Source organism: Chamaea fasciata, unplaced genomic scaffold, assembly GCF_029207755.1.
Source record: "Chamaea fasciata isolate MVZ Bird 193981 ecotype frontalis unplaced genomic scaffold, bChaFas1.0.hap1 SCAF_15, whole genome shotgun sequence".
NCBI classification, from domain to species: Eukaryota; Metazoa; Chordata; class Aves; order Passeriformes; family Sylviidae; genus Chamaea; species Chamaea fasciata.
Window position 1 is genome coordinate 7,390,710 of NW_027094100.1, and position 131,012 is coordinate 7,521,721.

The 131,012-nt window shown below is 44.4% G+C and overlaps 3 protein-coding genes across 9 annotated transcripts; 2 read left to right on the plus strand and 1 right to left on the minus strand.

The window, feature by feature from the left end:
* The first annotated feature begins 39,923 nt into the window (after positions 1-39,923).
* SLC25A48 (solute carrier family 25 member 48) lies at positions 39,924-55,453 on the plus strand. Of its 2 annotated transcripts, none has more exons than XM_066197080.1 (8): positions 39,924-39,992; positions 41,810-41,853; positions 45,593-45,664; positions 46,699-46,951; positions 48,142-48,390; positions 49,612-49,745; positions 50,779-50,787; positions 53,630-55,453. In XM_066197080.1, exons 1-8 carry the CDS (start codon positions 39,947-39,949, stop codon positions 53,783-53,785), a joined length of 963 nt encoding a protein of 320 aa, XP_066053177.1. In that variant the 5' UTR covers positions 39,924-39,946; the 3' UTR covers positions 53,786-55,453. The 2 variants fall into 2 exon arrangements, with proteins under 2 accessions (XP_066053177.1, XP_066053179.1); XM_066197082.1 differs by lacking the exon at positions 50,779-50,787 and adding an exon at positions 52,912-53,041 and having other exon boundaries at positions 39,946-39,992; positions 53,630-53,714.
* A 25,754-nt stretch (positions 55,454-81,207) lies between these two features.
* Positions 81,208-94,620, plus strand: LOC136297212 (F-box/LRR-repeat protein 21-like). 6 transcript variants are annotated; one of them, XM_066196969.1, is made up of 9 exons: positions 81,208-81,326; positions 81,818-81,869; positions 84,685-84,780; positions 85,643-85,719; positions 86,172-86,312; positions 88,762-89,211; positions 89,940-90,062; positions 90,530-90,701; positions 91,806-94,620. In XM_066196969.1, exons 6-9 carry the CDS (start codon positions 88,840-88,842, stop codon positions 92,447-92,449), a joined length of 1,311 nt encoding a protein of 436 aa, XP_066053066.1. In that variant the 5' UTR covers positions 81,208-81,326; positions 81,818-81,869; positions 84,685-84,780; positions 85,643-85,719; positions 86,172-86,312; positions 88,762-88,839; the 3' UTR covers positions 92,450-94,620. The 6 variants fall into 6 exon arrangements, with proteins under 6 accessions (XP_066053066.1, XP_066053060.1, XP_066053063.1 ...); XM_066196963.1 differs by lacking the exon at positions 85,643-85,719; XM_066196966.1 differs by lacking the exons at positions 81,818-81,869; positions 85,643-85,719 and having other exon boundaries at positions 84,659-84,780.
* Positions 94,621-95,423: 803 nt separating this feature from the next.
* LECT2 (leukocyte cell derived chemotaxin 2) lies at positions 95,424-99,673 on the minus strand. Its single transcript, XM_066196970.1, has 7 exons — positions 99,591-99,673; positions 98,885-99,017; positions 97,862-98,013; positions 97,178-97,348; positions 96,718-96,832; positions 96,077-96,228; positions 95,424-95,661 (listed from the first exon to the last, which is right to left on the minus strand). Exons 1-7 carry the CDS (start codon positions 99,634-99,636, stop codon positions 95,477-95,479), a joined length of 954 nt encoding a protein of 317 aa, XP_066053067.1. The 5' UTR covers positions 99,637-99,673; the 3' UTR covers positions 95,424-95,476.
* Between the last annotated feature and the right edge of the window lie 31,339 nt (positions 99,674-131,012).

A 131,012-nucleotide genomic window follows, 5' to 3' on the forward strand; every position in this document is an offset into this window, starting at 1 on the left:
AAATGTCTTCCTGCTGCTTGTAGTTCTTCAGTGTTTCCCTCAGAAAAAAAAAAAAAAGCAGGAATCAGACCCAAAAGATATAATTAATCCCACATTAGCAATCTGGGAAGATGCTGCTGGAGCAGGCAGGGGTAGGTATTCCACCAGCACACAGACCAATGTGAAACTGGGCTGGAAGGTTTCTGCCATGTTAAGGACTTGCCTTTAAACTTTCTTCTCAAAGTATTCTTCTGCTCAGTCGCTGGTTTCTCCATTGAGTACATTATCACTCCCCCAAAATCATGTTTTTTTCTAATCAGCCTGCCTGGACATGTTTCTGGATATTTGTATTCTATCACCTGTTATCAGTATAAAAGTTGCCTGTCAAAAAATAATGGGAAATATTCAGCTCTATAGCTGAGAAAAAAAATGTTTGTCACTTGTGTGATCTAACCTGAAAGAAAGGATTTTGTCCTGCAGAAATTTTGCTTAAAAGCCTGTCAAAATATTTTAATGGTATTAATGGAGACTTTATCCCAGGGCTGCCTCAGCCTTCACAGTAGGAGAAAGAGGTTGCTCCTTGAATACCTCTGGACAGAGAGCTCTGGTTTGAGGAATGGAGGCTTTGTTTTTTTCTCATTTTAGTTGTGGTGTTCGCAGTTCACCTCTCTGCTAGGAGTTGTTCAATGCACCAAGATGCAGGAGAGTTCTGGGGTTGGATTTTTGAAGGTTCAGGTAATTCCCTGTGCTTCATCAGCCAACAAAATGGGGATGGGGAGGAGCTTTCCCTGGCCACAGGAACAGCAGCTCCTCTCTGATCTCAGCTGGAAAATGACACCCAACACCCCCTCTGTGGCCACTCATACGTTCAGCTTACAGAATCACAGGATCATAAAGGTTGGAAAAGCCCTTGAAGGTCATTGAGTCCAACCATTAACCCAGCACTGCCAAGGCCACCACTAAACCATGCCCCCAGGTGCAATATTTCCATGGCTTTTGAACACTTCCATGGACAGCGATTCCACCACTTCCATGGACAGCGATTCCACCACTTCCCTGGCCAGCACGTTCCAAAGCTTGACCACCCCTTCCACAAAGAAAGTTTCCCTAATATCCAATCTAAATGTCCCCTGGCAAAACCTGAGTCCATTTTATCTTGTCCTATCTCTCATTGCATGGGAGAAGAGCCCAATCCCCACCTGGCTACAACCTCCTGTCAGGCAGTTGGAGAGAGCAGGAGGGTCCCCCCTGAGCCTCCTTTTCTCCAGGCTGAGCCCCCCAGTTCCCTCAGCTGCTCCTCATCAGACTTGTGCTCCAGCCCCTTTCCCATTGCCCTTCTCTGGACACGCTCCCATTCCTATTGCTACACATTGCTTCTTCATATGCCAAGCCTGGAATTTAACCCCACAGCCTGGAGAAGACAGCCATTAATCTGCAGGCACATAAAGACTTTCCTTCTTGCCTCACATTTGTTTTCCTTTGATGGTTGTTTTAGATGCATCTGTGTTTGCTTTAGGACTCAGATCAGAGCTATGTACTCTTCAGCAGACACTGGGGCTTGTCCTGAGGTCTTCCATGTGTTGTTTTCATTAGAATACTGGTTGCATCCTGGTTGCAGAAAAAAAATTCAGTATTGGAAATACCATTTGGCCAACAGGATCATACATTCGTATTATACAACCCAGCAGTGGGGTTCCCTTTTTCTGGGAATTCTTTGTTCTGGAGGAGTAGTGCCAAGGCAGTGAGATTGATTTATGTCACCAATAGAAACCAAACACTCATGGCAACATTTCACAAACAGCAAACAGCTCCAAGGGCCTTGGTATGGAGGTGACTAATGTTGCTGTCCCTGAGCCCCACAGCTCCCTCCCTCTGCAACCAGACACAGGGAAAAAAGTCTGGACATCCCCTGCATGGAGGTAGGTGCCAGCCTGGCAGCTCATCCCGCCTGCAAGTCTCCCCTCTGAGAGTGCTGGTGAATGAAACGACCCAAGATATTTTTAGGAAGCAGAAGAACACAACAGCTTAAAAGATGTGGGTTTTAAAATAAAACAGTTTTTAAAACCCCTGCCAATAACTTGAGAAAGTGGACTGGGGGCACACACTCACCTTGTTCCTGCAGTCAGGTGTGGTGCTCAGATGTGGTGTTGGCTGCAGGTGACCACAGGCTGCCAGGGTAGTTAAACACTCAGTGCCCCACTGTAGCCTTCCTTACATTTTTACATCAATCCATTTGTCTTAACTGCCAGGCTGAAATACGTTTTCCCCATCCTGTTTTTCCTTATCCTGGCTGTTCCACCCTCAGACTGTTTTAATCCCCCTCTTAGTCCCTGTGCTCTTTATCTATATGATGGGAATCATGCAAGGCTTTTAGTGTTATTGCCTCCTACCATCTACCCCAATCCACGTGCCTGGGAGAAACCCTCTGCAAGTCCAGTGTGTGTGGACCTGCACTGCAGCAGATGGCTCTGCAGCACCAGAGAGGATCAGATCAAAGCACACACAAATCCCGGGCCAGGGCTCCATCCCAACGTGCTGCCTGTGAATTCACGCACCGTGGACAGACACTGAGCTCCACCTAACTCGGTCAAGATGCGGTGCCTGCATCCTGCACCTCTGAGAACACCACATATGTTCGTTGTATTTAACACAATCACATCTTCGCGTAGAATACTAGGGGTCAAAATATTTCAGGCGATCCCGGAGCAGCAGGAGGAAGCTGTTCACCCCTGGGTTTCCGCTCCCTGTGCGGAGCAGTGTCTGTTGTGTGGCCAGGTCTGACATCCGCGCTCCCCGGAGCCCCGGACCCACAGCTGGAGGGGGCGGGCAGGGCTGCCGGATCCCGGCATCGGCCGCATCAAAGCACATCTGCCGGGCGGGCAGCGCATCCCTCCCGCACCAGGCACCGGGGCTGCCGGCCCTCGGCCACAGAGAGGGCAGCCACAACCCAGCTGCACATCTCAGGCATCAGGAAGCTGTTCTCGGGATGGAAAACATAAGGATTTAAGTAACAGGTGTTGGCTGGGGAAGCATGATACAAGCAAAGCTTCAGAACACAGAGAAGCACCTTTCCTCTGTTGGTACTTATCTTTGGAGATCTGAAATTCCTGAAAGGTTTTCGACTTGAAACACAAAAAGGTAGAAGAACAGCACCTAAACAATCTTTTTGTTTGCTTTGCTTGTGCTGATGCCGGGGTCAAGGAAGTGTCACAACATGATCTAATTCACTGGCTGGCGTGACTTCCACGGCTATAATAAATATCATATAATGCCAGAAGTGCATGTAAGCTATTAACCATGCTGAGGTAGGAAATCCAGGGATCAGGAGTTAAGTGAGTATATTAAACATTTTATTTGAGATTCAGATGTCTCATGGAAGAACACAGAGCCCTGAAATGAGATCCAGACCTGCTGATGGCTTAGATGGGGCCAGGTTGGATGGAGCTCTGGGCAATCTGTTCTAGTTGGTGTCATCCCTGCCCATGGCAGGGGGTTTGATCTCTAAGGTCCCTTCCAACCCAAATTGCTCTGTGATTCTGTGAATACACCAGTTTGCACATCACCGGAACCACTCTGATTGCTCCAACAGGGAATGTGGCACTTACAGGTGTGGTTGCAGGAAAGGAAAATAAGTGTTTCAAGAGATGCATATTCAGCCTTTCTGATCAGAACACAGTGAAAACAACAGATTTCCTCTCACACACCAGCCGGAAGAGAACTAAGTGTCTTTTCCATAGTTCTCACCAAGAAGTCTGCAGGGAGAAATCCAGCTCAAGAGAAAGTCCACAGAGGGCAATCATGACCCAGCAAAGGGAAAGTTAAAGGAAGGTGTATTTTAGCAGTGTTCACAAGTAATGCGACTGACAACGTTGCCCCCTCATGTGCCAGAGGCTTTTCTTCCCTACTGAGGCAGCAAAAGAATAGTTTTAGCATATTCTGACATTAATTGAAAATGCATTAGTGGCTGAGAGCAAACGTTAGCTCTTGGTCTTGAGAAATTTCCTTTGTCACAAGCATAATTGTAATAAAAACTGAAACACCAAAATAAATGTTAGAACATTTAAAAATCATAAAGCCTTCCCCGTTTCCACTTTTCTTCTGCAATAAATTAAAAGCATGAGAAATTTCCCCTGCAGACACAAACATTAAGAAATCATTCGGCAAATGACTTTTTTCAAGCCTGGCATCTTTAGCCTGGGGAGAGCTTTGAAAAGGTCACAAGAATTTGTCCCATGAATGGCCTCTGTTCAAGCCTGGAGGGGTAAATCTGTGGATCTGGGGCACCATGATATTGGTCTGGGAAGGACAAGAGGGCAGATTGTGGGAAGGCTGCCTGTTTTTTTTGCCAGGTGAGTTGTGCCACCTCCTCACATTATCATGATCATAGACACCTTAGCTCCAGGAGGCACCTGAGCGTGTGTTTAAGTCTCTTTTCAAAGGAATGTAAGTCCTTTCCTAGAGATCTTTCCTGAACAGCAGCCAGGAGAGATGACATAAGTTGTTGTGCTGCCTTGGGCAGAGACAGGAGCACCCTGTGAGTGCCAGGATGCCTGATACTGCCAGCAAGTCTGGAACCACAGGCTCCTGTGCCCCGAGGATGGACAGACTCTGCCCAGCAGGTCAGGAGGAGGCAGCAGGTTTCACACACTGCCTTCTCAGCAAAAACAGATCACAGCACCAGCCTTGGCATATTCCCCTTCACCAGGAAAAAATGGGAAATGCAGGACTAACAACAACAAAGACATTCAAAGCTCACATTTGGCATGCTACCTGCAGATCATGGCTCTCATCCTCAGGTGCCTGAGCTTAAAAAACCCCTGCGTCTCTGTGTGTACACTAATTTCTTCTGACAGTAAAGTCCCATCTGTTTCAGTCTGTGTGCTTTGTGTCAGAGGGACCTGTGCAGATTCTGCGTCTTGGTGCCTCTAAATTTTTTCTCTCTCACATGAAACATGGGGATATGCAGACACATTTTTATCTTTCCTAATTATGGGTGCTAAGATAAAGACTCAAGAGTGCGGTGTTTCATGCAAGACCAAGTATTGCAGTGTGAGAAATAAAATACCCAGCCCTAAGACACTGCTCATTGCACCCTGCTTGTGGCTGGCTCTGTGTTATTGCTGCCAGACTTTTAAGTGCTGCTGTGTTTCCATCCTCTTCAGGATTGGTGTCCCTCAGAGTCCTAAAGGCATGTGGAGTTCCCTCTGTCAAGTGAATTTTAATGGGGAAAGTATTAAGAAGATTTATTATGTGTATAGCCACCAGAAAGAATATTCTATGTCCAGAATGAAAAAGAAGGGCTGTTTCAAAGGAATAATTACCAAACTTTGTATTGTCCATAAACCCACACATTCTCCATGGGATGCGGGTGGAATTGTAATCCCTCCCAGAGTGTCAAGTGTGGCCTTTCCTTAGCCAGCAAACATGGGTCCAGGTTTGCTGAAAGTCATCTGGTTTGCCCCTTATGACTTAGTGTGAGCTAGAAAAACTGTTGCAACAAGCTGTTTTCATCCCTGGGGACAATGCTTTGCTCCTACCCCGTGGTTATGGAGGGTGACCCCTGTCAGGCTGGGAGCCAGGGGGGTGGCATCACAGATCCCAGAGATTGGCACCAAGCAAAGCAGCAAGGTGGAATATCTTCCCATAACCCTCAAGTTTTGGGATTCTTTCTCATTTACCTGCAAGGCAGCAGCTGTTATTTCAGCTTGTCACACTGGGGTAACACATGGAACTCTCCTCCCCAGCACATGAGGTCTAGAGTGATTCAGTCCAGGTGTGATGTGGACTTTGAAGACTCCTGGCTTAGGAGCACATCCCTTCTTGCCTGAACAGAAGAACAAAATAAAGCAAAACTAAAAAAACCCGCAAGTTCCCACTGCAGGAAGAAGGGAAGTGTCACAGACCCATGAGACATTGCAAAAAATGGGTAAATAAATAAAATGTTCAAAGATGCCTTTTATTTTATGGTGGAGCAAGATAGAATCAAGTGTCTCTGCAACCAGTGAAATGACATTTGAGCAAAAGCTAGTTTTATAGCCACTCACGCTAAAGAAAGGATTTAAGTTCAGTCAAGGTCTTCTTCTGGCTCTCTAACAGCTGACTTCCACTCAGGGAGAACAAATACATCTTTGCTCATGGAACAATAAGAATATCTTGGTCTTTTCCTGAGTGACTTCGCTGCAAATTAGCCAGAGGGAGAGAGCTAAAGCTTGTGATAGAAATAACTCTCATCAGGAACAAGGGCTCAAGGGGCTTAGAAATGTTATTTTATTAGCTTTCTGTCAGTTTTCAGTGTAGGATAAACATCCACTTAAGAGCATTAGCAATGCATTCCCTCAGAAGAAACATTTGCAGGACCTTCCAAGCTGCTTGTTTTGAAAGGGTGAAAGAACAAGCAGCTGGAGGGGCTGGAAGGATGGAAGTGGAGGCAACCTGCACAAAACCTGTCCAAGGCTGCATTTCAGCCCCTTTGGCACCGAGTCCTCAGCCACTGATGCTCAGAGCAGGAAGGGGCGCAGCAGTCAGGGCAAGGAGGGGCTGTGAGAAGCCCCAGTGACAAACAGGTACTCACTTTGTCACAGTGCTGGGGGTTGACTGTGGCACGTCTTTTGGGTTCCCTGATGTCAGGGCAAATGTGGTGCAGAAAAATGAGTGAGTGTGATGAAGTGCCCAAAAAGTAAAATCACTTTAATGAGAAATAAAATAGGGATGATGCCCAGACCCAAACACAGAACTCTCAGGACAAAAGCTGTACACTGTATAGGGGCAAACTCCAAAGACCAGAAATGAGGGGGGAGTGGCAATACATAGGCTTGGGAGTAGAGGGTTATATAAGCATGACCAAATATGGAACACTGACAACCAATAGGGGAGCAGAACTTGGGTTCATTAACATAATAACTGCAAAGTTACCTGGGAGGAGGTGATCTCTGTTTCACCCTAAGTTAAACAAACATCTCCCAAGCCTTGATGCCAAGACCTGGCCTGTCAGGGGTGAGGCTTGGCTGGTCTTGTGCCTCTTCCAGGTTGATGCCCACATTACTAGACAGTTCCAACTGTTTCTTCGAGAAGGAAGCGGGAGCCTTGTTTGCACACAGATGATGCAGCATCTCACAAACAGGAGTGCAGCCTTTGGCACAGCAGAGACAGAGGTGGCTCCCACCTGCAGGAGCAAGAGTCGGGTGTGATGAAGAAATGCTTTTAACAGGCTAAGCTTAACACTGCTGAGTTAGAGCATGTGTCAGAGCTCACCAAGAGCCTGAACACAGGTAAAGAGTCTGTTCATTTATTGTGCACTTAATTGATTTGTTCCCTGGCTGAAGATAGAACAAAATGGGACCTCACTTGAAGCTTCTGGACACTGGGACTGACCTCAATATTCAGGACTGTCAGCTCATAAACTGTGACATCAGTCTGTAAATTTTACATTAAATTAAGCTTAACTCTCCCCACTTTGGCCAGCCAAAAAGACTGATTGATGCCCCAGGAGCAAGGGTGAAATATTTCCTTACAGCATCTTTGGAAGTAGGATCTGGAAGAAAATGTCAATGCACCTGATGCCTCCTGTCCCACAGTCAGGAGAGCTTCTCTTGGCACTGATTCCCTCTACTCTCAGCAGCAGAGGTTTCGTATTTCTAGATTCCCACGCAGGAAATCCTTCTTTTTAAGTTTCCAGAGTATCCAGCAGACAACAAGGAATATCTCTGGTTCCTAGTGCCAGAGCACAGAAATATGGGAGAGTGCCATGCCAAGCCATGGAATCTGTTAAGATCCACATAGAGATTTCAAAATACAGCAGAAGTGAATGTCCATGAGCTCACTTTGATGGGAGCACCAGAGATCGGGGGAAAGCATAATCCATGACAGGGGTCACTGAGGAGAGGGAGAACTGAAACCCCCCAAAATCCCCCAATTTCAAAACAGCCTGGTTTTGAAATATTCTTCTGACATTCAAACACCTTCATCTGTTTGTTTTTAACAGCTAGCATTTTCTGAACTTAAATGTCATCTCAGCTGCATTCCCAGATCTTAAATTATTCTGCTCCTATAACCAGTCTTTTATGCTTATAGCATATATTTTGAATTAACTAAATTAGATTTCACTCTGTTGTCAGTGACTGTCAGTTGTGATGCTTTTGACTTTCAATTGCAAAATGTGTGGAGGTCCAAGAGGCAGCAGAGTAAGCAGATATTCAAAGCATGAATTAGACTTTTAATAGACAAAAAAGCCAGGAAGATGGAACTCATAAATTACTTTAGATATGCGGCCATAATTATTACATGCATTTGATTTCTGTATACATATACAGGGATTTTTAGGAGGCTGGTTGCTATGGTAACTTCTTTACTGCATGGTCCATATGTTGCCTCTGAAATTCTTTTTCCTCAGTGGAAAATTACACCCATGGACACGGATGGCATTTGTAAATCTCCTAAAAAAGCGGTAATTTTCCTTTTCTTCCTAAATGTCATCGACTGTGTAATGGAAGTCTTTGAAGTTCAGTTCTCCTCGTTGCCAGTTCACCAAGCAAGAGACGTGAACTGCATCCAAACCTTCCCTCTCCACCTCCAAACTTGTGCATTGCCTTGCTGGAAGACTGACTGATAGCAAATACCCTGACTTTTTAATGGGTGAGTGTGAACTCAGCCCTGTGGTTTTGAAGGGTTTTGGACTGGATCTCCCCTGCTCTGGAGACAGGCTGGGAGAAGAGAAGGCTCCAGAGAGACCTGTGAGCCCCACTCAGTGCTAAAGGGGCTCCAGAGAACTGGAGAGGGGCTTTGGACAAGTGCCTGGAGTGAGAGGACTAGGGGGAATGGCTTCAAACAGACAGCAGGCAGGGTTAGATGGGATATTAGGAAGAATTTCTTCCATGTGAGAGTGGTGAGGCACTGGGATGGTGCTATCCAGAGAAGCTGTGGCTGTCCGATCCTTGAAAATGTTCCAGGCCAGGTTGGATGGGTCTCTGAGCAGCCTGGGGTAGTGGGAGGTGTCCCTGCCCATGGTGGGGAGGTTGGCACAAGATGATTTTTAAGGTGCCTTTCTACCCAAACCATTCTGTGATTCTGTGCAAGAAAATCAGTATTACCGGCTGCAGAATGAAAACTGGTTCTAAAAGTTGGTGTAGAGCAGAATTATTGTCTTCCACGTGGCTCAGGATGTCACTGTTGTAAAAAGCCAAAGAGCTGGAGATCAGAATCAGCTCAGCTCCAGGTGTGTGCACAGCTGGGAACACCAAGTGTCTTTGGAAACTGCACTGTGCTCTGCTCTCAGGGTGGACAGAGCAGCAAATTAGAGCCATCCATAGGCACATCAGCACACTTTGGTGTGTTTTTTGTTGGCTCTGAACCTTCAAACAGTTTTTCTAAGGTTGTAGCATTTTTCAATTCATCTACTGGGGTTGGGGGAAAAATACCCCAAACCCAAATACCTGCACTGTTGCAATCAATTGCTTTGCCTGGTCTGTTTTTGAAGTTTAAATCAAGGGATCAGGAAACATCAATAGAAAAGTCCAGCACTGAGGCTGAAGGAGCAATTCCCTGAGCCAAGAGCCAGACTGGCTTGTCTGATGTGTCCACACTCAGGCTGTGCCTCAGCATTTCATTGCTGCCATCAGCCATGAACAAAAGCACATCTGTAAAATATGAATTTCAGTGAGATTGGATTAGGGGTGGATTTTACTTTGTGTATCTGAAGGTTACCAAAAACCCAGAGACATTTAAATGTATTTTTAACCTTATTTTTTGCAGCAATTCTGATTAACGACTGTGGCTTGGAAGCCACCACCTTTACACAGCTAAAGAGTCTGTGAATGTTGGCTTTGCAGAAACCTTTTCCAGTGCCTTACACAGCTGCACTTCTGTTTTACATTGGAAAGGTTTGACACCTCAGCAGGATGAAGTTATAGGTTTTATCCCTAAAACTTCCCAAATGCAGTTTCCATTATTAACACAATTGTGACAGCTATAGTTTGTTTATACTGCTTCACCTGGGGCACATAAAATTAAAGGACTGAAAATACCTCCATGCAATAAAAGAATTTTATATAATTGCTACCTCTTGCTGTAAGGGACAGCTGGCCTTTGAAAGTTGGGAACTCATTTACATCATTGAAGTAAAATGTAAGCCTGGGGTTGAAATGACTGTAATTTATGTTTCTGAAGCTCAAAACAAAAATATGGCTGTCCAAAGGGCAAATACCTTTCCAAACAAACTAATACTCATAATTCATCTTGGAGAGTGTATGTGTCTACAATCTCCTTCTAGAAGGTTTTCAATGGCCGTTGCTGTTTTCTTTTGATACTAATTCTCTTTTACCCCTGCTTTGCTATCCCCAATGTTAAAATGTCTCTTGACACTTTCCTAATCCAGCTGGTTTTGTTGTTTTGTAATGTGCTGTACAAGAATGTGCCACATCCCTGGACAGTCACCAGGGACACATCCCAGAGTTGTCACAGGGGGCTCTGACCAGTGCAGCCCAAGGTAGATGTGGAAGAGGCTGGGTCACCAAAGCCTCTGGAAAGCACTAAAAATGACTTATTTCATGTGGCTGGACAAAAACAGTGCCTGTGAGCAGAATAGTTATAAATGACCCTGCAGTTCTTGTGCTGAGTATTTTCTTGTCACTGTCTCTCAGCATGTGTCTGAACATCATTTATATATTTTGGGTTTAGGGCCCCATTCCAAACAGCTGTTGCTTGTTTAGCTTTTCCATTTATTTTCCCCCTTGTTTTTAATTTAGAATACTGAAAATCTCTCTGGCATGGGCTGACACCAAAAATGTTTGTTCTAGTCCTTGGATGAAAGCACCCACCCATGGTCCCTGCTTTTATGATTTACAAATTCACCAACATTTATTATGGCATTGCAAAACAACAGCGACAATAAGAAATTCAACCACAGCTCCCTCACAGCAAATTCCAGGCCCAGAGCTCCTCTGCAATCCTGCAAGCCCATCATCAAGGGGGAGCCTGCATCCATTTAGATGGTTTATTTCCAAATCTCATTTGGGATGTGATCATGCTCTGCCTTGGCTCCATCCCACATTTGTCATTTGCTTTTAATATATGTTCAGATATACCCATGACTTAGAAATGATTAATCTCATTTTCATACTTTTAAAGAGTTTGGTTGGGTTCCCCAGTATAGTTCAGCAGAGAAGAGTAAATGGCAGATTTTGTCAGTCTTGGATTGTATAAGTGTGAACACTGAAATCAGGTTTCTAGAGCAAGAAGATCAGGACAGGTGAACCCAAATTTCACCTGAGCATTGGGTGGGTGACCTTGATTCCTGCCTTAAAAACACCTTTTTGGACAAAATTGAGCATGACTGCAGGCAAAGTCTATCCAGTTGGAATGAGGCTGGACATTCAGGTCCTGCTCCACCTGCCCTCATCACAGGAGGAATGTGACCATGAACCTGCTGAGAAGGAGAGGACACAGCCAGTGGTGTCCAGCTCCACATCAGCTCATTTACGCCTCCTGTGGGCTGTGGCCATGGCCAGGCTGCACCTGGGAGCATCTCCTTGCACATCCCTGGAGCTTTATGTAATGTGCTAGCCTGGTGTTTGGGAATGCTGTGGCTCCCTGGGGACCCCCTGTTAGCTGCTGTGGGACAGAATTCCCCTTTTCCACAGAGATTTTCCGCTGGCACGGGGAGATGTGGGTGCACACACACAGGTGAGGCAGCTGGGATCGTGGCCATGACATGGACACTCAGCAGTTTGCAGGCTGACCCCTTATGATGGATTACTTTCCCTTCAGAATCACAGTAGAATTATTGAGGCAGGAGTTTGGGAAAAACACAGAAGTAGCTTTGGAAAATGTGCTCAAACCCTGCTCCCAAGTGAGCAGGGGAGCCTGAATGCAAGCCCAGTCCTTCCCTCCAGCACAAGTGCAGCCCCTGGGATGTGTGTCATGTCCCGGGAATGTGTTTCCTGGACGAGCTGCATGGATCTCCCTCAGCTCGCTGTCCTGGCTCTGCCGGGACCACCCTCCCTCACTGCTGGCTGAGCCTGCTCTGAAGGGACACCTCGTGCTGGGCACGGGGAAATTGCAGGAGGACCAGGACCTGTTTTTTGGAGGAGTACAGCTGGCTGCAGCTGCTGCTGCTGTGGTTAACAGTGAGTATGGAAGGGCCAGCCGAGTCAAACCCCCTCAGGCTGGCTGGTCTGGGACTGCCTCAAGGGCAGGAGTGACCCAATTCCCAGCTCCACCATCCAAACCTTGCCAGAGCCAAAGGAGTGAAGCTTGAGTGATTGCTGCTGCACCCATGGATTGCTGCCTGGGAGGAAACACTCCTAGATGCCAAATCACAAAATCCCAGAAGGGTTTGGGTTGGAAGAAAGTTTAAAGCTCACCTTGTTCTAACCCCCTGCCATGGGCATGGGCACCTTCCACTGGGATAGCTTGCTCAGTGAAGAATATATTCATAAAATAAATTGAATAGTGAACAGAACCATCAAATATGAAGCACTGGTCTCTGCCCTGTGTACATGGAGGTGGTGATGGAGCTGGCAACTCAAAGAGCAATTTCCTTTCTTACTCCCCTTCTAGGGTTGGATATCACAGGACACAGTGGAAGTTTAATGTTTCTAAGAAGACACTATAATGAGGAGGTTTGCTGCCAAGCAGGAGCTTGTCCCTTCCCAGGAACTCGCTGACAGAAGTGATTGCCATGATCAGGGACTGCTGTTCAGGTCTGGACAATTTTATCCAGTCCTCCCCGTGTGTCACTGGTATCTTTTCTTCTCTACCTGCTCAGAAACAGCTGCAGATGCTGAGAATTTAAAACGTAGCCCTTAAGATCCAATGTAGTTGAAGTGTCTATAAACACCTTGAGTCTCTTTAGAGAACTCTGTGCCTGCCAAACTGTGCAGCTTAGTAGGATGTCTCATTATTCGTGGTGCTTCCCCCTCCTGCAGTCCATGATTATGTGAGAGCTGTGGAAAAAGTACCTTTAAAAACTTCAGTACATCCTCAGTGCCTGAACTGAAAAGGTAGTCAAGGAAACCAACTTAATTAAAAAGTTGAAAACTTTTAATATTATTTAAGATGACCTCAAGATTTGGAGTATGTCTGCAGCTTTTTTCCCAGAATTGGCAGGTAAAAATATTGAAACATTATCAGAATATTTTTTTCCTTATTTCTTTGTGTTAATAACCCAAGAGCACAGATTGCTCAGATGAAATCTGTTGAAAATTAACCACCAGATTCTGTTTTATGGCTGAAATAAATCTGATTTGAAAACAGAAAAAAACCTAGTAAAACCAGTGGCATGATTCACCATGATGGAAATTCACTGATGGAAATAGGTTGCTTATAGAAGTCAAATTTTGATTTTGAGTAGAGATACGTATTGCACAGCTGACCAGGGATCAGGCTCCAGGCTATTAATCAGCAATTATCTTCCCTGCATATGTGTATGTTAGAAGGATTACAAGACAATTGATCTACAATAGCTCCAAGGATATACAAGAGCTAATATTTTCTTGGACGTTGATTAAAACAGAAATTTCATTTTCTCTTCCTTCTCAGGGCTGGGTCTCCCACAGTATGGTTTGGGGGCTGCAGAGCTGCAGAGCATCATCCATCACAGGAATGTATTTCTAACAGGTAGGTGCTGTGCCCAGGTATATCTACGTAAGGTTTGACATTAGGATCAGAAACTGGAAGCAAATCTCCCAACCACCTCCGCTCTGGCCAATATGGTTTGTGCCGTGGTGTGGAGCTGCAGCACATGAACTGGATGGGTCGCTAAAACCCCTCAGTACTGGGACCAATCCCCTGAAACACCCAGCATGGGGAGAGCAGTGCTGCTGCAGCCACCAGCCCCCCTCAGCTCACACACATGTCAGGCAGCACAACCATCCCCCAGCTCATGAGAGAGGTTATTGCTGTCAGCACCAAATGAGATCTTAGGGACTTTCCACCATTTATCTTCTCACGGCCTCTCTCCTCCCCACAGGTGTACACTTGATACAGTCACTTTTCTCCAGGGGAAGAACCTGTTTTCCTGGTGGACAGGAATGATGACCCGCTCGCCTTCTGCTTCAGGCATCCATCAAACCCAGCCTCTGTGTCCCCTGGAGTCTTAATTTTCCTCTTGACAGCAAAGACAAATGACTCCCCCAGGGCTATTTGCTCATGTCTACTCAAGGTTTCTGTGACATTTCTTGAAGATGGCCTGTTTTTTAAACACACAATGAGTTTTCTTTCCACTTCCACCTACCACTGTGAAGGCAGAGACAGATTTGCTTTAAGAAAACCTAATGGTGTCAATCTCTGACACATCCTCCCTCTCTGTTTTCTGCTTTTGGCTTCTTCTGGTTCCCAGTTGTTGCAGCTCTAATTTTTTTTCCCTGTATTTGGGGTTGTCCTGCACAGATAAAGCAATATTTCATTGAGGTGCACCAACCAAAAGGCAATATATTTTATTTTTTTTTATCCAAGTTTTCCCAAACTCACTCTGAAATCTGCCTTTTGGGTTTCCCAACCCCACGCCCCCAGCTCCTAAATGGTGGGGAGTATTCCTGTGGGGAATATTCTTCTGTCTCTAGGATTATCCCACTCTCTCTGACCTCTTCTGAGAACACACGAGAAGCTGGGAGCTGTTGTTCGAGTCATCAAACCAAAGGAAAGGGATATTTTGTGATGTTTAGGACAATGGTTCAACTGGGGTGCTCCAGGTGAAGCAAGCAAACATTACACCGGGAACATTTGCTGTTAAGACAACACAAAGGAATCACCAACTGTGTCAAAAGACAGTTGGATGGTTAATCTCCCTCATACGTATTGCTTTTAGGCTTTTAGTAGATTTTAAGACTTGGTGTTTTTTTGGTTCCTTATTAATCAGATATTTCTGGAAATGACAGCCGTATTTGTAAGTGTCTCAAATACAATTTCTTTCCCAGTAATGTCCCCTGAGACCAGAGTAAAGCAATGGCCACCCACCTCCAGCCCCTCACCTGCTCACAGGTAGTTTGTTCTCTGCAAAGCTGTGCCTTGAACACAACTCTCCTTCTCTCCAGCCACATGGAAGGAACCTGACCTCTGCATGTCACCTGGGGGAGGCAGGCAGGCAACACAAGGAATCAGGAGCTGGTTTTGTTATTGATATTTTCGTGATGAGGCATGCAGAGAAATGGGGGAAAGCAGCTTCAATTCCCCCATTTTCTCATTTTAGAGAGCTTTTCTTTGCAATATAGCTCTTTAATGTCATCCTTGATAAAAATGTCCTGCCCTTAATTTTCCTCTTCCCAGAAAACTTGCCCTGCAGTATCATACATGGGACAGCCAGGTCTTGCACTGGAAATACCAAACACCAGGATTTTCAAGGAACACTGCCAGCCCTGGCTATGATTAAACCCCATAAAAAATGAAGGGACACTCTGGCCAGATCCGTCCGGGTGTTGAAAGAGAGAGGAATGTGATTGCCACTCTCCAGTTTCCCTTGGCACAAGGATTTTCCATTCAGCACATCCCGAGGATGGGAAATGGTGCTGGACCACCTGCGTGCTGGCTGTGCTCAGTGGCCAGCACATCCCTCCAAGCATCAGCATTTCCAAACATAGCCCTGGGGTTACACAAAGTCTTTCTGATCCCACCTCGGTGACCCCAAGGCTACAAATGCTGCCATGGGACCTTCCTCGCATTGGGAGGAGCTCCTTGTTCCCATAAATCATAGAATCATAGAAGAGTTTGGGTTGGAAGGGACCTTCAGAGGTCATTTAATCCAACCCCCAAATGGAAACATTGCAATTTGGGCACTCTGCGATGCAAACTCTCCTTGGCTGTTGAATGCAATAATCACACTCTGGATAGCTGTGAGTTACTGTGCAAAGGGAAAAGGCCTCTCTGAAACCCCCTGCTTTGTCCTTTTACCACTTGTGTATGTGGCTGATTAATATATATTGAATAATTTAAACAATCCACATGCCATAACATGCCCCCAAATGTTTAGTTGAGTGTTCCCAAATTTGTTTTGCATGTTTATCCTTCCATTTGTTAGGAAGGTAAACGTTCTTTGACTTCACCCTCTGCCTTTCAGCATTATTTTATGGAAATTCCGATTTCCTGCACTGAAAGAAACCCTGATGATAATGAGAGGCTTGAAGCGTTTCAGACAAAGAAAAAGCAGATTGAGTCAATTCTTCATTTTGTTCTTAATCAAAACTAGTTGTGTGCATTTGCATCGACAATGAGCTCAGCACACAATGCTCCATATGGGCTTGGCTGCTGGCATTCAGTGAATGGCAGGAGCCACTGAAAAAGCTCCCTGGTTTTCAAAGATTTAGAGATGACCTTGCAAAAGTGTCATTTATCACTGCCTTCCTTGTCCAGAATCACTAGGAAAATCCCTGGGAACAGGCTATGGAATTGCAGAGGCCAGTTCTCACAGGCCAAAGCAGCAAGGCAGCACTTGCCTACGGGGAGACAGTGGGAAATGAGAAACTGGAAGCTTTTAATGGAGCCCCAAAATATTCCTTTTCTTGATTCTTTATCTGGATATTGGTCTTTTACTTCAGATGTTACTCATTTTTCAGTATTATACCAAGTCTACCATAAATATGAATGCAAAAAAGTTATGGCCCATTAATCCAGACACCTATTTGCAATTCCAAAGTGTCTAAAACACTTGGAAACAACCCACAAACTTTTACTGCTCCCCAGCTCAGACCTGATCTCGCAGAAACCCCTTCATGCTAATTCCAGTGCATTTATACCCAGGAGGTATCCACATCCGTGCCATTTTAGGACCAGGTCCTCATTTTTGAGCACATTAACAGCCCCCAGCAGGGCTGTGGTGCACAGACTTTGCAAGTCCGTTCTGCAGAGCATGAACAATTAGAAGAGAGAGGGATGGAGAGTCACACAGGCATCCCTGGTTGTGCTGTCCTCAGTGGCTGGACAAGTTCTGCTCAGGAAGGATTTATTTCGACTCATTTTGGTCTGTGGCTGTGAGAGGCTTGCAAAACCTTTCACCTTCTTTCCCTGGAGTCATGTATATTTTATGAGAAATTTAAGAATTACCTCTTATTAAAATGGGGATAGTGTAATTACCAATAAAAAGCAGATGTTATGGCATGACTAAATGCTTGAAAATGTGTATGTAGCAAGTACAACATACAAGCACATCCAGACTTTTCACTGAGATAATAAAAATTGTCTTTGTTGAAACAAACTGGCCAAGTCACAGAGGTCTGAAGTCACAGGGAAATCATTGCAGAAAACACTGAAAGGCTCCACAAAAGAGCAGCTTTGTTCCCACTGATCTCAGCAGCAAAATGAGACAGAGAACTCCCATCACTGCTCACCTTGCCCATGCCAGGAAGTGTTTGGAAAGGTGTCCTGTTAAAGCACCAAAACTCACCGTGCTGAGAACATCCTCCCTGCTGTAATGACCTGTAATTAGTGAGCTCCCTGACACCTCCTGCACCTCTCAAGGGTCCACAACCCACCTGCAGCAGTCAAGACCATTCCCTTGGATCACTCCCAAGTATTTTGGCAAGGCGTATCAGGAGCAATCCGTGTAGGCTGACTTTTGAAACAGGAATGTGCAAATTGCATGTAAATGGAGTTGTTCAACAAATCTGTTCAGGCAGTCCCAGGGTTCAGAAATTTCTGCTGAGCTCAAAACTTCCTCTCTTTTCCTTTCCTGAAAATTGCATTTATTGCTCTCTGCAGGTACCTGAAGGGAGGTTGTGGCAAGGTGAGGGTTGCCTCTTCCCCTGGGGAACTAGAGATGAAACAAGGGGAAATGGCCTCAAGTTGCACCAGGGGAGGTTCACATCAGATATTATGAAAAATTTGTTCACTGAAAGAGTGGTTGAACAATAGAAGAGGCTGCCCAGGGAAATAGAGGAGTCATCATCCCTGAAAGTGTTCAAAAAATGAGTAAATGTGGCATTCACAGTATGGTTTTGTGGTTATTCAGTCAAAGGTTGGGCTTTATGTTCTTGGTAGTCTTTTCTAATCTTAATGATTCAATAATTCTATTGCTTTTTGCCATAAAAGAATTTTTAAAGGTGCATTCATTTTGCAAAAGCAGCTTTGCACCTCAGGACATGTGTGGCTCTCTGCCTGTGAGTATAAATCTGGGGGCACACGAAGATCTGTGGCTTGGCCAGGGGAGCTGCGAGGGCAGTAGGAGCTGGAGGTGGGAGCTCAGCACCAGGGTTGCAGGAGGGCCTGGACCACCACAGCAGCCATGGGCTGGTGCTCACCACTGACCACTCCTCTCCCAATCTCAGGTCTGAGTCTACAAGTTGTTCTCTATCCCAAAGCCCACGCCCTGCCCAAAGCCCAGTGATTCAGGGTGCACTGGAAGCAGCAGAGACCTCCCCACTTTTTCCCTAAGTCCCTCCCATATTCAGTCATTATTTCCTCTGCACACAAATTCCACATTTCAATCTGAAGGGAAAGAAGCACATCCAAATCCTCAGACTATTCTTGGCCCTGCCAGAGTGTTAACTCACTGGAGGAACCTCCAGCACTGTGCTGGGGTGTGCTGCAGGCTGGAGGAGTTTGTTCCTCTTGGTTTGTACCAGCATTAGTTCTGTCACTCTGTGAAATGAAACTAAGATGTGCATAAGCAGCCTTGACAGCAATTAGTTCTGGCAGAACCTTTGTGGTAATGAATTTCAATGATGGTGGGGTTTTGGGTGTCTGAACACTTCATTAGCTGCCAGTATATCTGACTGTTGCAGCTGAGAAATCACATTATAATAAACCACTTTTTACTGCAGGCAGCATCCAGGATAATATATGGGATGAATAATAATAGTCCATTCAAAATCGTTCCTGTGCTTTAGAGCTTTGGAATTTCAGTAAATAGATCAAATACAATGCAGAAATGAATCTTATTCAGAATTTCTCCATGACCCAGCTATTTATGAGCATTTTTTAATGTATTGTCAGAAAGTTGCTCCACTCTATCACACTTGCCAGCTAAACTCTGAAATACATACATGTTGATGCAGAAAAAAGAAAAATCATTTCTAATGTAGAAAAATGTATTTTAAGTTTAAATGGAGGAAAATACATGATAACTATTTCAGTGTGAAATATCATCAAGCCTGTCTCTTTATTTACAGCATAAATTCTCTTTTTGAAGTATGGAAATACATGACTTAGAAATACCTTAAAAGGCACAATTGAGGCATTCTCATGCTTTCTTCTATGTTTATAAACCAGAAATGCATTATTATAAGGGCAGATACTAGGAGAGCAGCTCTGTGCACAGGCCAATAGTGATTGGACAAGAGGGAAAGGTTTTTAACTAAAAAAGAAGAGATTTAGGTTAGAAGTTAGGAAGAAGTTCTTTACTCAGAGGGTGGTGATGCCCTGGCAGAGATTGCCCAGAGAAGCTGTGGCTGCCCCATCCCTGGGAGTGTTCATGGCCAGTTTGAATGGGGCTTGGAGCAACCTGGGATAGGGGAAGGTGTCCCTGCCCATGGCAGGGGGTTGGATTGAGATGACATTTAAGGTTCCTTCCAACTGAAACCACTCTGTGATTCTGTGATTATGTTGCAATAAAATGGAATGTTACTTACCACTGTCCTTGCAATAATTAGCATGAAAATGGAAAAAAAATGCATTAATCTGAAGCTATTTCTATTACAGTTTACCCTTTTGAATGTGTCACTTTGGCTGCAGGTCACATTGCTGGAAGTCCATCAAACATTCTCTCCTACACCAGAGAAGAAGGAGGTGAAGGAAGGGGATGTCTGGTTTGTCAGGGCTTGTCTCAGCAGCTCATTACCTCACTGGCAGAGTTAAAAGCAACTGATGCTTCTTTAGAAAGTAGCCAGGCCATCTGCAAGCATCCCAGTAAAGTCAGGATGCCCAGAGGACTGTACTGGGGAGGAGGAAAAGGGCAGCTCTGCCAGCAGGGAGCTGGGGTGGGTGGGGTGTCCTCCCTCTGTGATGCTCCCCTGGAACCCCATCACCATGGCAGCCAGAGCTGCAGGATGATGGTCCTCTCCCTGCTGGCTTTCCCCTTCCTGGATTCTTCTTGAGTATGAGGTGACTATGAAAATATCCTTTGTCTCACCCTTACATTACGTTACCCAGTGGGTAGGTTCAGGCCCATTCCAATGAGATATTGGTAGGGTATCCTTAAAGTGAAAAAACCTTGGAGACAGGGCTTTAGGTAAAGAAAAAAACAAGAGAAAGCCAGTGTGGATGGGGAAATAACAGCACCAGAGTAGCAAATAGCCAAGAAGCAGACAAATTTTCTAGTGCAAAAATATTTCTGCGTGTTTACCTGTAGCAGCAAGATGACCTTCCCCCCCCCCGATAAAATAGTACTATATATAGCAATGATCTGTTAAATTAGCTCTTCAAATAAAGACAGAGATAAAAGAATAATTGATTTGAAACTTCAAACTTTTTAAAGACCTGAATTGCATATGCCCATTTTGGTTGTACAGAAAACTCAAAAAGAATATATCCAGAGGAGAGGAGGATTCTACAATTTTTTTTTTTTTCAGACTCTACCCAAATTTCAATGTTTTTCCATTTCCAGAATGCTCATAAGCACTGCTGATCTACAAAGACTTTCAGGAGACCATCAATCACCTTAAATAGCCCAAGGCTGTGGGAGTTCTTTTCTTTGGCTTGAAATCTTCCAAGGCAGCTCATGAAATCTGATGTAAGTTTAACCTCAAACGAGGTAAAATCACTCTCTGCCATGGTTTCATGCAGTGCTGAACAGTAGCCTGTGAAAAATCGTAGTGAGACTGGGAGTTGTTTTTTTTGCTCTGTTATTGCTGTTCTTAATCAGCATGGAGAAATCACCAAAATCACATATTTTTCCTGTGTGAACTACTAAAGACTGCTTGAGAGTATAGGAACTAACTTGCTATTTAAATTTAATTGAAAACTCTACATGAGGAAATATTTCAAGACTCAAGAAGAAAGAGCTGAACGACAATGTGAAATCCTTACAATCCTCAGTCTGTAACTGGCCTGATTTTCTCTCAGCAGTGGCCGAGGTGCCATGGCCTGGGTGTACAGCAGGACAGATCAGTATTGGGGACTGACTTTCCGAGTGGCCCTTGCCTACTGATGGCATAATTTTATCATGTTTGATCAAATACAAATTTATTTCAGGATGTGGAGACAGAACAACACCGGAGCCCCATCGTCCTGCCCAGGAGGCTTGAAAAATGTCCCACTGACCAGAGACAGTCCTGAAGCCTTGAACCCCAACCTCCTGCTTTGCAATGAGCAGCCTGGCCCAGATTCCCAGGGCTTGGACCTTGAGTACCTGCCCCACTACAGAACATCCCACATCTGTGTCTGCCCGGCATCTCACACAGAAAGAGAAAAAAGCTCCAATGAAGGCAAGGCTAACACTAAGCAGGATGAGAAAGTGAGTTATTCAGCCACTCCACGGGATATTTTCCACACTGTGGGACATCTGAAGAGCTCCTTGGCCAACCTCTCACTTACAGATTACGTATATGGTTAAATTAAGTTAAAAACCTGCAAATTCAGGTGAACTCACATTGAATGTTTCCAAAGGGGTAGGAAGGGAAGAAGAGAGGCAGGCCCATCTCACATCAAACTGTTACTCAAAATTAGGCCCTTAGGAACAAAATGATGACTTGTGCTCTGAAAACACAATGCAGGAGCAGAGCTAGCTGCAAGAACGAGACACCTGAGGCAGCCCTTGCAAGGTTCGTCTCCCTTGAAACACCCTGTGGGCCCCAGACTGCTGCTGTGAGGGACACTGGTGGCTCTGGGTGGGACCTGTCCCACTGCTGCAGGGACCTGCTGTGCTCCCAACATCCCATCATCTGACACCTCAGCTCTTGCTCCTCTACATGTTTTTTTTTTCCAGAGCATCCTGCCAGGTTTGGAGCTGAGAATGAGGACAATTTCTCCTGCAAGCAAGGAAGAGCCCCCAGCACAGGAGCTCCTGCGAGCCAGCAGCTCTGCACTCTGCCTGCCCACGGCCTCCCTGCCCAGAGGGCTCCCACACCTGAGCCAGCCCCCTCCCTGCTCTGGGTACTCCCCCTACTACAGGACAGAAGGAGGGATTTGCACTGGCCCACTTCAAAGAAAAGAGTCCTTCACCAGGATAGAAGTTCTGGAGACCAAAGAGGGAGGAAAAAGGGGAGGATCAGGTGTTTGGAATCTCTGTGAGAGCTGCCTGGTGTCCTGAGAAGAAACAAGGAAGTTTGTTGATGCAGATGTGAAGGAGAAACTCTTGAATCCTATGACAACATGAAAATCTGCATGAATTTGAATAAAATGAAAATATTCCTTCTCTCAAAAAAACCCAAGTGATATCCCAGACTGTTTAATGGAAGCAGAAAGAAGCAGAGCAGGAGATTGGGAAATCAAATAAAATTTCTCTAGATGTGAGGAAGAGAACTGTGCTTCTCTGTAGCTAATCCCAAAGGAGAGATGCTCACTCAAGGGATGTGCAGCTATGGGAAATGGCCAATGGGAGAGAAAAAAAAAAAATTAAATCTAAGTTGCTTGGAGGAATTAAAAAGAGACATAATTTCCAGTTGGGATTGGGAAATACATTTCCTTTCCCCCTCACTACAATTCTTCCATTGTATTACTGGCATCTGTTAGACCTGTGCACAACAGCCATACACAGGAGAAAAAAAAAAACATTTTTATTTAAATTCTTTGTCAATATGATTTTTTTAACACATTTCCATTATGTCTGTCTTCATTTCACTTGCACAGTCAGTAATGAAAATACTCTTGATTACTTTAATATGTGCAACTAGGAGCTTCTATAAACATCAATTTTGATGCTGGAAACAGCATCCAGAAACATTTTGGCATTGATGAATCTTGGCTGATTTACACCAGATGAGGATCTAACCAAAAAAGGTCAGCTCAGTATTTTCTCTGCAGTTGTGAAATCTTGCAACATCCTCTCCTTACTGCCAACTATGTCACCTCCTCGAGACACCACACGAGTTGGTGAAACATGGCTCTTTCCCATCCCTGCACTGTGCACAGACAATTTCTGCTCAAAATAAGTGAGTTTACTCCAACCAGCCAGTAAATCTTCAAGGGTTTCTATAATGATTACACACTGGTATGACAGTGTATTGACTGGCTGTGTCTAAATTTACCGATGTTACCTATTTTAAGGATCGAAGAAGAAAAACAATATCACATTTCACTATTTCACATCTCCGTAGGTAGACTGGTTTTCCCTGTGGTGTGACACTGAGACCAGGAGTGCTACAGCCATGCAAGGTACATGATGTTTTTAATAATAAATTCTGCTTACACTGCACTTCAGTGGTTTATGACTAGTTGGGAAGGGATTTTGGTTAGATGCTGGAAATCAGCAGAGCTCCCAGACAGGAGCTTTGATCCCAGACTTTCTTCTAGGCACTGCTCAGGACGAAGGGGTGTCTCACCCCCAGGTTTTTAAAAAAATGTTAAAAAACCTGGGGTCAGCCAGACTGGTGAAAATTCATCCCAATATCCTCACACAGCTGCCCCAGCTGGAATCAGGAGTGCAGCTAGAGCACCAAGCATGCCTTGTGCATCCCTGCATTTCCATGGGCACCTCAGTACCTTCCTGCCACCTTCCCACTGAAAAACAAGATAAATCAGATTCCAGATGAGCTAAGTCAGACTGTATGAAACAGCTTCTGGTGTTAAGCACAAAGAAGGCTGATGTCTTGGGTACGTTGAAAGAAAGCCATGCAAAATAGAGTGAGATTATCCAAACTCAAGGGATCAGGCAAAGGAGGAAAGGAATTCTGTCTGAAAAGAAGGTGTGGATCGTTCTGAGAATATTAAATTCAGCATTTCCATAAATTTGGCATATTAAAATACTTTGAATGATGCAGTATCAAATCCACAAATCTGCCTGATTTTTACTAGATAGAAATTAGCTGCTTTCTATTGGCTGTACTTGATAATTTATGGGAACAGTGAACATCAGAAATCAAGGATTTGGGAGATGAAAATATTATAAGCTTTAGGCTCATGGATCAGAGAAGCCTAATTTTAATCAAAAACTGGCAAATATCATATCATATGTTGCCATCAGAGCTGAGCAAAACTCATGATTCTAATGTATTTTCCATACAGTCTTGCTCAGAGGTAAAAAGGAAAGGATGGAGGGCAGTGCTGGAAGCTCCTGTGTTTCTCTCTAAGGTTTATACTACTTTATTACTTTTCCACATAGTTTACATCCTGTACACAGGCAGCAAACGATTTTTCTCAAAGTGCTCCACGGATCAGATTCCTGCCTTAGTGAGGACACAATGTGCCTTCACCCCAAGAGCGGCCCTAGTCACACAGTTTGGTTCACCCTTGTGTACTGATAATGTATTTCCTTTCATCTCTCTATTTGAAAAATTCATAATTACTGCCCTAAACCTTCAGTTCTGCAACACCAGCAGTCCTCTGGAGTTTGAAAAACAATCTGCAATTGCTTTGATGCATGCTGTGCAGTCTTCATTGATCCCATTTAAGCTTTTAATCTCATGAATTCACAAAGTTAATTCTAAAACAAACCAAACAAACCATGGCAAAGTATGCCCTTTGATAACAAAAGTGGTGATGATCATAGATGTCTTTGGGGATTTCTGATAATGCAGGTCCTTCTTTCTGAACAGTTGATGTCAGATTTCATTTGGAAAGGGGGGACAAGACTCTCGCAACAATATTTGTTTGTCTGTGTACCCCTTGGGAAAAGCCTACTTCAAAGTCAATAGACTCACAGAGACATGGCAGGGCATAGAATTTCTCTCTGAAGTCAGGTACAAGACACTTGTTTTAGTAAAACACTGCAGGCCTTGAGATCTAGATTAAGATTACTAATATCAATGAGAGAGCTCCATCAGCCTCAGCAAGGTGGGGCTTGGGCCTCCAGTCTCGCCATGTGGAACAGAACAGCACATTCCTCATATAAACCTGAACCCCACTAAATGCTGTTTTAGGGAGAAATTTATCTCCGTACATTTCAGTGTATTGGTGCGCTCCCTGCCCCAAGGACTGGTGTTAGCAGGGCTCTCCTTTCTCTCCCAAATCTGGATTGTGTCAATGTACATGACTTAATAACTTTATTTTGAGCTCTGCTAGAAAGGAAGCTTTAGGCAAGTAGCATTTATCACAGAAGAGCAGAACTCAGCATGAAACAAAGAAGCTTAAATAGGTCCCTGCCCAGCAACATGATGGGAAGGAATGGAAGTGAGTCATTAATAGGAAACAACTTGGCTTCCTTTCAGAACTGTATTTATGGTGAGTGACTAGAGAATACCTTGAATATTCACCTCCATGCAAATACCAGAACATGCACATCACTGGGCAAGCCCAGGGATGGGGGAAACAACACAGCTCTCCTGCTGGGACAGCCTAATCCAGGATTCGGTGTTTTCCCAAAGCAATTTAGGAACCACATAAGAGATGAGGAGCTGTGTTCTGCAGACCAGGGATGGTTGTAGGTAGTGCCTGAGGGCTGTGCTGAATGCTGATCAGCAGCAGGAACAAGTGGAAATACAAAGGAATGAAGAAGCAAGGGTTGCAAGGTCCGGTTATCCACAGGGAATCTGATACAACAGGAGGGGAAGCAGCTGTGCTTCTGCCACACCTGGACCCTGGAATGGATTCCATTAGTCTGTCCTGATACACAGACATGTTTCTGTATCTGCCTAGAGCTATATCCTAAACCTCACAAGAATGAATGTGCTTGGACACAAGTGAGGTACCTGCCCAGAATAAACCTGTTCCCCAAAATATGAAAAGGTGGGCTGGGGTGAAGGCACAGGCAGACCCAGCCTGCAACCCCTTCTCAGTTAATGATGCAGGTGGGAAGGGATGGTGAAAAAGCAAACAGCCTGCTGACCTACATAATCCTCCATAAATTTGGCTGTCCCTACCCCAGTGCTACCAGTTCCCATTAACTCCTTCCAGGCTCCTGGGGGCACTTTTGCCTTTCCCAGGAACGCATGTTGATGGGATTTGCAGGTGTGGGCAAGGCAGAAATGCCAGCACCTGATCCAAACCATGTAGTCCCTGACTTCTGCAGCAATCATTAGAGTTTCACATGTGGAAAAATGCATGTGCTATGTATTTTAGTTTGCAGCCTTTTGTCAAGGCTGGTGTCCTTGGGTTAATTTCTGCTACTGGTAAATATACATGGAGAAATACATCCCCCAAGGACAGCTGAACATCAGGATCAGCTGAGCTGTGTTTGAAGTATATCCACTGTGCAGGGGAATGACTGTGCTCTGCTCTTCTGAGCACCTACCTCTGTGCATGAGGAAGAACTTCTGCACTGGGAGGGTGACTGAGCACTGGGACAGGGAGGCTCTGGAGCCTCCTTCCCTGGAGATATCAAAACCACCTGGACACAATCCTGAGTATTTCAGTCCAAGGGATCCTGCTTGAGCAGAGAGGTTGGACTAGATGAATTCCAGAGGTCCCTTCCAATGTTAACCATTCCCTGACCCCTGAGGATCAGGAACTGCATGGGGCACAGCCACCTACCTGGCCATAGCCTATGCTCTGGGGGGAGACTGGGCCAGCTTCTCATGCTTTTAGGTGAGAAAAAATAATAACCAAGCCTAGAGGTGGCACAGAACTGCTCCTGTTGCAATTACACCAAAGAGCCACTCCATGGTGGCTTGTGCTGAACAAAATTATCAAAGGCAAACAGATAAATTGGAAATTCTTGCAGGAGCAAGACCTGAAGGAAACTGGCAATACAAGCAATGCAAAGGGAGCATGGTGGAGAGCAAGGAGTTAAGCTTCTCTGGCTGACCAGAGCTGTGAAAATAGACACCAACCTGCCTGGGAGGAGGCAGTGAACTCTTTCCCAGTCCAAAGCTCTGCAATGGCTGAGACATCAAAACCCCAACACAATATAAAGCTAACAATAGGCTCTGACAGCTGCACGGTGTTTGAACAACGCCTCAGATGGGGAAGCTTGTGAAATCCTCTATATCCCACCGGAGCATGGGAGCTGCAGCTTTTCCTGCCTTCTCTGGCTATATTTTCCCTTAAACCAGAGATTGTGCCCCTGCTCCCACCACATCCTTTCAGGGACCCAGCTCACACCCACAGCCACCAAGCTTTGGATTTACACCCTAAATACATTTCCTGTGGCAGCAGAGTGCCGATCCCTTCCTTTGAAGAGCTCATTCTCTTAAGGCATCCTCATGAATGGGTGCTCTGGGTGAGTGAGGGGGGTCTCACTCCAAGCAGCTGCCCCCTTAGCACCTGATGATGGCTAGTAATAATGATTAATGAATCTTAATCTTCCTGTCACAATTCTCTTTCGTTAATATTTATATCTGGCAGATGTATCCCCAAGGGATAACTTGAGCTGCTAAGTATTAGTCTGCTATGTACAGCTGGTATTTTCTCCAGAAACTCTGAGGAGATTCTTTGAAAGAGCATATTATGTGCAATTTTATTTTCAATTGTTAATGCTGTCATGTGTCAGATAGAGAAAATGTTTATTTGAGGCCTCCTCATCAGATGAGGTAAAAAAACTCCTTTAGATACCAACATTTCATGAAAAAGGATGAGATGTAAAGGAATGATTACACGCTTAACAACTGGCATTATCACAGAGGTCAACCTCAGCTATGGATACACCACTAAGCCTCCTAATTACAACAGGGTGTAATTTAAGGCATCTTTAGCTGTCAGTGATTTAAACGTGTGCCATTTTCCAGCTAGATGTATGTGTTCAGCTGCTAAAAAAAGTCTTGTGAAGCATTTTTGGAAGCATAAACATTCAGTTAAATGATCTAGTTGAGTCCTCATAATTGGACTGAAGTCTGTTTATAACTAATTTATGACACAACATAATTAGCCAAATGATTAATTGGCAATTACTCTATGAAAACAAATTAATCATTGTGTTTCCCAAATCAAGATTCTCTCTCTACACCATTGCAAACCATTTGGCTCTGGTCTGTGACTGTCTTATTTCTAGCTATCCATTTATGTCTTGTCTATGAAATTTGGAGGAATCTCCTCCCGGCTCTCAGCATTGCACTGACAGCTGTAGCAACAGGCAGCATCAAAAACATTTTCCATTTTTCTTTAGCATTTTATTACCCTCCCCAGACATGCCTGAACTGTAGCTGGCTGGATATTGCTTCTTTGATGGTCCTCTCACTTGAAAGTAGGAAGGAAAATCTTGCAATTATGTTCATATAAGGACTAAGAAAATGAGCAGACGAGGATGTGAAATACAGTCAGCCTTTGCATCTGAAACACTCCTCAGCCTGCATGGGCTCCAACATTACGGTTTCCAAAATGAATTCTTAAACCATGTTGGCACAGGGGAAGCACCAACAGGTTGTATAAAAAAAAAAAACTGCTTGTACAGTTGTGAGTTTTCTCCAGGAACTGATGGGAATGCTCTAGCCTTTGGGAAGCGTGGCTCACCATGTCCAGAGCAGGGAGGTCACCCATCAGAGGGGTCTGGGGACAGCAATGGGCATGGAAGGAGCTTCACAGTCAAAACAGCCTCAAAATAGAGTCACAGAGCAATTTAGGTCAGAATAGCCATCTGAGATCATCGAGCCCAACCATTAACCCAGCACTGCCTAGCCCACGTCTCTAAGTGCCACATCCATGTGTCTTCTAAATCCCTGCAGGGATGATGACTCCATCACTTCCCTAGGAAGCCTGTTCCAGTACTTGACAACCCTTCTGGTGAAGAAATTTTCCTTAACAGCCAACCTAAACCTCCCCAGTGCATCATGTGGCTGTTTCCTCTTGAGCTAGAAGATTACAAAAATGGAGAAATAAATCTTCAAGTGGCCAATAAACATTTTTATCTTTGCTTGTTCTCAGAAAGAGCAGGAAAATCGGAAATGCTTTAAGAGAAAGTACACTGGCAGAAAGGGGAGGTGAGCTCTCAGGGAACGTGCTGGTCATCTGGAGGAGAAAAGAGACCATGCATCAGCAGGGAGCACAAAAATCCTCAAATTCACCAAAATTGAAGGTTGTTCAGAATTTCCTGAGGAAATATTTCAAAGGACATGCTTACACAAGCAGGGCAGGCAGATGGGGTGTAAAACCACCCATGGGAGGTGGTTGGATCTCGTGACTGGACTGCGATGGAGATGTACCCCGCTGGTCCCACACCGAGCTCGCAGCCCCTGCAAAGCACTGTGCTGACTTCAGACGGGCAGCCAAGATTAACCACAAAGCCCCCTGCTGTCTGATGGGCCATTTGCCAAATTGTTCCTGAGTAACCAAAATCAGATCTACCTGAAGCCCCATGAAGTCTGATTTCCAGCCTCAGTTTGTTCCAGCTTTTCAGAAATTATGGAGTGAAGCTGATTTCTGTAGCAGCCAGGAACCGGGTATGGTGGTGACTCTGGGTGGTGACTCCATGACAGCACTCCACCAAGTGATTTCTATTAAAAAGGAAGCTGACATTGCTAGGTGACACAGAAGACATCAGCTTCTTCATGCTCCAGGTATGATTCATAGCAGTTTTAGTATTTTAGAGGGGTAAGTAGCTTTAGTGACTTGCTAGAAATGAGGGCTGAGCCTGTTTTTCAGCTCGGGTGCCCTAGGGACCCTGTGCTGATGGCCAGATTGTTTCCTGGATGAGAGCGTAACTCAGCCATCAAACATTTTTTTCACCCTTTGCATTCAGCTTTATGTACCCGAAGCTGTTCCTAATGGGGTGCAGATGTTTCTCAGACTGAGCTGTCACACAGAATGGGCAGGGGAAGGATCTAGTGAAAACTTCAGCAGAAATGAAGGGAAACCGCGGCCCCCGTGAATCACCAGCAATGAAAGAGTTGGGGATAAAAAACACAACCAACCTTTTTTGTTTTTTTCAGCAGTCATTGCTGCTGTCTCATGAGGGAAAGATGGGGGAGAGACAAGGACAATTGGGACTCTGAAAGGTAAAAGATGAAAACTCACCGAAGGAAAAGAAAAGGAGAAAACAGAGGCTGTGAGTCTGTGCTGGGGTGAGCTGCAGTGAGAGCAGCAGCTTGGGTAGCTCAGTCCTGGCCCCAGCGCGGCTAATTGCATTAATTGCACTAACTATGAGACTTCGGGCATAGCAGCCTTAGCACTACCTGCTGCAGCTTTTTCCCTCTGGGCTCCCCAGGATGTGCTGATGAAGAACAGGATACCTGAGAAGGGGCAGGGATGAAGTCACAGCATATCCAGGCGTGGCGCCTACAGCTTTGGGATTTGGGTCATACCAACAAAAGAAAACTCCATTCAGCAGCAAGCAGATGTGGGGTAATAAAACAAGCTGAAAGTTTCTGCTTGCTTTCATGTACAGCAGGTCTGGACTAGTTTTATTTACATGATTTTTCCACTGAGCAGCAGCAGCAATGGATGGAACGGAATGATCTTGGGATAATTTGAGAACAAGTCTTCTGACACTTCTTCTAAATCCCTCACTGAGAACATTTTTCTCCCTTCTGTCTTTTTTTTTTTTCTTTTTTTTTTTTTTTCCCCTGTCTTTTTACAAGTAAAATGCTGTGGTTTGAGAGGCAAGGCTGATGGGCTGGATACAACATGCCCTGTTGAGGAGGATGCTGAGGCTGGAAACAGGAGCTTTCTGCCTCCTCCCAGCCAGTCCCAGCCTGCCTTTGGGAGGACCCTCCCTCTCTAGTGCCTATTCCTCACCACATGCTCACACAGCAGTAGTAACAAAAATTCAATCAGCTTTGGACTAACTCCTCTGACATTACTCTTCCTGATAGGGATAGTCAGAAAGCTGGAAAAATGATGCTGAAACTATTACGAAAAAAAAATCACAAGTAAAACCACAGAAAACGTGAGCAGGTAGAAATATTTCATCTGTAAAAATGTCACAGCCAGAACTCGAAAGGTCACCGTTACCTCTGGCCCACTCAGACCAGCATCTGTTAGCTGGCACCAGTGTGTACCCTCTGAATGGAAAGTAATTGCATAGGTGTTGAGCCAAATGCTGAAAATCATGGTCCTCAAGGTGGCCTGGAGGAGTGGGAGAGTTGCAGCTGCCTTTGCTAGAGAGGCAGGATTAGAGAAAACTTGGAAGCAAAACCATGGCAGGAATTTTAAGGGAAGAAAACAGCTTTCGAGGCCATTGGGTAGTTGATGATGAGGAAGGCAAATGCATTTAATGCTGAAATGAAATGGATTTAAAAGCCATCATGAAAAAATTATCTCAGCTGCTGAGTCCTGTAAAAGCTTCTCAGGGTGTCCCATGGTTGGAGAAGGCTCATGGTCCCCACCATCAGCTGCCACCTGTCCTCATCCCTGCCCGATCCTGGTGTCCCCTACAAGCACCACAGTGAAACCTGTGTCAGGCTCCACTGAAACAGAGAAAATCAAAAGAAAGGGCAGAAAGCGGCATTTGGTAGTAGGAGCACAGCCTGGTTTTATCATTATTTAGGGCAAGAAGCTGCCTTTGAAAACAGAAGATGAAGTTTTGAATCATACAAAGGAGTGAATTCCTGACTCCTGACACGTGATGCTGCAGGAAGCTCCAAGGGTAGGACTGACAGCCTTGGTGTGCCTGGACCGTTCCTCGGGAACAAATGGCACATTTTCAGGTTGGTAAAACAAATAACAGCTCCTGCCAAGTGCTGGGAAGAGACAAAGATCCTTAAGACTCTGATAAAAGACTATTTTTATACTTCATCAGGGCAGGGAGGCCAAGTCGTGGTTTCCTCATCATCAGATTAAAAAGAAATAAGGATATGGATCCTTCCCCCACAGCAAGGAAAACACAGCTTGCCCAAAGGTCATTGATCCTTCCTGCTCTGCTCCAAGTGATCAGCCTGGTCTCACTGACCCCCCTTCTCTGGCTTTCTCCCCCTCAAACACATCAGTCTGGGGACACATGGGGTGTGCTGAGACTCAGCAAGAGCTGCAAGATCCTGCTATGCTGTGTATCCAAACAGTGTTTTATCCAGGGTACCAGATCAAGGCACCTGGGTGGGATGTGCTTTTCTCTCTCATATTCAGTCAAAGCCTCCAGATGCAGCTGTAGCATTCAGGTCTGTGCAGAGCCTGAACTGACATCCTAGAAGGAAAATTCTTTCACATCCCCCTGGATGCCAGGGCTCTGTCCTGCTGTGCAGAGTCCATCCCAGCACTGGCGTGTGCAGGTGAACAGCACCCTCTGCAGCCACCCCGGCTGGAGAGCTGGGAAAAGCCAGCCTCGGAGAAGCATTTTAATCCTTCTTCCTCTCTTAATGGAGACCGTGAATTCTTGTTAAATTAAGATAAACTTGCAGTTGTGATCCCAGCTTAATGTAAAGCCCATCAGACAGGCTTACTTTAGCAAAGTCAGCTACAGCAGTGGATGCTTTAAAGATCTGGGCAAACTCTAATATATTTAACTTCCTGTCATAGCACCTGCTTGGAAACAAAATGATAAAATTACTCAAGTGAACCACAAGCCAATAAAATGGTATTTTGCAGGATATGGAGAATATGTTTTTCAAAACAAAGAATAAAGTTTCTCCATGTGCTGCAATTTAGCAGTCAAGCAATTTTATATGATTTTATAGAGCTGGAAATATCTTTAGCTGCTAAAAAGAGACTCTCCCAGCTAAATCGATGATATCTCTTCCCTGATACCTCAGGAGGGGTGTGAGCGTTTCTTATAGAGACAGGTGTATGGAGGAAGGGGTAAAGCAGAGATGTGGAGGCAGGGCAGTAAGGGAAACTGCTCCAAAAACACCATCAGGAGGCATTTCTAGGACGGGTGGTTTATCCCATTTCCTTTTGGTGGCACTGTCGGCCAAAATAATATCAAACATCAGGTCCAGGTCCTTGGGGGTCTGGCGTTCTCAAGGCACCAAAATCTGGCTCTTGGTGCTGTGGGAAGTACATTGCAGCAATTTGTTTCTGTTGCTTTCATAGGTTTTGGAGGAAAAGTGTTGATATATGCAACAAGGTAATTACTCAGCATTGCATCTGTGACCAATACCCAGGCTGGGCCTGAGGTTTTTGTGGATAAGTTCCTTTTGGCAGTGGTCACATTGATGGTGTCTCTGGAATGACAGCAAGGATGCGCAGGAATGAGCCACTGGCAAAATAATACATTTTGAAGACTAAACATTTCCTTGAGCTTTGGACAGATACCACAAGAGCACAACTCAGACCAGATCTGGGCTCTGATCCACAGACTTCCAGAGTGAAAAGCTTTAGAATTTGCACACAAGGACCCAACTCCTGCTGTAAAGCCCAGCAGGCTGAGCTATGTGGAGCCCAGCGTGGGGACACGGGTGCTGGGACATCCCCATGCCCCACGGCAACACCAAAACCAGTGGGAAATGTTGTCCTGCAGGGAGGGGACCCTCCAGAGCACCCAGACTGAGACCCAGCTGCCTGGATGGGAACGGGATCCTGTGTGATTAGCAACTGCTTTTGCCAGAATTTCACCGACTGGGGTTTTTCCTTTTGCAATGCTTGTCACAGCCTCCCTCTGCTAGAGCCCAGCAGAAGGCCTGGCTCTTTGCTCCAGAGTATTTGCTTTCCCTGCTTGTCCAGGAGACAAACAAACCACACAAGCCCTCAGTGAGCTCCAGGGCAGGTGACACATGTGTTTGAGGGAGAGGAGCCACGAGCAGGCATTTGCTCTGGAGGCATTCCTCATCTTCAGCAGCTCTGAGTGCCAAAATGCACAAGGGCACATCCATCCCCAGCTGAAGGTGCAGCATGCTTCCCTGCTTTACTGGACTTGGAGGAGCCTCCAGAGGGACCTTCCTGGAGTCCTGTGTATAATGTCAGATAATTGCCATGGAGAGATTTGCAAAGGGTGAACAGGATTTCTCCAGCAGACCAAAGGCTCTGCTCCCCATTTTCCCATCTTCACTCTGCTGGTTTTTCCTGCCCAAGCCCTTCTCAGCTTGATGCTCTCTTGATTTTCCCTTTCACTACAGTGATGCTGCAGGACCTTCCAGAAAGGAAGAACACAAATTCTTCCTATAGACTCCACAGTGAATTAATGGGGCTTAAATAGGACTTTGTGAGCAGGGAATCAATGAGACTGAATACAAACAAAAGATGCTGCTCCATTAACACAAATGAGAAACTGTCTCACTGTGCCCATTCAATCAAAGCATTGCCCACAAAGCAGTGGTGTTTGCCTCTCTCATGTAAATTTTCCTGCAGCTTCCAAGCACCATGATTGGTATTTGCAACTTTCAACTCTCTGGTAAACTGTGTTGTTTGCAATTCCTCTTCCTGGTGTTACTGATTGCAGAGATGTTTCCAAGCAAATGGGGTGTTCACCCTGTAAAGTTTAGCCTGCTCCTCTTCCCCATGACAAATTTCTACCCCAGCCCAGCTGGGCCTGGCAACCTACACAAAATCCCTTCCCTGCAGTGGAATAGTAAGAAAGGTGGAAGAATGTTTGGAGGGGTAAACACAGAGGAAACCTTTTCACTAAAGACAATAATAAACACACACACATCCCTCACACCATTTAAATTTAATTTTAGAACTGAATATTTTAATTACTCACAGTTACTGAGATTTTCAAGGTGATTTACAAAAGCCAAGGTCCAATTGACCATTTATTTTTCTAGAGAGTTAGACATGCAGCTTCCACAAGAAGAAAAGAAGGGTTTATTCTTATTTACAATTGCCAGTGGGGTTTGTGTGAGATACTGTGCATTCACTTGCTGGTATTCCAGATGTGGTATTTAGCAAATGCATGTCAGCAGAAGGGGTTTCATCACATGTAGCTGGAGCTCAAATCAAACAAATCTCACCTGAAGAGTCTCTGCCTCATGTCTGAATTGACACAAGGCCTGGAAAACAAGAGTGGGGATTATTTTACCTAAATGTGGATGTCTGCAGTGGGACCGTGTACACCTGACCTTAGTTTCCCACTGGATGACGAGCCACAAGCTCATCTCAGATGCCCAATGGGGCTGCCATGACCAGCCCAGGCAGACAACTGAGAATGGAAACATAAAGTTCAAAGGAATAAATCCTGTCCCAAGTGTTGAGAAGATTCTTCCTGGTCACCAGCCCTTTTTCTGAGACCTTCTCATTCTTTACTGTGAGGTTGCAACAGGTTGCCCAGAGAAGGTGTGGATGCTCCATCCTTGGGAGTGTTCAAGGCTGGTTTGGATGGAGCCTTGAGCAATTTGATCTAGTGGAAGGTGTCCTGTCCATGGCAGGAGGGTGGAATGAGAGGATCTTTAAGGTCCCTTCCAACCCAAAACCATTCTGTGGTTCTATGACATGACCATGAAGGATGGTGGGGCTGAGGTGAGCTCCATGAGCTGTTGATGGAACAGAAACATGGAAACCTGTTCATGGCTTTGGGCAAAGTGCTCCACTCAGGTTCATTAGCAGTACAACCACATCCTGCCTGCCCAGCTGCTTCTGCCAGGGAAACTTCCTGCTCTTTCCAGGTCTTATCAACAGCTGCTGTGCAGAAAATGAACCCAGGCAATGGGAGCAGGGAGCATGAGTCACAGCTGGCTGTCTCCTCCTGCCAGGACAGAGAAGAACACCTTTGCTGCTGTAATGTAGCAATGCTTTTACAGCATTGCTCTGCTCTCAGCTTCAAGCATGTCCTGCTGAGCTGGCTCATCTCAGCCAAAACCTCCTGAGCTTGTGGGACAGTCAGCCTTGCCTGGGTGGGAGTGTGGCTGCAGGTCACCCAGCTCCAGATACTGCTGCTTCTGCTCTCCAGCAATTGTGGCAGAGGAAGAGCTCGGTGCAGTGGACATGGCTGCTCATTGCTCCCAAGAAAAGGTGTTGGATGGTGTTTGAGAGCTGCTCATGGAATGTCTGCCCTGACTGCTGGCTGGTGCTCAGCCAGGCTGGGATCTGGGGGGATATGTTAGATATGTTAGATATGCTAGATATGTTAGATGCCTGGTGCTGGAGGCTGGGGGCAGTCGGTTCCAGGTCTGTTCAGCACCATATAACTGCATCAGCTGGGTCTGGAGAGAGATCTTCTCATGGGATATCAGCTACTCCAGGCATTTGGCAGAAGAGTTCCCTAAATAAAAACAAATAGAGAGATATGATATGATACGATACATGATATGATATGATATGATATGATACGATATGATATGATTGATATGATGATATGGATTATATAGATACAGATGATGAAAAGCAGAGGATTCCCTTCACTGCCCAATTCTTCCCGGAATGCTTCTCCTCCAGTAAACCCTACCCAGGTCCTGGGCAAGGAAAGGCTGTTCACAATGAGGCCCTCCATGCCTGTTTCTGGTGTGTTTGTAGCCTCTAGTTGATCTGTTATGCACATTCCTGAAGAGCAAGCACTCATGTTTTGCTGCCTACAGAAACAGGCTTGTTTGGTAACTCCTGGAGGGGGAAACTATTTCTGCTATGCACCCCCTGACATGTCTTCCCAGAGCCTGGATCAGTCTGGTTGCTCTAGCCATGAAGTTGTCTTCCTATCACCACTGACACATTGCTTCAGACTGTTTGTACATTGCTTTTTAATTTACTGGGCTCTGCTCATGCCACTTAGTCCCTCAAAGAGACACCAAGCATTAGAATCTGGTGCCAGTGACTCTGGATGCAGCAGTGAGATTTAATGTCATTTTACTTGCACCTTGTCCAGCAGCTTAAGCCATTATTTGTTACTAACCGTTTAATATTTAAATGAATTTAAAGGGAATATTTAAAGGGAATTAGAAAGTGAATTTACAGTGAAATGCATCCTAGCCAGAAATTGTTTTCAGATGGATATGAAATTAATAACTCCTTTCTATCTCTAACATGTTCTGCCCCTGCTGAGTTGATTCTTTAATTCCCAGAGCAGTTAAGTGTGAATCTACCACAAGTTCCTGAGTCTGTCCCAGTTCCTTCACTGCAATGCTCTCCCAGAGAAAATACACAGCTCCTGGTAAGACAGTGGGAAATTCCTTCCTTTTTATTAGTACCATTGTAAACCTGCTGTGGAAACTATGTAAGCTGGTCAAAAGAGTGGTACAGTGAAGGGGGAAAAAAAAGGGTTGGGTTTATGGTTGAGAAGGAGGCAGAATCCAGAGTGTTCTGGATGACACAATCTCCCTGTTCCCCCTCTTGGCAGGGGGAAGAGAATTCCTCATCCCTAATCAAAACCACACTGATCTCCCTCTGACCAGCACTTTTGAGTGGCTACAAGCCCAGGCTGGGACTCAGAGCAGCAGGAAGGATGGATCCCTTCCCAGTTTTCCATACGTCACTGCTGCCTGTTACCAGTAAAAGGAGATCTCCTGCCAGCTGGGAGGTGGAGGTGTGTGCACGGATCTCAACAAACAGCACTGTATCTGACAGCAGCGGGTGGAGATAAGAGCCCTGAGCCTCTCAGCCCATGGGCAGGATGTGGCAGCATGTTGGAAAGTTCTCCTGAGGGCAAAGATGCCCCTGCCCGTGCCACTGCCCAAAAGCAGCTTTGCTTTAGTGGTCCCAGCTCAGTCCAGTTTGGTAAAAATCACAGAATCATCGAATCCTAGAACAGTTTGGGTTGGATGGGACATTAAAACTCATCCAGTTCCTACCTGCCTGCCATGGGCAGGGACACCTTCCACACGGCCAGGCTGCTCAAAGCACCAGAAGGAGCTGCAGCACAGGTTCACCTGTGCATAACAAGAGAGGTACCTCGGCCTGGCTGGGAGGGACTCACCTAATCCCAGTCCAGAGCTGGCACTAAGGATAAACTCTTTTTGAGTGGCAGCCACTCTGCTTCAGGGGCAAATGCCCCCTCACAAACCCCAGAGGAACAGGACACTGTTTCTCTGAGCAAACTCAGAGGAAACTCTGAGCAAACACTGACTGCCCAGGCTTGCACACAGGTGCCTGCCCACACTGGGATCATCAGGGGTTTGTGGGCACTGCCGTCAGCAAGAGCCCTGAGTGCCCTACACCCCTGGGTGTGTCCACAGGGACAGCTGCAAGGGCATCTCCAGTCAGTCTGGCCCAGCCTCCCTCCTCTAGGCCAGCAGTTCTTTAGATTAAACTCTCCAGAACATATGGTTTCAGCTGCATGTTCAGGGTTGCACAAAGACCATGTGCAATATTCTCCCTGAGTTAGCAGATGTTCTGAATTTGGCATGGAAATCTGTTACTCCCAGTTAAAGAGAATTCATATGATTAATGATTAATGTTGCTATCTGAATAATTACCTCATTCAGCCAGCTTTTCTTCTGGTTTTGCAGAAAAACGTGCATGAAAAATGAGGACAAACCCCTTTTTCTGTGTTAGTGTACATGTGGAATAATATTTCTTCTAAAAAGAGGAAAGCAAGTTTGAGAAAACAAATAACTGATGAGCTTCCACAGTGCTTGTGCACACATGTTCTCTCTAACATTTATCCAGGACCACAGTCCTGCTCAATATCCATTAGAGACCTGGCGCTTGAGGAAAATCTTCCTCATGAAGAATGAGCATTGTTATATGCATTGAAAAATATAAAGTTTCAGGTGTAGATTATGTGAGCTGATAACCATGCACACAATATTAAATTTCTATAAGCAGCTTCTAGACAAAAGCCCTCTTCAGCCAACTCAGTGATGAGGTTTCCTGTGTATATGTGCATGCACATAAGGGAACATTGTTTTAAGGTCTTTTTGTGAAATATATTAATTTAGAAATGGAAATATAAATTTGTAAAGGAAAAAAAAATATCAATATTTATATTTTCAGCCAGTATTTTGGTATTTGGGATTTCTTGCTCACTGAGCTAGCAGTATTTTCTGTAGTTACCAGAACATGTAGACAAAATAACATTTCAAGAAAATCCAGTTTTGCATTTAAGGAAGGCAGTGTAGCAAACCTGATGCCAATCTTGTCAGAAACCCTCCCAAACTGACCCGAGGAACTGCCACCTACAGAAATCTAGCCTAGACAGAGTAAAATTTGCTTTGGACTGTAGTATAAACCTCAGCCAGACATATGTGTACAGTGGCCAAGGGCCAAGACATCTTTTTCAGAGCAGTCATGCCCCTGAAGTCCAAGAGGACATTTCTGATGGAGCTGGTGAGCACAAGCAGAGCTGGTTGAGGACCATGAGGAGGTTCTGTGTTTAGTGGCCAGGTGTTGTTCAGGTGTAAGACATCAGATTTACTATTTGAAAGTGCCACAGAGGAGGCACAACAGCCAGGTTGGGCTCAAGATCAGGTATTCGTGATTCAAGAGAGGGAGCCAAGCCTTCAGCCCCGGTCAGAAAGGCATGTTAGGAATTCCCAGAACAGGGGTTGAGACAAAAACAGAAAATATCTTTATTCTGCTGAGTGGTTCTTTCCTATCACTTGTGATTCTGGCTGCACAGTTGAAAGACTTTAAACAAAAATGATGGAGGAGGGTGAAAAGGAGCGTCTTGCATGAAAGGAGAATAAACCAGCTCTGGAATCTTGACTCTGGGAAAGACAGGACGGAGGGAGAAACGTGTAACAGATGTATAAGAAAATTGCAAATACTACATAGAAGGAATGGTTCAGGGAGACAACTGTTCATTACTTCCCAAAATACAGAAATTGGTGTTATCTCCTGGAAAGATCTTATAGAAATGGGGGTATCTCCTCAAACGACGACGCAATCATTTTAATGAAGGAACAGAGATCTTTTTCAAGTGATTAAGGGTGCAGTAATCTTTATCTCCGTACTTACATCTTCAGTCCGCGAGGGTACACGATCTTCCCCACATCCCTATCCTTTCCCCCGTTCGCGCTGAGCCCCGTGCCCCGCTGCCTGCCCAAGGAGCGATGCCGCTCCTCCCGCCCCTCGCAGCCACCTCCCCGGGGTGATGCTCAGCGCTCTCTGCCCCATCCCCGGCCGGGCGATCCCCGGCGCCGCCGTCACGCCCGCCTGGACCGCGACCCTCCCCGCCCCGGGCGGGCGGTGTCTCCGCGGGCCCTGCGGCGCCTTTAAGCTGCGGTGCGTGATGTCACAGCGCTTGGAAGCCGCGGGCGCGGAACGCGGAGCGCACAGAGCCCGCACGGAGCCCGCACCGGGACCCCCAGCCCGGCGGGGACCGCCAGCCCCGCGGGACGGGCTCGGGATGGGAAGCGTCCAGATACAGGACTTCGTGGCGGGTTTGGTGGGCGGTGAGTGATGCCGGGAGCGCGGGTGGGGAGGCAGCGAGGGGCGCACGGCGGAGCTGCCCGGGGATAAAACCCTGCGGGTCACCCACGGGCTGCGCCTCCGCCCGGCGTCTCCCTCGGTTTGCTTCGCTCTGGCTCGCAAGTGCGGTTTAATCCCACTTCCACGGGCGGGATAGTTAAAATTCAAGTTGAGAACGTGTGATGCTGCTGTGCGGGGCCGAATTCCAGAGGCCCCCGCATGCCCCCAGCTCCCGCCGGCTCTCCCGTCCTTGCCCCCGTGGCTGGATGCGCCGCCGGACTCGGAGCGGGCTGGAAGCTGCCAACCCGGGGCTCCCCGTGTCCCCATCCCCGGGACAGGCTCTCACCCCGCCGTCCCACTGCCACCACCGGGCTAATGGCCAGGGATTGATCCTGTCTGCTGGGAATTCCGATGGCAAACGCCGGGAAACAGGTAGCAGAAAGAAAAGGAAACCAAACGTCACATAGAGACGTCAGTAATGGGACAAGGTTATGGGAACTGAGGGACAACCACTGGGTTTGCCAGCTGAGAGGGTGACCAGCTCTGCTGGCCCCAGGGCTGCAGCAAGACAGAGGGTCCACCGTGGCACCAGCCACTGGAGAGCAAACCTGTACTCAGGTGACCCACCAGACCCGGCACAGGAGCAGGGTGTGAGGTGGCTCACAGTTGTCCTGCCAGATGAGCTTACTAAGTTAGCAGACTGAAAAACCCAAAACCTCTGCCAAAAGTTTGTGTGAGCAGCTGATTTTTGGATCTCTGTAGGCTGTGGTTGCTCTCTCTGCCCCATTGCCCTGTGCTGCTGCTACACACCCCTGGCAAAGGGACAGGATGTCCTGGGAGGCGAACAGCCACCAGCAGCAGTGGCAGCTGAGAGTTTCTATGCATAGCACTGGACCATGGGTGGTCCCAGGTGCTGGAGGAGAGGGGACATTTTTTAACACGTTTTTAGAAAAGTCATACTGTGTTGACCAAGGGCATGATGCTCTTTTCCATATTAACCCACTATGAGTGAGAAATTGCATGTAGTGCCCAAAGCACCTGTGGGCACTGGTTTTTAACAGAGATTTGCTGGTGAGGAAGCATCACAATTTACCCACTCTCCACAAGCCCTAAAACCTGCCAGTGTCGTTTGCAACAAGCACACAAAACCATGTCCTGGCCATGGCACACAGGTGTTCCATTCTCCTGGAGAAGAGGGAAACCAAACCGTGCTCTGTGCTGCCACGAGAGGTCCTGGCAGTGAGCAGTGTGAGTTGGTGGGTGCATGGTAAGAGAATATGGGCCAATTTCTCCCCAGAGAACCATGGGGAGAAAGGCAGGATGGCACTGGAGAGATCTATACAGAGCAGGATCCTCTGTATCTGAATCCTCTCTGACAGGTATCTCTATAAACTGCTCTTAAAACAGCAAAAGATGAGGAGCTGGCAGGTCCCATTGGCAGTCAGCTAGGACATCACTCTGAGTCAGGAGAAAGCATTGCCTTGTGTCAAACAGGAATGTCACCATTCCGAGGCTAAAAATTTGTGTGAGCTTACAGGAGAGCAAAGGGGTTGGTCCTGAACAGGGTATACAAACATGACTTCTTCTCTGGTGCCTTTGAGATGCAAAGCTGAAGGAGTCCAGGAGAGTGTACACTGAAAAGTGTTTAAGCTCAACTTCTAGCTGTTGTCAGGGACAGGGTATCATGCTCTGGTCGTTACAACTGTTCCTATGGAAATCTCCTCTCTCCTCTAAACCCATTGCATCCTGTCCTGCTATGAAAGCATCAATGTTTTGCATAATACTTTGCTTTCATCCCCAGGAATTGCCAGTGTGGTTGCGGGCTATCCCCTGGACACTGTCAAGGTAAAACACTTTGAACTGTGTTCACATGTCACTACCCAAACCTCCATCAGTTCAGACCTTCTCTCTAGCTGATGCCTCCAAGGACCTTCACTTATCCCAAAGGGGAATTTGGAATGTTTTGACAGACTTTCTTCCTCTCCAATGCTCATTTTGGATGAGAAACTAAAAGAACTGACTGATAGATGCAAGTTCCTCTGTGGAGAATTAAAGCTGAAAATTAACCTGGCCTTCCTTAATGTGTGGTTCACTGAACAGTTCTGCCAATGTTTCATTGAACTTTGCCACAGACTAGTATTCAAAGGGCAATGAAGGAACTGTATTTGTTTTGCTGCAGGCACATTTTTATGTTTTCCTAGTGCTGGTAGTGTTGGAAGGGCAGAATGCTGATATTGTTATCCCAGGGCTGTGACACACAGTGTTTATGATTCCTGCATGATAATTATTCCTCCAAAGGAAGGATTTAGAGAAGTAAGAAGGTACTTGTCAGCATGATGCAGACAAGCCCATGCACACACCAGTGCATCCTGACTCAACCAAACTGACCATCCTTACTGATGCAGAGATAGGGAGGAGGATCCTGTTTCTTCCCTTTTTTGCCCAGGCATTTCTGGGCAGCTTTCATCACTTTAGCTTCTCTGCCCTTCTTGGGGTTGTTCAGCCTGAAGAATAGAAGGCTCCAAAGAAATCTCATTGTGGCCTTCCTGTGTACTTGAAGGGGGCCTAAATTAAAGACAGAATTTTTAGCAGGGCCCATTGTGATGGGACAAGGGCTACTGGTTTTCAACGGGAAGAGAATAGATTTAGATTGGATATAAGGAAGTCTTATACAAGAAAGGTGGTAAAACACAGGCCCAGGCTGCCCAGAGAGGTGGGAGGGTGCCCATCCCTGGAAACATTCAAGGGCAGGATGGATGGGGCTCTGAGCAACCTGTTCACTGCAAGGAGGTTGAACTAGATGACCGTAAAAGATTCTTCCAACTCCAGCTATTCTACAATTCTGTGATCTGTGTTCCCTGCCCTGGTTCAAGCCTGGCTCTGGCACCAGGCAGGGCTGCCAGTTGTGGAAAACCCAAAAGCCACTGGTTGTGTTGGCACCTTAAAGACCTTTGGAGGGTGATGCCAAGGAGGCGGGGCCCAGCATGGCCCACACCACATCCCTTCCCCAGCCATCACAGCCATGCCCTTGCACACAGCAGCCTCTCCTGGGATCGGAAGATGCCTGGCCAGCTCTATTCTTTCTGAGCTGCTGAAGTGATGCCAGTCCCAAGGGCTTCCCTGTGCAAAGGTGGGTGCAGACGCCATGCAGAGGAGCCACGAGGCTGCCCACACCACCCAGCCATGGGCAGGGCACAGGCAGCAAAGCAGGCTCTGCCCAGTGTAGCCAAGGCAATCCCCACCTCAGGGTGGTGGTCATGGCTTCATTGCCTGCTTTGGGGGAGTTTGGCCATGAGAATCCTGCTCAGAAACATCGAGTGTCTGGATGCCAAGAAAGAGCAAGCCCATCCTTCAGTGGTTATAAAGACAACTGTCAGGCTGCCCCCTCTGTTGCTCTTGGCTTTGGGCAAGGCTTTGCCTTGGGAATACCAAGTAGGCAGACTTGTTATGTTCCAAATTCAGGCGCAGGAGAGCGGAAAAGAGTTTTTACACAGCCCTAGGCCAGCAAAGGGGCTGCTCAGCAGCATCTGCAGCCTCCAGGGGATCAGGGGTCTTTCCACATCTTTCCCCATAAGGCCCTTAGGGGTAAATGCATCTATACCACAGTTCCCATCAAGCCATCTCTTCCCATTGTTGCAGCTTCCATCAAACCCCAGCAACTGTTTTTTCCTACCTCCTTGCAAAACTCTAAAAGTTGTGCCTTTATTCACTTTTCATCCTACCCATTGTATCCATTTCCCCAGAACTTTCTTCAGCTTCTGGGTGTCACCCAAGAGCCCTATCTAATCAAAGCATAACAAAAAAGAGAACCTTCCAGAGGTATATCCATACTGATATAGCTGACTTTGTCACAGATGCCAGCAGGGATTTCGGTGCTGGGTGTTAACAGATTAGCTAAAGGTCACGTATGTGAGAACCAGATTGTGAGAACACTCAGTTGCCCCCAGTTACTCAAAAAATGTATTAACTTGAACTTCTAGTTACTGGTTACTGGTTAAAAGAAAAAAAAAAAAAAGCCAGTGGAGGCAAAGTGGTAATGCCTAGGCTAAGACAAAGCCAGGAGGGAACTCAGGGCTGGGCACTGGGGTCAGCTTGTGCTGGGTCACTCGGGGTCCAGCCACCTTCCCCTGCCCTGTTATCCCCAGTGTGAGTCACGGTGTACCCAGTCTGCTCCCATGGCCTGAGCCTGCCCACACTGCACAATGTGTGCTGCCTGAGCCATGGCAGCATCTTCATGTACCAGCTTGTTCTGAGTGCTCAGGAAATAGTCTGCTTTTGCTGCTGCTTCTCTGTGGCCTCTGGCCAGGCCTGGAGTGGAGTGGGGGTGCTCCATGTGTGCAAACAGCTGCATGGAGCCACCCCAAGGTGAGGGGTGAGCCTGGGCTGAGGGGTGAACACAGACTTTGGTCCCCCCCTCCTGCCAGGGTCCCACGGTGGCACTGGCAGCCTCTTGCAGGGCTCTGGGCCAAATGATTGTGCCATCCTGCCTGCTGTTTGCCATCCAAAAGCTCCCACCAGTCATGAACTCTGGCAGACACACATTCCTTTGGGCTTTATATACCCAAATAACTTCCTGCTTCCCCCTGGTGTAAATTGGGCTGAGCCAGTGGAGGGGATTGGACACCATCCCTCCAGTGCAGGTTGGCAGTGCCCCTTCAGACTTCATTGCTAGCAGCAGTGCTGATAAATATAGTCAGAAATGTCCTCCCCATTTCCTAACAACAGTCCTGATGGAGCATGTGTGTTTTTCTATAAAAGATGAGCTCTGGCCTCAGCCAAGATGAAGCCTGAGATGCTGTGAAGTGAAGAGTGTTTCCATTTCCTTGCACACCTCCAAGCCCAAAAAATGCATCCCTTGTTAGGATATTTATAGTGCAATCTTATGAGCAGGTTGGATGAAAGACAATTAAATATACACATATGAGAAGGGGAAATGCTTAATCCTGTAGGCTTTGATGTTACTCATTTGACATTTCTTACATCTGTTGGAAGGTGTATAACCAGTTTGCTTTCCAGAAACAAGATGTCTTTTTTTGAAATAATATGAAACTGTGTTTTTGAGTGAGGCATGGAGAACTTCTGAGGTGGTGCTGAATTATGTTAGCTCTAATTAGTATCTCTGTGTTTTAAAATTCATCTTGGAACAGAAGGGCCCCAGAAGTCTCCCAGGGGAGTTCACCTCTCCTCTCTGCAACACATCCCAGCCTTCCCTGAGAGTCTCCAAATGGAGAAGACCACACCACTCTCCTAATTTCCACATAAATCAGGCCCTTGCCAATGACAGCACTGCACACCAGCAGCCTGCTGTGCTGGGTCAGGGTGGCTGGTCCAGACTGGAGAACAATTTAACAGTCATTGATTCCAGATGTTGCAGAGAGCATCAGGCTGTGAGATCCTGCTTAGCCTTGCTTCTGGCAAAGTTCAAGAGGGTGGATGCACATATATCTTATTTTATTGCTCCGTTCTATTTACGACTAAGGAAGGACTTGCTCTCAAAGCAAAGTACATGTTGTTTACGTAGCATGAGCCTCCATTGGGCTGGAAGCATAGGATTTTAATCACATTTAACAAATGTCTTTTGCAGACTCGTTTGCAAGCTGGACAAGGATATGGAAATACATTCAAGTGTGTTCTCACTGTGTACAGAAATGAGTCTGTAAGTACTTCATCGTACTTTAAATGTGCTGGTAGAAAGTGCAAGTCAATAAATAGATAAATATATAAAGCAATTGTACAAAATGCTGTTGATACCAGCAGTTATATAAAGACCAATAAAGTTTATGCGATTGAGCCTGCAAATCCCTACAGCCTTCTCTTGTTTAACTCTAAGGTAATCCACTTGGTGACTCCTATAGGGAAAAGAGATATCCCTGGCATGGAATGATCAGTGTCTCCACATTGGTTGCATCCACTGTGACTGTTTTTCCTGATCCCACTGGCAGAGGTACCCAGAGGGATTTTGCTGACTTTGGTAAAGCCAGAACAAACACTGTCTATATGAGGCACTTCTACATGGGTTCCTGTGCTTTTAACCATATTCTGTATTCTGCACAATCTTTATAAGCCTTTAGCAGCATGAACCAATTTCCTTTGCTCAGCATGTGCAAACAGTTGATTCCAAGAGACATCTGCTACTTGGATTTGCATTTCATCCCTGACTATGGAAGGGGATTGGAACGAGATGACTTTCAAAGTCCTTTCCAACCCAAACCATTGTGTGATTCTCTGAGCCTCCTAAAAGGTGGTTGTAGTCTGGTGGGGGTTGGTCTCTATCTCCAGGCAGCAACTGACAGAACGAGAGGACACAGTGGTAAGCTGCACCAAGGGAAATATAGGTTGGATATTAGGAAAACGTTTTTTACAGAAAGGGTGATAAAAGGTGATAAAGGACAGGAATGGCCTGCCTGGGGAGGTGGTGGAGTCCATGGATGTGATTAAATAAATATATAATAAATATAATCCCAGGATATGATTAAAGAAAGACTGGATGTGGCACTCGGTGCCATGGTTTAGTTGAGGAGTTAGGGCATGGGTTGGACTCGATGACCTTGAAGGTCTCTTCCAACACAGTGATTCTGTGAATTCTGTGAATTCTGTGAAATCTGTGAATTTCTAACCTGACAGACGAGTCAGGGCTTACATTGGTCGGTCCTGCTCAGTCTCCTAAGCCCTGCTCCCTTTCCTGGGTAGCTGACTGGCTTCTTCAAGGGCATGTCCTTCCCACTGGCCAGCATCGGCATCTACAGCTCGGTGGTGTTCGGCGTCTTCAGCAACACGCAGCGGTTCCTCAGCCAGCTGCGCCACGGCGACCCCGCCGCCGCACCGTCCCTCACCGACATGACCCTGGCCAGCATCGTGGCAGGGGTCATCTCCGTGGGCATCGGCACCCCCGTGGAACTGGTCAAGATAAGGCTGCAGATGCAAACACAGCCGTACAAAAAAGGTAGGAAGCAAGAGTTTCTTCTCCCTGTCTCTTCCTGCTGGTCTTTGGTACGTACACAGAGGTTTAGAACAACTTTGTTCGAGGCCAGGCTTTCTGCTGCCTTGTGCTGCTGCAGTTGGGCTAAAAGTTCCCCCCTTTGCCTGAGGATGGATCCCATCCTGCCCAGCTCAAGGGTAGGGTTTTTATCAATGGCATTTCCAACCAGTTGGGATCTATACGGAACATGAGGCAGGTCTGCTCAAGACCAGAAGTTGCAGAAACTGTAAGTCCCTGGGCTGTGGGGTCCCCTGGAGATCCCAGCAGCAGCACCATCACTGCCAATGGCAATGCCAGCTCCCCATCTCCCTCTGCTGTCAGTCCCAGATATATCTGCCCATAAACCTCTGTTATCTGTTCAAAATCAGAACACCCTTATCTGTTCAAAATCAGAAGTTTCCCATTTACATTTAAAAACCACTGACTTATTTCACTCAGGGTGCCAGATAGCTCAGGTGGCAGGCTGGGATGGGTCAGGAGGGGACACAAGCAGGATGGCAGTGGGTGGCTGCTCCCTGTCCACAAGCTGCAGGCAGAAGGTGCTGCTTCAGCTCTAGACAGCAGCTGAATTCCACTGCAAGCTGCCAGCATGGAGGGAACCCCACCAGTCAAATGAAGACATGGAGCAGCTTCAGAGCTGAACTGTTCGGATTTCAGCATTTCACCTTTCTCACAATTACAGTCGTGTTTAACTGGGAAATGCTGGCATTTTTCTGTTGCTTTGATAAAACAATATTATGTCCATTTTTAAAGGCTCCATGTGTCTTAGCAAGCTAATACCTTTTACAAAAACAACTTGGTCTGGATGGGAAGGGCCAGACTCTGAAGATGTTAAGGCTTTCAAAGATGTGACTTGGCATAAGTTGAAGTTAAAATCCATGAAAATTTGGCACATTGCCTTAAACTTATTTGGAAGCTTCACTGGGCATATATTATTGGGAGGTATGCCATGTCTCTAAGAAAAATCTGTCTAAATGTTTTCTGAAAATGGACCAAAATACTCTCTCCTAAAACTTTTCCTCCATGCTATCTGTTGACTCCAGCAGAAGAAACTGGATGGCAGTGACTTCTAATCAATGGCAATGGGCTTTGGAGAGGAGTTCTGTGGCAATATATCTATTCTAACAGTTGTATTTTTTTTTTTTTTTTGGTAGCAAATGCTAAACTAAATTCCACAGTTCCTGGATCTCCTGTGTACCGAGGCCCAATCCACTGCTTAAGGACCATCCTACAGAAAGAGGGGATAGCAGGAGCATACCGAGGCAATGTAGCAATGCTCCTGAGGGACGTTCCCGGGTACTGCGCCTATTTCATTCCGTACACAATGTTCTGTGACTGGATAACTCCTGATGGAAGCATTTCTCCTAATCCCTTCTCTATCTGGGTGGCAGGGGGTGTAGCAGGTAAGCACCTTTACTTCCTCACAGCATTGGCAAAGCAATAACAGGTAGGTTCTCAGGGCAGATTACGAGGGTGACTCAAGGGCCACCACATCCTCCTGAAGACCAGCAGAGGACATGGGACTGAACGACCTTCCCTCCGCAGGGCAGGGTTCCCTGGCACCACAGCTGCACTTTATGACTCAACAAACTTTATGGAAGTTGTGTTATCAGACCTTCACTGGGCTCATTGTCAGTGAAGAGGAGAACAGACAGTCCCTGCATCTCCCTGGATGCCTCAGGGCAGCCTGCCAATCACGTTGCCAGGGATTTGTGGAAGCCAAGATGCCTCCAGACAAGGACTTCAACCTGTTGGCTGCCCACCAGGAGGGTGTGCACCTACCCACACCCAGCAGAAGCCAAGTTGACTGTTACTGATCTTCTTTTTCCATGTGTACACTTGCCAGCAAAACTGGCATGTGCGTCCCCCATCAAGGAAAGGTCACCCCTACTCCCACTCCCCTCTTCTTGGCCATTACTAAATTGCAGATCCATAAAGGCAAGTAAATCCTTAGCTCAGGTAATGATAACAAAATGCCTTCTCCTATGTTTCTCAAATGAAGAGACCCCTGATGCCTCTGGATAGCTTTTCTAGTGTGCCCCAACACTCACGTAGGTCCAGACAAACGTCTGTCTGTCCAGCTGGGCCGTGAATTGCAGTCATGTACTGATCTTTCCAGAGGCAAATCATCCCACTCAGCTGCAGGCTGATCAAAGGCAATAGGCATTTCCTTAGAGGAATGACAGGGTATCTCACTGCTGGAGCCTAATCCTGGCAGCCTGAGATGCACCTACCTGTTATTTGTATCGTCAGTTCAAACCTTGCTTTACAATGGAATGATCAGAAGACTCTGTTTTTTCTGAAGTTGTCACAAGCAGCAGCTCAGGCTCTTCCCATGGCATGTCCATGTTCCACCAGAAGCACAGCAGATGATGTATTTGCACCTGGAGAAGCCCCTCTTGGGTTGTCTGCATCTGATCAGCAGCATAACCTCCAAAATCTGAACACTTCTTCCAGAAACAGAGAACTTTGTTCCAGAAATACAGTTTCATTGCCTGAGCACGGCGAATGCCCTGATGTGAAAATAACAGGAATATGTGATAGATGTGAATTTCTGAGTTCACTGGCCTGCAGGCAAGGAAGTATAGTGAAGGAATTATTCAAATACTTCTGCATTTTTCCAGGAGCTGTTTCCTGGGCAGTGTGTACTCCAATGGATGTTGTGAAAAGTCGACTTCAGGCAGATGGAGTTTATTTAAACCAGTACAAAGGGATCCTTGACTGCATGTTGCAGAGCTACCAGAACGAGGGCTTAAAAGTAAGTGAGATTTGAAGTTAAATCTGGTTATTAGGTATTTAAGTGTCAATTGGAAAATACAGTGTCTGTTAAAAACCCGTCTGCAGTGTTGAGAGACAGCTAAAGCCAGCTAGTACTAAATTATTATAATGGCAGTAGGTAATTATAGTGTAGATTCGTTCTAAATCAAAATAGTGAGAGTAATAATCCATGTTACATATTAAAGAAATTAATAACTGGGGGTCACACACTGCTGGTGTAATTAACTTCAAACAATATTTCATGTTAGTGCACTTAATCATGGATATAATTTGACTTATGATAAATCAGAGGTAGAAAGTCTTACCTCTGTGATTCTTCTGCAAAATGCAGAGGTCAGATGTTTTCCATTGACTTTGGTGTCAATGAACTGCTTCCAGTGGGACTGTCCTGGCATTCTGGGTGTGTCTGGTCACCTTGGGCAATGCTTTGGTGGAACTAATGCTGCTTTTGCACTCCTCGCCCTCATTTTGCACCAAGATAGAGTTGATTGTCAGCATTCTTAAATCAGAATTGCTTTAGTTTCGAAAATGAAGAAGGGCTGAGTGCCAAACAACTTATCTCCCTTTTCTGACTTTGTCTGTTAGTGTAATAAAAGATATTTGTTCCACCTGCAAACTTTGCCTCAGTTAAATGTGAATAGCAGAGAATAAGGGTTTGCAGTTTCATTGTGTTGCCAAGGCACGGTTGTGGAAGTAAACGTCTCCTGATATTGAGATAAATCTGTATTTATCATCGGAACAGCACATCATCTCTTAGCTCCAAAGTGTCAATTTTCACATTCTGAGAGAACTGTAACTAGTTAAACAAGTTACAAACAGGAAAACAACCTGCAAAATCACAAGTCAATGTGATTTCAGTATTTGCCAACACGCTACTATGTTATACCAGCTGTCACAGGAGCCTGGGGTCTGGTTCAGCTTTTGCCACTGAGTGAAGAAATTCACATTCATGTGAAGCACAAGCACCTGGAGAGATGCTGAGGACTGTGCTTGGACAGTCAGATGGGGGACAGGGTGCCCAGGCTCTATGTTACCTGCCTTGTGCATTCCACTTGGTGTGCACTTTCCCAGCAGGGTGGCCGAAACAGGAATTTTCATGCATTTTCCCTTCTCTCCCCATCCTCATCCTCATCCTCTGCTCTCCTTGTCCTGCCTGAATTAACAACTAAATGAGTTTTCTGGCGGAGTTTTGTACTTCTTGTAGTTTTTCTGCCATCACATCTGGGCACCTGTCTCAAAGCCATCAGTAGGACTGAGTAATTAGTGGATAGCAAGACTGGATCCTGCTTTCATAAGGAAAATATTTTTAAATGTTGGGACACTTACAACTGACAAATGGCAAACCCAGGGCTGGATGTTTTCATTCTGGGACAAAGGAACAGCATTCTCAGTGCTGGAAATAATTGCTTGATGTACACAAACACAACTATACCCTTGTCTTTCTTCACAGGCAGGTGTGTTCATTCTGATAAGAAAAATTTATGCCTCTGGACTTTTCATCCTAAATCTTCATTATTATTTAATTTGGATCTCTTGTGTTGCTTTATGGATAATTCCAAAACATTGAGTTTCCTCCCAGAAACTTCTCTTTTCTAACAAAATAAAACATCCCAATAAATCAAATAATATCCTAAATGTCCAAACACTGAAATTTCACATTGCAAGCTTTATCTAAACTATGTGAACATATTTTGATTCTGTCTCAAGTCAGCATTATGCTTAGGCCTTATTGGACACAAGCTATGATGATTTTTAGTAGAGTTCAGTAATTTCAGGGGGAAAAATTGGTTATATGCTTAAATCTGAGGGCTTCTGATCTTGGGGCCAAGATTTTTCATGGTTTTTTATAGAATCTGTGGGAACTTTGCCATTATAAAGCCTGGAAAGAGGTTTGATTGCTGAAGTTCCTTTTCACACCTATTGTGAACTTGTGGTGTTTAGATTAGTGACTTGTGGTGATGAGCCTTGCTGGTTAATGGAGTGATTTTGTGAGAAACAGGCCAGCAGAGACACTCCCTGGAACCCTCACACTGTGAGCAGACTCACCCCGCAGTGAGCAGTTTGTGCACATCCTCACACACACCAGGGTGTGGTGTTTGTGGCGGGGGGGAGGTTCAAAGGGAGACCAGGCAAAGCCAGGAGTCAGGACTGACAAGGCTTTTCCAAAGCACTTTACTGTTCAGGCATTTAAAAGTCACTTAATCTTTCACTTGTACATGCCAGAATCTTTTAAAAAGAAATATATTGATCAGATAAAGGAAATCCCGAAGCTGGTATTTATTATCTTCATTAAAGAAAGTGCTGAGTTATGTATGGGTACTGAAGTTTGACCTTAGGAAGACTCATGGGAAAATGTCATCTTCTATCAAATATTTTTCCCAAAGGCAGTAGTGAGAGAGTTCTCAGCAAGGTACAGAGGAAGCCTGGTTTCAGCTGATTGTGAAATTCCTTCTATGCTCAAAGGTGAAACCTGAAAAATTGTCCCTGCACGGCTGGGCTGGCTCACAGCCACACCGCTCCCTCTCCACTTGCCAAACATCTGTGCCCACAGACCCACCCTGGTGCTCAGAGCATTTCCTGCATGAAAACAGAGCCTTCCTGTACCCTGGGGTTTGTATGATCCCCACATGTTTATGTGTGCCAAGGGAAGCAAGGCCGGGTTGGATGAGGCTTGGAGCAATGTGGTCTAGGGAAGGTGGCACTGTCCATGGCAGGAGGTTAGAACAAGGTGAGCTTGAAGGTTCCTTCCAGCCCAGACCACTCTGTGGTTCTGTCACCCTATGACTGCAGTGAGGTAAGACCACACTGCAAGACATTTTAGATTTCTTGCCTTCTGTTTTACACCAGTTCCATGAGGCCAGTCTTTACCCTTTACCTCATTAACTCTGGCTGGCATCTACAGATGGGGGTCCACAGGGAGCACAGGGCACAGTGATGCCAAAACAGTGACTTCTGCCACTGTGTTCCCCTTCCCCAGACCTCAGCAGAGGTGCAGACCTCAGCTAAGAGCAGCAGTGGGAGCATATCTTCCAAGCAAACCCAAGAGATCTGGTTCTTCAGAATCCCACCATGACTTAATTCAATGTTTTCTTCCTCCTCTTAAAAGAGTGTATTCTTATGCTCTAACCTTGCTTCATTCCCAACAGGTCTTTTGTAGGGGCCTCATGGTCAACACAGTGCGAGGATTCCCATCGAGTGCAGCCATGTTTCTTGGCTATGAACTTTCTCTCAAAGCAATGAAAAGATGCCAAACTGAGACAAATCCCTAACTTCCAGGTCAGCACATAAAGACCCTCCAGCTTTATGAAAATTGCAGAATTAATCTTTGAATCAAATAGAGTCGCAATTGTATAGATCCTCTGAAAGTTGTATAACTTACACAGGCACCTACACCTGAATAGCCAAACACAATTTGGGTCTGTGGGATTCAGAGCAGACTGCAAATGTGCCAATGGATTTTTCTTTCAGTCCACATCTCCTGGAATTTCACCGTAATCTGTTCTGATTGTTGTGTTTATTTTAATTCATATCAATATGAAATAAGAATTTGAAAGGAGATTATTCTCTAATGTTTTATAAGTTTTGAAATATCATTTTTATTATAGTCCCTGCACAGTATTGTTTCCTCACTTGTTCCACTCCCAAAGATAAGAAATTAAGCTTTTTCAAAGTGCCTTGACTATCAGGTCATTGTTTCACTCTTTCCCTCATTAACTTAGAATTGCATAAAGGAGCAGCATTAAAAATATCTGATTAGAGAAACTTTTTTAGCAGCTAGATACTCATGATTTTTCTTGGCCGTCTTTGGTGTTTTCTGCAGTACTTCATAAATCTCTTTCTTTCTTATTTCAAAAATGTTTCCAGGAAGACCAGAAAGTCTCATACCTTCCTGAGCCAGGTCAGCAGTGTGGTGTTGGTGAGGGCTCAGCTGCTCTGACCGAAGACTCCCATCCTGCAGCTACAGCAACTGCTGTGGACGTGGTCAGTAGAGGACTCCAAAAATTGCACCAGCTCAATTAAATCCAAGGACTACTTTATTTTCAAATCTTTCACTCTTGACTAAGAACACCTTGATAATTCCAGTGGTGGTGATGGGCTTCTTCACCAATGACATTTTTCCTATTGAACCAGGAAGAAAACTTACTTCCCTTTCCCAAGGGATGTACCCAAACCCAGCCCACCTCAAATCACCAAGGGAGCATCTTTTGTACAACACGGCATTAAAACATTTGTCTTCTTTGGTGAACAAGGGAAAGAGCAAATGTGGTGGGTACACAGGTGCTTTTTCTGTAGGAAGGTCTGGATTCCCACCATATCCTAGCTTGCTCTCAGGTTCAAAGAAGTAGGTGACTCCTCCCATACAAACACTTACGTTCTACAACACAGTTTGGCAAATTTAACACATCATCATGAAAAATGTAAAGGCTTCAACAACTTCAGTCTGTTATCCGTGGTATAAATTAATTTGGGAAACAGGAAGATGTGAAATTCAGAGACTAAACTTTTTTTATACAGTAAACCATAAAACAAGTCTGCATTTCATACAGAATGCTGCCTGTTATTTTACACAGCTTGCCTGGTGCAGCCCTCCAGGGATCAGCTTGAGGTGTCTCATTAGACCTTCTGAACTCCCTGACATGATTTTCCAGCTGCCAAAACCTGAAGACATCACTTTGTAGCTGTGAGCAGACCATCACCAAAGGAAGTCTCTTTAGAACACAGTACGCTTCAGACCTCCAGCTCTTTGCAGGAATCCCACTGAGACCACTGGGGCAGGCCCAGTCTCTCTTTGGTCTACCTCAGCCTCTCAATTATTCCAAGATCTTTTACATCATGATTATTTCTCCTTATGCTGTTAAATATCCTTATGATTTATTGTCTAAGCATGGAGCTTTTGATGCCAAAGCCCAAGAAGGATCAGCTTTGCTGTGACAAGGGGACTCCGGTGGCACTGGCAGGAGAGGCCAAGGGGGCTCACATGCAGAGGGGCACATGGCATGGGGGAATAATCTAGGACAACATTTTATCTGGGAAATGTTCAAGAGGAACAGCTCTTCTTCTGGAGAAGAGCTCTGGGGGAAAAGATTCAGCAGATGCTTTCAAAAAATGGTTTCTGAAGACAATGTGGAACAGCTGTCCAGCTTTCCTCTATAAAATGAGAAGGAAAAAGAAACTCCTATGTCCTCTTCCCTGGAGGAATGGGAGAATTGGTCACAACACTTGAAGATACCAGCAGAAAGTGGCTAAAACTTTGGGTCTGGAGCAGTACTTGGAAATGGGGTCACCTTTGGGCTCCTCATCACTGGGGCCCAGATTACAAAGAGAAGAGTGGGTGCTCCCAGAACTGGCCTTAAAATGGGGAAGAAAGAGCTGGTGTTGCTTCATCTCAGGACTTGACTATGAGAAGGCTCACAGTGCCTTTGACCTTCTTTAGGATACATGGAACTGTTTTTGATAAACAATATGGAAAAAATTGATGAGCCTTCACACAAGTATTTGTTGCTGGCTGCATTAAGGATTCATCCTTTTCATGTTGCCTGTTTTAATGCATGTATGTAAAACATGTTTTTTGGATTGATAATATCATGTGTCTCCAGGGAAAATACTTGAGTAGACTATTTTTTTAATGTTAATCAATGGTGTGTTCATCTGTCTGCATAATGTAAAACGGACGATGAATGAATTAAACTGATGAGTTCACAACAAGCTGTGTATCTGCATGATCCTGCCCTCATGGTGCCCAGGTTCAATCCATTCAGTGCTCTCTCGGTGTATAGCCCTGAGACCCATGTTGGAGTTGCATGACGATATTTCATTATATTATTCATCCAATTAAACCAATTTCAAGATTGGAGCCCAGGATTTGCCTGGACAAAACTCTCATGTAGCACACACCTGCCAGAAGGAGCTGTCAGGGAGAGCCATGGGCAGCTTGGTGTGGAAAGAGAGCAGAGGGCAGAAAGCTACTCTAAATAATATAAATATATATCATATAAATGCATATAACATAAATATAAAATCATGAAGATAAAGTGGCCCTTGATGGCATCCTCATCCCTGGCAGAGCATGTGCTGCTCACTGGAGCTGCCAAGCAATCCCTTTGTGTCTTGTCCATTCAACCCTGAGCCCAAGTCTACTGCCTGACCAGCACAATTCCCTTCCCCATGGGCAACCCCACACTGGACAGCCTCTGGATGATTTTGGGGTGACCCTGACCTGCCAAAGGCTGCCGTGGTCTGGCAGCACTGGAGGCAAGCCCTGGACATACTGGTTAATCACCCCACTAGCATTCACAGACAAACTGCAAAAGAGGCAAAGTAACTCCAGGCCAGAACCACGAGTGTTTCAAGAGTGACACCAGCACAGGCCACTGTGAAGGAGATTCAGCAGCCTCAGGGCCACCGCTGGTGACCAAGGACACCTTAGGGTTGGGACAAGCAGCTTTTAAAGCACAGCACACTCAGTGATACCCCTCACTGTGACTGATCACACCCCTGGGAAGTGCTCCAGGCCAGGTTGGACAGGGTCCTGATTCAGTGGAAGGTGTCACTGCCCATGCTAAGTGGGTTGGAAGGAGATGAGCTTTAAGGTCCTTTCCAACCCAAACCCTTCTATGGTTCTATGATCCCTGCACATGGAGACTGACAGGCAGTTTAGCCTTGCTTTTGTAGTAGTGAGTGCGTGCCTGTGTCACCAGTGAAAGAGGTCGAGTGGTGCTGGGGTTGTGTGACACCACAGGGGGCTAGCCCCACGTCCCAAAGATGAGGGATGGCAATTAAAATTTCTACACACAGCGATGTGACAAGCCTGTGTCTTGTGAATGATCTTCTGTATGATATATCAAATGCATTAATTTTTGGAAATAGTATCATTATCCATGGATAAAAATTAGGATCCACAGAGAATTTTTCAGGGACCTGGCGATGGGAGTTTAAAACAGCCTTTCCTGGGAGGCAGACAGACAGACACACAGCTGATTCAGTGGGACACTGATTACATATGTTGGTGATTTTGTCTCTGGATTACAAAAAAAGAAAACTCCTGTATCAACAGAATTCAGAATATGGGCCCAGCTCCTTTGTCAGTGCTCTCTCTGCACTGACCTGCCATCAGGGGCATGTTCCACACACATGTTGGAGTGGTTGAAGTCATCTGCTTGATAAGTTGTTCAAGGTATTTACAGAGCCCCTCATTTCTAAAATAAATGCAGTAAATCCTGAAATTGTCAAAAAATGAGAAGGGATACCAGGAGAACCAGGAATACATACTTCTATGTGTTTGTTGCCTGGATTATGAAATCATATTCAGACCTGTCATCCCTCAAGTAAGTCTGTAATTGCCCAACTATTTTGTCTCTGGTGGCATTCCAGCTCTTACAACAGCCTGTATTACTTAATGAGATGCTGTCTGTTTTTCACACTTTGTAAACTATTTAGTGCTATGGAAGGAAAAGGTGGTAACAGCAGCTTATTTTCTTCATTGAAAAAAACCCCAATCAATCAGGAACCAATTTTCCAGTGAAAATCTGTTTTCCTAGAAAACAGCCCTGACCTGGATGAAGGTCTTTGGGGCTGGGAGAAGCTTTATAATGTCCATGGTGCATTGAGTGGGAAGAGGCTGGTGCTGCCCAGTAGCTTTAGCATCTACTGAAAAGTGTCTGTAAAGGTCTTTTCCAAACCTAAATTATTTTATGATGACTCTAGGCCAGGCTGAGATTTTCTCACACCTTGGAGTCCCTGCCAGGTGTTTCCCCACCACAGGGGAAGGCAAGATCACAGTCCACATCTCAGTTTCTCTTTTTCTGAGACAGAGGAGTAGCTGACATCTTTGCAGGCATTAAGACATATCTCTTTGGTTTATCTGAAGCTCTTTGTTTTGTCATAGAGGTTGTTTTAGTAGAGATTCTTCTCCTAGGCATGGCATTCACGTCACCCAAGAAGGCCAATGCCTGTCTTGTACTTGGGAAGAAAAAAGCAAAGTGTAGAGCCAGAAAAATGAGGAGATCCAAGGAGACAAGTGGGGAGAAGTTCAAGTGCTAAACTGAATGTGAACAGCACAAGAACAGCTTCCTCTCTCTAAAGTCATTTTCTTCCTATATAAACTCCTTCAGTAATGCACAGACTGATCACTGCCAGCTTAGATAAGCAGTATGTAGAGTATCCCTCCAGATACAGGCTCCAAAAGGGATGAAGCTATGAAGTGAGGGGGAATTTAAGTAGTCACACTGATTTTCAAGGTAGTTTTCCTAAGCTGTAGATCCTGTGACAGCTACAGAATCAGACACAAGTGGAACAACCAACATGTTAGGAGCCACTTGTGCAGCAGAAGCATATTTCTTAAGGGGTTTTAGAGGTCCCAGGTGCAGTTTCACTGTAAGATATAAAGAAATACATCAAGAAATCCTTGCTTAGGAAGGATGAAATTCTATGGCTACTGGGCTGTAAAACACCCAGTCTCTGAAAAGAATACTCTTTGAGATATGGAGAAAGCAATATATAACCTTGAGTCACAAGGAGAAAGATCTGGAGAAACCAGAACCTTGCAAATGGGAAAAAACACATTGAGACCGCCCTGCCACCAACACCTGCTGCATCAAACTGACCCCTGCATGGCCTCACCTCTGTGAAAGCACCAGGACTTAGCTCATCTTCATGGACTGCTCTATTCTCCCATGTTCCAAAACATTTTAGCACTAATGTAGCCTACTTCACACACAGAATAGAAACACATGGTCTGGAAATCTTGCCAGTTCTCATGGATAAGGGCCAGCTTGTTCTTAGTTATGCAACCAGGTGGGAACCAATATCCATCCCTGCTTCGCTGTTGAATCACTATTGCTGTGTTTCCATCAAGCAGCCTGCAGGTGGATTTTCAATGCTTCCAGCATGAAAAGTGAGCTGCGATGTGGGGCTGGCTGGTGAAGAGCTCTAACACAGCCATGGAGTGAATGCCTTGTGCTGTCTGTCTGTCCTGCATGCTCAGCCTCCCTCTGCATGCTGTGCTGAGTGGGAAATCCAGCACACAGGGTCATCACACAGTGGGACAAGCAAAGAAGGGTGAGTGGACTTCTGATGTGAGAGCACTCAATGTTTCTCTTTCCTGGTATGAAAGCAGTCAGGCCACAAAAGAAGACACTTGGAAAAATCTTAAAATACAAGAGAACTGGTGACCTCGGTGGTTAATTCCTGCTGCCTTCTGCCTGTTTTTAGAGATGGTTGGTTGTGGGAAGCATTTTCAATATGCACAACACACAGCATGGCTGGCCTGTTACTGTCAGGGATTTTTTCTTTAAGATGTCTCGGCTCTTGCTAAATATCATTGCAACATGGAATGCTTGGCTCAGCCCAGGCCAGCTCTGGTGACTGAACTATTGGGTGAAACAAGGAGGATTTGTAGCTCTGAAGGTCTCTCTCATGTGCTGTCCCCTCTCACAGCTCCTGAGTGCCACTAGTTATTTGTTAATAAGCTTAAATGGTTTCAAATTAATTAAAACTCTCCTGGAAGTAATGAGAGGTCCATTACCTACAGAAGCTAATGTGAGTCCTGAGGACATCCTGTGGTCCATCTGCTAGGGCAGAACACAGCACGTGGCTCTCAGGGGGTGCACTACCCTCTTGGATTGGATTGGTTCTGAAATGTTCCCTGATCTGAAATGTTCATCAAGATCTGATGTTTGATGCCTTTCTGTTATAAGTAATCTTGCTATTACTATGCTATGGTTTACCCTTTCACAAAGGGATTAGAATGCCCCTATTTTCCTTGATTTCTACATTAGCATATGTCATCTTTATCTAAGAGAAAGGGAAAAAATACTCCAAGCCACCTTATCTCTGGAAAATGAAACTATGAATAGCATCTCTTCTATCTTGATCAGTGCACACAGCAAACGTAAAACAAACTGGTTTGTTATCTGGGTGTTTTTCCTCTGCAGGGAATTGTTTTTTTCGACATTAGAAAACCCCAAATGTGTAGAGATTCTTAGAAACTCTACACTGGGATGCAAATTCTCTCATGAGAACTCATAAACTCTGGAGGTTTATGGAAACCAGGTTAAAATATCAATGTGGAAATTGGATATTTTGTGCAGCATTTTTGGTCATTCAACCTGGCATCAAAGTAAAGGCAGTAAAGAAAATATATATCCCAAAGTATTTACACATAAACCAAAAATGTGCAGGACATTAGAGTCTCCAAAGGAGCCAGAACAAACTGCCCGTAAGAGACCACAGAAATGCATTGGAGAGTTTTATATATTCACCTGTGCCAAATAATCTGCTCAGGGTTGGAATCTTAATGTCCCATCACTTCAAAGTTGCTGGGGTGCCCTGGTGCTGGCAGTACCCGTGGTGATGGAGGTCTCTGCCCCCTCCTTACTCTGCTCCTCCACTGCACCCTGCCCACTGCATCCCTCAGCGTGTGGGGAAGTGGCAGGACAAGGGGATACTCCATCTGCTGCTGTGTGGCTCTGCCCCAGGCTGACCACAGAGAATTTCCCTGCTCAGGTGTCCCCATGGCAACATAGGGGATGTTTCTATGGGATGCTGTTCCCAGTACCCCAGTATCTTTAAGGTTGGTGGTCTTTATTTTTTTTTCTTTTTTTTTTTTTTTTGAGCAATGGATGAAAAACTTTTATTTCCTCTCCACGTTTTGGTCTGTGTTGCTGAAAAAGAGATTAAAGGAGAAGAGTGGATGATCAGGCTACCTAGACATGAGGACAGAAAGTTAACCAGCAAATGACAACCTGTTTGTGAAAATACATTGCTGCAGCTTGTCATCATAATGAATATCTTTGAAGTATCAAAGCTAAATGTTTGAAGGTTCTATTAAAAAATTAGTCTTTTTGCTGGATGGCATCAGACATTAATTTCTACAGCCTTGGAACAGCTTCCAAATGCCAGAAACTCTCTAAAGAGAAGCTGCAACTGGTGCCACTCGCTCCTGCACCTCATCCACCTCAGCTCTAACCAATACGTGGAAAGATCTTTCACAGTCAGTTTGACTTCTGGTGATTTCTCTTTTATTGTAAATTGAATGCAGCTTCTCTGACGACTCATTTAGCCTGGAGCAACAACAGTGTGAGACAGATCTCACTAAGCGATCAAATAGAAATGGAAAGATGTAGAGATGGTGCTGACAACTGCTGACAGAGAGTGACCGTGGGCAAGGAGGAACCACGGGCGTGGGAGCAGCTTGGAAGCAGCTCTGGAAGCTCTGACATTCTGATTTGCACTTAGGAACAAAAATACAGACCTTGCCTTTTGGGCTATAGGCCTGGGAAGAAGTTATCTGATCTGCTCACTGCCCAATGTCAATAATTAGATCTCGTGTCTGGAAAGGTCCTAATTATGTATCTTGCATACACTTTATGCCAACATTGCCTTAGCTTACAGAGCACGGCAGCTGCACTGAGATGTCATTCCTTAGGTGACAAGGTCCTAGAGACCCTGCTAAGTACATCAGATTTTGTAAAATCCTTGCAAAGACAGCATAGCAGTTGCTGGCAAAAATGGGATTTCTAATGAACATATTTGCCTTATAAACAGACATAGTAGAACTTCTGGTTGTCACAAAGAGCCCCTTGCCGTTCTCTTCCATGACTTGTTACCATTTTCTTTGCACAACCTTGGCTAAATCAAAGATGCTTTTGAACTCTCTCCTTTGAAGAATGTAAAATAATTTTTTCAACCATCTGAGAAGCCAATTGTCTCACAAATGTCACACACCATTTATTTCCTTCAGTGATTCAAGCTTTAAACTAACTGCGGCTTTACTGGCTGAACAAATAGAGAGCAGCATGCCCACTGTTTTGCTGGGCAAAGAGCAGTTTCCTCGAAGGTGATGTACCTGAAACAGAAGTCTATTGCTTTTTAGGGAATCACAAGCTCTCAACCACAAATCAATGATTTTATTCCTTCTCTGACTGTCCAGTGCCCTGAAAGATGCCACTGCCCAGCTCACGGATGCCAGCCATCCCCAGGGTGTATCTGTGCACCTGTTGATCACTACACAGCCTGCTGTCAGATTTAGCTTACCCAGGGAGGCTCTCTGGCTTTTGCTAGCTGTTTCCTGGGGCCTGTGTGCAAGCTTAATGGGGTCTGTACACCTTCCACACGGAATCACCTAAGAACAAATTTCAGTGAAAAGGCAGGAAGCATCCAAGGCAGGGAAGTCCAGTCCAGAGGAGATGCTGGTATGCAGGCAGGCAAGCAGGGGCAGGAGCAGCAGGCAGGTCCTCCTCTGCTCTTCTCGCTGGCAGCAGAACCACACTCAGCCAGGTAAACCCGCTGCTGGCTGGCAAATGCCAGAGAAAAACCAGCTAATTTCATCTCAGTGTTTTCTCTTTCCAGGACAGTTTCCAGAGGGATCACACTTATCCTTCAGCCACACTGACCTGAAAAGGTGTCAAGCTTTTGGAGGAGACCTTTAAGGCATAATGGGACTTATGGCAAACAGATGGGATGCTTAGAAGTCAACCCCGGGGATTTAAAAGAAATCTGAAGGGCTACCACTTGCTCTGCCAAGGTGTGCAACTTGCAAAAAGGAAACTTCTGTCGCCAGGGAGGGGTCTCACCAACACTCAGCTGCACTTGGAGAGGCCACCTGAGAAAAATTCCAAGTTAATACCATTTGGGTTCACTAGGACTACTTTTGCATCCAGTCTTTTCAGCTCAAAAGGCAATGGGTGGGATGCAAGCCCGTTTGCACTCTGAGGGCCCCACGCTCAGCCGCACGCTGCTGCACGCGCACCCAGCAGAGATGAGATCACGGGCCAGGACTGTGGGATTGCTCTCTGGATGCAGCAGCTGTAATTCAGCATGACAACTTGTCCAGGCACTGCTTTACGACTTCATCCCTCTGTCTGCCTGCTCTACAGAGCCCTGCAGTGTCACCAGCTTTCTTTGAGCAAGGTCCTGCTCTGAATCTGGGGGGAAGCCTCCCTCCAGCACATCAGTTTGCCTTCTCAGAACATTTGGCAACGCTGAAACATCATCATCTCTTTGCTTTCATGTAACTATAATTTACATAAGTACATGAGGCAAACCCCACATCTGAAAAAAAAAAGCTTTCATAGATTTTTTAACCATTGTTTCCTGAAGGGGTGTGATATCTTAATGTTCAAATTAATCACTTCTGAGGAGCATTTGTGAATTTCCTCATTACAAAAGTCACTGAAGTAGGTGACTCAATTCCACGTTTGATTTCTTTAAAATGCTGTTCACGGTATGGGAAAAGAAAGTGGGCACTTGGTATCAGTTTTATAATTGGGTTTTTCCATATTAGAATGTGAATTTCGTCAAGACTCAATTAAAAGGAGTGTCCTCCTGTTCTTCTGTCACCCATCAGACTGAGTTGACATGAATGCCAGCATGCTGTCATACATACTCTTCTCTTGTCTGCTGCTCTCTGTGCAAGCAGAGTATTGTGGTGTCCGGGAAATTATCCGCTATACACAGCGCCTGCTTGTAAGTGGCTGTTTAGCACCTTAATTCTGAAAAAATGCATGCTTGTACAGGAGGTGATAGTAAATACTGACTTCTCACTTGCTCTTCTTCCAGGATAATAGTTCTGTGAGTTGCCCACGTAGGCAGACAGCTATCAGTGTGAGTACATGGCTTTTGAGAACATGAAACAAAAAGAATCTGTACTTGTACATTGAATGCTGGATGTTAACACTCACTCTTTTTGTTTTCAGTCGTGTTCGTGTCTCCCCATTCCAGAGGTAAGTATATTTCTTTTTAAGCTCTTGTAGATGCTAAAGAAGTTTTGTTTTAACTCAGTTTAAGTTTGTTCGCTTTGCTCCTTGCGTAACTTTTGCTTTCAGTTGTAAGGAAGATTTTAATAAACCAATAGCAGCAAAAGTGAGCTTGATGAATAGTGGGGCGGAGGGAAGCAGAAGCCTTCCTCCTACAGAGCAATCAGAACCAAGCTCAGATTCAGGCAGAAGTCCCCTGTAGGCTTGACTTGCATATCAAGAGATACAGGCTCTTGCTTTGAAAATCTCTGAAAGGCTTTGTTCTATGGCCGGGTACCTAAATACTAAGTGAACCTGGGCTGGAGATGCCAGGCCTCAGACTTAGCTCTAGTGGTATCCAGCATTATTTCATTGTTTTAAGACTCCGCAGATGTGGTGAAGCCCCAGCATCAGATTAAACTATGCCTCAAAGAGGTAACTTTTACAGTTTGAGGTTTTCTGAGAGATTGGACAGTAATTTCTTATGGCATACATGAGAATTCAGTGTTTTACAGTCTCCCCAAAGGTCTTTTACCAGTTTTCAATATATTGCAAAATACATTGCATTTGACTCTGACATGCTGCCACATTTAGGAATACAAATTTTATCTTTCTGTGGATAAACACAAAATGCACTCTAGGTTTTTCTAATGCCTTCTTTGTTGAACAGCATGGCCACGAACTGGCATGCTTTGTGGATGGAACCAAACACCTGATGGAAAACAACGAATCTTCCAATCTAGTAGTTACAAGGCTTTACTGGACCTTCCAGGCTCTACTGGATAGAAAGCTCTGTAAAGTAAGTCTTACTTTTCTACAGATCTTTTTTCATCTTTTAAAAATAATTTAAACATTTATAGATAAGTGTTTCGTTAATTTCAGATGTGTTTTAAGTACTCATACTGTGCGAGAGTCACATAAAACTGCAACATGTGTGAGGCACTGAAAAGCTTTTTAAGTTGGCAGAGGAAGAAGGGGGATGGGCTCTGCCCCACAGTGCCCCTTTCTCTTCTCCAAACCCTTTGAACATAGATGTCTGGGACAGGAGCTTTATTTAAATTGTTTTTCTATTCTCCTTTCTCAAAACATGTTTTGACATTAAATAATAATGACCGAACACTGGGGAATGGATGTGGAGGAGTTGCATGGCTGGAGCCAGGTGGGCAGAGCATCCTTCTCTTCTGCAGCTTTAATTTAAGCAGTAGTGTCTTCACTGACTCTGGGCTGTGAAATACAGCTGTGACCTGCAGAATCTTACAACTCGTGATGATGCTCAGGAAGGCTCTTGGGTCCTCCCTCAGGTGCCTTTTCTGAGGCAGTGAAACATCCTTTATTTACATACTAAGCAAAGCTCTTGTGTGATTCAATGAGACACAGAAGGTGCTGACAAGGCAGTGTCTCCAGTTGCTTTAGGCTGCGTTCAGATCTGCAAGGAGGAATAGTTAGGGTGGCCTTGGGACACTGACCCCTTCTCCCAGTCTTGCCCAGCTCCTCATGTATCTGCACTGTCTTCTAGGTTGAAACAGCCAAGTTTAAATGACTTCAGCTGTAACTGAATATATAGAATTATATGATGATCCACCTGCCACCTTCTTAGCCACCATGAAAAGCCACTCTTACACTCACTGCCCAAGGAACAATTCTCTAGGAAATTATTTTTTTTTTAAATCCTTACGTAGCTCCAAATAATGTATATTTTCACTGGTATATCTAAATTCTTTATTTTATTATAATCTTTGCTAACCCAATCTTTATTCTTTCTTTCACAGAGACTGGCAAATGACGATCAATGCCAGTACAAGACCAAGGGAAATGTGGAGGAATTTCTGAAAAAAATCCAGACAACCTATCAAGAAATTGAAAAATTTAACGCTTAATTTTTATTTTTGTTTAAGATTTTAAAAAAAATCCAAAGTCTTTGAAAAGAACAGGGAACAGAAAAGTTATTTATTGTATTTATTGTCCACCTGGAATATAAAAGGTAGAAATAACCACTATAAACCAATAAAATTATAATTTACCTGAGTACAAAATGTATTTGAGTCTTCATTTTATATTCTGTACCTGGTGAAAGGTTTGAACAATCTTTTTATCGTATCAGTAGGTGTCAAAATTCTTCTGCAAAGCTCCAGTCCAACAATTTCACCAATATGAGATGCTCCAGAAAAATTCACACTCTGCCCACTGTATAGCACAAGAAATATTTCTGGACTTGAGATGCAAACAAAAAATCTGTGTTTTCTTTCTGCATCACTTTTTGACAGTACCTACACACCATGAACAAGTCATTTAGCTTCTTCCTTGCAAAGCTGCAGCTTTTCCTGTCTGTAATTACTTTTTTTTTCTTCTAAATTTTCAGTAGTAGACAACTCATTAATATCTTAACTTACAAAAACAAGACAAAACCCAGCATTAATTACAAGCTCTTAATGGGGGTGTGCATTCGGAATGTGTTGTGGACAACTGTTTCATTCTCAGTATTTAATGCTGGCTTTTTTTCTGTAGTCCCATGAGCTCAGAAGTGCTTCTCTATCACTTCTCTGCTCAACTCAACAGGAGAGTCAAAAATTGAGCTTTGTTGGAAAAAGAAACCAAGCGATGTGTAAGAGAAGATCCTTATCTCAGCCACCTATTCCAGTCTTACCAACATCTTACGTAGATCTCTTTACAGTAAGGAAAACCCCAAATCCTAGATTTCATCTCTTTGTGGCTCAGAGAGGAACAAAAGCATTGTAATAGGGTCTTCGAGATGGAATATCTTACATGTCTTGAAGGACTCCTATCTTCACCACCTCCAACAGAGTGGGGTGGATTTTTCAGAAACTCCAGAAAGACACACAGATCATATAATTTCCTTTCTTTATTTTATTGATGGGCTGGACATGTTTCTGGGATCAAAGGTATGATGGAAATCCTCATCTACACTATTGTTCTTCAGCTTCCCATTTGTATGGGCTTGGCAAAAAGACAGAACTAGGTGATGGAAAATGCATCTGATACAACTATATAAAAGGAGTTCAACTTACATAACATATCAGAAACATTTTCTCATTTGTTTCTGCCACCTGTTTAAAATATGATAAAGAAATAACAAATACTAAAATAGAAAAGACGATTCTGTTAACACCTACAAAGATGAAACCAAGAAATAAAACAATTTAATCTTTTTCATATTTTTATACCTTTCTACATTTTCTACCCCATTCAGCTCTACCCTAAGAAGTCACTTGGATTTTGCATTCTAGTGCAAAGAAAAATCATCCACATCTCTGATGAATCAGAACAATGCTTATGTATGCTCCTGGCCCTAAGCAGAAGAAAAAGGTTCATTAACATCCACATTGACTCTATGATGCTAGATCTCAAAATTTTAAGTATCATCTCCACAAAACTGATATTCTGTCTTGTTAATATTTCCCATGTGCAAATCCAAGCTATTCCAGTCTTCCTGTGATTTTTGCTTTGTGTGTGCGGCTCACCAGCACTGTGACTCGACATATGATGTGGAAACAGCAAAATCTGAAAGAAGTTGATCCATTTTTATAAATGAGCAAAAGACTTCCCAAGTCATAGGACTGCAGACAGCAAGGAAAAATAAAATTCTTTGTCTAGTACTTTTTATTCCCAAAATTACTTCATTAGATTTATGAAATACAGGAATGGCAAAACTGTGACACAAGCAAAAGATACCAGATAAATTCAGCTTTGTCCAGCATGAGCTGGGCAAGAGTGAAATATAGTCAGTCAACTTCCAGTCAAAAGACAACAATAGGAAACTCTTGCACAGAATTTGAAAAAAACCCCTCACACCCAACTTACAAACTGCAGAAGATATATCTGCAAAATATCTATTATCTGATGCCTCAGTTTGCACCTGCATGAAAGAAATGATCACTGTGTGCTTAAACCCTTGAGTGCAGGATTGTGCAACCTGAAATAAAAGCTCCATTGCCACTGAACCCCTGTGAGCTGCTGCAAAGTGTTTGCTTGCACCGGTGACCTCCCCAAGCACCTGTGAGTCCAGGAATGGGGCACTCCTTCATCCTCAAGTATTTTCACCTTCTGCCTCTCCACAGGCATATTCAGATCTCCTCCGCAGAACTCTTAGGCCCTGCAAGATTTTGCAAGCCCCAGGGCAGGCTGTAGGCAGGGCTGGATGTCTCTTGGCAGGCCAGAACATCCCTCCAGCTGACCCTGGGCCAGCTCCTGAGGGATCTGGGACCCAGCAGATGCCCATGGGCCTCTTCTCTCTCTGGTGTTTGGCTCTCAATAGGGTTGGAAACTATCAGATGAAAACAAAAGGCAACAAATCCATTGAGATACTTAATTACGGTAACAAGTACCTTATTCTGTTATCTCAGTTATCTCTCTGTTGCAGCTCTCTAGCGGGATGTGTCATATCATGCCCTGATAGAGAGGATGTGGCCTAGGGCAGGGGGGACAGGGGAGGTGAAGAAGGTCAGACATTCCGTATGCAAGATAACTTGTCTGCACAAGTCAATTATTTTGTGGAATAGATTGACAATTATTAATTGATAATCAAAGTGACTTTGGGAAAGAGCCCTCCTTCCAGCAGTTCAAACCTGCCCAAGGAGCTCATGGCAGGGTGCACGCTTGTTTTCAAGTATGCACAGTTCCACACTTGCCTTGTTTCTACACCTCACATCAGATACAAGAAACCCGGAGAAAAGGTGGACAATTTGCTTTATGATTTCAGAGACAGAAACATTTGGTAACTGAAGATGCAGGGTAGGAGTAGCTACTTCCTGCAAATTGGAAAGTAACACCGTTATCTGTGTACAAAGCACCTCTCCCAGGAATGCCTGTTCAGGAGAGTTCAGGGTTGGACATATGCAGACCAGTTCCATATCATGTACCACCACAGCTGTAGTGTTTTCCTCATTAGAATGAAGTAATGCAAAATTGTATGCTACGAGTGACCCAAAGGCACTTGAGAACCTACTTTGCTCTTCAGCAGAGAGGAATTCTCCCAATGCTGCTACAGCAGCCAGCACACAACACATTCTCTGAAGGATTTTGTTGCTGCCAACAGTCAGCCAGAAACCCATTCACAAAATCTGCAGTTCCACAGAAGAATTTTCTTAGTTCAGGCATCCACATAGCAGCAAGGATTTTGAAAAACTTGTACTGTTGTCTTTAGAAACCCAACTAGGACAGCTTTATGTGCTGGAGTCTCTGCTAGGACACCTACCAGGGCAGAAGTACAGCGGCAGAGCCAAAGCTCTTGTGCTCCAGTCTGTTATCCCTGTTTTTTACCTAACTCTGTGACCTGCTGCAGGACAAGCCCAAGCCCTAAGCAGTGCCAATGGTCTAAGAAGAATGTCTCCAACGACAAATAAATGAAAACTGGTTCTGAAGATATTCCTGGAGGCACTAGAACTGCCCAAGTGCATCTGGCATGTTGTCATTCTTCCCTTAATCTCTTGCATCCCTGTAAGAACAAGTCTGGTCCATGCCATGCTATGGGAAGGAGAGGCACAGGCTGCTGTTCAAATGCTTCCCAGCCATAAATTACACTTGGTATATAAAAGCAGCTTTTCATACTTGTAAAAGAAAGCTGATCTTATCTGGGTTATCCTCACAACACCCTCCTGAGGCATGTGGACAAGCCTCACTCTTCTAGTTTTACAGAAAAGTAAGGTGAGGTAAGGAAAAAAAAGGGTTTTTAAGATGGAGAACTCATTTCTCTGCACTTTACAGTTTTCTGAAGACTGGTAGTGTTTGCTTGTAAAGCTCAACACACATCAGGGTTTAACATTGCCAAGACTCAATAATATCACAAAAGTTACATCATATTAACGATATCAGGTGGTGCTACTGGGAAGACTAAAGCCAAAGGAACTACAGTTCCCAGTCCCAGATAAGCCTCCACCTGCCCATAGGTGGTTGCAGCTCCCCTCCCATCTTCTCTATTGGTCTCCCCCTTTTGATTCAATCAATTGAAAAATCTCCAAAGGTGAGAACAAAAGATTCTTCAGGACCTCTAGGTGCATCTGTCATGGAAGCAACCATGGTGATCTATAAATTGCGCCATCTCCATGGTCACACTCCATAGCATATGTTGCACACGTTCAAAGAATAAATCTTTTGTCATCTTCCACAGAACTTCTGCAAATAATCCTGAATTTTTACACCACTGTTATGAGATACAAGATAAATGCTGTCTTCTTCCTATTGGGATACATAGTGGGTTATAGCTCAGGTAACAAAGGAGTGAAAGAGCTGGAAAGAGAAGGCAAAAAGCTTCAGTAACACAATGCCATGATATAAATTTTTTTTTGTGAATCACATACAAAAAATAAAAGATGCTTATTATGAATGACTAATGTGTCTAAATTGCTTCTGATATCCTAAATCTAGTAGTGAAGTAACACGATACAATCCTAAGCTTATATCAGGTTATAATCTAGAAAAAATATCAATGAGCATGAAACTACCTTAAAGATAATTTTCTGTGTATAATACCAGTGATATTTCTTTTTACTCATGTTAGAAACAGCATCATCAAGAGACTTCACAAGAAAACACATACCCTTGATTTTTTTTCATATTGCTAATTTTTAATTTGATAAATTTCAGACTAAATAAGTATTTCCCAATAAGTCAACAAAATGCCCAGGAGTGAAGGGAGTTCCCTCTGTCTCCCCACAAACTGGAATTATAAAAGAGCAAAACAAGAGGGAAATCATGACTTAAGAGATGAAGATAGTGATCAGCCTAGTTCTGACTTTGCAAGCAGCCTGTGGAAGAAAAGAGACGTACTCTGTCTGACATCGACCTCAGGCAGGATATAAATCAGTCATTGAGATATAAGATTGTTCCACAGAGGCACAAAGTTTCTCACTCTCATTCTGCCATACTTCCATGTGCCTGACATCATGCAGTTAAGTAAAATGGAATAGAAAGGAAATCATGAAGACTGAAGATCCCTACTGACCATGAGGGATTTTCAGCAATATAGAGCACTTAAAAATAGGGGCTGTGGCGTTCAAAGAGAAGGAAAAGTGCAAACATGCATTTAATTGTTGTCACCTACTCAGAAGCAAGTATCCCATAGACCATTTGCGTTAGCAGATCTCACAAGGGCTCAAGAGAACATGTATTTAGGGCCCAATGAACCCTTCACTGATGGCTGACTGAGGCAGCAGAAGTTCTACAACAGTTTTGAGGAACAGGGAAGAGAAATTTATAAATTTTAAAGTATTCTCCCTGCTCCTCACACACTCTCTGATACTGAGGGCAAGATGCGCAAGTGAAGGATAATTTAATTCAGCTTTCACCATTCCAATAATCCTCTTACTGATCTTTGTGGAATTAAGAAGAGGTCTGAGCACATGACATATTCTGCATATTTCAATATAGTGCCCTCATAAACACAGAGCATAGAGGTGAGAATAATAATTAAAAAAAGAAGTGGCAAGAATCAGAGAATCATAGAACTGGTTGTGTTGGTAGGGACCTTGAGCTCACCTTGTTCCAATCCCCTGCCATGGGCTGGGACACCTTCCATGAGTCCAAGCTGGCCCTGAACCCCTCCAGGGATGAACCTAACAGACTTCTTGGGTTAAGTGGGAGCTGCCATTCCATGCTGCTGTTGGAATGTTGCTGATCTTGCCACTCTGCCCCCGCTTAGCTGTGTCAAGCCCTGGGATAGACTGGAAGGCCAGAACATCCCAATGACTGCTGAAAACTGTGTTCCTTGCTAATTACCTTCTAGAGGTCCAGTAGGTAGAAAAAGCTTGGGCAATGGAACAAACTGATTATAGTGATCCAGAGATTCCCAGGCTCTGAGAATTCCCTTTGCATGAAGGGAAACCATGAGGGAAGTGGAGCACTGTGGATGAGGCAGAAGTAAGAGGTGCAGAAATGCTCTGCTGCCAACCTCATGACTGCTTGGCAGCAAAGGAAGACCAGTTACAGAAATGAACAGAGAATGTTATATTACTCTCATTTTATACTTATTTAATGTAAGAAAGAAGGACTATTGCAAAGTTCATAAGGAAAACCTCTGTCTAGGTGTATGGATGAGAGATTCATCAGGCAGTAGCCAGTGGAGGCATATGGCAGCCTAGTCTGGTACTGGTTTGATACTAGGGATATTTACCAAATCATGTCCTAGGAATGGTCATGCTCTTGAATACAAATATCTTATGAAGTAATTTAGAATGTCAAAATACAGACAGAATTCCGGCTAAAAATGAAGTATCTGAAGTTATTGGCAAGTAGGCAGATTATAATATCAAAACAGAAGCTCCAAAAATTCTCCAGGGAAGCAGTGATTAGAAGATACTGAACAGCAAGTGACACCTTTGCGACTACTGAGCCCAGGAGGTGATGGGCTGACTAAAAAATGCCTGGGACTTTGGAACAAGGTGGCTGTACCTAAACAGTTTTGTATGCAGGAAATGTGGCTTTATGGGATAGAAAACTGTCCCACCTAAAAATAATCATTCCTTTTCCATCCAACTCTTCACACAGGAGGGATAGAGCAAAGAAGAATGAGACTGCACCCTCACTGGATGCCCTCAGTTAAGTGTATTTTTGAAATCAGATTAGGTATATCATTAAACTATACTTGGACAAGTTGTCAGTTTTTCTGTTCACAAAGGCCAACTCCAATTACATTCACTAAAGGTATCTTTTCAATCAGCACCTGGGTAAGTACTTGTGACAGCAAGTTTTATCCATTCAGATTTACCAGTAATGAAAGGAAACCTGGCATAATTATCACTCCTTATAAAGTCTTATCTGACACAGTAAACCTAATGGATGGATCTATGATGGATCCTTTAATCCTAAATGTCTGTGTCTCAAAACAAAACTATTTTCAAGCAACACCTATCCGTTCTTACAGGAAAATGACATTATTACTGGAAAACTTTCAGAAATGTTCATTTTCAGCAACTGAAAATTAAGGAAAAACTCCGACTTTTCAATGAGGTGTTCTGAGAAAACCCTAGGAGAATTAATAATGAAGTGTACATGCTTTTTGTTCCCATTTAATTTTTCCTAAAAGTTTCTTATAATCAAGCAAACCTGCCATGTGGTTCTACAGCTGGCACCCCTCTGACTCCATTTTGAGATGAAGCTCAGTTATCGCTGTGCTTTGGTTACACTTCACACTTTGGTCACTACAAATCTGCAGTCATTCCTACCAAAATTCCTGATCAGGCTGGAAAACCAGTTATTGCAGATTAATCCACAAGGATTAGATTAGCTAGAGCCCAGACTCAGAGAATAACACACACTCTTTTCCAAGGAGGACCAGGCTTGTAATTTGGCCGTATATATTACAAAAAGACACACCAGTAAAGGGCATCTAAAAGTATATCAAGACACAAACCAGCTCCAGAATCAGCAGCACACAAAAATATAGCAGTTAAAAGATACAGCCTTGAGAGTGTCTTTCTTCCCTTTCTAGCAGTGTGTTTGTGCCCACATCCAGGCTATGGTACCATGCACGAAATCACAGAATCCCAGAATCACTTAGGTTAGAAAAGACCTCTGAATTCACTGAGTCCAACCCATGACTGAACACCACCATGTCACCAGACCATGTCATTGGGTGCCATATTCAGTCTTTCCTTTAACACCTCCAGGGACGGTGACTCCACCACCTCCCTGGGCAGCCCATTCCAATGTCTAATCACACTTTCTGGGAAGAAATTCTTTCTAATGTCCAACCTAAGCCTCTCCTGAAGGAACTTAAGACAATGTCCTCTCATAAGCTGGTTGCCTGGGAAAAGAGGACAACCCCCACCTGGCTACACACTCCTTTCAGCCTTTGTAGAGAGTGATAAGGTCACCCCTGAGCCTCCTCCCCTCCAAGCTGAAGGATGTGGTAAGTTCTAACAGCATGAGACATGTCCTTGGCTGTAACACCTGGCTCGAGGTCTAACCTTATTACTTGCAGTTTTCCTGGACTAATCCCAGTCTTTCAAGATTTTGAAAATTAGGTTGTGCAAACTTTGCTATCCCACAAAGTCAAACTAACAGGATAATGATATGCAGGTGTGGTGCACTTATATAAATAATTAGACTCTTTAATAAATCAGATGGAGAGATTATAGATAATGATTAGTTATGCATCATCTTCTCTTAGAAGTTTCAGGACTAGGAGCTGCATCATCTATCAAAAGTGACAGATATCAACAGTGATTCATAGTTTAGTAAGCAAGTTCAGGTTAGGAAAGCTGACTTCCATCCTCAGTGGCTTTCACTGACCAAACAAGAATCAGTTTAACAGAATTGACTCTGGGCTTCTTGAATGCAAACATCTCCTCCCAGACCCCAAAATATGTAGTAGCTCTTCTAGGAATCGCCCTTTGGTGAAAAGGACACCTCTTTCTAAAAGGACCCCAAATCCATTGCAGCATATCAGTCATGTGCAGCCCATCCTCCCCTGTATCTGCAGCAGTGTGTCCAGCCACGGTGGGGATGTTCCCCACAAGGCTGTCGTTGAAGGGTAACACTTGCACAGAAATAACACTCGAAGGGAGCCAAGGAACTCACACAAAATGGAAAAATGTGCAAAAAGGACATGATGCACCTAAAAGACAAACCAAGCAGGACTGAGTGCTCCAAGTGTCACCCGATGACGTATCCCCAGCTCCAGCGGGACTGCACATGACACTTCACTGCCATGCGATAAGCTCTACAATTTGACAGCAATGCTCAACACATATGTGTGAGGGACCAGACACACCCCAGGGGTGAGACAAGGCAGTCCATGTTCACAGAGGAAGCTGACTCCTATTCCTCGGAAACCAACCACCCTGGGCATCTACAGCTCAAATATCAGCAAACCCAGATCCTCAACTGCAAGCTGTGCAAGGGTTGTCTTCTCCAGGAGCTGGAGAGAAACAGCAGCAAGGTTCAAAGAGAAGCTCCCATACTGTGCTCAGTTTATTAGGGAGATTTAACATGTGCTTTTTTTGAGGAACCTGCAAATACAATAGCAGGATCGGTGGGCAATTGCTTGATTGGGAACATCAGTGTAGGAAGGTATGGATACCAAGGACATTAATTATCAGGTTAAAAAGCTCTGGATTTATAACTTTATTTATTTTAGAAATATGACCCTTGGGCAGACTGGATAACAATCCATGATGTTGCCACCGGCATCTAGTAGAAACTGGAAATTAATTAGTATTTGAGTCTTCTCCTTTTGCAAATACATTTAACAATCAAATTACATTAATGTACATCAAACACCACAGATTCTGGAATAGATCCCAAGGACTGTCAAGTTTGGGCTAGCAAATGACTCTCTGAAGAGGTGAAGAGCAGATAGTTCAAAAAAAGGGCTGCTCAAACGTTTTTGTGAGAATAATCCCTGTTGGTCAGGCTCTGATGGAGGTAGTATGTTCTGCTCCATCCTGATACCACTAGCACTGGTTTTGAGATTTCAGAACCACAGAGTGGGAACAGAAACAACCCTTGAGCATATATCAGTGAGTGTAAATATATACCTATGAGCACAAAAAAGCTATTTGTGGGCCATTCTAAGGTTATTTTCTACTGCCATGCCTGTCAGGGCTATTGTTCCGTATTTCTATGAGTGGTTTCCCTTCTTTGGTAACTGAAAGGCATGAATATATAAATAAATATGGATGTATATACACACATTTACACCCCTGGCACACATGCAAATCCTAGTATCTCTTTATTAGTCTCCAGAGTCCTCCAGGTTCTAATATAAAATAAATCTCAGAGACTGATATGCGAGTTCCCTCTTGTGACCAAGTGATGTTATAGCAATATCTGAAGTACATACAAAATATGTGTTTAACAAAACAGGCATTTAAAGAGAAACAAAGCAATGCAAACAGCAGAGAATCTGTCAGTTTTGCATTTTTTTTTTTTCACCAGCCATTGGTTTAACATTAAAAAGAAATTTAAAAAACATCATCTGTGCGCAGTACAGAAAGGAATGAATAGGAATATCTCTGTGAAGAAGACTGTCAGAAAAATTAATTAGAAATCAAGATGAGGTTGCTAAAGCTAAAATACTATTTTATCTATGCATGAACCCTAGGCCTCACAGATAAAATCCAAATAAGGTGGAGAAAAATGGTTGATACCACTTCTATAACCTTTATTGTTGTTAGAATTTCCCTTCCTGGCAGAGGAACTGAAACAAACCCACTTCCTCCTCCTGCCAACTGGGTGAACAGATTTTCTCAAATCTGTGAAAAAACCCCAGCACTTGGCAATGGCAGAAAAAGAAGATAAGAACATAAAGAGAGCATGAATGGTTGCAATATAGGATTGAAGGGTAACTGGTACAGTTGTTGAATCCCTTCCTCTGATCTGAAGCATGGTCTTGTACAACTACACCATCCTTACCCAAAATTTTCTTACCTGTTCTGAGATCTTCCAAACAGGGTTTTGGATGCTTCACAAGCAGCTGTATCTCAGCTATAAAACTACAAAGCTTTTTCTGGTATTAAAGCTCAAAATGTTTGCTGCTACATCAGGTGCTGACTTATCAGGTATTTATCAGCCATTTTTCTGATCAAATCAAATCTTCAGCTGCCTGCTATGGACAGCTATAGTTCTCTACGGCCTGTGTTTTCTCAGTGTGAAGGGCCTCTATTTGTTAAACAGGGTAATCAGAACCAAAAGTATTAAAGATGGCATTTTAAACACAATTTTTCATGTGCTCCTCTCAAACGCATTTATCAGAACCTCAGTGGATATGGCCATTTCCGAGGACTTCATTACTCAGGTCAGATACATTGTGCCCTCTATACCAACACCAATAAACAGAAGCTGAATTAGCTGGCAGGTTATTTTTAACTCTGCTTAGGTAATATTGAGTCAGAGGATCAAATAACCTGTGCTTTACAGATTAGTGGTCATTTACCCATCGAAAGTGTCACAGCACTAATACATTAATAACCTAATAGGCACTAACAGCCCTGAGCAGCCCCGGCCTCGGCCCCAGCCTTGCCCCAGGGCCCCAAGTGCCCATTTAAGCTCAGCCTCGGCCTGTCAATCCTTCTCTGAGCAAAGCAGGAGATTGTGTTGGAGTCACCGCCACCCTGAGCCTGGCCAGCAACCCTGACCTGACTTGACCATGGGCCTGCCTTACCCCCAGGGACCTGCTCCATGATGTGGCTGAACCTGGTTGGCACCTGCGGACCTGCCTTGCTGAGCTGGGTGGTGACCCCTGCCCAGCTGCCTGCCGGGCCCCTGGCTCCCAGACAGCCCTCGTCACACTGGAACCTTCCTCAAAAAATTAATGATTGAGAAACTGGGGGTTTTGCTAGAGAGAGATTTTAGATACATACATATATATATAAATATATATATTAGAGAACAAAACATATTGGCCCAATGACATTTGAATAGCATGCCTACAGTACACCACAGGAATACAGCAGTTTCTCCACAGAGTTTACTTTCAGACAAATTATAAACTATTAATACACCTTTGTGGTGGCTCATTCCACAGAAAGGACAAACAGCACCTCTATCAATAATTTTCTTATCTTGTTTTGCAGTTTGATGGGCACTGTTAACTGTCCCTATTACCAATTTTGTATAAAACATATATCTAGCATATATCTATGCACCAACTGTAACAAAACATCTTACAGAATCACTGAATTAAACAATGGGATTGGATTGCAACACACTTAGAGTTACTCCCTTCAGTGATTCGTGCTTATTTCTGGAGAGACAATATTAGACTGCTGTTGCCTTTCAAAACATGCATCTCATAACGATTTGCTCACATAAACCCATGTTCTCATAATTATAAAAGAAGGCTTTTGCAAAGTGGAATATAGATAAGCCATTGTTTTCCTAATTGTATTTCAGGTTCAGTGTGTACGCTAGAAACTTTTACAAAATAACTTGGGTGATTTCTATTCCCAAGACAGGCTGGTTCCTGCTGCCTGCCTGTGTAGCAGCTGGTGTCTAGCAGAACAGCTCATGAGCCTCCAGCAAACACGACATACTAACCCACTTTCTGGGTGTGAGTCTCATTCACTGCTCCAGTCTGCAGTGTTAGGTTTAAATTGTTAAAGCTGCAGAGTTTGATCACAAAGTTTAAGTGTTCGGGTTTTACACAATTAAACTTTTAAAAGGAATGGCTACAATATAGGACTCTTTTGGCTTAGCACCCTGATGCAAATGCAACTGCTTTCAGAGAGAAGCTAAGACTGACTCTGAACACCCTTCAGCATGGAAATGATGGGGCCTGTGTGAAATTCCAGCCAAAGCCCAGCACCATGGCCTCCTCTGTGATCTTCCAAGAGTTGAAGACAGCATTCAACCAAGAGTCGTGTCCTTTGGTTATGTGGATTTGTCAGAATCATGATCATAATGAAAATAAAGCAGAGCTTGCATTAAAATGCGTAAGTCCTGTGATGAAGTTCACCTATGCCAAAATAAGGGTGTCAAAAAAGCTGGTGATGAATTCTTTATGAGAACTCCCTGTATGAACTGGCTTTGTACAGCACAATGTACTGTATGGCTTCCTACCTGATATTACAATAAACATCCTTATTTCCTTTTCTTTTTTTTTTTTTTTTTGTACTGTCTCCTCTCACTTTTGCAGTCTATCTGTTAAAAACTAGTTAAGAAACAGCCAGTAATTTCTAGACTTTCCACACAGTCCTTGTAAAGCTTTCAAGTTCATGGCATACTGATTCTGAATTGACAAATGCCCATTCTTTGGTTCAGGGAATTTTTGATTTCCTGAACGCTTTCTTATACTAATTAACTCATAGCTTTCTTCAAACTGTTTTTCTTGATTACTACTTCAAAGCCCAGTGATAAAAATTTTGAATATCATTCTTGATCAAAGTGCAGAAAGAGTATGTATTATGAAACCTGTAATGCAAAACATTCCTGTAATCACCACAAACATGAGGAGTAGTAGACTGTACCTTTCTGTAAATCTGGTTTGAGGAGGAAGGCTAGGCTCGACTTTTGAGTGGCTGGATGGCGTGGGCAGTAACGGCTTAGATAAGCAGGGCCTGTATCCAGTATACCTGCCTGTATCAGTGCCAGGCTGCACAGGGCTCTGAGAGCAACCTGCTCTAGGGGATGGGGTCCCTGCCCACAGCAAGGGGTGAGCAACCTGATCTTTAAGGTCCCTTCCAACCCAAACCATTCTGTGGTTGTTCTATGATCCAGTGATGCAGTTTTCCTTCATCTCTGCATCTTGTGTATGAGATGAAGGGTTTGGAGACACCAGCAGAAGCTCTGTGCCAGGCCCCTATGGTATGAGTAGAAGACAGAATCTCCTGTGTGAGCCTATGTTTGTGTTTATTTCCTTCCCATATTGTCAAATCCATAGCTGATTTTTTTTAAATTCATATATACCTGTAAGCATTTGAGCAATAATAACTACAGGTATAAAATGCACAGAACTCTTCTATACTATTTTACATTTGTCCATTTTAAGTTAGGCATAAAAGGTGTTTCTGCTAGACCAGATCAAAACAGGAAATTCTTCTATACAGAAAGCCTCAGAGATTAGCCTAACACGAATCTTTCTAACGTACATTTGAACCTGTTCCTGCACAGCAGCCCAAAGGTTATTGGCAATGCACCAGAGAAACCCATGACTGGTGGATTTAGATAGTAGCTGCAAATCTGCACTAATCTCTGTTTACAATCTATCCTCTACTACTGTCTACAGAGAGTAACTACTAAGCTGAAGATGGTTTTCATAGCAGTATTTACTGAAAAAAATCAGTTTTAAACCATCTACTAGGGACAAAATACTTGAAAAATTTACCTGGAACCTAATCTCCTACTTCCCGTAAACAGAAAAAAGCAGTCAAGAACCATACAGGTAAGAGTAATTTTGGTAGCTTTTCTAAATTATATTGATTTTAAGAGTGTAGTGCATTTTGTCTTTCTCAGGAAATTGAAGATGACTTAAAGAATTGAGGAATTTGAAGATGTCACAGTGACTGTACGGTAAATATTCCTTTCAGTTTGTTTCACTAGCTTTTCAACCTGCTAATTTTCTAGGCGTTTAGATGCGTGGGAATAAACAGTATTTTGATGTCACACAAACAGTTAACTTTTGCCAGCTTTGGTTTTATGTAGGGCAGATATAATCTGCCATGGAAATGCTGCACATGTTTAGCACTACCTCTTCATAAAAAATGATATGAAGGCTTATTGTTGGTAAATAATTGCTACATGCAAGAGCCAGGAAATCCGTGGCTGCAAGTGTTTTACAGTTGGTAATAAAAGCTCCATTGTTCAGATACAGCTAGATATAACTACAATAATAAAGCAGTACTGATTAGTGACGAACTGTTATGCACTGCGTCTGCGTAGATTAAATCCGCAAGGTTTTTAAAAGTTATGCTTTAGATAACAAATTAAAAGGCATATTTGGGCACCTGCAGTTTGGGTGTGATGCAGTGCTCAGCCCTCTCAGTGGGGTGCTTTGGAGAGGCCCCAGAGAGGATACACACAGCAAGCAGGGAAAGCCTTGCTGTCCAGAATTGGGCCCTTTTTGGCCAAAAGATTGCTAGAAATCAGTAATAGCTGCTTGTACCCCATCCTGCTCTGAGTCTATGATTCCATGCCTAGCTCCCATGGGGAGGGGATGGCTCTGCCTGGAGGGAGCAGCCTCTGGAAGAGTTTCCAAGGCCAGGGCTGCCCCAGCTCAAGGATGATGAAGTCTCACAAGTGCTTCACGTCAGGAAACGATGGAAAATCCATGTGGCAGGAAACGAGTGCGAGCCAGTGTGTGCCCAGGTGGCCAAGAAGGACAATGGGACCTGGCCTGTACACGTCCCTGGCAGGAGGGTGCAGCCAGGTGCTAATAAGGTCCAGGCAACCAGCAATAAGACAAGAGGACATGGTCTGAAGCTGGACATGGGGAGGTTTAGGTTGAGCATTAGGAAGAACTTCTTCCCAGAAAATGTCAACAGACATTGGAATGGGCTGCCCAGGGAGGCAGTGGAGTCAGCATCCCTGAAGGTGTTAAAGGAAAAGCTGGCGTGATGCTCAGTGCCGCACGGAAACTCACGCTAGGAAAAGCCAGTGTCCATAAAGGAGACAAAAGGGTCCTGCAACTTTATTCCAATGAAGGGCGAGAGTCCACTGGGTCTTCCCTCTGTGTTTTGGAGGGCACAGCTCCTTTTAAATTCCCAGCTGCATGTTGCCCTCTTCCTTCCCCCATCGGCTGAGGCACTAGGAAGGTACAACCCTTCCCCAACCACCTACCACATACTCCCCCATCAAACCTATCATTTTACCCCAAAGTTCAGTAATTCAGGCTCGTGTGGACCCATTTGTCTGTTTCAGGAGTCAAATTGTCTGCGTTCTGTAATAAACATGAGGCTTGAAATGGGAAGAAACATTAAGACCTATTTCGAAAAAGTTAACACCCATGAGCACACATCCTCGCTATCAGTGCCACGGCGTGTTTGACGAGTCGGCGTTTGGTCACGGGTCGGACTCGATGCCCGCAGAGGTCTTTTCCAACCTAAGTGATTCTGAGATGGAGGCCTAGTGATGGTGGCGGTGGGGGGGAACAACCTCCTCCGGCTCTGTGAGAGCCCAGCCCGGCCCCTCACCCCCGCGCCGCCCCATTTTCCCCGCGGCCCGCGGGCGGCCGGCGCGAAATGGCGCCGCCGTCACGTGCCCGCCGCCCGCGGCCTCGCCCGGCGCCTGCGCTGGGGCGGCGGGGCCGCGGCTCCGCCCTCGGCGTGTCCCGGGCGCTGCGGGCTGAGCGCGGTGCTGGCCCTGCTCTGCCCCTGCTCTGCCCCTGCTCCGTGCCTCGGCCCGGCCTCACGCTGCGAGGGAGCCGCGCACCGGCGGCGGTGAGCGGCGGGGCGGCCGCGGGGACCGGCCCTTGTGCGGCGGCCGGGGGGGGCGGGGGGGGGAACAGGCCGCGGGGGCGGCCCGGGCTGCGGAGACAGACGGGCAGGCAGACGGACTGACTGACGTACAGACAGACGGGCAGGCAGACGGACTGACTGACGGACGGACGGACAGGCAGGTGGACTGACGGACAGACAGACGGGCAGGCAGACGGACTGACTGACGGGCGGACGGACAGGCAGGCAGGTGGACTGACGGACAGACAGACGGGCAGGCAGGCGCACTCCGCGCCTGGAGACTTATATTCCCCCTGAGCGCCAAACGTCGTGAGGCGCCCCGTGTGCGGTACCCTGGGATTGTGCCATCCCGGGAGCGCGGTGCCTGGGCGCTGATTTTCCCATCTGAGGAGCTTAAATAGCCTGTTGAAGTCGGGGAGGAAGGTGTCAAGAAAACCTGTGGAAATAACGATTATTTTTCATTCCTGCCGTAGGCGTGTAGGTGAACCCTCAAGAGAGCTTTTCTAAAGAGCTGTGCGGCTTCAGGTGTGTCATTAGTGAAACGAGGGGTCTTGGGCGTCGGGCACGGCGGGTGGGCACCTTCTAAACATAATGCATCAGTCGAAGTCCAGCATCTAAATTTCACCACCAAAAGGTGGCAATGCGTTTGTATGTCTTCGGTTAAAATTAATGCAAGCGTTAGGATGTTCAGCTGAGCGTGGTTATTTTTAGAACTCGGAGGGTTTGTCATAAACCTACTAAAAATGTGGTAAATCCCTTGAGTCAGAGGCTCGGTTTTGAGAAAAATGAGGACTGATTAAAAAAAAAAAAAATCCTCTTCAGAAGCGAAAATGCCAGGCATTAAAAGTTTAAAATGCCCTAGATGAAGAAAAACCTTAATCTCTGAGCTCATCATCCTGAACGACTACATCTTCTGAGACTTAGGCTTAAAGTGTGTGTTTTACCTATGTTTTGCACCATACTCAGAGGCTGAATTTGCGGTGGCCGCAGTTTTCCAGAGCTGCCTGCCTTGTGCTGCTCTTGCTCCCCAGACTCAGAAGTCGAGTTCCTAACCGTGGTGAGGGGGTGGCCTCGGGGGCTGTCACTGAACTGTGATTTCTTTAAAGACACTCTGATTAATGGCAGCAGTATTTCAGCTGCGTAAGGCAGGTCCGCAGACATTAATTTCCAGCTGTTAGAAAGTTAAAGCTTAATTATCCAGATGCCTACTTTATCCCCCGAATATTTCCAAGCGTGGTTATTTGGAAGGGTTTTTATTTCTCAGGAACTCAGTTTTTGCTGCGTTTGTGTTTGGTTGCTGCTGTTTATACTAGAAATCTGATTTTATGGTGTTTTATTAATTCCTATTGAGTCCCGGTGTTGAGAACTGGGAGGGAAATCTAGATACCAGAGGAAGCTGTTACTTCTTTGTGGCTTGAATCTGTGATATGTTTGGTTACCGTAATAAAACTTTTTTTTGAGCTGAATTGTAGCCTGGGAAATAGTGAACAGCTACTGAAGGCTTGTTGCTGCTGACCACTTTTGAAATCCCCCACCAAGCCCCCATGCCGCGGTAGAGGTTTTAATGTCTTAATTTTAACAGAAATTTACAGCTCTGTTGGCAGGGTGAGTTGCAGAAACAGTTAATTATCTTGATTTTTTCTGAATCCTGTTGGCTTTAGTAGATTTGAGGTAGTTTGAGTGAGATAATGTGCAGCTGTCAAAATAATCGATCACAGTTAGGGCTGTCTGGGGGGCGTGCAGCAATTTTTGATACTTTGCTTTATACAAATGAGGATATGAATAGATTTGATGTACCTCAGCAGTTATCAAAGTGTTTCATTTCAGTGACTGTGTTGCTGCAGTTTATCTTTGATAATCATTTGGGTAACTATGTTAGATAAGAACTTACTGTTGTTTGCATAACAAGTTTGTATTTGATTGCATCTCTGATAATGGTAATATTTTACTATATACATTTCTACTTACATAAGCTACCATGATTTACATTGATGTGGGTGGTTCTGGTGGCCTTAGACACTCAGATGTACATTAGATGTCCACCTGATTATATTTTTATTGCTAACAGTCACTTTCAGTAGCTTTTTTTTTCATGCATTATCTATAACTTTGCTAGTTCTTATATGCAGTGTAAAAGTTTGAACTTTCTTCTCTAGAGGGATTTTGGGACAGGTCTGCTCAAGAGAAACTCTCTTCCTCAGGGGTACTCTGGGTTATTTGGCTGTTACAGGTAACCAGCTCCATCTTTGTGAAATTCAGAAGCCTGCTGAGCATTGTAGGTAGTCTTTATTGACCTGTTTTTGATACAGTTATTACTGGAAAAGGATATTACTGTCCTTTCCTTAATTTTTTGGATGTTAGTTTACTGTTAGTAATTACTTTTGCCTGTGGCCTCATGAAGAGTGTTGGGAGGAATACTGAACTCCTGAGTTCAGAACAGGTCGAAGGGTGCTCATCCCCCACCCCCGAGATGAGCTATGTAACAGCAATGTAAAGTTTATCACAACAAAGATTTCAGGTTTTCGTTGTGTTTTTATAAAATAATTTTTTTTTCATGATATTTCTGGAGGTAAAGCTTTGAATGATTACATACGGTGGAAGACTCTGAAACACAAACTTACCTGTAATGTCATATTAAAAGAAAATGGTGTTGAGGGAGGCAAGGGACTTTTAATCTGAACCCCTTGGTGCAGTGCCTGGTGATTCCCTTGCCAGGTGGCCCAGGCTGTCACCTGGCTCCGGGGAGCTCGTAAACAGGGAGGTGTCCGCGGGCTGGGCCTGTGTTGTTGTTAGGGAGCAGCTCCTGCCCTGTGACTGCAGCCAGCCTGGGCAGGCGTGTGTTTGTGGTAGGAACTGAGCCCCGTGTGTTCATCACACAGTTCCCCAGGCCATTACACAGCCTGGCCGCTGAAGGGGAGAAGGCAGGAGAAAACATTTGGGTGGGTTTTTTCTTTGTTTTTCATGACTCTTAGATTACTTTAGTAGCTAGAGTGTTGTTTACCACGATTCTCTAGTAGTGGTAATGATAATGCAAATACTGAATAACTTGTTTACTTTGTACTGTGGACCAATAAATGTAAATGCCGTTGCAACATTCGTTTCCCACCACTTTTATATTTAATCTGGCCTCGTGTTTCTCTCAGTGACAATATCTGCATTGTAGGATAAGCTGCCTTGTGTTAAGATGATCTCCTCAAGCTCCTTTACAAAAGCAAGAAAATTTATAAATTGGTGTCAGTGTATTTCCCCATCATTTTTGCATTGGATGTAATACGAAGTTTTTTGGTTTTCTTTTTTTTTCAAAACTAACACAGGACTTTGTGGCGTTTTTTCTGGACAGGAGGGGAAAGCAGACAGATGCATGTGAGTGCCCCATGGCTGCAGCTGCCTCAGTTCATTCATTTATTGCCTGTTGTAACTTGGAAGCATTCTTTAGGTAAGAAAGTTGCTTTAAAACATGTTGTTTATAAACTTAATGGACTTCTCTGTTGAATCTTTAAATTGTATCTCAGTGTTTTGTGCTTTCAGTTATAATGTTATTTAAGCATGCTGTTTGTGTGTGGCATTATAAACCTTTTATTTGTTAGACACTGACAGTACTTAGGAAAACGAATTCTGTGTGCTGTACAGACTCTGCTCACTCCACAGGAGAGAGAACATGTGATACTTGCAGACTGTGCAATACAAGGCCACCATAAATGACAGATTTCTTCAGGTGCCACCCACAAACAGAGTTACTAATGAATATCACCTTTCTCTTTATAGACAAGCATGACTACTCAGCTCTAAATATTCTGGTGTGTGAGCTGAGCAGCAGCATTACTTGCACAGATTGCAGTACTTTGATTTTGTGTGGGAGATGGGGGCTATTTCTCATGTATTCATAAATAATGTATACTATACCTTTGTTAAGCTTGGCATCTATAAAGCTGATATTAACTGGGTAGTTTTTCAAAGATGGTGATATGACCTCGAGAATCTGAAGTCGTGTCCTTTTTTAAAGAAAAATAGAGAAGTTCAGCATTGGAAGGTTTCTAAAGATGTTATTACTGGTTGAACACAATACCTGGTAAACATCTTCTGTGTCTAAAATCTGTCATGATTTAGTGAGGTGGGTGTTGCTGTTCTTGTAGCTTTCCATTAAAGCATCTTCAGATAATGTAAAATTGGTAACTGGATATGGGGGATGTAGGTCTTATTTTCTCATAGTGCACCAACATACTTTGTCATACTAAGAGGATAGTTTTTTCATTAGTACATGGGAGGATATTTGTACATTATTGGTATCTTTCTTGCAGATACAGTTTAATTAGCCAGGACTGTTTGTTTACTGTCAAGATTATCATGGTGCAGTAAGCATACTTTTGGAGTAAAAGTGAGTAAAGTTTGAAGCCAAGAGTCTTTAAATGTCAAAGCATTAGAGGTCCTGTCTTTAAGTACAGCTTTTGATTCATGTGGTTTTGGTATAGAATAGGCTGAAAAAAAATAAACATTTCTTAACAAGGTTTATAGTTCTCTCTGGGTAATACTCAAAAATTCAGAGGAGCATCTGAGTTGCAAAAGAGTGCTCATGTGACTAAAACTGTAGATAATGCAAAAGCTATTTTTTTGCCAACAGTTAGACATTCCTGTTAGTTAAATGGTATTTTTCAGATAATGTTTGGTAAAACCAGCTTGCTTGTTACATTCTGTTGCTCTGCCTCTGCACCTGCCTTGCAGAGCAGTGGGTACTATTCATCTCAGTCTTTGTTCAGAACTGATTTTAGTCCTTCCTATGGGTTTCCTAGACACTGCAGAACAGCTTTTCTTTGGTTGGTGGCTTCACAGGTCGGTTCATCTTCTGGGACCCGTCCCTGCCTTCTGGTTAAGGAGCCCATGCACACATACAGGATGACTCAACAGTGGGATGGATGTTCAGATACCAGAAAGGTGCTGGTAACTTGACAGGAACCTCCACATTCTTTGGAGGTAGGGTTGTGTGTGTGTGTGTGTGTGTAAACCTCTGAATTGAATGCTTCCTTGGTTGTATCACACTGGACTGTAACTTAGCCAACTTCAGTTGTGCTTTGAAATATATGCTGTTCATAAAGTATTCAGAATGAAACAAGGATTCTTATTTTTGCAGTAAACATTTGTGCTTCATGTTTGTTAAAAATGTTTCAATGCATAACCAATGGAACTTTCTGGCTTTGCATCCCACACTGAAAAATAGGAATTCATTTTGCTAGATACTAAGAGTTGTAATGTCGAGTACTAAATGTAGAAATCCTGGAGATGGCCATTTCTAAAGGCTGTAGCAACAAGAGCAAGTTCTGGCCAAATTCCAGCAGGAATTTGCAGCAATACCTTGCTGCATCTCTTCCTACGTCTGGAGTGCTGCTTCAGGTCTGTAGCTTGACCTGCTTTAGGGAAATGCCCTTTCTGGTTGTTCTCAGGTGTCAGAACTTCTTTGTGAGACCCAAATCGGCACCCATGAAGTTCAGGTTAGTTTCAAATAAGATAGAAGAAATTTCCATTTTTTATCTTATGTTTAACCAAGATGTTGCAGATCTGCATGAGAATAGCAATAGCAAGGAGAAGCTTCTCAAACAACAGCGTTTGTTCAATTTCATTTTTATGTTCTGGACTTTTGTTTTAGGAAACAGCCAAGTCTGTAATTCCTGTCAGGTAGGGAGGAGGAAAAACAAGCAACAGGTATATTTGACTCAAAAGGTATTTAGCCTTTGCTAAATTTAGCAAGGCTATGAGCAACTGTAAAAGAGAGTTTTGTAATGGTTAATTACTACATCCACACTTAATGATCTGGAATGCCCATTTGCTGTGTGACTTAAAGTAGTCTAAAGTCATAAAACATGGTTGTGTGGATGATAACTTGATGGTTTAATAGCAAGATGTTTATTCATGCTGAGCCTGCATCTTCATTACATTAGTAACATTACATTAGTGTAAGCCATGTGTCTACTCAGGGAGGAAAAACTAGTATTTAATATAATTTAAGGAGTGTTGCTGCGTTATCCTTCTGCATGTATTGCTGATTCCAGTAAGTAATGGAAATTTAAATAGACTGGGTGAATATGTGCTAAAATAAATTCCTTGGTGATTGAGATAATTTGTTAAGAAGTCAGGCAGCAATGAAGCTGGTCATATGAACAATCTTTAATAAACTGGCTAATTTTTTTCCAGTTTCTCAAAGAATGCACATGCTTTCTTTTCATAAAAATGGAGTTTGTCAGACACTCATGAGCCAGAGAGGTCAGGTTTTATAGGCTGGTGAAAATGCCAGGTAAATTTTTGGTAGGATAGTATGTATTTTGGCAGCTGTTTTTGCAATACTGGGATTTGTGGGTTGTTTGGTTTTTTTTCCTTTCCCCCTTCCCCCCATAATAAAGATACTATGGAAAATTTTCAGTCCAGAAAAAGCAAGCTGTGGGGGTTGCCATGGAAGTTTGTTCAGTAAAAATAGATAATTTTCTCTGTTCTTCCTTGAAAAATACATGGTTGCTTTGAAAAAACTCACTTCACACAGGTTGGGAAGGGAGGAGGTCTGGATGAACATCTGGTTAGCGGGACATTTGAGAAGGGGCCTCAACCTGTACTAAAATGAAGTGGCAAAGACAGTTGTAGACGATCAACTGAACAACAGAATTCAGTGTAGAATGGACATGGTTAGATTGCACTGCTTCAGCCTGTGAAAGCAGAGCTTTTTTCTTATGCTGCTCTTCTAGGCTCTGGCTCGCGAGGCAAACATCCCTTGCTGAAGTAGATCCATGCAGTTTGCTGATTTCCAAGGTCACTGTCCTTTTCTTGCTGAAAAACAGCATGTGAACCTCACTTGCTTTGCCCTGCTTTGATAAGGGCCTCTGAAGTTTTTTGTTGTACAAACGCTTTTTTCTGCTTGGCATTGTTTGGAAAAAAAAAAAACTGGGGAAGGTGGGCAAAACTTTTCAGTCTGACTCTTCTGAACATGTCTGTTCCAGATTTATCTGTGTTTAAATTAAAAAGGAGTTTATGAATTAAGTTTTTTTTTTTGATAAACCTTTTTTAGAGATCATGAGTAGATTCCATAGTTTGTCAACTGAGTTTAAATTGAAGCAATCAGTATTCTACTTCCGAATTAAATTGCTGTTAAATACTTCTTGTTCCCTACAAAATGCTTTATGTACCATGAAATACTACTGCATGAAACTACACTTGGTAAATGAACAAGTCCAAGTTCTCTAGATTCAATCCAAGTTGTACAAAATAAAAAGTACTAAGAGAGAAGGTCCTTGCCAATGTCTGTGCACTGGGTATTGACATATGGATATGCTTCTTTTCAAAATAATATGCTGTATTTAAATTTGATTAACTAGTTATCTCTTACTGTGTTTCCACTGCCCTTTCTCTCTTCCTATCCTAATCTTCTGTGTTTTTGTAGAGACCCATTGTACGTGAGACGTTTCAGGAGCCTGTGCACTTTGAACACGTCGGATTGTTACATTCTGAAACTTCCACAATGAAGAGAGCTGGGCAGAAGGTGGCAGCCGGAACTGAAACTCCTGGAACATCACAGACAAGCAAAAAACAGAAAACTAGTTTATATGGCTCGGAGTTTGGGGAATCTGACCCGTGCACCTCGATGGACTGGGGCAGCCTTCCACACCACGTAATTCTGCGTGTTTTTCAGTTCCTGACTTTAGTGGACCGAGCCAGGGCGTCTTCTGTTTGTCGAAGGTGGAATGAAGTTTTTCACATCCCAGATCTCTGGAGGAGATTTGAATTTGAACTTAGCCAGCCAGCCACTTCTTACTTAAAGTCTACACATCCGGATCTCATTCAGCAGATTATCAAGAGGCACGCTGACCATCTGCAGTACGTCAGCTTCAAGGTAAGCTGTGGATGAGCAGTGGGTCAGAGTTACGTCACGACACTAAGCACAGGGGATGCAGCTGCTCTGGGTCATCTGCCTTAAGGATTGTACCTGGCAAGTCTTACCTTTAAAAATGCAACTGCTGCAACATTTTATTTCCACATGTGCAGACAGTTTTATCCCATTTTCTGCACTCTTAACCTCTGCAGGTTAGCAGAATGTCTTACAAAACAGAGGTGGAATGTGAGGTGAAAGAAGAGATTTGTTCAAAGTTACTCTTCAGGTGTATGAATTTTGAATCACTTCTTTATTTAAGATGCAAAGGTGTTGTCCATATAAATAAAATAGATTAGTTTGCTGCAGCAAAGACTTTTCCATGTCTTTTTTGAGCTCTAAAAATTGGCATTTAAAAAAATGCATCCATATCACTGTATATCGTAGCAGTGTAGTACTGTTACAGTATTGCAGTCACCTGAGGTTATTTGAAGACAAGACTTAGATTTAAGGTATGTGTTCATACTAGGATTACCCAGCAGTCATACTCAGGAAAAATTTCTAATAGTAACTTCCCTGAACTCTTTCTGGTCATGAAATTTCCAGTCAATGCTGCACTTTGTGCCTGTGATGATCGCAGTCTGGAGCAGTACTGCTGAGTACATGTGGAACCTGCAGTCTTGGGTATCCATGGTGCTGCTTTCTAAATAATACTGCAGAATGACTTCACTATTTTAAAATTGCTCTTCTAGGTTGATAGTAGTACTGAGTCAGCAGAAGCAGCCTGTGACATCCTTTCTCAGCTGGTGAACTGTTCTATCAAGACACTGGGTTTGATCTCTACAGCAAAACCAAGCTTCATGAATGTCTCTAAGGTAAGGTTCAACAAACTAACTAGCATGTTTTAATTCACTCTTAAACCACTTTAGCTTTCATAATGTTCTGTTCTTCAGTAGATGGTAACTTTTATGAAACAGTTTCCATTTCAAGTAACAGAAGAGTTACTTTCTGGAAAATAAAGGCCATTTTTTTTTCTGCAGAAAACTCCAGGTACTTCTGGCTCATCACTGTGTCCAGTCCCTGTAGTTATCAATGTATTACAGTGAAATGATAAATCAGGGTAGATAAGTAATGAGTGTAAGGTTAATTTCATCACATGCAGCAGCATGTTTTTAAGCAAAGATTCCCCTCTGTTCATGTTGAAATAATGCTTATGAAAAAGGGGATCCATGGGACGTGGTTTATTTCTACTTTCTGCATGTGTAGAATGTGAGGTTAAAGCACTGAACTTTTGCCCATCTTTTCATATGAATTTCTTCCCTCTTTCAATTTCTCCAAATAGGCTCATTTTGCGTCAGCACTGACAGTAGTTTTTGTGAACTCCAAGTCATTATCATCCATCAAGATAGATGACACGCCCCTTGATGATCCTTCCTTGAAGGTTCTTGTTGCTAACAACAGTGATACGCTAAAACTGCTAAAAATGAGCAGCTGTCCTCATGTTTCACCTGCTGGTGAGTATTGAATGTGTGTGAAAAATTGAGTTGAGCATCATAATTGACTTAGTCTTGAGTTTGGACAGTTGGAAGGTGAAGAAGGTGGTTATTAGTGAATGAGTTGAGTTGATGAAGGTGGGGGTGCTGCTCCCTTGACTGCATCTTCTGGAATCCTGGGGATTTTTTTTTCATCCTCTCCAGCCGCTTTTCTACTACCTCTGATGATAGGCCTTGAGGAGGAACATGATGTTCGTTGCTTTACTGTGTGAGGGAAACCAAATGGGTGTTCCTTAACGTGCAGATTTATAAACTTAACTAACTGGTGTTCTGTGGGAACACCGCAGAATCCCTGATTCATGAATCAGCTACTGCTTGATGGGATAAAGGAGATTATAACAGTTGTCAGTAATTGTTTTGCAGGGTGCTGTGAGTGTGTACACATTTCAGAAACCTGTGGTGTAGGACTGTGAGTGTTTCCAGAGTGCCCTCATGTGTCCAGATCTGGGACTGGAAACTTCCTCATTGGTTGGTGAAGGACTCACTGCCTTCAAAACACAGCCTTGCTGAAAGTTCAGAGGCCTTCAGGGTCCCTTCTCATTTGTCTTTTCTCCTGAAACCTGAGTGCTGGGGAAAGGGAGTCTGGTCTATTCCTGTGTTCTTTTTTGGAGTCCACAGAAGGTGACACAACCCATGTACTTCATATTCCAGCAGGTTAGGAGGAGTTCATGTTATTTAGGTCTTAATTCACAGTAGGTTGCAGCTGTTAAACTGGGTGGTGGTGATGTAAATAGTTCAGTTGAAAGTTGAAGGAATGAGTATTAGGGAAGGGAATGGCTGCAACTTCAGCTGAATCTGACCTGATTTCAGTTGCTTCCTTGAAGCTGAGGAAATTCTGCATAGGGAGGGGCAAAGAGGAGGATATGCAGACTCAAGAGGAATGTGACTTGTGTCTTTTACTGTGAATTGTTAATAGCCAAAACCCTGTTAAAGGTTGGGGATACTTGGAACTTGGGTATTTCATGGGGTTTGCTTATAAGCATGAAAACTCAAGCCAACTTTACAGAGAACAACTGTGCTTATTTTTGCTTTTCATTTTAGAGAGTAAATTTTCTTGTTCCTCAGGCATTCTCTGTGTGGCTGATCAGTGTCATGGACTTAAGGAGCTGGCTTTGAACTACTACATACTAAGTGATGAACTGCTGCTGGCACTTTCAAGTGAAAAACATGTTGATCTCGAACACCTTCGCATTGATGTCGTGAGTGAAAATCCCGGACAAGTTCAATTTCACACCATTAAAAAGCAAAGCTGGGATGCTCTGGTTAAACACTCCCCCAAAGTCAACATTGTGATGTATTTCTTCTTGTATGAAGATGAATTTGATGCTTTCTTCCGAGAGGAAACACCTGTTACACACCTGTACTTTGGCCGTGCCGTGAGCAAGGCAATGCTGGGCCGCATTGGCATGAACTGCCCCCGGCTGATCGAGCTGGTCGTGTGCGCCAACGGACTCCAGCCTCTGGATGATGAACTCATCCAGATCGCTGAGCGCTGCAAGAACTTAACAGCCATGGGGCTGGGGGAGTGTGAAGTCACCTGCAGAGGTTTTATTGAATTTGTAAAGATGTGTGGGGGCAGGCTGACTCAGCTTTCCATAATGGAGGAGGTGCTCATTCCAGATAGTGATTACAGCTTAGATCGGCTTCATCTGGAAGTCTCCAAACACCTCGGAAGAATGTGGTTTCCTGACATGATGCCAACGTGGTAAATTCTCTGTGTGAATAAAATGGTAGAATTGGGGTGTTGCTTTCTATGCAAATAAAAAATTTAAAACTGAAATGTGAAAACTTTCTTCCAGATTTGAGTTTTTCTTCCTTGAGAAAACCTCTATTAGACTAAAAGCAAAACACTCTACAATATTAATTGTATATTGAAATAGAAAATAGATTTAAGTGTACTTAACAGTTCTGAAAGTATATCTGTGGTTTACAGGTGCTTTGAACTTCAGTGAGTTTGGGCTTCTCTGAGCTTCAGTTTAAACATTCCATTTACTTTAAAGCGTGTTTGGGTTTGGGTTTTTTTATGTCTTTATTTACTCTTTCTGATCTAATCAGAAGAGGAATAGAGAAACTGTTTTCCTTTAGGAAGTCTATCTGTGGAAAGCTGGATAGAACTTTGAGTACAGTATTATTTGTCATGATGTTTTAAATAGCTATTTTTTAATTATTTGTGTTTTAATTGTAAAAGCTTGTATATTAAAATACACTATCCCGGGTTAATCAGATATAATCTAGCTTAAATTCATGGCAGTATAACAAAATGTTAATAAGATTATGCTCACAAAAAACTTTCCAGTTTTAAATTGCACTTTAAGTAATTTTGTCAGATTACAGAAACTAGGGAATGCATTGTACAGTATGTTGTTTTTGTGTTATGCGTAAAAAGGATGAGAAAGAGATTTTGTTAAAATTACTGGTTTTAAGTTTGGTTCTAGGTTGATTGCTTGAGTGAGTAATAAAGCACTTTGGAAACTGTCAGGACAGTAAGGAATAGCTTTGGATTTGGGCTCAAGCCTTTGTAATCAAAGCCTGATGTCTGAATGCTGTTCCATGCTTTCACTGCTAAGAAATAAGAAGGATTTCATAAGTGTGGCTAGTAAGAAGGAAAGATCAAATGCAATAAAGTTGTCTTTGATCCATTTCTATTTGGAATCAAGGATTTAGAGCACTTAAATTTGTCACTTTGAGGCCAAAATGGACTGTAGTAGTCTTACCTTTATCTTACAGAGCTTTGTGTAAGCCCTGATTTCTAGAGAAAGGCTGCTGGAGGTAATCCTGAAATATTTAATTCAGGACTGTTTAATACTTGTTACTATTAATTGTTTTTTGAGAAAGATTGTATTATATTTATTTTCTTAAAATGGGAAAGGCATGGTGAGTTGATGTAAATTAGAGTATGTATTTTTGTGTTAACATTTTGCACACTGTAAACTGAAATGCATTGTATATAAATTTTTGCTGTAATGATTTTGGTGCCACACTTGTTCCATCTTCCTCTTGATAATGAGAAGTCTACAAAAATTTGCTGGTGGTGGTTGTCACTGTCGTGGCTTAACCCTGGTTGTCAGCTGAGCCCCTCACAGCCAGAGGGAGGGGGGAGAGAATTGGAAGGTAAAAGTAAGGAAACTTATGGCTGGATATTAAGAGTTTAATAGTAAAGCAAGAGCCACACAGGCAGGCACCCCCCAAAAAGAGAGTCCATTCACCACTTCCATCAGCTGTCTCCAGGAAAGCAGGGCTTCATCACCCATAAACAGGGCTTCATCACCCATAAACATCCCCCTTCTTCCCCCAGCTTTATATGCTGAGCCTGATGTCAGACACTGGAACGTCCCTTGGGTCAGCTGGGCTCGGCTGTCCTGTCCATGTCACCTCCCAGACTGTGCACCCTCAGCCTCCTGCCTGCTGGGGCAGTACAGGAACTGGAGCAGGGCTGGGCTCTGTGTAGGCACTGCTCAGCTACAGCAAAAACCATCCCCATGTTACCAGTTCTGTTTCCAGTGCAAAGCTCCATTCTAGCTCCTGTGAAACAAGTGAACTACCCCAGCCAGAGCCAGTGCATTCACAGCAGAGAATAGGTTTCCTTCCCCACTTCCACAAAGCTACAGCTAAGGGGTTAAACCACCCTTTCATTGGACACACTTGTTCCCAGCTGGAAGCCCAAGGATTCAAGGTAACGCACAGACCTAAGTCAGTAATGCTTTATTGCCTGTTGCACAGTTAAGCATCTGTCTGACTGGTGAGTAGAGGTTGTGAGCTGAGCACTTCCATAATCCAGGGAATTACAATTTAAACACAAAACTGAAATATTTCCAAACAGTATTTGGTTCAACGTGTGATTTGCTTCAAATGGAAATACAATAAAGTGGTTTAATCCATGCACTGATACTAGATTCATCCATCTGCTGCACTGTGTCCTCCTGCATTCTCTCCTGCTAGAAGCCATGTATGTGACAAACCTTGGGAGAGACTGGAGAATGGCAAATTAGTCATTGTCATTTCGTGTTATTTCATGTCATTACCTGAAACCTGATTTCTGACATGCAAACCCTAAAATGGAGTGTGAATAAAGCTGGTGAGTTGTTGGGAGTCCCTGGTGTCTCTCCAGCCAACAGAACAGTGTTGGTGTATTTATAAACATTGGTGACAGTTACAGTTCAGGGGGAAACTCATAAGAGGCTGCTTCGAACTCTGTCCCTCTCTCAGTCCCTGTCACTAAGGCAGTGTTTCTGTGAAGCCAGGAATCATAAGGTTAGAAAAGACCTTTAAGGCGATCAAATACAGCTGTGGAATGTCAGCTTGCTCCAGCTCAAAGCCTCCAGTTAAATAGGTCTGCAGTGATGAATGTTGGGATTTTTGATTTGCTGATTTTTTTAGAGGATTTGTTCTCCCTGATCTGAACAAGTGAGGCGAGCTGGTGCTTGGGGGAGAAGCTGACAGGAATGTGCCTTCTCTGCCACAGGAGGGAGTGAGCACTTTGCATTTTAGCTGATTTTTCAGACTTTGAGAAAGCTTATAGCTAGTCACTGCTAATTTCCTGATTTTCTGGTAAATGCCAATTCCAACAAAAACTCAAATCTTTTTTTTCATTTTGTGAGTCTCGGATATCTTTTTTCATTTTGTGGGGCTCAAAGTATTGAATAGGTGATAGTATAAACTGTTGTGCATGGGAAGAAAAACAACTTTTGGATGCTGAGATGGATTTATTTGGAATTTACGGCATTTCCATTTCAATCTCATTGCCCTTTTCCCCTTTCAAGATTGCTTGTAGGATCCGAGTGGTCGCAGTTCTCAATGTGAATATGCGATGTGATCCCAGGAAATACTCTTTGCATGGGCAGCATTCTCCCAAGGACTTGTCCCTTGGAAATTGCACCACTGTATCTTACGGGGTGGATACAGAGTAGTTTAACACAGAATCCTGGTGAAAAAACAAGAGGAGGGAAAACATCAGATGAAGAATGAAGCATTTGTTCTTTTGAACTATATTTCAGAATTATTAACAATGTCTGTCTTGTCCTTTCCACTGAGATAGCAATAGTGGAAATACCAAAATAATGGAAATACTGTGATCATAAAAATTAGGTAGAGGTTGGAGTCATTGACTTGGTAGAAGAGGGAAGATGGAAGGCAGGGTGGAAGTGGAAATTTGTGCTGTAGGAAAGGGAAAAGCTTGAAGATATTCTGCAGAACTCAGTTATTGGCATTGTAGCAGGAGCAAAAAGTTCTGAATGTAAGTGGATAGAAGAAAACATAGCTAAACTACTTGGCTAACTGCAAGGTAATGCATCCTATATGAGCTCAAGACAAATGTTAAATGAAAGATAGCTATTTACCTGATCCCTGGATTTGGACTCCATCATCAATGGCATTTCCATTGTGGAAGAATTTAACAGGCCCAGAAAGCTGGCCAGAGAAAGGAGCGTACACGGTGGCCCCGTCAGCACAGATGACATCCACTGCCCTGTGCTTCCCTTTGCCACTGCGTCTGGAAAAACAAGCACATCAGTACAGAAACCTCTGGTCAGGCCCAGTGCTAGAGAGGTCATGGTGAGATCTGGAAATGGGTTGTTAGGACAGAAATAGAGTCAGCAAACTGGCTGGAGGACCTGGAAAGGTGTGGGTGAGGTAATGTCATGTAGGGTGGATGATCTGTTAGAGTTGGAGAAAAATGCCTTTCTTCCAGGTCTTTAAATAAAACTATAGTGTCACAGAAAGTTTGGTTGTGTGAAGGACATCAAGTCCAACCTTCCACTCGAGTCAGGAGTGTTCCCAGCGCTAGGTCAGGTCAGGCATGGCATAGTCTGATAAAAATCTTCAAGCAGAGAGGTGTTATGAACAATGTGGGTAGCCTAAAAGTTTCCACAAGTCCAATCTAAGCCTTCAAAGCTGTAATTTTTATGTGACCTAAATAAAGTTTAACTCTTACTTCAGTGGAAGTACAACAAAACCCTGTGCCTTCTAATTATTTTATTACCTTGGAGCTCCATAGTATCCACAGCCATACTTATCACAGCCTCTTATCTCGTTGGTAGGGTTCCCAGAACACACTGCAGCCCAGCGCCCATCCTGTTGTGGCAATGGTGGAACATCTTTGAAATACAGGAACAGAGCACATCAAAGTTAACTTCCAGGTTGTTTTAACACTTGCCTGTTTGCAACTACTATGTTTGATTTGCAGTTAGAGAAGAACATACTGGTATTACATCCCATGCTTGTAGTTGGATTTTTTTCTCCATAAAATTTGTAATCCTTTAGGGAATATAAATGGAATGTAGACCTAAGCTGAATGGTAATGCTTCTATTACCAGGGTCATTTCATAGAAGAAATATGCTTTAAATACAAAAATTCAAAAAGAGTATCACAGGACTTAGACTGCAAATCTACTCCTAGATCTGAGTTCTGAGTTGCATTTTCTGTTGTAAAGGGTTTTTACCAGGCGAAAGTAGATGAGTTGGGTCAGAGTGGTCGCAGTTCTCGACGTGGATATGAGAAATAATGCCAGGATATACTTTTTGCATTGGCAGCATTCTCCCAAGTTTTTGCCCTCTGTGGATTTGGCCATGGTACTGGATGGGGTGAATGCAGACAAGCTTCACACAGTAACCTGGGAGAGACGGGAGAGAAAGGGAGGTCAGGAAACATCAGCTGCATCTGCTCCTGGGGTGAGCAAGAAGCATTCCCTGCCAGCCTCTTACTGGAGACTGTTGGGATGAAGCAGAAATGTAGTCAAGGTACCAACAATGGTGAAATCAAAATTACTATATTTGCCAGGACAAAAAGGAAAAAAAGGAAGTTGGAAAATAGACACAGGAAAACATCCTCTCAGCAAAACTGAGGATATATTTCCGGTGCTTTATTTTCACTGTTTCCTATTTTTTGATTTGGGGTTGTTATTTTCCTGCTACCTGTTTTTCAACTCCTTTCTCCCCTCCTCTCCAAGAAAAGCATAGGAAAGGACTACATCCTGCTGGTGCTGCCTTCAGGATTTCAGCGTACTAGAGAGGATGTAAGATTAATCAACACCGTGCTTGAATTGAGAACCACAAGAAACCTTGCTCAAGTAAATGAAGTGATTACTTTTGCATGCCTCACAGCACACCTGCTGTTAATTACTTGCCTGATCCCCTGATTTGGACTCCATCATCAATGGCATTTCCATTGTGGAAGAAGCGGATGGGTCCCGAGAGCTGCCCGCTGAAAGGAGCGTACACCGTGGCTCCGTCAGAACAGATCACATCCACACCTGCATGCTTTCCTTTGCCACCATGCCTGGAGGCAGAAATACATAATTAGGGACATCTCTCAAAGTTAATGTTAGGTATCAATTGGTCACTTAATGCAGGATGATAGCTGAAGCTTGTCTAACAGAAATTTTTTGCCTGCAATGAAATTGCACAGAAGTTGCAGGTTTGAAGCATAATTTTTTGTTGTAGCAAATTGTTCACATTACTCTGACCATCTTTAGAGTGGGATGAAATTTCAAATTTAAGCTTATTTTTTATTTTCCCAGGTGCACGGGGTACTTCAATTAACACCCCATGAAAGTATAGAAAAGTACCATTTTTTTTAACCCCCAAAAATATCTGTGCCATGTAAAATAGAATCTCGGCTGGCATTTTCTCACTTAGAAATTTGGAAGTTGCATGATGAAGATGGACACTTACAGAGCTTGGGGAGAGGAGATGACAAGAAAATGCAGGAGTCATTCTACATATAAGAGCATATTTTCAGAGGCATATAACCTGTTAGATGAGGCCCCTACTCAAAGACAATGATGCTGACAGATTTTTAGTTTGTGTAATTGAATCTACTCAGCTTCCTGTAAACTGTTGCTGAGTGTCAGTTAAATTTCTGGAGTATAAGCAACAAGGTTAAATGACACAAATCCTTGAAATACTTCCATTCCCTTTACTGTCTGTAATTCATGTAACAGTCCTGCTCCTTCAGCCCTGCATCTGTTGTCAGCAGCGGTATCACCGTGCTTCTGCAAGATTGCCAAGGAATATCCCAAAAATCAGGAAGACGTCCTGCAGACAACAGTATTCTGAGTGTCTGCCCTGTATAGCTGTACTCTTTCTCCGGCCTGAACACTTAATTTAGGAAAGCAAAGTGACCCCTGGCGCCCAGGCAGCTGTGTTACCTGTCAGCACCAAAACTCCCGCAGCCGTATCGGTCGCAGCCGCGGATGCGGTTGGTGGGGTTCCCGCTGCAGATCTGTGCCCAGTGTTGGTGCTGTTGTTGGGGTGGGTGTGCATCCAGCTGCTTGGTGAAAACTTCACGTGGAAAAGAGGAAGAACAGGAAAAATTCAGCCATGTTCTTTGTCCAATGCAACAGGAAGTGTTCAAATACAAAATAAGGTGGTTAAAGTGAAAGACATGAGCTTGAAGGAGTTTGTCGTTTCAGAAACTGTAGGTAAAAGGACATTATACAACCTGCTGTATAGACTTGGTCCATTTTTTCTTGGTGTCTTACTTTAAGGTATATACACCAAAAAGAAAGCAAAGCTATAGATAAAGATGTTTAAAAAAAGTTTGTGAAATAAACTACTTTTCCTTTCTAATGGTGCTGGGTTGATGGTTGGACTTGATGATCTTAAAAGTCTTTTCGAACCTTAATGATTTTATGATTCTCTCTAAAACGTCCAACTACTTCAATATATGTCTCTTACTGCACACCTAATTCCATATTTTATAATAGTCATAACTGTCCACATTACCATAATTCTTCATAAACCTAGAGGGAAAAAAACCTCAGCATTATTAATGTTCAAGTGAATTTCAATAATTCATTATTGGCTGCCTAAACCCCCATCCAGCCCAGCTGCATTACAGCAATCCCAACTCACCAGTGTACACCAAGCTGACCAGAGTGACCAGACTGAGAGCTGGCATTCTGGGGCCGTGTCACCCGTGTTCTTTGATCCAGTCAAAGACATGGAACAGCTGCCACCTGAGGTATTTATGTGCTTTTGAAAGCCCAAGTCCATTGTCTTGGCCAATCAGTCTTGAGCAAAGTATTACAGCTCTGGGCAGGTGGTGTTGCCATACTGGGCACCGTAGAGGTCTGCAGGCTCTAACAGTTGTTAAAGCTGGTTGGGAAAGATGGATAAAATAATTGGGCTCTTAGCACATAGTAACAGATGGAAATGAACAACCCCACATTTCAGGAAACTCTGGTTGAGCTATTTCTTAACACCTTCGCTTCCCCATCCTGAAGTAAGGGCACGTTTAGGCCCAAAATGGTAGGAACCACAAATACGGTTCAGAGGATTGAGCTGGAGGGAAAAGATGGTCCAAGCTCCAAAGTGGACGTCACCGGTTTGTCCTTTGCTGCTCATTCCTCCCTGGGTGTTTGTGCCCACCAGAGCTTTGTGACTGAGAACACTGGAAGTGTTTGGTGTTCATGAATATTCACTTATGCAAAGAAAAACAGATGCTTTTGCACAGAAACATTTATTTTTTTCTGGTTCAGCTGAAATTGTCAGTTAATTTCATTTAAATCCATGAAGTCTGTTCACTGAAACCCTATTTTTAACAGTGTAATACTTATTAAAACATCTTCAAGTTCTGAAATAGCAGTTGCAAACCCATGTTGCATAGGCAAAACTGACCTGGAGTTCAATAATTCTCAGTTTTTAAGTGATGCCTTTAGTATCTTCTTGGTTTCAGCTATTGTAATATAAAGCAGACTCCTTTGTATCTCTGGCAATCCTTCAGTTTGATTTTTCTGCACTACTTACAGAAAAGTGTTAGATTCTCTTTACAGACATGTCTTGGATAATATGAAATTTAAATGAGTCATTAAAATTGTGCTTTCACATAAGTTATTTGATATTTCAAGTAATAGAAAACTCTGGAAGTCCCACAGATTTTATTCAGAGAAGAAGCATATGTGTCTCTGCCCCACTTCTCGTTTGCAAAAGCATCTGTACATTGTGTTTTCTGAAAACCTCCATGGAACAAGCAGTTGGAGGCTAAGTTTTCACTTCTGTTTCCAAGCTTTTCTTTACATCCAATATTCAATCCCCAAACAATCTTTTAACCCTCCCTGGGGTTATGACAAGTGGTTTGGCTAGTTTTATCCCTGCTGCTTTCTTCTCCATCCTGCCAGGAAGAACTGCTGGTTTCCACACTCATAACCACCAAACAGATATTTATGTAAAAGTTATGTCCCTTCAGTGCAGTTTGGATGGGGCTTTTGGTTGTAATTTGCTTAAGATAATGGAGTCTTGGCTGATAAATGACACAATATGCTGGTAGGGCTTCTCAGTGGAACCTTGCAGTGGAACCTCAGTGGAACTGGAAGCATTTAGGGTTTGGGAATGCTGCTTATCCCTGAACTGAGAGATGGAGTGTGTGACTTTATGTGATCCTTGCCAGAAACAACCTTCATTGCTCATTCTCCTTCATTTGACACAAGCTCTCTGCAAAACCCCTCAGCCCTCCTTAACAGCAGGAGTCAGCAGGGGAGGTGGTACGGGTGGCATTTTCAATGAAGATTTCATAGCAGAGAGGTTGTAAAGTGTTTCTGAGCTTGGCAACTCTGTACTGGCTGCTGGAAGCTTTTTTCCTACTGCAGTCAAAATCATCTAAAAATAAAGACTTTTTTTCAGGGGATGCCTAGCCATTCCCAGCTGAAGGGTGTCCAGTGGGATTTCTGCAATAATGATCTCGCTCAACCAGATTTTATTCCTGATTTATTTCAGTTTGCAGTGGGTGAGTTTTAAATACCTCATTAGATAGCTTTAGCCTGGGGCAGACCTGCCTTGAAAAGCTACTGATATTTATAGACTCCTGTGAACTCACATGCTCCAAATTTTACCAAGGAAAGAACTGCAGCACTTCAGTCTGCTCTACAGTCTTGTGAAGGAAAGGCTTAGTGTAAAGCCAGCCAAGCTGGTAGGCAACGAGAAGGGGAGGTGTTGTGGGTGCACACACATTGAAGAAGCTTTTCCCTGAGTCCTGTTTTGCTGTCTGGTGCTTTATAAAATGGCTCTAAGCTGCCTGCTCTTTGCAATGTTTTTCCCCATCTCTCCTCTGTGCAGGGCTGACTCCAAACTGCTCATAACTGTGTGCATTTATTTTTATTTCTTCTCTATAAGAGATCCTAACAGCATTGTATCTTGCTCTGGTCTCTCAAAAACACATCAAAATGCCATTGCTACTGCAATATATCTAATGCACTTGTGGTAATGTACTCTTAATAAAACAGCTTTCAAGTGTAGGATGATGCATTTGGGATGTCTCAGTGCCTTCCCCATCTTTCCAGGGTGAGCTGTCAGGTGCAGACCACTCACCTTGGCCATGAGGAAGCTCAGAACCGAAGCTGGAGGGATTCTGGTGCTGGGCACCCAAGATGTTAATTTAACAGTTGGTAGGAGCAGTTGTGAAAGACATGAATTGCCTACTTAGCACCCAGTAACAGAAGGATATGGAAGAACCCCTGACATTGCACAGTCCTGGGAGCTGCAGTTGCACCATTTCCTTCCCTGTGGTGGCAGGCAGGCACGAAGATGAAGGGGAGCCAGGTGGGTTAAATTGGGAAATGCTGATTCCTTTCTTTGCAGGGGGTGTGAGGTCCCCATTTCCCCCCTTTATTGTCAACAGTAACTTACGTGGCTGTGTCAGAAAACCCTTCCAGGTCTTCTGATGGACTGAGCAATTTCTCAGCAGGCAAATGGGACTGTTTGGGCTGATATCACTGAATCACAGAATAATAGACTGGTTTGGGTTGGAAGGGAACTCAAAAAACATCTCGTTCCAACCCCCCCCGCCATGTACAGGGGCCTCTTCTACAATGCCAGGTTGCTCCAAGCCCCATCCAATCTGCCCTTGAACACTTCCAGGGGGAGGGGCAGTGCCAGTTTCTCTGGGCACCCTGTGCCAGGGCCTCCCCACCTTCACAGGGAAGAATTGCTTCCCAATATCCCAGCTAACCCTGCCCTCTGGCACTGGAAGCCATTCTTCCTTGTCCTGCCACTCCAGGCCCTTGTCCAAAGTCCCTCTCCAGCTCTCTTGGAGTCCCTTTAGGAAGGGGCTCTCAGGTCTCCCTGGAGCTTTCTCTTCTCCAGGTGAACACCTCCAGCTCTCTCAGCCTGGCTCCAGAGCAGAGAGGCTCCAGCCCTGGGACCTTTTCCAGGGCTTCCTCTGGACTTGCTCCAACAAGTTCACATCCCTCTGATGTTGAGAACCCCAACAGGCAGAGAAGGAGTTAAGCCTGATGCTTTCCTGAAGAAATCCCTCCTTTGCTGTTCAGCCTTTCCAAGGTACCCTGATGCTGTCATGTAAAGGATGTCACATTTCAGGAGGGTAAACTGCCAGTTACCAGAGCTTTGGGTGGTACATGCCATGCATGTGTCCATAAACCTTGCAAACATTAGACTAGTCCTCCTTAACTTACTAAGTATCTTAACATTATCTCTTAATAAATAAATTGCATAGTAGAAGAATAGAATAATATTTTTTTGAGGAAAAACCCCGGAAAGCTGAGATATGGCTGGGCAATGTGGTGGTGCCTTTGGGCAGAAACATCAGCAATGCCAGGGCCAAACCATGAGCCAGAGCAAATCTACCCCGACACCAAACCCTGTGGCTTCCTTCCAGCCATGTTGCCTCCCACTTCTGCTTGCCCACAAGTGAGGGCTGGTTTCTCCACTGTTTCCTTTACACAGTTGGATTCAACCAACATCCAAAAATTGATAAAGTCCTTCCTCTTTGCTGCCTCTGAAGGGCTGTTCCCCAGTGAGCTGGGTAAATGAGTGCTGCGCATTTTATTTCTTGGTCATTTTACAATCTTGCAACTGTAGGTTTGCCAGGTTTGTTGGCAGGTGATTGGAAAGGCAAATCCTCTTCCTATATCTTACCTTTGGCTTGGTCCTTCTTGGCCAGCCCAGTGTTTCATGTGGCAACAAGTCAGCGCTGAGCACCCACCTTCCAGCTGGGCTGTGGACGGTAGGTTATTAAAAATTCCTAAAAGCTGTTTCTCTGAAAAATGAATCATATCCTATGTGCTAATCATTATAAAATAAAATATATTTCAAGAATGACTGTAGAAGAATTTTCTCGTGCCACTTGCAGCACAGGCTTTTGTGCTGAAAATCCAGCGGGCACAACGTAAGACAAATTGCACCGGCTAATAATTCCAGCTTCTGATCATTGAAATGAGAGGAATTTCGGCCCAGCGATCGACTAAGCCCTGTGCCCACGGCTGAGGCTGTAGTTCTGGTGGGAAATCAGCAGGCTGCGCTCCTGGACCGGCAAAGGGCAGGGCTGTGCCTGCCGCCTTCCGCAGATACCGGGCTGTGGCAGATGCCAGTGTCCTGCCCTTTTTGCTAAGTATGAGCTGAAGACGAAGCTGTAGTCGTGCTGCTGCACAATTCTGATTGAGGGCTCCCTCTCAAATTTATTTGCTCTTATTAACAAACATGCCTCAGCCTGAGGTAGGCTGGTTTCAGTAGGATGGACTAAAGAACACAAAAGATCTCTTGGCTACCTATGTTCCACCTCCTGGGGAGGACAAAGCTTCAGGTGAATCCTCCAAAAGTCCTCTAAGGCTCGAGGAAACAGAAGGGCATAGCACAGATTTGGGTTGCAACTTTAGGCAGTTATTCTGGGACCTTGTGATACAAACTTATAAAACAAAAGGGAAATGAATCTCTGCAGAAACGGTGCAGAAACAAAGCAAATCTCCATGGCTGTTTGCTAGCTCTCTGCTCAAAAGCCTAATTGTCCCTGTTTCATCCCCCATCACCCCTTCCCCTCACCTTAAATATTTCTAGAACTGTGTATTTTACCAGCTCTTTATTTCCCTCACAGAGTCAGACACATGTATTTTCCCTTCCTCTATACCCAGTGAATTTTTAATAGACTGAGAAGATAAAACTGGATTCCCTTATACTGTTTTGCCTCAACTGGTCTGTAACCTGAAACAGGAAGTGATATTTACTTGTTCTCCTCTGCTTCTGGGTGACAGCCCCTGCTAAAACTGGAAGGTTTTATGTAGGAGCATCCCTGTGCTGCTGGAAAAACTCTGATTAAATAATGGATCCCTGAAAATGCCTGGGAAACCAATCTGTGGGATACACTTGTAAAGTGCTGAGCTGTGGTCCTTAATGTACAGGTGAAAAAGTTACTCTTGGAGGAGCAAAGCTGGGATGTTGATGGAGGCTCAGAGCCCTGCTCAGTCACAAAAGTCATCTCAGTTCTCACTAGGGTTTGCATGGAGAGGTGGGGGTTTGAGTGGGTTCTTCTCTTTTCAAATATAAGTTGATAACTGTGTTAGAACATGGAATTTTAAACAAGTGAATCGTAGGAGGGAGTCTTTCTTTCTTGAGGGCAACCAACTTCATGATAAAAATTTAAAAACATTTGTCAGCCTGGATAACACTGGAGACTTTCGCTGAAATATAAGCAAAAGAAGGAGAAGAAGGAAAAGTGTTGTTTCGTTTGTTTTTTTCACAACAGATTTTCATAACTGAATTGTACTGGCTTGCCTTCAGTGTCTGGTCACTACCTGCCTCTGCAGGTGGGGCTGAATATTTATGTGGACATGTTGATTTTTCATTCACAGCAAAATTGAAGTGGTTCCTGGGGAGGGTGAATAACACACAGCAAGTTAAGCACCTCTCACAGGTGCAGCAAATACCCTTCTGAAGTTAGAAAAAATACAAATGCTGCCAGGACATACACAGCCCCCACAGAAGCAGCTTCCCTGCTTTTCCAGGGCACTAGGAAATACGTGAGCCTGCAGCACTTGCAGAGCACTTCAGCCCTTGACACTCCCAGTAGCCTGTTGGCAGCCTTGGCCTGAGGAGCCCTGTCCTGTTAACAAGAACTTGTTGTCCCAGGAAAGTCTTCAGCTGATTTACTAATGGAAAGAAATGCCTCACTTGGACAAAAAGAAACCTGAGTGTGCCAAGGCAATCCTGAGGCAGGAGTCTGGGGAAAAGGAATGAGTTACTTCATCAGTGTTGTTTTATGGCTTTGGTGATGGGCCCCAGGGAAGATTTGGGTTTCAGCTTTATACAGGTTCTTTCTCCCCAGCTGCCTTAAAAAAGCAGAACTTAGCCCAAACTCTATGACAGCACCAAAGAAATTCAAAGCAATTTGTAGTGAAGCAGCCCTTTAATAATGTGATTTTCCATGTTTAAGCACAAATGAAATTTCTGGCTTATTAAAGAAATCTTCATTTTTGGCTGAAAGAAATCAATGGAATCCAAGAGGAGTGAGCTGCAGCAGAGCTCAGGCTGCTGAGCATTGAGGATCCATCTCCTCCCACCATCCCCTGTCCCCACTGCATCAGCCCCCACCCAAAAGAACAGTGATGGACAGGATATGGTAACAGCTTTAGAGGAGGTGTTGTACCTTGCTCTGAGTCTGGTCTTGCTCAGATAACCACCAGTATTTTGTTCATGGATAGTTTTGAGGTGGAACAACTGCTTGAGGATCAATGATTTCCACTCTACCTATGCCCAAACAGTGCCCCAGAAGTGGGAGGCTGGAGGTTTGACCCTGATGTGCAGCCCCCTGCTTACAGGTTGGGACAGGATCTCTTAAGGCACAGTTCTGGATATGGACACGGAATATAACTCCTCAGTCACCCTTTGTAAGGGCACCAGGGCATTGATGTTCACGCCCTTCTTAAGGAGCCACTGCAGTCAACGGGTTTGGTGTAAAACATCTTCACACACAATCCTGTTAACACAGAGAGAGAGAGAGGGAGAAACTCGCTCGTATTAAATGGTTTCAAAGCCTGGCAAAGTTCTAACATTCAGTAGCAAAATGCAAATGACAAAAAGATGATAAGAGATTTAGCAGCAATGCTTTAAGAAGAAGCGAAGAGTTGACATTTGTGAGAGTGAAGAGCCCAGCAGGCACACTCCCCTTTGGGCTCTGGGAAGAGGAAGGGAAAATTATATGCTGGCACTGGAGGTCTGACCTAAAAGAGTGCAGGAAATCTCTAATGTCTTCCTTAAGTAAAAGAGCCCAGGTCTTAGACTGTCTTCATTTATTTTATGAATTGTGCACTCTTTGTGAAGTCAAAGGTGATTGCATTAAAGACAGAAACATCTCTGGAAACTCTCTGTACTGATCTTCAAGTAAAAGACTTTTAAGAAATCAGACATGCTGTTAGTAATCAATATGACTCAGCTGATTCTTGCTTATTCAATCAATCAATGATTTCTTCAAGGAAATTTTTCCACAACCCTTGACCAGCTGATGCTGGGCTGGAGTTGGTTTCAGAGCCTGGTGGAGACCAGATGAGGTGTTTCAGCTCCAGACAACCCCCTGCAGATCAGCAAGATGAGAGGAGGCATCATGCTGGTCCTGTTACCTGAGGGGTTTTAGGCCCACCCTGTCTTCCCACACCCTGCTCTGCCATTTGGATTCCTGAGTGATTTTTGTCTCAAGAAGAAACTCTCTTGGTATACTGTTTTCCTGCTTGTCAGATGTCATACATGGAGAGGGGGAAATCCATTTGACAGTAAAATTTTGAAACAAGATGTTTAGACAGACTGTATAGGCAAAAAAATAATGTCGTAGCTACTCCTATGCACGGCTTCCCATGCCCAGGGCTCAGCTAAACCAAGCCAGATAACATTGCACCATCCTAAACTCATTTTGTTAATTACCAATTTTGTTTGAGAGATCAAAGGAGAGGAAAGAATGAGTGAAGTAATTTTGTACGTTTCCTCAGAAAACGAGTGGGTTTTTTTCCTAATTCTCTTAATAAATATCCTGAGGGCCAAATCCTCTCAGTTTCTTGTTGCACACTCAGTTTAAAGCAGTGGAGGTGAATGCACAATGGTGAGAGGCCACAGGGAAACCCACCAGCTTCAAGGGCATCCTTCAAACACAACAGCAAGGTCCCCAGCCCACGACATCTCTGATACTCCTCCGCCCCACAGGAGAGCAGCCACCACAGCTGACTTCTGCTCCTGTCCCCAGAGAGGGGGGTCACCAACACACTGGGCTGCAGAAAAACGTGCTCCAGCTCTTGTGTCACACTGGGAAATTTAGGTTAAGAGCTCCTTGGAAATATGGATTTCCAGGCTGCAGATGGGTTTCTCTGGGATCTTTTAGTAAACTTCTGCCTGTCTGCCACTAGAGTGGGAGAGGGGAAGGTGGTGAAGGTCTGCAAGGCAGGGCTCCTGGCACCCCCAGGGAGAATTGTTGGCTTCACTTTGATTTTGCTAACTGACATGAGAGGTTTGTACATGGAGTGCATTAAACGTGGAAAAGACCAAATTACTTGCTGGCATTTTGCATTATACCTTGAGATAAAGATCAGGGAGGTAAAAAGTGATTCATGAAGGTTTTGTGTGAGCTGTGCAAGAGCATGGGGATGCTTTGCTCACCTTCTCTGCCCCACCACGTTGCATTTCACGGGGGTTACAGCCTTATTGTGTATCTGAACAACATCCCAAGCTTGGAGCAATGCAGACAACGAAACAATTTCTTCTATTTTGCTTATTCCCAACCAGATCCAAAGGTGGGATTTTTAAATTTGCAGAAAAACTGTTGGCAGACAGGTGGTGGTGACTAGAAATTACTTAATTTTGCATTGATGGCAGGAGTGTGGAAGAGATAAAGCAGGACAAGGGGAGCAAAGCAAGGGCAGGGGCTGTGTGATGAAGGAAGTGAAGGGTCCCTCACTGGGAAGGAGATGGGGGAATTGTGTGGGGGGTAGGTGAGGTAGGATGGGTTTTTCCTCATCTCAGATAGTGCTGGGAGACACTGAGCAAAGGGGAAGATGTGTGTGAGGCACAGGCAATTCTCTTTAGCTGTGGCTGCAGAGCCTACATAGTGTGTATGTCTGAAGGGAAAGAAGAAAATCACAAAAAAAAAAAAAAAAAAAAAAAAAAGGCAAAACCCCCCCAAACACTGCAGCTCTGTCGGCTTTGCAGGTCACCCTGCGGGGCAGGAATGCCCACTGCTCTGCATTTGGGGCTTGCACCAGGGAGGGTGGGTGCCTTGCTTGCAAAGGGGTGAGTAAGTAGCAAAATGAGGAGCTGCTCAAGTGCAAGTAAGCACCATAGAGCAATCAAATTAAATGTAATTCAAGCAAGATTAAATTTAAAAGACAATGGCATTAAATTCTAGCTCTAAAACTCATAAAACTCTCAAAAAGCAATTTCCAAAATTGTAACCATGCTGAGATCTAATAAAGTTTTCACTAAAGAGGAAGTGCTTGACTAAGTCTGTCACTTAGCAATAGGAGAGTTGTTTTCCCCTGTTAGGGAAGGGATGCAAATAGCTATAATAGTTTCCTTTCTGTTTTACCAAGTACCAAGGCATGACTAAAGTGGTTGGCAATGCTCTAAGGGCTGTGAATCCCCAGCTTATGCTAAAAATGCTCTTTTGGTAAGACAGGTGTCTGAAAACTCACAGCCTGTTCTGCCCTTTGACCCAAGAGACCAGATCCTTCTTGTTTGCTTCTATTCACCAGTCAGGACAGCCTGATAGATCTCAATGTGCTTAAATAGAGACCCAAACAGAGTGAAATCCATGGCTATGGGTAGATTGCAGAGAGGGACAGAGGGTGATTTGCTTTCCCGAATGTCAGGTTTTGGAAATAACCAGGTTTTGCAAGATTCTAGTGTAATTGCTTACAGGAAATAAACCCTGGGGCACAGCACTGCAGATGCCTATTAGCAATGCCTTCTTTTCCCTCCATTTTTTTTCTTGCTGGTGACAAATGCCACACGAACCATGTGAGATGACAAGCTGTAATCCTATGTGCCAGCACACTTTCCCTCTGACTTGTGTTGCTTCTATTTCCTAGAGGCTGCAGAGTGCATAAAAGAGGGCCTGAATTAGTGTTTATAAAACCCCAGAAAAACTCCACTGTCTATAGGGATAATAACTTATTGTTTCTTTTAATTATGCATATAAAAATAATAATTTGGATTAACTAGAGGGGCATTCTAGAGGGCACTGTGATGTCCAAAGAAAGCTTTTGCCTCTCCTTCTCTGATAACATCTTGGACTTTCAAATAAAAAAATTAGGACATAGCTGAACATCAAAAGGTCTTTTTAAAGTGATTTTTCAAAGGAAATATTGTTGTTAGCATGTAATGGATGCCTGAAATGCAGCATCCAACTTGTGTAATGGGCTCTGAGGGAAAGGATGGTAATGAAACCCAGTTTAACTAATGAGTGCAATTTAGAAAGAGACTTTACTGCAGACTTTCACAGGAAATAGTTTAGAAACATTCTGCCTGCGGAGAAGAAGGGGTTTGTGGTTCTTCAAAAAGCCTTGCTTCAATCTGCGGAAACACACAGTGGTTTTTTATTAGTTTCTGCAAGTAACAGAATTGCTGTGTGCAATCCTGACATTGCAATTGTCCCTGCAGGGCTGCCCTGGCTGAGGGACAGCTGTCTCTGCCTGTCCCACCAGATGCCCAGGCAAGGGGCCATCAGTGGCTCTCTGCACCACATTTCTGATTTAGTCCATCATCAGTTTAAAGTCCTGCAGTTTTCTGTGCACAGCTGGCGGTTGGTCCTTGCAGAAAGAAATTCCTTTGGGCTCCTGGGTCCCCATCAGCGTGGCAGGGATGAGCTGCACAGCCCCATGTCCTGTTGTGGTGCATCGGCCCCAAGATGTCCCTAATGTCCCGCCAGGCTGATGGTCACTCTCTGTGTCCCTTGTCTCTGCTCTTGTCCTGTTGCTGGGTGTGGGAGTATTTTTGGATGCCTTCTCCTCCCCAAAGTACTTGTCGAGCAAGAGCTCACCTTGGCACATCATGGCTCATCCAGAACAAGCCTGGGGAAACCTGGTCCCAGCCAGGTCTTGACTTTGGGCGCAGGGGAACCAGGGATGGGCAGCACTCGTGCTCCAGAGCAGGAAGGTGTTGGTGAGATGAACTGGGCTGTGCAGGGGACAGTGAAAGTGGCAGGGCTGCCACTGCCTTCTGATGGAAGGCAGGTGAAGGCAGCTCCACTCAGCAGCCTGTCCTGACCTCCCTGCATCCTCATGTCTGTGTAGAGGTAGAGATAAAAATGTCTCTGTTGTGTATATATATATATATATATACAAACATATATTTGACACCTGCCCTGCTCCTTCCCTGGTTAAGAGGAGCTCAGCCCCAGTGTTGGGGTTTATGGGGATGTTTTGTGTGTGCTGAGGAAGGGCTGTGTAGTGCAGAATAAGTCCCTTTGCCTCCTCTGCTTTTTATCTTACATGAAATGATGACCTAGTGCCTGCTAATAGCAGATATTTTTTGGGAAAAGTTGCTTTTTTTCCTCCTTTATTTCAACATCTGTTTATCCCAGCATCTCCTGGTATCCAAGGCTGTGCTCTAGCACCTTTGCTTTCATCTGGAAGAAGGGAGAGATATTTATCTCACCTCAAGTAGTTTAAATCAAAATCCTCAAACAGGTCTTGTGTTGCCCAGGATCCCAAATCTCCCCTGTGCACGTGCCTCAGCCTCTGGGATCAGTCCACAACCAACCTGTCAGTGCTTTGGCATTAACAGGGCGGAGAACTGCACAATACTGGATATCCAATTATGAAAACACATAAAGGAGACTATAAAAATAAGTCGTACAACTATTGTGGTGACTGCTACTCTTTTGTATTCAGCAGATTTCTTTTACCCTTTAAGAGGAGCTGTTGATGGATTTAGAAAAGCTGCAGACAGAAATGTGGTGCTGCAGTGGGGCTGGTTTTGCTGATAGGCAAAGGCAGATACCACCTCTCCCCTCACCTTCAGGCTGGCAGAGCCCTGTCCTCACTAAAATACAAACTGTGTGGGAATGGCCTCCTGGCAGGTCTCTGAACGGAAACCATATAATTATAAACCACTGTCTGGCCTGAAGTACTGCTAAATGTTTGAGCTATCACATTTCCACGGCTCATTCAGGGGTATTTTTAGTGCTGGTGGAGAAAGTTGCTGACTCGAGGTCAAGTAATCCCTCCCAAGGTCTATGGTCCTGATTCAGGGAAGATAAACCATTTGTTTAAATGTTTGTTATAGTGAAGCTGCTCTCCCTGCCTCTGCCCAAGCATTCCCATGGGAGGGCACTGGGCCTGGATTGCAGGCATGAAATAAAAAGACCAGCTTGCATTGGCACTCAAAGTAGAAAAGTCTGATACTGCTAAAATGTAGATATCTGTCTAAATGTCATTTCTCTTACCCATTTCCATTGCTTGTGCCTGATTCTCCCAGAGTGGAGACAAGCAGCAGGGAGCTGCCTCCAAACGGAGTGCCTTGCTGTTTGGGGCTCATGAATCCAGCTGTGCAGCACAGCTGGCTGAAGAGCTTGGATTTGTTTGCTTTACACAAAAGCCTCTTGGTAAGAGAATGAAGGGAAGGCATGGTTAAGCTGCCGCTCACAGAGCAAAGACAAGGGCCAGAAGCTGGAGTTTTGCTTGGTGTTTGTGGTCCCATGTGTGTATGCAGTGATTCACTGCCCCAGGGCTGATGGTCCCTCGTGGGGGACCAAAGCTTAAACAGGGATGTGTGACAGCCACAGTGGGTAACGGGACCCACAGGGCTGAATCCACAGGAGCGAGAGAGCAGCAGGGACATCACCCGGCCAGCACCAGGGGCAAGGGCTCAGCTGCCTTTTCCATGGAGGAACAAACTCCCAGGGCACAACCGAGGAGGGTTTCTGGGTGGTGGAGGAGAGCCCTCTGCATGAGGAGGATAGATGGGTGATGGGAAGGAGCTCTCCTGCAGGCAGCCAAGCAGGGGACTGGCTGGAGTTTGCCTTTGGCAGTGGAGGTGAGCGGGGCTGGCAGATTGCAGGTGGGTGTTGATGGTTTGGCAGCCCGTGGGAGAGGCCCAGCGTTGGGATGAGCTGAGGAGATGAGGATGAATTGACACATTTGACATAACAGGGGGGAGCCATGGAGAGAGAGGAGTGATGTGGTTATGCTGACAAGCCAGAAAATGAGCCCAGGCTCCTCGGAGTGAGGAGATATTCTGCAGCAGAGACACAAATGCTGGGGCCAGAGTGCATTATTGAAGTCACTCAAATTCTAGTTTAATTAAAAATTAATTCTAGAAAATACATCCCATTTAATTTTAACCTGCCTATGAGTAACCAGCAGCAAGTTTTTCTTGTGGACAACAATCCTTCAGAGTTGAGGACATGAGCAGGGTCTCCTTGGCTACATTTGAGGGGTCACAGCTGATTTGTGATACCTTAAATGCCACTTCCAGTGGTATCAGCACCCTGCTGCTGAACATGCACTCCAGGTTTGATAACTACATTTCACAATTAAGAGAGGGTTTGTAAATAACTCCTTCTTGTGTCATTAAATTCACTGATCATTCCCTGTGGTTTTTACCTTCGTGCTGATAACTTTCCTGTATGAGTTCTCTCTGAAAAAAAGTCTTTCAAGCTAAGAATTTCCTTTCACTGGTGGGTGAGGATTAATTAAAATATCCCTAGGATTTGGTGCTTTGATGCAATGAGGGACAGGGTAGGGGTTTTTTTTCCCTTTTAAGAAATAACCAATTGTCTGCAGGTAGTCTGCATGCTCCTGCATCTCTCGTAAGAAATTCCTGCTTGTTTGCAAGGTCCTTCTTGGACACACAGCTTTGGATTAGTTGATCATATTGTGAAATGGGGAAGAGCTGTGGCTCTAGGAAACTTCATGGACTAATGGCTTGTTAGGGAAGCTAGGAGTGCTCTGTCTCAGGCCATGGTTTTCCAGATCTGGAGCTGGATGATACCTCTGTTTTGTTCCATTTCCCCTCAAAAGCTGGCCATATCCCTCCAAGAGCAGTGGGATGTGATCAGGGGCTCACATGGGGCTGAGGATCCCCAAAATCTGCTCGGCTTTGGAGTATGCCCTGTTTCAGCTGGTTTGTGAATGCTCTTCAGCAGAAAGGGGTGCCTGGCCCTTCTCCGCCGTTTCTGACCCAGATGTTCCCAAACCAGTAGTGTTGGATCTCCTTCATTTGCTCCTGGATGCTGCTGCAAGTCTTTCCCTGAGCCACTTTGGATACAAAGGCTAAAAAGATGTTTAATTTTAATTATTCCTAGAAGCAAACTTGTCTGCTGCCCTATTAACCTGTAGGTGTGGCTGCCATGAATTTATAATTCCTGCTATCTAGAGCACAATTTGCACCACTGTTCATCCCTAATTGGGATGAGAGCTGCTGTGAGCCATGTCGTGCTTTCATCTGTGCTGTACAACTGGAAAGACATAGGAAAAATTAATTTCTCTTGTACAGGACAACACATGATGTGTGCAGCTTGCCCGAAGTCAGTGTCGGGGTGTCCCCTCACCAGGCTCCAGCAGAGGGTGCAGTGGCTTTTTCTTTTTCCTCCAGAGCCAGCTTCTAGGAAAGGTTGTCTTCCCTCCCTTCTCTTTTTCCTTTTTTGTTTGATTGCAAGGCCCTTTTCCTCCCTGAAAACTGAAGTTGTTTAATTCCTGTAACAAAAACAAGCTCAATTTAATCTTAGAGAAAAACACAGCAGTAGTATACTCCATTCAGCAAACACTCTGATGTCCAGCTGTCTGAAACATTTGTCAATAGGCAACAGATGGGAGGTTTATAAGAGTCTTTTTATATTTCATCTTACATTTTTTAATGAAGCCTTTATCTATCAAATTGTGTTGGGGCTGTCACAATTTTGTAATACTTTTGGAGTGTGCTGATCCCAGTGTCTGTCGTGAGGGCAGGATATTTCTTTCCTCATGTTGCCAGCTCTCAGTATCACAGATGCCACAGGAGAGCATTATCCAGTGGATCACCTGAACCTTTAGACTCTTGCTTCCAAAACACAAATGCTGTGCAAAAGTAGCTTTTCTTTACAGCAAGTATGAAACCCAGTGCTCAAAGGCGGCTCCTTCCAGTGTCTCTATAGGCTGAGGTTTTGAAAAGTGTCCATGCAATATGCACAGTTGGGTAGAAGGAGCCTGATACCACAGTGATGAACCTTCCTTGTGGTACTGGGTTCAGAGGACACTTTGATGTCTTAAGGTTTTAGACTTTATATGTTTCAAATCCTGTACTGCATTAGTGCATAACTCTGTATGGAGTTTGGAGTGTTTATTAACTCTCTTCACATTTTGGTCAGACAAAACAATTCCTCTCTAGGCCTGGGACTCAAGGACACCCTACAACCTCAGGCACCAAAAAGTACAAACACAGTTAGGGGGGAGTGAACTGGGAGAATGTGACTTCATTACCTGAGGCTGGAATTGGAGGATTAACCCCTCATATGCAAATAGACCAAACTTATTTCTGTCTAAAAAACTCGTGAGCATTGTCCAGCTTGGGTTTAGCCTCTGGGAGGCTCCTGACTGCCCCAGGTGTATCTATTGAAGGTCTTTAATAAATACTTACTTTAGTCTCTTAACCTTGTCTAGCCTCTGTTCTAGGTAGCCACTCCATGGCATCAGCTTGGTTATGATCCTCATATCAACCAGTTGTGAATAATTCCTCTGCCAACTAGAGTCAGCCAAACTGTGCTAGAGAACTGCTGTGGGTTAAGTTTTGGTCAGCAAAGTCTGGTTTCATGCTTTTTTAAATTAATAAAACAGAAAGAAGAAGAACAAAAGAACAAAAACCCCCAACACTAGTCCTACAAAGAGCCTGAAGGCCTTTCGGCCCTGGTCAGGCAGGAACAGACGTGATAAGAGCTGAGCAGCCTCACCACACGCTGTGGCCTCTGTGTGCCAGCACCTGGTGAGAGGGGGAAGAGGATAATTTCCCTAGATTACAGACCAGGGCTCGATGCTGCAGGCTGCGTTGATCAAGGCCTTGATATTCTCATAGCAAGGAGCTTCTGTGCCAAGTTCCCCCAGTGGTGAGCAGTGTGACACGAGTGCCAAGTCTCCAGAAGGTTCCCAACCTCTTTGCAGCAGTCTGGGGGCTTATTTATTTCACAGTGCCAGTTATGATTGGCAGGAATTGGCATGGGGATAATGAGGGCTGCTGCAGAAATGATCAGTGCGTTTGCAAAATCTGCTCTTTGAACACCCAGCACATCAACTGTACATCTCCAGTGGGGTGGGGCTTTTGTGGTCTCTCGAAGACTTGGAACATGGCAACTCAATGCAGCCTAATTGGATTCAGCCTCCTAATTTAAGTCTATATTCTCTTCATAATGAGCTACGGATCTTACAAAGATTATTGATGGGATATCAGTGTGTGTGTTGTGAGCAATGCACCAAATTTACTCTTCCTGCAAAGGAAGAGAGAGCCAAGACCTCGACAATGGCGCATGTGCTGGTGCACCAGGGCAGAGCCCCCTCCCTGCCTGGCTGCCATAGCAGCCCTGTGCATTGATCTAATGAGGGCCAAAGAGTGATCTAATTCCTGCAGGAGCCACACTCAGCAATGCAGCTTCCATACTGCTCCCACTGACATCTCTGGGCTGTGCCAAGGACACCAGCTCAGGTCTGGGTACAGCCTGGGACCAGGTGCTCTCCTGCTTCTTATGGCTGTTTGACTGATCTCTCTATTCTGAGCTGTCTCTAGACATCACTAAAGGGCTTGCTAATTTGTTTGAAAAGCCTATTATTTCTCTAAATTCCCTCATTTAAATGTGACATTTCTTTGTGTTTGTATGTGCCAAAATGATCCTTGTTTTTACACCAGGCTTGGAAAGTTTCCACTGAACCTGCTCAGATGTGGTGGGGTCAGATGATTTGGCTGCAAGTAAAAGGCACAAATTCAGCAGCTCCTTGTCACTGTTCTCCTGGTAGGAAGAGAAAATGAGTAATTCCCCTTCCCAATGAATGGTCTGAGAGATTGGGTAAACGTCCCACATCTCTCAAAGAGGAAACCAGCCAGATGCTGGTTAGTATTCCAGTTTCCCCAGTACTTGTGCTGTAGGTCAAAGCTGACCTGTGTGAAGGGGCATCATTTTCATCTCTGGAGGTAATTTTCTATGGAAGGGCTAAGAGCCCCCTATTTGCTGTTGAGGATGGCCTGGAATGCAGTAGCAGAACAGAAGAGATCTCTGCAGGACAGTGGTGTCAGGGCACTTGGAATGAATTGATATGGAGGGCAAAATGAGATCCTTTCACATATTTCTCAAATTAAATCATTAAATGGTTTGGGTTAGAAGAGACCTTAAAGCTCATTTTGTTCCAACATCCCTGCCATGGGCAGGGGCACCTTCCACTAGATCAGGTTGCTCCAACCCATCCAACCTGACCTTGAACACTTCCAGGGATGGGGCAGCCACAACTTCTCTGAGAAACATGTGAGGGCCTCACCACCCTCACAGGGAACAATTTCTTCCTAACAACTGATCAAACCCTCCCCTCTAGCAGTTTAAAGCAATTCCTCGTCTTCCTTCTTGCTTGTCTCCAGTGGCCCCTTGGTTCACGGTAAAGACGTGGTAGGTGGGGGACTCAGCAACTCAATTTCAGCAAATTTCCAGTGGGAAAAAAGGAACAAAAAAGAGTATTAAGTCCCCCTAGACACCTTCCTGTGGCATTTCTTAAACTCTTCAGTAGAGTCAAAGTCTTACTTGGACATGGAGGGAAGAGCAGAGGAGTTGCTCAGGCTCTTCTTAAACGAACAGGACTTGTGAGTTTGCCCTGGGCAAACGGCTTCCCGCTGCTCTGCTCTGGTGATAAACAGTCCTGGAAACCTTTCAGCCAGCTCTTGCTGGCAATTAAGAGGTGACCAATTAATATGATTCCATAGTGGGTGTTTCCAACAGGGTATTGAGTCCATTACTCCATTAGGGTATTTCCCTAATGACCAAAGCAAGCTGAAGCCATGGCATGCAAGCTGAGCTGCATCCTGTGCTCTGCATCCCTTCAGGGAAGGAAACTTTGTTCCCCCAGCTTGACACGCTTCCTAGAAAAAAGTTCAAATCCTCAGCTAGCTGTATATATGTTCTTCAGAACTGATGAAGCAATATTTTCCTACTGAAAAGTTATTCCACCTCCCCTCCCCCTTCAAGTGAGCCTTCATTTTCACTCTCCTTAAAAAAAAGTACATCTTGTTTCAGCTTTGTCCTGGTCTCAATTTTTTTTTGCATTTGCAGTTAATTTCCTACTTCAAAGAAAAACAGAAAAGTCTTTGATTTAGTAGATTGCCTAAATTCAATATCTTTTCCAGAAACAGTGGCTCAGTGTTTCCTAAAAATAAGTCCAAACATTTGAGTGATATAATTTCCTCACTTCTGACACTCATCAAAATCAGCATATTGCATCCAGTTTGGGCTCCTTCATCTCCCTGTGGCAAGCTTAGCATAAATTTTATCCACTTTAAACAATAGCTGTGCTTGCCACACAGTGTCCTAAAGCTGCATGGCCTGATTCGTGATACGAATAACATGCACAGTTGGATACCTACATTAAGTATGTATGATGAGATCACTTCCAGTAAAATCTTGAAATGCAGTAATGTGAAAAACATCTGGTTGTTGTGTGTTTGATTTAAAGTTGGAAGTCTCGGACAAAGAGACTATACATTTATTAATGAGTTCTCTGCTTTATGGAGGTTTCCATGCAATTTAGTCATTAGACTTCAAAAGCAGGAAATTATACCAGCTCTTGATTGAAATTAGCTTATTAGACATCAAAAGTAAGAAAATATATGATCTTTTGGTGGAAAATAATTATTGCATCGGTTTGGGGTTTTTTAAAATGTTTAAATTTAGCATAGCAATTCCCTCCTATGAACCCTCCACTGATGCAATGTGTCTGTGTTTGTTTATGTACAAATGTGCCAAAAAAAAAAAAAAAAAAAGGATGGGGAAAAATATTTGGATGCTGGCAGTTGGCCACCCTGAGCCATGCTGACGCCTTAGCTGGAGATGCTGGTGCATGCACAAGGGGTAATCCCAGAGCAGGGACCTAGAGCTCAACCCTGTGACCTTGCCAAATGTTTAAAGACACAGGAGGTAGCCACACCGTGCCTCCACCCCAGAGCAAGGAGAAGCAAGGACAGAGCACCTTCTCCCCATCACCTCTCACCTGGGTTAGTGGCTGCCATCCCCTCTGTGCCCTCTGCAGGGCTCCCTGACGATCTCAGCTGCACCCACTCCTCTGGGTGGTCGTGTCCCCCCAGCGAAAATGCACAGTGTGTTTGAGCCCTATCAATAGCAAGCTGTGGTAACCATGGAAATCCTGGTGTTTAGCAAATTGTAGAGAGGAAAACTCAACAGAGATGGCCAAGGGGGTGAATTAGAGCTGCCCCTAGGCAAGCACAGCAGAGAAACTGGTGGGTTTGGGTTTGGTTTTTTTTTAAAACGCACGTACTCGTGACATTTCTAATTTTTCATTTGCTGCTGACTTTCTGCTCTGAAAAGCAGAAAATACTTGCAGGGGCATTGCAAATTCTGCCACATTTCTCTTGTGCTGCTGCCCCACCTTGCTGGGTTGGCCTCTCCCTGTGAGTGCTGCTGTGGTGGGGTCCCTCTGCCCCCTCCACCTCACAGGAATGTGCTCCTGACATCCCCACATTCACATGGCCTGAGGAAAGGTCCACAGATATATGGGAAACGTTGCTGGAAATGTTGCCAGGAGCAAAACTGGCAAGCAGAGGGGCTGGTCCTGTGTGACTCGTTCATTTCCCCATCACCTCTATTTCTATACATGAATCTTTGTGTTGGACCTCTCTGTTGGTCTCCTGTCGTGCCCAGTTCCTCACAAATGCCCAGTTATGGTGCTTTGTTTGATAGTTTTATCAAACATGGAAGCTGTGATGGCAGATTAGACTGGAAAAATCTAAGAAATGTGTATTATAAAGTATCGATATTTCTGGAATTGCCTTGTCCTACAGTCTTTCTGATGATGCTTAAAGGTGCACTTGTTTCTATATTTTGTTTGCTGCTGAGGCTATTGCTGCATTAATCCTCAGTTTCTAATAAATTGCTACGTATCTATAGAGAGAATTATTATTTTAGTCCCTATAATGTCTGATGAAGGGAAACATGGATGGATGCAAAGCAATATATCTCTGCAGCAGTCTCTGTGTTGCCCTTAGAAATATGGGCAGTGAGCCAAGCAGAATTTAAACAGTTTATTCAGAAAAACAGTTATTTAGATCTTGCCTCAGGCTGCAGATTTGGGATGTGGATACACAAATCCTTTGCTTTGGGCACAGTGAGGATAAATACAACCAGTTTCCACCCAATGTGCAGTTCCCCATGAGAAAGAAAGATGGAAACCTCAGGACTTTACAATCTGTAAACAGATTTTCTGACCAGCCATTTTTAACTCATTCTGTTCTGGCTACTCATCTTTTGGGTCCAGCAGTGTTTCAAACACAACCATGGTTTGCTGCATCCCCCTGCACAGGCCAGGAAACGTCTGAGGAAACCTGTCCTCTGGATGTACAGACCATTACAAATGACCAGTAACTGGAAAATACTCTCCTAATGAAACCATCTGCATGCAGTCTGACTCATCTAAGAGCTGACGAAGCAGACAAGTCACCTCTTGTGTTTAAAAACCCAGGTTAGCCCCATGTATAAATGTTCTTTTCCAGTAGCACCATGACTTTATCCATCAGGCATGTTCTGCTGAGCCTGCTGTGGGTCAGCCCCCAGGAAAGCTCTACCAAGGCACGACAGCCCCACTAGTACAGGACATCTGCTCTGTGTTTTCACATGATTTATGGCAACATGTTGAAAATACATGTGCAGATGTGTGTGTATATATATGAACAAATAATGCCTTATCACTGGTCAAAAATCCTGCTTACTACTCTAATGGACAAATGTATTTTTTAGGCTTCTCGGATCGCTTGCTGCCAAAATTCCCTCATGGCTTGCTTGCATAATAAAATAAGATGAAAACAGCAACTCCATTGATCTTCAAAACCAACTTCATTTTTCTACATGAAAAAATGAAGACATTTATATATATTCCTATATTCCTACACTTAGCAGGAGTATGGTTAAGCTTTGGACTGTATGGAATCATTTATCTTCATGTAATACCAGTGAAGGTCTCTAATTATTTAAGTGCTTGCAGGGTTTATAACATTAGCTCAAATTCCTCACATTAGGCTCCTTAATTGCTTTTTATTTTGAAAAAATGTGATAGCCTTTGGAAAGAAGAGAAACACTTTTTTCTAGATAAAGAGAAATGGGACCTATGACTCGACAGGAAATTTTTTTGATGAATTTTTACAGACTGAATTTCACTATTTCAATGCTTTTGAGTTTTCTTCTTCCCACTCTGCCTTTCTTTCCTTTTTTTTTTTTTTTCTTTAAATGGGAAGGACCATTTCTTCCTTCTTTTCTGCTTTTTACAGACTGAGCAGAACATGAGGCAATAGAACTGGGGACTAACGTTAGTCCCAGTGGGCAGACAAAACAGGAAAGTCAAGTCCTAACCTAAAAAATATGAAAAACCCCGGGTGAAGATGCCCAAGAGCCTAAGGCAGTGCATGAGCCAGGAGCTTTCATTAGTGTGTGTGGATCTGTGCGCCCCAGCGAGGCACCCCCAGCTCATTAGTGCTGGGATTACCCTGGGATTTACAGTCTGGGGAACTGAGAGCTCTGGCCTGGCCAGCGCTTGCAGGGGACAGTTTGACGGGATGGGTTAATTCCAGATGTTGCACAGCAAGAAGCAGCTGTGCTATTTTCCCCTGGATCCTCTCACTGCTCTTGCTGGTGAGTTCATCCTCCCAGAGGAGTTACACAAAGGAGCCCCGATGGCAGCAGGATGGCACCAGTCATGGCCTGTGATTATGTCAGACTCTGCAAACTCTTTCTCTGAGTTAAGTTTCTCTGCTGAGCTAAGGCTTTCATGGGACACGGTGCAGTGTGTGCTCTGTAAACGGCAAGGGAGTGAAGGACAGCAGGGAAACCAGAGCAATGAGAAATAAACAGCCCATGGCGGGTGTGGAGCCTACTTCCTTCTCTGATTTTTGGTTTAAATGCAGTATTTGGATAGCATTGGATTTATCCCCTTGCTAAAATCAGTGTTGCCCCATATCCTCCTTTCTTCCTTTAGGGCACTTAGAGCCTTCCAAACTTTAGGGAGAAAAATTACTTAATTAATCATTGTTGGGAAATAATAATTGGCAATTATTTAATGCAGTTGTTCATTAATCCATTAACCAGGATATACAGGAACATCATGCTCTTCTTACTACACCCAAGCAATCCCAGACCTTTGCCTGGAGGTTACCAGCCCTGTTTTCAGTGTTGAGGTGGGGTGCAGATCAGAGGGGCTGTGGTCAGGGCCCCCCCAGGGCTGCCCTTCCTGGTGACAGTGTCCCCATTTGCAGGCTGTCCCCAGGCCACAGAGCAATCACAGCCACCCCAGGACTTCCCACACACGAGTGCTCTGACATAAACACTTCATGTAAATCCTCCAGGGCTCGTAATGCCGTTTTTGTGCAATGACTATTTTGGCTCAGAGTGGTATAAACTTACTGGAAAATGAATAGCCATTGTTGCAAGTGTCAGAACTAAACATTTGCTCTGCTCCCCAGTTTCACCCATCTCCTTTTCCTCTCAAGGTCTCTGTTTCCATCCCACCTTGCTCCTGAGGCTGGAGCTGGTCTCTGGGGATACCTGGGTGTTCTGGACCAACCATATCACATACTGGAAAAGAATTGCATGGTTTTGTCCTTCGTGGGGGAGGAATAAGGTGACACTTGTGCTTTTCACCATGCTTGTCTGCATCTCAGGAGAGTTGCAGTCAGACTCCAAAGTCTCCATCACCAAGATGAGCTGTGGGAGGAGGTGGAGGCAGCCTGAGGTGGACAGGAGGGAGGTACTGGGAGGCATCAGGTGGCAGGTCTGGTGGGTGCAGGCTTGGGGATGCACAGGGCTCAAGGGAAAGGAGATATGCTGTTATATTAGCCCAGGAGACCACAGTTTTGCAGGTTTCTGGAGCTTTGGTGAGATTTCCTTTATTTCCATTTACTTTAAGGAACGATTTGTATGAGGCAACTCCCCAGGGCACTGGGGAAGGGAACAGGGAGCATGGGAAAGGGTGGGAGGATGGAAAGCAAACCCACCTTCCAGGTGGGGAGAGGAGGGAGAGGGCTCTGTGACACAGGCTTCCACAAATTTCATCAGAAAGGGAAAACCTGAAGCACCCAGCTTCTGAGATCTCCTTTTCAGGAGAGCCAGCAGTCTTCTCCAAGGGCCAAGGATCTGATAGCAGTGGAGGAAAAAGGAAATAAATCATCACTGGGAGCTCTGTGAGAAGCAGTGAGCTGAGTCAGCACTTGAGGGCTCACTGTCACACAGACACATCTTCTAGTGGTTTTATCTCAGGAAATTTGGAGGACTGGTTCCAAGCAATGCTGGCCATGCTGGGCTCCCCTGGCTGACGTGAATCTGGAAAGGGCTCAGCCTCCAGCTGCTTTTCAAATGGATGTGATGTGAGCTATCCTCTGCAAAATTAGTGGATCTGAGTTAAAACGAGGCACTAATGTCTCTGAGGAGATATCTGTGTTCTTTTACAGCACATGGCTGTGCTGTTTTGCAACCAAACCTCGTTGTTTGGGATTTTTGCTGAGTTGCTCTATTTTCTGCTTCAGCCATTTCTGGTACATTGCTGTGGAAGTGGTGCTGATGGTGAAGCTGGTTTTACGCCAGGCAGAACACCTCAACCCATGACATCTCTGCAGCACAAGGAGGTGAGCAAGGCCTGACTTTTTGGTTTATCTAGTGAACTTCTGGTGCTTGCTCTGAGGCTGCACTCAGGAGCAGTTTCACACACTCAGAGGTGTTTGCCAACCTTCCCTGGTGCTTTGGGTGTCCACACTGGGCACCTTGTACCCCGTCACTGAGGGTCCTGTTGAGCTCCAACACAGGCTGTGGGCTGGGTCCTGCACAGGCCAGCGTTGAAGCCCATAAACAGGAATAAATCTCCAGGAGTTGAACATTTCATCCTGTCAACCTGGGAGAGATTTGCTCAGATGACTTACATTAATTTTAATGGAAACTGTGTGCAGAAACCACAAGCTTAAATCAAGAAGATTATGTCAAAAGAGCAGACTTCATAAATCCAAATGACAGACTCCAAGTGGGTTTTTCTGTTCACTGCAAAGAACCCATCACTATTTTCAGCTTCTTAGACCTGACACAATGCCCAGCTTTCATGGGGATCAAGTTTTGGAATGGTTTTTGTAATTCAAAGGATAAAGGAAGAAATCTCCCCAAGTAGGGTCATGTTAATAAGCAGCTGCACTAAAGGAACAGTTCTCAGAGACTTCAGCACAAGTTCTGGCTTGGCATCTCTCTGCAGTCTCTGTGCCAAGGTGGGATGAGCTGCTGAATAACATTTCTTTGTGGTGCTGTGGTTGGTAGCGTGGCAAAGGATGTTGCATCAGTCCATCCTGCCTGCCCATCCCAGTAGGGAGACTGGCACTTTTCATGGAAGAAACAGTCCTTCCTGTCCAGCTGTACTTTTAAAATTATATCCATCAACTACAATGAAAGGAGGGGAAAATGTAACCTTCAGAAATCTCCACAGTGGATAGCATTGATTTTTTTGAGGATAATTTAGCCTGACAAAGTATCTCCTGAGCTTGTGTGGAGATGGAGGTGTAAGACAAATCCATCACAGCAATCACAAACTGATCAAACTGCAATTGAACGAAGTGATGAAATTTGATGTATTGCAACAGGTCAAGAAAACCGTGATGTCTTTGGGCAAAGAAAAGGACCTGGCAGCCAGGAGCCAGGCTTAGAACCAAAATCCTGTTGCATTCTGTGCCTAAGAGAGCCCCTTGTCACAGAGTCACAGTCCTCTCCATGACTCTCCATGAGTCTCCATGTCTTCTCTTGCTTGTGTGGAAGGGACAGTCAGAAGATTTCCTTCTCTTCTATCCTGAGCTGCTCCCAGCCAGCCCTTCCACCTGCTCCTTTTCTCCAAAGCCATCCTGACCTCAGTACCTGCTTGAGTTCCTACCTGGCTCCCCGGGGCTGGCATTGCCAACACAGAAGTCTAATGCCACCAACCTTTTGGAGACCCTCACAGCCTGGGGCTGTTAAACCCCACTGGCTGGAGACAGATCTGCTCCTTGTTTCCTGTCTACAGATCCTAAAATGCCTATGCAACGTGGTGCCCTGTGCCAGTGCTCCAGCAGCACCTCTAGGGCAGGTCTCCAGAGCAGCTGGGATCTCCTCATGACCCATCAGACAGCAGCCCTGTTTCTGGGGAAGGAAGAAAACACCCTCCCCGCAAAACCTGCTTTTGGAGGCAGGGCAGAAAAAGCTTTTCTGCCAGGAAACAGTAGCTGTCACTAATGAACAGGGAGCCACTTGTCATTAGGCTCTTGTCAGTGACTGACATGTTTGTGCCCCTGGACATCTGGAAGGGATTTAGCAGAAAGGTCTGGTTCCTGTGACATTGCTAATCTCCCTGGCTGATGGATTTGAAGGGAATGAGGTAGAAGGAGAAAACTGAAGGGGCCTGGAAAACCAAGGGCTGATTCTTCCCACATGTGAAATAAATAAAGGACCTGTTCAGGAAAGAGGGTAAACAATACCGTTCTGCAGCATCAACCACTTTCTCTTGCTTTTCCCTTCTCCAGTTATTTATTGGAGTTAACTGTGTTGTGCCAAAAGCAAAACAGCTCAGACCCACTGGGTGTGGGTTTCTGCAGGGTAGCGGTGGCTCAGGGACTCTCACCACTCTGACTGCCCAGCCCACTTCCCCTCTTGGAGGGAGTGTTTGGGGCTCAGTGATGTACAGAGGTGGTGAGCAGAGCTTGAACTACACCCCAGACCACTTCCTGCTATGAACTCTCACCCAGATTTTGTGAGTGCTTTTGAGGCTCAGCCTGTGACCCTGCCTTTGGACCTTGTGCTGCATGACCCCAGCAGACCCCATTGCAGACCTGAGGCAAACGTGGGAGTCCTCCTACTGCTGCAGACCTGGGGAATAGACACAGGGACCCTGAGGTTTTAACTGTTGGTTTCGTCTTCCTGTGACAAAAGAAAGAAGAGTTATGGCAAAAACTGGCAGAGATATTTCCTAAAGTCAGATCTGATAGCTGTCACACCTCATCCGTGGGAGACCTGAGCTTGGCTGCAGGTAAAGGGGCCGTGCTGGGTTAGTCATGCTCAGAAATCACTCAGTCTTGCAGAAAATTGCACAGCTAAAGTCTGATTCAGAATAAGGGACATGGTCTGCCTTTACAATCTTCTTCACTACTTGGCTGTCAGGTTCTTCTAAGTGACTCAAATTTCATCTTGACTGAGGTTTGGGAAACCTTCCAACTTCAAATGCCACCCACAATAAGTTGGTTGTGTTCTTTTCCCTCGGTTCACTCCTGCTCAAGATAACCTCATGCCTAGACATGGTGCTGCTATACATTGTGTTCTGATGAGCAACATATTTAAAGTTGTTTCTATGAGTATGACACGTTATTTGGACTATTATCTTAAGCATGGCGTTCCTAAAATATACCATTGGATGTCTCATGGTTTTGAGATGGTCTTTTTTTAGTACCATCTGGGCTAAAATAATAAGGGTCTGTCCAGGACCCATGAGCTCAGACCTCAGTAGGATTCACATACAATTCCTAATTTGGACAATTTCGGATCCAGTCACTGGAGGAAAATGGTCAGGGAATTCCCTGTTTCTTCAGTTTAAAGTGTAAAACACCAAAGGCCAGTGAAAGCTAATGAGCAAGCCAAAGATACCTTAGCCAACTAAACAAGTATTCCCAACAGTAATCAGCTCAGAGAGCCTTTAAATGACCTTTAAAAAAATGTTTTATCACACTCTTTTCTTCATTTTTGAGAAGGATTTTTGTTTAAAAGAGCTTTCAGGCAGTTTGACAATTGGATTTTGCCAGGTTCTGGAAAGTTAGAGCAACAGGTGCCCAGAGTTGGTGCTGGAAATTCAATGTTGGCAGCCCTGACGTGCTCTGGAGCAAGTCTTGTGCGTGTTCATAGGTGTGTATTTGCACATCATGTCCCCAAACCCCTGTGGTTTTTTCCTGGCCAGCCCCAGGCAGGGATAAGTGTGCTCCATCTTCCACCTACCTGACCTGGCCTCTAGAAAAAACGGAGAGTCTGGGATTCAGCAAGCATGACCTCATCCAGGGAGTTTCACGTTACTGCGAGGATTAGGACCATATGACTGGAAAGCCCATCTGATAAATATTTGTTCCTGCTCATGGATGAAACATCTCTCCTGCAGCAGCTGGAGGAGGGAATGTTGTCTTCCCGCTTCTCCTGGCTCTGCTGGGCTCCCGGTGTAAATCAGCCCATCCCTGTGCTATTATAAAAGAAGCAAATGTGTCCACTTGCCAGCTTCAGAGTTGGAGAGTGATGAGTGTGGACAGTGCCAAACCATTGTGAAAAGCAGACTCAGAAGAATCAAAAACTAATAATGAAGAAATTAGTCTTGATTGTGTTAGAACTCCCAGACTAATCCTACTGGAATCCTCCCAGGCCAGAGAATCACTTACTCACTTTCTCAGTAGCTGGCAGCTCTGCTTTTTAAAAGTAGTGGTGGAAACTACTTTGGCTTTAAGAAAACCTTTATTTGCAGTGAGGTTTTGCTTCATTTGAATTCCAGATTTTCAGGCACTTGGAGCTAATGGGAAGACAAACTCCTATTGCATCACACCAAAGAAATCACTTCTCTGGTTCTTCCCGTCAATACCCAAAGCTGAGTTTGTTGACCCTTTCTGAGTGAGAAGCCCCAACGAAATCAAGATCTCAGTTTGCCTAAAGAAGAGCAACTGGATTTTAGCCCAAGATGTCTTGCTTTACAACGTGCTATGTCTCCTATAAAATCCATGTCTCCAGTTTCTCACTGCTTTGGCTATGCTTAAGTCCTGGTGCACGTTCAGACATCCTCTACAAGACCTATTCCCACACCTGCATCTCTTGTAAAAAACCATAAACCCACATGCATGTGAGCTCAGAAATGTGCGTGTGCTTTGCAGGACAAATCAGTGTGTGCCTCCTTCAAATACTTGACTGAAACCTGTAGAAAATGCTGCTCCTCATATTTTATGGAAAATAAGCTACATGGCCCTGGCTGGCTGTAAAAGTGTTTTATCCAGGAACATATGTCTGTACATGGAACTTGCATAATGAAGGCAATTATTTTCCATTCAACCCTCCTGACACATATTGCAACGTTGGTTCTCAGCAGTGGTGAGGAAATGGATATAAACCACTCCAGCTCTGCCTGGCCCTTTATCAAGGAGCCTCTGCAAGCACTGCAGATTATATGATTAAATCATTCCCTCCTAGAAACAATCACCAGCCTTGTCATGTTATCTACTCAGCTGTATCAAGAAAACCATTGCAACTCAATTAAGGCATATGTCCCCCCGAAATTCCTCATGGTGATGACGGACTTGAAATATCTAATTGAGCAGTGTTTATGGTTTTGGGGTTTCTAGGTGCCTGTGCATCATGGACAGGGAAAACTGGTTTTTGGGCATGCAGCCCCAAAGCAGACAGCGGTGAATGGTATGTCTCTGTCTGAGGAAGCAGAAGGCAAAGGTGAAATCCAGACATGAAGGAGCTGATGAGGTATAGAATCACCTTCAGAGTGTGATGTCAAAGCTGAAGGAAAGCCTGAGGAGGTGTTTTGCTGCCAATGGTGTGATGCCAGGCAGGAAAGCACCGGAGATTGTTTTGTTTTTGTTCCTACACAGTCCAGCCCTGTGGGGATCAATGTGGAGGTGGCCAGCAACATCTTTCCAAGCTGTTACAGAAACCAAGAGGGGAGATCTGTCAGTTTTCTCCCTCCCAGTTGTGCAGGGGCTCTCCAGTGTCAAAACTGTATCTAACAAAATCATTAAGGTTGGAAAAGTCCTTTAATATCATCACTGCCAAATATTAACCCAGCACAGCCAAGCCCACCACTAAATCATGTCCCTCAGTGCCACAGGGCCACATTGACACATTTATTGAACACTGGCATAACTCCACAGAACTGGAATATAAGGGAAGTGCAAATACTACATGTAACAGATACCAATAATTTTTAAGTTTTCATTATTATTTCAACCCTTATTTTTTCTCTTAGATGCAGCATTAAAGCATTTTGTGCTTTAATGCCTCTTTTTCTTTTCTTCCATAACACATACAATGCATGGAGAGATTCTTGTGCAGAGGCCTCCTGATCTGTGAGCAATGCCCACCTTGCCATGTTGGGTGTAGCATAGTAAAATGTGAAAATCTGAAATTATTGTTCGGAGCCACATAGGCACTTTTTCAGGCTGGCCTTGAAGTCAGAGTTCTGTCATGTTTTCAAGGAGCTGAACTTCATCCAGAGTCTGTAGGGCCAACAGGAGCAGCCTTCTGGCTATGCACCTCCGGCTATGAGATTGTCTATTGACATAATGGGGTTTGTGTATCTTTTTGGCAGGCAATGCCTTCTTCTGCCTGTTCTATTTAACCAGAATTAATGAGTATCTTGGGTTTTGTTCCGTTTTTTCCTTTCTGTTGTTTTTTTTTTTTTTTTATAAGGAAGTTTCAGCATATCATAATAAACTAAATGAATTCAGATTTCAAAGCTTAAGAGTCCCAAAATAACAGTCAGTTGTAATTTGGCTCAGGATGCTCCAACGTTTGCTCTCTTCCTGCATTACAACATGGCCTGGGGCCAACCTCAGCAGATTACTGTGCTGATGCTGGGCATCTATCAGACCTTTAAATCAGAGGGAGCAGGCCAGAAAAAACTTGCTTTTATCTGTTTTGAGGTCTGCAGACTCTGCTCGTAAAGTGGGTTGCTCTCCAGTGATGCCACAGACTTCTCCATGGCTTATGCAGCTATGCATGGAAATGAATATTCCCCAGAAAGATATGTCAGAATAAGATTTCTTAGGGTTTTTCTACTTCACTGCTGGCTTGCTGAAAGTAAGAAGATAAATTGCAGGATAAGGAATAAAATGAGAACATGTGAGAGCTAGACCTCTCCCTTGTGGGAGCGGTTTTCTACCTCTCTTTTTTATTTTTCACATACACAGACGATATGACTAAGTGACACTGAATTATTCCCTGAAAGTTGAATTGCTAATTCTTGTGACTTCCTGCTCTGTAAATCTACTGTATCGTATATCTACAATATTGAGCAATGGGAAAGAGGAGAAAATAGAAAACAGATGAGAAGACATCAGCTTGGCCCATAGCTCTGCTCCTGAGATTCAGTGGTTTGTTTTCTGTGTGTGCCTGTCAGCAAATGACAGAGCAACTGCAACAGAGAGGTGTTCTTAAAAAGACTTTTCTCAAAGTATCTAATGTGGGAAGATACTTGCGAGCTTATACGATGAAGTAAGAGAATCGTTTTGTTTATACAAGAGAAGATAAAGCACATATTTCTTCCATCACAATGATATATTAAAAGGAAGCAGAATATTGTGTGTAATTGCCTTTTTGGCCAGCACTCCCGAGGCCCCTGAGGACAGGACAAGGGGTGCCTGTCCCATCTAACTCAGGGCCACAATCCTGCTGAAAGGCTTGGGGGAGGTACTTTAGCACTGCTCAGTGTAGATTAATTGGGCCAGACCTAACAAGACCTACAATAGTATCTTTACCTTTAATCAGAGAAGAGACACCCAACAAGCAGTAACTGTACCGTGGGCATGTAGTGACAGGACAGAGGGGCGTGGTTTTAAACGGACAGAGGGCAGGGTTGGATGGGATATTTGGGAGAAATTCTTCCATGTGGGGGTAGTGAGGCCCTGGCACAGGTTGCCAGTGGCTGTGGCAGGGCCATGTTGGACGAGACTTTGAGCAACCTGGTGCCAGAGACTGAAATGTTACAATTTACAGCTAAAACATCTTCATGAAGGACTTTTGCCTATTATAGCAAAATTGTATAAAAGCTGCAGAGAAGATCACCACGCCCTGACTAAGGCCCTGGACTGCTCATGGATGGAGATAAGATAAAGTAACTCAAGTCTGGGCTGAAGGAGGAAGAATACATTCAGAGCGATCAAGCTTAGCACCTTCAGGGAGGAGACTCCAGCCCAGGGCTGTCAGCTGCCAGGCTGGCACAGACCCTCACACCCAAGAGTAGGTGAGGAGAGGTTTTGGGGGTGTGTTGGAAAAGCCTCTAATGACAACGCCACAGCAGAGGAGCTCAGCTGAGGGGCCCTTCACCCCTGGAAAAGCTGCAATCCACATGAAAGGCAGCAGAGGAGGTGACGGCCCATCAAAGGGGACCCCTCAAAGGGGACGCCAAACCCTGCACCAGACCCTCAGTGTTGCAAGGGATGTGCCAAACTGGCCCCTGCAAGGGAGGCACTGGGGTGTTCCCATCTGGCCTACAGGTGTGTTAATCCACTGGATTCTATACTTTTTGGCACTGTAGCAGGGAACCCACACTACCACCAAGACCAGATAGAGGGAAACGACAGGATGTCATTGGGACCCCCAGAAGG

Coding starts and splice junctions, on each gene's coding strand:
- SLC25A48 (XM_066197080.1), top strand. CDS start 39,947: ATGGGAAGCGTCCAGATACAGGACTTCGTGGCGGGTTTGGTGGGCG. Junction 39,993..41,809: donor CGTGGCGGGTTTGGTGGGCG/GTGAGTGATGCC, acceptor TTTCATCCCCAG/GAATTGCCAGTGTGGTTGCG. Junction 48,391..49,611: donor GGTGGCAGGGGGTGTAGCAG/GTAAGCACCTTT, acceptor GCATTTTTCCAG/GAGCTGTTTCCTGGGCAGTG.
- LOC136297212 (XM_066196969.1), top strand. CDS start 88,840: ATGAAGAGAGCTGGGCAGAAGGTGGCAGCCGGAACTGAAACTCCTGGA. Junction 89,212..89,939: donor TGCAGTACGTCAGCTTCAAG/GTAAGCTGTGGA, acceptor TTGCTCTTCTAG/GTTGATAGTAGTACTGAGTC. Junction 90,063..90,529: donor GCTTCATGAATGTCTCTAAG/GTAAGGTTCAAC, acceptor TTCTCCAAATAG/GCTCATTTTGCGTCAGCACT.
- LECT2 (XM_066196970.1), bottom strand. CDS start 99,636: ATGCCAGCTCTCAGTCTGGTCACTCTGGTCAGCTTGGTGTACACTG. Junction 96,833..97,177: donor AACTCATCTACTTTCGCCTG/GTAAAAACCCTT, acceptor TGTATTTCAAAG/ATGTTCCACCATTGCCACAA. Junction 96,229..96,717: donor GGATACTATGGAGCTCCAAG/GTAATAAAATAA, acceptor TTGTTTTTCCAG/ACGCAGTGGCAAAGGGAAGC.